The sequence below is a fragment of the Lissotriton helveticus genome, chromosome 6, assembly GCF_964261635.1.
Source record: "Lissotriton helveticus chromosome 6, aLisHel1.1, whole genome shotgun sequence".
In the NCBI taxonomy this organism is placed as follows: Eukaryota; Metazoa; Chordata; class Amphibia; order Caudata; family Salamandridae; genus Lissotriton; species Lissotriton helveticus.
In genome coordinates this window covers 1,713,841,794-1,713,985,972 of record NC_136067.1, presented here as the reverse complement: position 1 = coordinate 1,713,985,972, position 144,179 = coordinate 1,713,841,794, and the positions used below count along the sequence as shown (strand labels likewise).

Genomic DNA, 144,179 nt, shown 5'->3' with positions numbered 1-144,179 from the left:
GTAGTAACGTTTGCTACTTAAGGTGCCAGGAAACGATAGCTTCTGGTGCAGCAGAATTTTAAATATTTTTAAAGTGCATCTTTTCTTAACTACATTTAAATCCGTGCTCTGCATGTGATTATCATTAACATTCGTCTATGACTTGCGTCAGAGCAACATTTTGCCTGAACTGAAGATTTAATTGCACTCAGGAATTTGGCGCTTTGGAAGCTATAGATGTTTTATTAGATAGTAGCTTTCAAGTAATTGTGAGATGTGTTTTATTTAAATATATTTATTCACTAAAACTAGCTTGGGACAGCATTTCAGTGATGGCTGGAAATGCTCCATCTTTGGACGTTTCAGAATAAGCTGTGCTTAGCACCCCCACACTCTCCTCCTACTACCCATAATTTAATTTCCCCCCCCCCACCCTTCTGATGGCTTTACCACCCTCCTCATGTTGTTCACAAAATGCAGAAGAAGAAGAAAGGGAAAATTGACCTTTAATCTGCTACTGTTACGTGTGCGTACACGTGCGCGCGCATACACACGCACACAATCCACACTCTCACATGAAGCACAACAAAACCAACGTAAATACGCCCACAAAAAAACAAGCATGTGCACACATATAGACGCAACACACGCAATCACATCACACAAAATAAAAACACACCACACACACATACAAAGGCACACAGCACAAACGCACACAAACCACAGCACATATACACACAGCAGACATTGTCAATATTTGTTCCTGGCTATGGGTTCATTTTTTTTCCCCTTCTCGTTCTTTATATTCTTGCCTACTTACAGAGGCACTGGAGAACAGACCTTGGACTGATAAATGGGCCCCTTTAAATCGGAGGCAGGCTTCAGGAGCGAAAGATAATCCCTGGTAATGTAGACACAGTTTTAATTTCTTGTCACCCAATTAAACTGCAATTATACGGAGCGCGCGGTATGAAGAGCTGTGGCTCCCGGAGAGCCTTTATGCAGCGCACATTAGCCCCGATTTGTTCTTCTCTGACAAAGTGCCAGTTTCAGCACTTAGCAGCACACAGCAAGGGACAGGACAGCTGTAGTATTTAACTCGGAGTGAAAAGCTATTCAAAGATCTTTTAGGTCGAGCCTAATCAGACCTGGAGTAAGCAGTATACTGGCGTGTAATCCCGCCTGCTGCTTGCTGTTGGCTGACTTCTCCGTTGCACTTCTTTCTTGTTTTCCCCTCTGCATTCTGGGACTTTTAGCCGGGGCCAGTCTCTAGCAAAAGCGAACAGTGCTCACGCCCAGGGTGCAAGAGCAACCTGCAGCAGTCTCCCTTCAAACTGGCCCTACAGAAAATTGTAGTGAAACAATTTTGAAGTCTGTTTTCTCTTTTCTCCTGGCCCCCTGAGTCCTCCACCCCTTCCCCTAACCATCCCACACCGGAGATTGTTCTCAGGCCTTTCCAGAACAAGTGGTGAGTTTGTCACGTTCTGGCCGTCGAATAGGTCTCTGCTGGGTACAGGATTCAGTGAGAGCTTGGCACTGTCGTATGTGTGTGTCGTATGTAGCTGTGTGTGGGTGTGTGTGTGGCTCTCTGTGGGTGGGTGCAATTGCAATAGGTCTCGCATTTGCGAGAGATTAAGCTATTGACATTGTAAATGACAATGCCATTTATATATCTGTTTTCAAAACCAACACATAAATAAAAATTTTGTCATTTACAATGCCAATAGCTCTAACTTTGGAAAAGGCGTGACCGTTGCATTGTAAATGCTTGTTTACATATTAGATCAGAAAGTTTTTAAATGGATCCAATAGAGGGTTTAACACTTAAAATTATATGCTGGAGGTTAAAAGGAAAAGGTGCCCCACATTGCTACGGGGCGGATAGGGGGTGAATTCACCAGGGTGTAATAACATGACACCCGAATTGAGAGGGGGGAGGGGAAAGTGGAGGGTGTGGTGGAGGGGGGGGGGAAGTCCACTTCTCTGGGGTGTGGGGGTGGTTGGCAAAAGGGGAAAATGAAGCTGGTTGTTTTTTCATTGATCTGTTGTTTTTTTCACATTTGTATCTATTAGAAAAGTCACTTTTGTTCTTAGATGGCTAATATGTTAACACTGAAAGTGATTTTGTTCAATGTAAATGGCCTGAATAACCGTAGAAAGATGCACGCTATTGAAGCATGGCTAAAAACGGAAAACCCAGGAGCAATTCTCCTACAAGAAACCCATATCACAACTCAAAAAATTCCGGAATTCTCCATGTTTAAAACATGGGCAGCCTATAGGGGCTTTTCTTCGTCTTCTGCTTCCCATAGAGGGACTGCTATATTTATAAATAAAGGCTTACAAGCCGAGTATATCAACTCCGGTAAAGACCAACTGGGGAGGTGGTGCTGGGTTTCTTACTCTTTTAGATCAATACCACGCCCCTTGACATTTGTAAGCTTCTATGCACCAGTGGAGGATAATGCAAAGGCATATGAGGATTTGTGTACATCTTTAAATCAGGTTGCGGGAGATCTGATTGTGGGAGGAGATTTTAATATTTTGATGAATCCACGTTTGGATTCCACAGTGCAAGGGAAAAGGCAGACAAAGCCAAGGTCTGTTAAGGTACTGAGAAATTATGGGGCCATGTTAAATCTACATGATCCCTGGTATATCGCGTTCCCGACCCAAAAGAAATTCACGTGTGGATCAGGTCGGTTTGGTTCCGCCTCTCGCATTGATTTTTTCTTGATTTCTCAGGGTTTATAATTTTTTCAACAAAAATTTTTGGGGAATGGATTTTCGGATCATGCAATGTTATCTTTGGAAATCCATTTAGGGGCAGGCCCAAAACTACCAAAACACTGGGTTTTTAATAAACACCATTTAAATGATGCGGAGTGGGTGAAATTTATGCATCTGGAGATTAGACAATTCCTAATCCAGAACACTCATTCCGCTGCCCCAAATATAGTGTGGGATACACTTAAAGCGTTTGTCCGGGGACTAATAACAAGTAAAGATGCAGCCATGGCAAAAAAGGCCAGGCTCGATAAGCAAAAACTCGAAGATAAGATTCATATCCTTAATGAGACATTCTTTAAGAATCCCTCTGTAGCCAGCAAAACACAGCTCGAACAGGCCAAGCGCGAGCTTTGCTCGGTATACAATACTCAAAGCGAGATCTTTTTTCAAGGCTTTCAACAGAAAGTATATGAAGAAAGTAATTTTACCGGCAGACTACTGGCGTGGCAGGCGGCCGCGAATCAAATTAAGGCTTTAAATTGTCCCTGCACAGCAGGCCTCACGGAGGACCCAGGAAAAATCGGCAGCATTATGCTTGCCTATTATGAGGTCATTTATGGCCAAATCCAGACAGTTGACGACCTTTCATTGGAGAAATTTCTTCATGAAAATCCACCCTCAACCCTATCGGCAATAGATAAAAACCTTATGGCGAGCCCCTTCTCACTGATCGAGTTAGAGGAAGTGATAAAAAAGCCTAACAAACGGTAAGGCCTGCGGTCCAGATGGACTACCCGCCGAATTTTATAAGGTTTTTGTTAAGGCTCTGGGGGATTTTTTTTATCTTTGATGAAATCTTTATTAGAAGGAGGGGTAATCCCAGAATCTTTTAAACAGGGAAATATTGTCAGCTCTCCAAAGAAGGGTAAGAATAAGATGGACCCCAATTCTTATCGTCCGATCACGTTGTTGAACTCGGATTATAAAATTGTTACAAAACTTCTATCTCTGAGGTTCAATAAATATGCGGCGAAGTTGATTCATGTCGACCAAAACGGATTTCTGGCTGATAGACAATTGGCTACTAATACTCATTCCTCTCAGAAGCACTGGATTATTTTGAGAATCAGAAGATTCCCGCTCTAGTTTTATTATTAGATGCGGAAAAAGCTTTTGACCTCGTTGTATGGAAGACGTTGTTTTCAATTTTACATTCTTTTAACATTCCGTCGTCATTGATACTCTTAATCCTGAAACTTTATGAGAAGGCAGTGGCAAATGTAATTATTAATTCGGCTGTGGTAAGGTCTATAAACATCAAACGAGGTACAAGACAGGGGTGCCCTTTATCCCCAGTGCTATTTGCTTTTTTTATCGAGCCCTTGGCAATAGCTATCCAGAATTCTGCAGATATTTACCCTCCAATTCCTACAATGCCCAAATTAAAATTATATGCAGACGAGATCGTGCTCCTAATTAGGCCAACAGTAGAGTGCAAACCAAGGTCTTCAAATTGTTTGAGGACTTTGAAGCATTAGGGGGGTATCGTATAAATAAAGGTAAGACAGAAGTTATACAATGCGGGAGGGCTGTTGTTAATCTGCACCCGGATATCCAAAGCTCGGTTAACGTCAATCCAAAAAGATATCTGGGAATATTTTATTCAGAGTCAATTGATGATCTATATAAATTTAACTATGTTCCACTACTAAAGAATGTTCAAGGGCTGCTGTCTCGATGGAATACGCTCCCTTTATCCATCATGGGACGCGTCGCTCTAATTAAAATGTCTGTCTTACCACTATTCAACTTTCTGTTTTCATCAATACCATGCACTTTAACAGGTTCGTTTTTTACTCAGGTAGAGTCCATGTTTACAGCCTTTATTTGGGCAAAGAAAAATCCACGCCTAGCACTTAGCACTTTATATGAAGATATAGATCAGGGAGGGTTAGCACTCCCCAACCTAAAAGGCTATTACGACGCGTATTTTGCACAATATTTATCCAGGTTTAAGCCTTTGCCGCAAACACATTTTTATTGCAATTTCTTAATGAATTTAATGTGTAAAGACACTCAAATACATTCTCCTCTGCTAATGTTGAGATACCCGAAGCTGGAACGCTACAAGTGTCTCCATTGGATTTTTAAAAGACGGCAGGCCTTTTTTTTTTTTTAAATATTCTATTCCAGCAATTAACTCAGCTACCTTAATAGAAGAAATCCTCCCCTTAATAGGGGTAAAACAACCAACATATTTGACATCAAAATGGGCGGTAGCAGGATATGTCAAAGTATCAGATTTTTTTAAGGAATGGTAACTGGATGACAGTAGATGATATGCTTCAATTTATTACTAATGATTTTATCCTACGCAATTCTTATGCTATTTTATATAAATACCTTGTCGGAATAAATGTGCCTTCCTTTATGGATCAGAATCAGTTGGTGGAGGATTTATTAGTGAGAGCATTGAATAGGAAACCAGGTGCCTGGAAGAATTTTTTTTCCATTTTTAAGGGGCCGGATCTTGAATCAAAAGCAATTACGAAATGGTCAGACTATGAGAATTGCGAAATTTCTCCCCATATCTAGACCACAATTAAAAGGCTAAATTTTAGCACTTTGAGAGGGGCAAACTGGCGTAGGATGTTATTCTTTAGCAAATGGTTACTGTACCGAACTCCCGCCGCTCTGGCTAAGATGTTTGCCAACCAATCCTCCCAATGTTTCCGCTGTATGAATTATCCATCTGCCAACTGGTCACATATTATGCTGAGCTTTTTTAACAACACTGATCCAGCACACAAAACTAGTGTTATAGGAATCTGTACAATAGTATACACATTTCGTATGTTGTAATATAAAGTCATTCAGTAGCAGAATCGTTGGTTGTTTTTTGGGACGTTCAATCTTTGAGTTCTTCAAAAAAATGTAGCCAACGCGTTTCGTCCTCCACGGACTTCTTCAGGGCAATTAGAATGAACTTTTCGTCAATATGCAGGGATTCTTCCTTTCAATTTAGTTGTAATTTTTTAGGTTTAATAATTCTTTTCTTGGTAGGTTTCAAACACATGGGTTTCACGGGTTCGAATCTCTCAAGGTGAATTTAGCCCAATATGATAATGGTTGAGTGCATAGTTCGAGCCAACTCCATCGCGTGGCGTCCTTTGTAGAGGCGTGACGCCTAGTTTTGTGTGCTGGATCAGTGTTGTTAAAAAAGCTCAGCATAATATGTGACCAGTTGGCAGATGGATAATTCATACAGCGGAAACATTGGGAGGATTGGTTGGCAAACATCTTAGCCAGAGCGGCGGGAGTTCGGTACAGTAACCATTTGCTAAAGAATAACATCCTACGCCAGTTTGCCCCTCTCAAAGTGCTAAAATTTAGCCTTTTAATTGTGGTCCAGATATGGGGAGAAATTTCGCAATTCTCATAGTCTGACCATTTCGTAATTGCTTTTGATTCAAGATCCGGCCCCTTAAAAATGGAAAAAAAATTCTTTATATTACAACATACGAAATGTGTATACTATTGTACAGATTCCTATAACACTAGTTTTGTGTGCTGGATCAGTGTTGTTAAAAACGTTTTAAGTTAGAACAGAAAATTCTTTTTGTTCTAGGAGATTTAGGGGTAAAAGAATCTCCGATCCGTGTCACCATAAAAAATAACTAAGGCGATATAAAAGATAGGTGCAATCGTATATATAACCCCTTTCCCCATTTCTATTTCTTAAAAATTATTATGCTGAGCTGTCCAAATATTAATGTTTATTGGGTTGATATATTTGTGATTCTCGAACAGGAATGTAATATACAGCTGGAAGTTAATGATAGGTTAATTTTGTTTGGTTTTGATCCAGACCTTCCCCTTTCAGAATCCATGACTAGATTTTTGTACATAGCAATGGCGATCGCCAGATCACTGTGATTACAAAAATGGCGTTTGGACTTGATTCCCTCAGCCCTGGAGTGGAGTCAGAAGATGAGGAGGGTCAAGAAAAGCGAATATAGTTATGCGGTACAAATTGGGGGGTCTGAAGAAATTTAAGAAAACGTGGGGTACCAATTTTGATCATTAGCTAGAGGAAATGTTAGTAATTGATGCTATGGTGCGATGGGATGGTGGGCGGCCTAGGATCTTATTAGGTGTCTTTTGTGCAATTGTGTCAATAATAGACCTGTTTCTCTTTATCTTGGTGCTAGAGTGTTAAATAGTCTGAGGATTTGTGACATTTTTTGTGATTGATATTTATATTTAAATTCTGTATTCTATATCATGTTTTAAGAATTTAAAGATTTATAGAGCGCATGGCTGCCCGTGAGCGTCCCAGCGCTAATTGATAGAAGCAAGCGAAATTGGAAGGAGAAGGCTTAAGGGAACAGCCAGGTCTTTACGTTTTTGCGGAATGAGGCAAGATTTGGTTGTGCCCGTATGTCCAGGGGGAGCGAATTCCACAATTTGGAGGCGTTGTACGAGAACAAACGGCCTCCGGATCGCACCCTCTTGATCTTCGGTATCAAGGTCAGGTGTGCGTTCGTGGACCGAAGTGTTCTCTTAGTTGTGTATGGGACAATGAGGTCTTTAAGGATGGGAGGAGCTTTACCGTGTAGAATTTTGTGAGTCATGCAGAGAGCTTTGAACTGCACTCTTTCGCATATTGGCAGCCAATGGAGTGCTCGAATGGCCGGTTTAGCCGAGCAGCGGTTGTTGGTGCCAGTCAGGATCCGAGCAGCTGCATTCTGCACCACCTCAGTCTGTCTGTCACTTTCTTGGGTACCCCCAAGTAAAGGGCATTTCCATAGTCCACTCTGGCCAATATCAAACCCTGAATCAGGAGCTTCCTGGACTGCACGGGGAGCAGGGGCAGGATTTTACGGGAGGATCGGAGGAGTCCATAGCAGTCCATAGCAGGCTCCGGCCGTTTTCCTTGCTTGGGTGTTAAGTGTGAGCCCTTGATCCAACCAGATCCCCAGGCTTTTGATGTCTGCCTTTGGAGTCGGAGGGGGGCCCATACAAGGGGGCCACAATGACTCCGGACGGAAAAGGGACTGATTACCCAGGACCATTATCTACGTTTTGTCACCGTTGAGTTTTAAGTGGGATTTATTCATCCAACTAGTTATCTCTCCCAAACAAGAATACAGATCGGTGACAAAGTTATCCTGTTGGCTAAGAGACACGACGAGCTGGGTATCATCAGCGTATGTTAGCAGTTGAATTCCTTAGGGGGTTAAAAAATTTTCAAGGGGGGACATGTATACGTTAAAGAGCGTAGGGCTCAATGACGAGCCCTGCGGGACTCCACAGTGTATTGGGGTCACCTCCGACGTGTACTTGTCCTCCGCCACCTGGAACGAGCGGCTGTGTAGAAAGGATCTCAGCGATGACAGTGCAAGTCCAGAGATGCCCACATCCCTGAGCCGTTGGACCAACATACTATGATTCACGGTGTCAAAGGTCGCGCTCAGATCCAGGAGGATCACTGCCACTGATCCTCCCGCATCGATGATTTTCCTGGCCTCTTTGACAACCGCAACCATAGCAGTTTCCGTGCCCTGGCTCGGCCGGAAGCCTGTCTGAGATGGTTTCAGTAGTTCGCTCGATTCAAGATAGTTGGATAGCTGACCATTGGTGAATTTTTCTGCCACCTTGCTGGTACTTGGCAGGAGGGAGATCGGCCTAAAATTATTGAAGTCTAGGGGGTCAAGATTAGGTTTCTTCAATAAGGCCTTAATCACAGCTGTCTTCCAGTTTGGAGGGACAGTACTCTGCGCCAGGGAAGAATTGATCGCATTCATCATGGGTACAAGAATGGTGGGAGCGACCAATTTTAGGGCCTTCATTGGGGCCGGATCCAGTGGAGAGCCGCTCTTTATTGACTGAAAGATGGGTAACAGGGTGTCCTCCGTGAGAGGAGTAAACACCTCCAGCCCTGTAACGCGAACCTGCGATGGCAGCGTGGGCGTGTCAGATGGGTCGGTGAGGTTGAGAGGTGGGAGTTGTTTCACAATGTTTTGGATCTTCTGGTTGAAAAATGTTGCTAGCTCATTACAGCGGTTGTCCGAAGGGTCCACAAGATGGGGGGGCACTGGGATTTTTAAAAGTGATTTCACTATTTAGTAAGTTTCTCTAGATGAGTTGGCCGCGGTACTTATCTTTTCCTCAAAGAAGGCTGCTTGTGCCGCTTTAAGGGTCTTTTTATAATTTAGAATTGTAAGTTTGTACACCCTCTTTCTGTTAGGGTCATAGTCCTTCCTCCAGGTTCTTTCCGCCTTTTTACAGAGTATTTTTTGGGATCGGACCTCTTTGGTGAACCAGGGTAAGGTGTTTTTTCCCGGGATTTAAGGGAGGGTCTTTTTGGAAGGACTCTATTCAGAGAGGTTTCTCTCCAAGAGGAGAACATGGTGTCAGCGAGCCCTCCAGAGCCTGCTTCCATTTCTCCAGATCAAGTTTAGACCAAGGGCGTGTTGGCCTGCCATAGACAAATCTGGGAGGGTAAGTGGTCGGACTCCACCAGTTAAACGGGATAAGCCAGTGATCGGACCACGGTATAGGGATGGGTAGCGCCACCTTAAGATCCGTGATGTTTGAGAATATGGGATCGAGCAAATGCCCCAATGTGTGGGTAGAGAGATGGCTCCCCAAGTGCAGCTGATGAACTGCTAGATCCAATAAAAGTTCTGAAGCTACAGTGTCTCCACTGTTATCGAAGTGTATATTTAGATCCCCTAAGATCATGAAGTTGGAAAGTGTGCCTGCCAGGGCCATTGAGGTTTCCACTAGGGAGCTGCAGAACTGTCCCAATATGCCCGGAGGGCGGTATATAAGGACACCCGAAAGGGATTTACAAGGGGAGATTTGAATCGAGAATTGAACATTTTCACAGTCGAGAAGAGGGCTGCCATGCACCCGGCTGACAAGATTGTCTTCTGTGGATTATAGCTATTCCCCTCCCCTCCCTCTGACTCGGTCCAGATTCTGTATCAAATATCCAGGAGGCAGTGCCTGGACTACATCCGGCTCAGAGTCCGCTGCAAGCCATGTTTCTGTTAAGAATAGGATCTCCAATTTGCGCTCCTCTGAGAGCATATGAACTTCCTGAGCATGTTTGGGCAGGGATCGACGTTCAACATGGCCATGTTGAAAACCTTCTGAGCAGGGAGGCCGGGCCTAGAGGAAGGAAACTCATATGGGCAATGAGAGCATTGATTCCCCGGGCCAATAACTGTGATAGAGTGAGCACAGGAGGGCCGCAGGGGCTGGTTCAGTTGGAGTAGGAATTCCCTAGAATACTTAAGAGTACTATCGGGATTAGGGATCAGAGGGTCAGGCCCTTGGCCCGACCCAGCGCGGACGGGCGCAGACGGGCTTACCTCTGGCGCACCTCCGGCACGCCATTGTCGCGCACGCTGCGCTCGTCTGCTGCGCGTACGATTTAAGGAGTGCATTTTGTAGTGCACGGGCCAAATCGCCCGCAACACTAGAGCGCCGACCGTTCCTCCCCCAAGATGGCGCCTGTGCACCAGGAGCTCGAGTGCCTACTTAGTCGGTCCTGGAGCCCCAAATCGGCCACCTAGGAGCACGTAGACCTCGGGAGGAGCGCGAATAACTCCGGCTTCAATAAAACCAAATAAAATTTTTTTTTTTTAAAAAGAGTACTTACCAGAAATATTGTTGCTGCATGCAAGTATCTTTTTTATGATGGATACTTCTACCTGCAGATTCCTCACCTGTAGAGTAGATTCCTAAGCAATGCCCTTAGTAGGAGGAGGGCTAATGAATGGTTAAATGAGGAAGTCTTACAAGTTAGATCTTGTAAAGAGGCCATTCATATGCACTTTGGAATCCAGAAAGTAATGCTTAGTGAAAGTGTGGAGGGATGCCAACGTAGCTGCCATGCAGATGTCTGCAATTGAAACCATTTGGCAAGGATGGAACATGATTTGGCTCTGGTGGAATGAGCCTGTATTCCTTCATGAGGCTCCTCCTTGGCAAGAGCATAGTAGGTCTTGATGCAAAGAATAATCTATATGGACAGGGTCCCCTTCTGAACCGATTTACCTTTCTTGGAACCACAGTAGTCAATGAAGAGCTAGTCATCCAGACATATGCCCTTAGTGAGGTCTAGGTAGGAGCGGACTGCTCACCTAGGATCAAACGTATAAAGCGGTTCCTCCTTGGGGTGGGTCGAGGGAAAAAAGGTTTGATGGGTGATATACTCATCAAAAAAGGGCTCACCATCTTAATAAGGGATTCAGCCATTGTTCACAAAACCAATGTGCCAGAGAAAAAGCAAATAAACGGCGAGGGCTTTAGCTCCTGCAATTCACGGGCCAGCCGTGCTGAAATAATAGCTACTAAGAACACAATTTTCATGATCAACAGGCATACCTGGCAACTGTGAAGGGGCTAAAATGGCAACACAATCAAAAATGTCAAAACAAGATCAAGGTCCCACTGAGGCATAACAGAAGGAGTTTGGGGGGGGGGGGAGGGACGACAGGTTGGTCAACCGTATGAGGAGCGGCATCAAAATGGAGGTTCTAAACAAAGCTGGCTAATCTGGAAGAAAAGCAAACACCAACAACATGGAGAAGTAGCCCTTTAATTGTGCCCACTGCACCCTATGAACTAAGGAGAGATTGAACAGAAGAACTTAGGACAACCGGGCTTCTAAGGGATTGCATTGTTACCTGAACACTCTAATAATACTATTCCACCTCCCAGCTTAAACAGAATTTGTGGAGGAGCGGTGAGCAGACAGTGTTATGTCCACCGCCTCCAGTGGCAGCTGAAAGGAACTTAAATATCCACAATCAATCTCAAGGCATAAGGGTCGACACCTTGGAGTTCAGGGTGAAGCATCCCCCAACTGACTGGGAGAGAAGATTCAGTCTAAATCAGAGCACCTAGGGATAAGCACTGGAAGTATACATAACACACCCTCCTGGGCCAGACCGGGATGACCAGAATCATGTGGGCCTAGCGAATCTTCCTCAGAACCCGATGAATCAAGGTTATGGGGACAATGCATAATTCAGCTGAAAGTTCCACTTCTGCTCAAACGTATCCCTCAAGGCTTCCTTCAGCAGATACTGGAGGGCACAGAAGTTCTGGCACTAGGCTTTCTCAGAGATGATGAACAAGTCCACCTAAGGAGTGCACTTCTTGGTAAAGTTAGTCTGGGCTATACTGGCAGAAGAAACCACTCATGGTTGGCAAAATTACACCTGCTCAGGCTATCTGCTTTGACATTTCCAATCCCCACCTGGTGACTTACTGTTAACCAGATCTTCTGATGGTGTGCTCAAGAACACAGCCTCAATGCCTCCGAACAGAAGATTTGGGACCCCTACTCCCCCCTGCTTGTACCACATTCTAGTCGTTTTGTCTGTCAATCTGGACGGACCGACCTTTGATGGAGGGGAGGAAGGCTTGGCAGTTTTTTGTTTTTTTAAATTATTATTATTATCTCGATTTGTTTAAAATGCAACCATAAAAGATACATATCATCGATTAAAAACCACAACACCAGAAACAATGCAATGAGAAAAGGTAGAATACATTAAAAAAACAGAAAAAACTGAAACATGTATTAAAACAAGTACCCAAAGAAACTTCTGTCAGGACATGGTATAAAGATCAGCCTACATTTAAGCCTTTACAGCATAAAGTGCATTACAGTGTGCAACATAAAATAAAATCTCAAATAGTCCAGGCAGTGCAAAAACTTCAAATGGGTCCACTATCCTCTGTATATGGAACAGTGAAATGACACCTACTACAAGAACACAACTCATGGGGTCATCACCGAGACAAAAGCTGTAGTGGCACAACGATTTGGTCAACCGATCTGCCAACTATTTAGGAACCATTTTAGAATTGGGTCCATGCCTTCTGTAGTTTAATGACACTTCTCAAAAAATTGCTTAAGCACACGCAAGCATAGATATCCTTGACCATCATGAGCTGTAACATAGCTGGTCTCACTTGTTTTAATTTTAAATCTTTTAAAAGCTGTATTAAAAATATTTTTCTAGGCCAGATAAAATGTGGACAAAACAATACAAAATGTGCAATATTCTGGGATGATATTTTATCACACTCACAGGGACCTAGAGAAGCAGACCAGCGCTTAGGGAAACCGATTAATTGTACAAGAATATTAATCTTAAACCTGGTCAAAAAGTGACGGCGATAAGTTTTGGTCACCCAAGTCAGATATAATTCAGCCTGAAGGTACAGTTTTTATTAAACAATAGGCATGGGTGGCAGGTTTCTGCAGTTCAGTACCTTCCCTCAGAGCAGCCGGACGAGCGTTTAAATTATTTTCAACCCACTTGTAGCTGCTTTAATTATCTTTTCATGGCATGAAAATAAGTCTGTGTGGCCTAAAGTAGTGAGCCATGAAATTGCGCTTACATTGTCCGGGGTAAGACCGTCCCTAATGAGCGCTCTATTCTGCCCTGGCTCGCTCTTATACCATACAGATATCCACTGTAGCAGGGGTCTTAGTGCCACGGTATCTGAGATATATTTAAGACCTAATTCCTCATGGGCAACAAAAGTTGAAGTACTTTGCGGGACAGCCAGTAAATGTCTGGCAAACCAGTCCTCCTCAACCTGGATAACACTGCAATCCTTAAACCCTCAGATATCACTACCATAAGATGTAGCGCACACACATTTAGCATTGTAAACTTGGAGGAGGGCATCAATTGGTTTCCTGCCCAACCATGCACCAAAGTCCATGACTGCCCTCCATGAGTGGGTGAGCATTATTTTTTTTTTAAGTGAACAAGGGGCCCCATGTGTTTCTTTTATCAAACAAATCACCCAAATAGTTCAAAGTGTGCACTTGTGCAATATTAGTAGTATTACACAAAAAAAGCTTTGTTTGGTGGGCTTGGCACCAACAACCGTTACGTATAACTTCATGTGATTTATGGAGCAATTTAAATGTTTCATAAAATCTTCAAAGGTGTCGAGTAATAGTTGCATTCCCCATAGCTGTCCTCAGCATGAGGACAGAATTGTGTGCATAAAGCAGAACTGGTATCAGTCGAGAGCCCACACAAGGAACATCACATTTATTTTTAGTCAGCACAACTTCTAGACCGTTAATATAGATGGTGTAGTGGGGCCAGAATGCACCCCTGCCTGATGCCATGGCTTATTGGGAAAGATCTTGTACAACAACCATCCCGCCCTTATCTCGAAGACATGCTCCTATGTACGGCACCCAAAAATTACAACAATGCTGGGTCTACCCCATTGGCAATAGCATGGCCTAGAGCTTTGTGCAATTTACCCAGTCAAATGGTGAGGTCCATATAACTCAGAAAAAGGTGCCTTTTTTAGCTAGTATTTTTCAGGGTTATTAAGTGTAGGTTCAGGCACTGGTCGATAGTACTTAAGCCGGGCCTGAACCCATTTTGTAGTTCAAAAATTATGTTATTCTCCTTGGTCCACAGATATAGCCTGTCTAAGACAAGTTGTAGATGTCCAGCGGCAGCCGAGACGAGGCCTGATCCATGAGGGGCATCCCTCCGTGAGACCGTGGGCTCTGCCCCGGACCCTGCTGACAGCGATGACTGCCAGGGAGCCTGTGCCACAACTGCTCCTCATCCGCCCTGCTTGGCCCCGGTCCGGACCTGATGGCAAAGTGAGAGACCCTGCTGAACCAGACAACCCCTCGAGGCCTCGAGTCCCCCTCGAATGGAGGGGAGGGAGGAGGATCGTGAGCAGAGAATGAAATCCCTCGGCCCCGTGGCCGGTTCTGCCCCGGTCGGAGGAAGATCCTGGTTCCGGCCCTCCCCCCACCACATTGGTCCGGGTAGCCATGGGTGCCCCTCCGGCCAAGACCAATAGGCATTTCCATCCCTGAGGCTTGTGCTTGAGGGGTAGAGCCCGCGAAGCGGTGATGTGCTGCGGCGGACCCATGCCGGCCCTTCTGATGTGGCGCTGCCCATGAGGAACACACCTTGGTGAAGCTGATCTGCGGCTCCGGTCTCTGGAGAATGCGGAGTGACCACAGAACTTGCACGTGAGCGGGGGACGCCGTAGAGCCCGTATTGTGGTCCCAGGGACTGAAAAAGAGACACTCCTAACCGTAGGCGGCGTCCCTGGGACTGAAGAGATGGGGCCCCCGTGACAGAGGTGCAGAGGTGAGGGAGCTGGGTAAGGGGAGACAAAACGGAGCAGACCGTCTCTTATGGACTTGATTGGGCATAATATCGACCCGGGGAATTAGCAGCTCGTGGAGACGCCAGCGGGGTCCTGTGGGGCTGCAGCCTCGGCGAACCTCTATGTTTATGCTCCCCCATACAATGTCCACTCCGCGGACCCCGGAACTGTGATGGACTGTCCCCTGCGGCCACAGAGGAGGACCGGGGCACGTGCCTGAACTACAATGGAGGAGCAATAGGTGAGGCATCTATGCGCCCGAACTGTCCCCCCTCCTGTTGTAGATAACTGGAACGTCCCAGTTGGAGATGTTGTGCACCGGCAGCCTCCCTCCCAGCCCCGGACACTGGTGGTGCTGGCGGAACCGCTTTAGTGGGGGGTGCCTACAGGGGATTGCGGAATCTGGATGCCGGTGCATCCCGCTACCGCATTGCGCAGAGGCATACAACAGTCAAGAGATGGGCATGGACAAGTCCGTTTGCTCCACCATCACCCCACACATCTCCCCACAGTGCACCACAAGACAAACAGGCGCTGGAGTGGAGTGCAACGACAGCGGAAGTGGCGGACCATCTCACGTACAGATCCTGGCAGCCCTTCAGGTCTCCAGGACTGCCCTGGAGAAGCAAATTGAGGCAGTATCTATAGATGTTAACCTACTAAGAGCCTACCTGTGTAAAGTGGCGGGCAAGGTGACCATAGCTGAGGGGGGACATAGTAAGAAGGAGAGGTGGCCTCACTCAAGCGTCAGGTGGCTCAGATGTCCACGGCCACAAGAGCCCTTGAGCATCGAGCTGAGGAGGTGGAGGGCTGCGCATGATGTAGCAATATTAGAGTCCTGGGGATCCCTGAGGTGAGGATTGAAACCTTCCTGAAAAGTTGGATATGCACCAAGCTATACCCAAAGGGCCTCCCGGACATATTCATAGTGTTGAGAGCGCACAGTGCCATGGTCCCCCGGGCAGTAATCGCTAAAATTCTAAATTATCAAGACAGGGACTGTATCCAGCGAGCAGCAAGGGAGACACCGAATTTGTGCTATGAGAACAATAAAGTGGCCATATACTCCGACTACACCAGGCTGGTTCAGGAGCAAAGAAAAACTTGTTCAGGAGTGAAACAGGAGCTCCGCGACATGCACCTGCAGTACATGTTGATCTACCCTGCCAAGCTGACGGTAATTGCACAAGGGAAGACCCACTTCTTTGAAACCCCTGAGGAGACCTGGGAGTGGCTGGAGATCCGGAGAGACGCCCTTCCCCCCAGGAGCGACACTGTAGTCGGAGGAGTTGGAGTTCCTGATCAGACAGAGGGCCCCTAAACAACAGGAGCCGGCCCACTGATGGAGACCCACCGAATCAACAGAGGATCACAGTGGGTGAAGACGGTACCATGCAAGTGGAATCCATAGACCTGGGTGCGAAACCTAGGGTCCCATTTTACACAAACTAGCCACAGTCCAATGTACTACTAAAACACTTAGAGGTCAGCTGGGTGCTTGGGAGTGGGATGGGGTGAGAGGGAGCATCTGCGGGAGGGGGGTGGAGCCCAAGACGACTGCTGAACTACGAAGTGAAACCGAACGCTTCGAAATTCTGAGTACAGCCATCAATCACCGGGGCTCTTGCTGGATAGCTTGCATTGTTGCAAAGGGTGGGCTAGGTCGGGTAGCCGGATTCAATGGGAAGTTCAATGACCCCGGTTGGGCCTCAGGGGAAGCTGTGCACGTCCTGGCACAAGCAAGGGGAGGGCATAGCTGTATGCACCGTTGCACGTCATTTGTCCGTGGGAGAAGGGTTAATGGGACTGTTTTCATTATACGTTGTCAGTTGTTTTACGCAGCATATGTTAAGTTTGATTGGTTTGCACGATAAAGGGCCTGAAAGCAAATTTGCAGAGCATTACCACGACAATAGGGCTAAGTTCATCCGCTGGAATGCATGGGAGCTGGGCACATGCAGCAAACGCTACAGGGTTCTGTTGTTTCTCCGGAGGCACCACATATCTGTGTGTTCTCTACAAGAAACCCACCTTGACGACAAGGGGGCACATAGATTAACGAGAAAGTGGAGGGGCCAGATATTTAATTCCACATATTCTACTTATGTAAGGGGTGTGCTTATATGGGTAACCCTGGGTACGCAATTTGCATTGCAATTCATGAAAGCAGACATCAACGGTTGATACATTCTGCTTAGGGTTAAACTATATGGTCGAGACATAGTTATCGTGAACATATATGCTTCAAATGTAGATGGCCCGGACTTCTACCAGTCCATACAAGACGTATTAACCTCGGACCTAAATGCCACGATTCTCTGGATGGGAGACTTCAACTGTATTTTAGACCCTAACCTAGACAAGCACCCTCCTCGACCAGGCACTAAGCCACGAATGACAGAGGCTCTGGGAGATAATGGGTAACCTAGGATTAAGAGACATATGGAGGGATAGACACCCGACTCAGAAGTTGTACACTTGCTATTCCTCCAATCATAACACACACAGTAGGCTGGACAGGGTTCTTGTCTCTGCAGCAGAGACGGACATGAGCTTTGAGGTGACCAATCATGCCCGATTCCTCTCCAACCACTCTCCAATTAGTTGTGTGGTCTGCTGGGGCTCCCCCGTACACCTCTCTAGAACATGGCAGGTGCAGTCAGACATCCTAGAAGACCCGGCTGGATTAGGGGAGGTTAGGGGGGTACATATTGCGTGTCTTAACTGTCTATATGTCAATTAACAGGGAAGGGGCGGGCATCTCTAGAGCTACGAAAAGGGAGGCACCGAAAGCTGTGACATGAGGGGCCTATGTGGGTCTGACATGCGTTGTCCACAGGCAACTGCAACACAACCTTAAAGAAGAGGAATCAGCATGGGCAGTGGCTGAAGCCCAAGACCAGGCTGATCCAACTGACACGGGCCGAGAACGAGAAATACGAGCGCATATAAGCGACATCTGGGATACACTAGACTAGTACACACTTGGTCAGTATCGACAGCGCTTAAACAAGGAGGATGACAAGTCTGGACGACTCCTGGCGTGAATCCTCCACAGGGAACATACTCCTACCCCCGATTATTGATCTTCATACGCCCACAGGCAAGATAGTACCTACCAGGGCTGCAATCCTGCAAGAGATGCAGCGACCTCTCCAGGCAGTGTAAACTGCGTACCCGGCCGTGAGGGAGGACCGATACATCTCATACCTGCACGCCATGAACCTGATGCACCTGCCTGTGCCTTGTTTCAGAGGAGCTTGAAGCTCAGTTGACACTAGAGGATATACGAGCAGCATTATTAATGCTCCCAGGGAACAAGGCCCCAGGGGGAGATGGGTTCCTGCCTGAGTGCTACAGGGCATACTCTGACACTGATGCAGGTTTATGAGGTCTTTATTGAAGAAATCCTCACCCCCCCTCCAACCTCCCAACCACGAGACAAGGCGAAAAATGTATGGTACTGAAACCGGGTGGAGACTGCTGTGAACCTTCCTCTTGTCACCCAATTACCATGATCAATACAGACGCGAAATTATTGTGCAAACTCCTTGCGTCTTGCCTTGTACCACGTGTGCCACACCTTATACATGCAGACCAATGTGGCTTTATTCCTGGGCGCCACACTGGCATGAACCTGCGTCGACTAACCCACATTATGCATGAAGTGAAACACTGAGTTGAAGAACTTGCACTTGTGTCAATATACCTGGCAAAGGCCTTTGACACAGTTGACTGGGGATACCTGCTTGAGGTCCTTAAAGCAATAGGGTTTGGGCCCAACTTCCACCGCTGTGTTAAAATACTGTACACAGAGCCACGAGTACAGATGGGAAAGGCGCACTCAGAGGAATGGGTCTTGGGGCGAGGCACGTACAAGTGATGCCCGCTCTCGCCCCTCCTCTTTGTCCTGGCCATTGAGCCCCTGGCGGTGCAGATGCGGGCGGAGATGGGGTAGTGGGGTATCCAGGTGGGAGACACAACTCATGTGAACACCCTTTACCCGGATGATGCCCTTGTTTATGCAGCTTCCCCCCGGTAGTCCCTACCCAGGCTGCTGCAGCATTTGGAACAATTTGGTGGTCTCTGGACTTCGACTTAACCAACATAAATCTCTAATTTTCCCCTGGAGCGCATGGCCAAAATGCCCTTAGGAGGCCTCCCAAACCTGGAAATTATGATGGGAATGAGAACATTTCCGGTACCTGGCTCTAGATAGCATTTGACTAAGCCCAGTTAATAGCTTTAAATGTGGACAGGGTCATAGACACCCTGAAACGATCTGTGACCTTCTGGAATACACTACCGCTTTCTTTAATGGGCAGACCCGCAGTATCAAAAATGGTGATGCTGCCTCGCTGCCTCCATCGGCTCCAGAATTCACTTTGCCCGATGCCTACTCTAATCTTCAAACAACTGACCACTGTCCTCGTCTCCTTACTGTGGACGCGTAGACCCAGTGGGGTAGTGCTGAATATGCTGACATGCAGATATGAAGAGGGGGGTCTCAAGGCCCCACACTTTGACGTAAATTACTTTGCCGCGCGGCTTCAACATGCATCCCACTGGTTGAAAGAAAGATAATTGGGAAAAAACGACTCCTTGCTGGCCAAGTGCACTCTGATAAACTCCCTGTAGCGCTGATGCAGGGTAAGGGGGTCAGTGAAGACCTGCCATATATAGTAATCCAAACTGCGAATATATGACAACGATATGTGGAAAAGGTACAGAGACAATCACATTTTCACAGGGAGCTCCCCATATATAGATATTAGCTTCCATGAGTGCACACATGTCCTTCCAGGCGTGGAAGGATGGGAGATGGGACATCCTGGCGGACCTCTACCCATGCGAAATGTTTATAACATATGAACAAGCCTATGACAACTTCGCTCCACAACCGACACACACTGGAAGTGTTGCTTCAATGCGGATCTGGGCGCAGGTTGATATCGATCCTCTACAAAGCCATGAGGCTAGATTCAACTGCCCTGACCCCGCGGGAAATAGCGGCATGGTAGAGGGACCTAAATGAACGAATTGATTCCAAGGCTTGGACAGTCTTATGCACGCTTACACACAGTTTCGTGTAACACAAGGTTCAAGTTGATCCACTATAACTTCTTACACTGGTGAAACTACGGTGCATCTCGCAAAGCCACGCTGACACATGCCCCCGATGTGGAGTGGGGGCAGATTTCCTGCACTTGGCTTGGGGATGTCCTGAGCTGCAGCAGTTCTGGCCTTGAGTTGTGGAAAGGGTGCACACAAGCACAGGTCTCTCCTTAAGAGAGGAGCCAATTCAATGCCTGTTGGGCTATATATACAAAAACCCAAGAAATGGAAAATGGCGCACAGACTGCATCAGCTGATGATGGTACTGGCTAGGCGCAGAGTGGCCATAACTTCGATGGGACAAAAAAGCCCAGACATAGCAGTGTGGCTTAGGGACATGAGGGAGTGGGCCCTTGTGGAAGAAATCCATATGAAATTACACCACAAAGATGATAAGCTCCAGGCAGACCTAACTGAATGGTGGGAACTCTGTAACTCTGCCCTCATACCTGATAACTCGGGAGTAATGGCGCAGTAATGGGTGTGTGCAGAAATGTTTTGAGTCCCTACCCCTTGCATACATGTGAAGATTGTAATCATTTAGTATCCCTCATTGTCATTTGAAATATAATATCTGGCAGAATGTTGGCCTTAGAACACCAAGTGATGTGCAGATGAGGTTTACATTTCAATGACTGCTGCATTGTTTATTTAAAAAAAAAATTATACTTCAGACTGTCACGGAGAATAGAAAAAGTGTTTAAGACATCATTAGGTTCAGTCAGGTTTAAGGCAGCATTCGATCTCACTGCTCCTCTGACAAGGCTCCACAAGACTCCTCTGGGTTCACTTGTATCCATTTGAAACACCTACCCTGATTAGTAGGGGCTAGAAATTTAGCGGCAGTGACCACGATTTCTGGTTGAATACTTTAACAATAATACCAGTGGGTTATGGTCACTCCATCCAAACCTTAAAACCCTATAATCAGAAATATAGAGGAAGAAATTTAGATGTAATCCACTATTGTTTCACAGGCCCTACCGACATAAGTAGGTACCCCCGGAGGAGCTCTGTAGTACCAGGTTCAGGGACGGAACTAAAAAGATTGCCTGTTCCCCTTGGGCAGCGTACTCAAAATGAACACTTGAGGATTTATCTCCAAAGGTGAATTCCTTGAAAATCTGACAAACTTTACGATAGGGATGAATATTAAAATCACCCCTAGCCATTATTGGGATATTAGGGGTAGGACTTGAGCCAGACTCTAGAGAATGTGTCTTATGTTCCTCAATGAACATACCCAGGGAAGCAATAATGTCGGAATGGGGAGACTGCCTATTTGAATTATAAGTGTTTAAAATTTAAAAGAAGTTAAGAAAGACTGCTCCTAAATTAAAAGAGTTTTCCTCTAGCTCCACTATTAAACAATTCAAGGTCAATGATATTAAAATACACCCCTCCCCCCTTTAGCCCACCCAGAGGATGAGGGGATAGCTGGGCGGAACAAACGTACAAAACCATCTAGGAAGGGAGTGTTTCTAATGGACCAGGTTTCTTGGAGGGCAAAAATACTATATTGCCTAATTAAAACCGAGCAAATTTTGATCGGTCACCTTTTCCTCAAACCCAGCCATATTCCATGACAAAAAACTATGCTAATCAGCATCATCAGTCCCTATAAAAAGAAGGGAGGGGGCAGGTAATCAACCTCTTCTCCCTGCAAGACCTTAATATTGCAACTAATAGGGGTTAGTCATTCCACCTCCTTGAGCATCAACTCTATTTGAAAGGGGGAGGGGAGTAACAAAACTCTTGACAGACCTAGAAGGGGCCCAATGATGTCCTTGATTCAGCAAGAGTGGGACAAGCCATGATGTACTTGGATTAAAGCCTGGTCTATATAATAAACCCCAACGGCCGCAACCAATTACACACAGTTGGATATTACTTACCCTCGAAGTAGGTCAGAAATCTATTTGCAAGCCAACTGTTACTAAAAATTAATCACTATGTAGTTGTGATAAAAAGTTTTAGGGTCATGGCCCATACACCCTACTCTACTGTATGTACCATTTTGATTTGGGTGTGGATAATCACATCAACCCGTTCCCTTGTAGTAAGTCACTGTGTCACTTTATTTTTTAACTGCAGTTAATTTTCACTGACATTTGACTTAAGCGGGGGCACGTTTACTAAGAGAACTCCTTATGGTGTACAATCAGGTAGAAGATCAAATTGGTCAGTATTAGGCAGAAGAGCACAAGTTAACACCCTAGAAGAATTCACCAATTGACACTTATTTAGAGTATGTGGGGCAGATGTATGTTCCGACAGATGCAGAGCAAAGCCACAAATGATGAAGGCTTTATACTTTGTAACTGGCAGGAGTTCAGCAGGTATGGTCTTCACCACAACAAAACCCCGTGTCCTAAATAATTATGGAATAGTAAGTCTAGATAAAGGACAGAAGTAAAAGTCAAATAGCCGTCCCCTGTGGCATAGTTACCCTGAGGTACTCCAACAAGGTTGGATAGACTAGGATGTTCTATTTGACAAACCGAATGATTGGCAGAGGTTTCTCATTCAAACTAATACTGGATTCTTGCATTCTAAGAAATTCATCACCTTCATGTTCAGAGCAAAAATAGTGTCTATTAGGTTTAATTAATTCACCAAACTACCAACAATAGCTTTAATATTGTCCAAACATTAAGTATTACGTAGCCAGCCGGAGGTAGGATGCTATTCCACTTCTCTGTCTAGGCCAGTTAATAGAGTATGACAAATAGAAGAGATTTCAGGAGTCCAACTGGTAGGTTGATCGGCCGTTGGCGCTTCCAATTGTGGCCAACCACGGATTGAAGCTATCTGTGCAGCATGCAGCGTTATAGATGTCAAAGCCCTTACCTCTTTTGCTTTTTCTAAATTTGCAGAGGAGGGAGTCAGGCACTGGGACGAACTCATTTGAATTCCCTTTATAAATTTGAGTTATCTTAGCCTTCAAAGCCTTTGAAACTTGGGCCACAGGCGGGTTTCTCCCTTTATTGAGGATATCCTCTACCTCTACTATTAAATTGTCGATATCCTGTAAAGTACAGTTTCGAGCCGCATGTCTCCATTCGGTTTTGGGCTCCTTTCCAACACCCAGAGAATGATTGATTGTCTTTCTCTTGCCCATGGTAAAATCCCTTCTCAGAACACAGTCTGAGTAAAACCCAGCATGTTTAAGCAAAAAACAGAAGGGCACACAGCAGCACAGCTAAGGTAAGGTAACATGCTTATCAGCAATGACCAAATATTGTCGGGTGCAGGACCAAAGGGGGTGTCGCGGATGGCCCACACCTGGACTGGGCTTTGGTAGGATGCGTCCCACGCAGGAGGACATGTAGAAGCGTTTTATAGTGCTGAGGCTGTCAGGCTCTTCTTCTCCTGCTTTCAGCCTCGCGTTGGTAGTCTCAAGCACGGCGGTTACTGTGGCTTAAAGTCCCCATCAGCACAGAAATGGTGTCCTGCACAGCAGGAGATGTAGAAGCGCTTTATATCGCAGAGGGTGTTAGGAAGGGAGGGAGGAGTAGCCTTTCAGCATTGCATTGGCACGGTCAAGCAAGTGGTTACTCAGCCCTGGAGTACCCATCAGCACAGTAATGGTGTCCTGCACAATGGGAGATGTAGAAGTGCTTTATAGCGCTGACGGTGTCAGGCTCTTCCTCCGCTCCTTTCAGCCTCATGTTGGCTGAACCAGTGCAGTGGTTGCTGGGGCCTGGAGTTCCCTTCATCTCAGCAGGTTGATGCGAAGCACCTGATCCTCCAGAAACCGAAGGCCTCTGATCTGGAGATAAACTCCCACCATAGAATGAAGACATCCATCACTACTGTGACCAAGGTAGAAGGGAGGGGCTGAAGGGCATCCATCCCTGAAGGTTCACCTCCTTCCCCTACCAGGACACATGAACTGTAGTGCTCGGGAAGACCACAATGGTTTCTGACAGGTCTACCCATTTTAAAACCACTGCCTGCAAAGGCACCACTAAGGAGCCCTCAAATGCCAATGTGCATACATGACCAGTAATATTCAGGAAGCTAGAAGACCTAGTAGACAAGACCTTAAGGAATGGAACTTAAGCATCTTCTAGAAAGAATGGAACCCTCTCCTGGATGCTGAGAATTCTCTGAGGAAGAGGAAAGACACAAGGTTGAGTAGCATCCATAACCTACCCTATAAGAAGTTGGGAGGGCTCCATTTGAGATTTGGGGCCGATGATTGACAAGCTCCGGGTCAATCAGTAATGAAATTCTTGCCTGCAGATAATGAATCCCCATCTCAGACGACCTCGCTTTGATCAGCCAATTGCCCAGGTATGGGAAGAGGGGAATGCCCACCTTCAGCGATGGGCCTCAGCCATCCCCATCACCTTTGTGAAGACTTGAGATGCTGACGTCAAACCAAATAGGATCACCACAAACTGGTAATGCATAGAACCCACCAAATACCTCAAGCCCTCTGTCCACTAACGGCACTACAGGACCGGACATGAAAATATGTGTCCTGCAGGTCGAGACGCTATCCAGTATGAAGCCTGAATAAAGAGAAGGGTATACACCCTTTCTATCACCTAAAGACCACTTGCCAGGAATTATGGCTTTCCAGGGCAGTAGAACAGACGACACCTGCCATCCCATATGCTCCGTGTGGGCTTGGAAAAGCAAACTAGATATGCTTTTCTGGTAGTGCAGAGGAGGAGGAGAAAGAGAAGGAGGAGGCTTGCTGGATGGATCCACAGCCTTAACCTCCGACTCCACCCCTATGCTGATTGATCTGAGAATTCTGGGTTTGCTGAACTTGTGGCTGGAAGGACTGCTGCTACTGAAAGGAAAATCCTGCTGCAGACCCAAAGATTTGGCTGTGGCTTTGCTTGCATTAAAACACTCCAAAGTGGCTGGGAGAAAGACCGGGGAACAGAGGATGAACTTACAGAGGTGTTGCAAGGGGGGGGGGGGGGGAGAGAGTCCTCAAGGCGGGTTGAACAACAAGACTATTCACGGACTACAACGTCCATGCCCCTCATGTTTGTTTACAGAGAGACGCCGACGTCGAGGATAACCCGAAAGCGACCCTGAGAGGCCCCGGAAACACTCATGACGGCCCAATAAAAGACAGCCAATATCAAGGGGAGGGGTCAGTGACCGGCGGCGCAAAAAGACCAAGAAGGAAGACGAGCGAGCGGGAGAGTGCGGAAAACAGAAGAGACTGAAGACGCGGGACCCGAGTTGCAGGACGCGGGGTCATCAGGAAGCACCGAGGAGCCGGAGGAGAGCTGGTACGAAGACTGGTGGTGCCCGGAGGATGCTGGGGAGCGGCCGCAACTCTGGAGAGTTGCGGCGGAGCCGGTGAGTGACTGCGGCTCGAGGGAACCAGGAGTGGGGTTGTGGGAAGAGAGAAGGGGCACCTGGGAGGGTTACGGGTAGCGGGAGAGTTCTTTTGGGTACTTCAGCCCTAGTATTGTGGCAATAGAAACAAGGAAGGTTGTAAGGCCTAGCACAGAATCGTTTCAGGACTGCCATAACAATCTAAGCTCCGGGCATTTCCCCAAACACCGCCCATAATCCCTTAGACACTAAAATCAACCCTTCCCTCACTAAACCTACGCCTTATCACTTAAGAAAGCTCTTTCGACACCAGGGTGTGGTGAAGGTATAGCTCACTCACGCATTACTACAAACCCTTATCTCACGGCTTCCAATTTTCTTTCCTCCTATGAGCCTCCGGGGAGATCACCTTGACAAAGAGAAAGAGGAACAAGAACCCCTCAGCCGTAGAACCTTGTCAAGCGCAAGCTCATCATCCAACACTTCGGAAGAGGAACCAGAGGAAAAGCCCTGTACTCAATCCCTACCTTCCACTATTGAAAATAAAAACCCTCCTGGTCGAAAACGTATACAGCCTCCTCGCCTGTTTATCAAACCCGCCCTCCCACAGGTGGTGTCAGAAGTGGGATTGAGAGGCAGAATGGAGGCCGCGTTGGCGAAAATGGCCGAAAACCAGGGACATTTGGGTAAAGTGATGGAACGCTTCCTTACTGTCGTTGAAGATCATGGCAAGTTCCAAAAAGCACTCACAGGACAAGGTCAAACCCATGGAGCTGCCATGGACAAGCTTACAGAGGCCCTTGGTCAACAGAGAGGCCCCACAACGTTACCGTCCGTAGTATTACAGCGATATGCGACAGGAGAGGATCCCGATTTCAATAACTTTGAAAGAATGGCAATCGCAGCATCCTGGCCAGCAGAGAATTGGGGACAATATTTAGGCCCTCTTCTTTCAGGGGATCTCCAGGCAGCATATCAAGCCGCTACTCTACAAGGGATTGTCCCCTACGCTGATATAAAGAAATGTATCATGGAAAGATTAGGGGTGGACGATGAAACGTATCGGCTGAAATTAAGACAGATGAAGTAAGGTCCACGAGAAACCCCTCTTGCCTTCTACTTTAGGGTGAAAGATATGGCTGACCGGTGGTTAAAGCCCGCTACCACTGACAAGGATGGGATTATGGCCAAAATATACTTCGAACAGTATTTAACCTCCCTACACCCTCCCATACAACGCTGGGTCAGACAGCAAGCTAATCTTACCTTAGAAACCGCTGTTGAGATAGCTAGTGCTTATAACAGAGCCCAGGACATACAAAAAGGAAGAGAGGAGCCCACTGGAAAAGCTGGGGGCCATGTAAATCAACGTCCTCCTCGTCCCCCATTGGTGAAGAAACCCGAATCCCTGGCTATTGTACTCAGTACGGTGTCCAGTACTCCTTTTTTCCGACCCCCTTCCACGTCCATGGATCCGCAATGTTTCCAATGTGGAGGAATAGAACACATTGCTAGGTTCTGTCCTCAAAAGGAGGAACCAATGGAAATCGGGATGGCCCACAATTATTACTGTTCCCCTACAGAAAGAAAACCACCACCCTATAGATGCACGGTATCCATAAATGGGCAACCAGTAACTGCCCTAGCAGACACGGGAGGTTTGCATAGTGTAGTAAGACCTCAAGACCTAGGTAACAATGTAGGACCAATCAATGGGGTTTTGGCTATTCGGTGTGTGCATGGGGACGTGAAACCCTATCCCACATCTCAGGTTCAAATACAACATCCCCGAGATGCAGGAACCACTTTAACTGTAGGTTTGATACCTCGCTTACCTGAACAACCCATACTAGGGAATGACTATCCTAAGCTGGCCCAGTTGTTGCAAGGTGCCTCTTCCTCAGAAGAAGACTGGTTATCATCAGCCCCTTTTGCTAAAGATGCGGGAAAAGAGTGTCCACCTACGAAAATCAGAAAAAGTCGGAGACAAAGGAGGGCCGAAAAATGGAAAAGTCCAATAGCATTGCCTATCATACCAGACGAAAACCCCTGGGAGACAGACAGAAATTTCCACGCTGCTCAAAGAGAAGATCCAGTGTTACAGGAAGCATGGAATAAGGCCTTGAAGGTGAAGACCCCCAACATGTAGGTCCTTTTTTTTTTTTAAGAGCAATGGGTTATTATATAGGAATGGAAGCCCTACTCAAAACACACAGTTGTTGATTCCAGGACCCTTCAGGGAAAAGGTCTTATATTTAGCCCATAGCCACTTACTAGGGGGTCATTTCGGAACAGAAAAGACAGAAAAGTTGATCCTTGAAAAATTCTATTGGCCAGGAATATACCAACAGGTCAAACAATACTGTAGGGAATGTCCAGTATGTCAACGAAATAGCAGTTACCAACCTCCTCGGGTACCATTACATCCACTTCCTATTATTGACGAGCCTTTCCGCCGTATAGGTATGGACATAATAGGGCCTTTGTTACCATCTCGAAGTGGGTGTAGGTATGTACTGGTCATAGTAGATTATGCGACACGTTTCCCTGAGGCCATACCCCTACGTCGTCCAGACGCTGCTAACATATCTAAAGCCATGAGTGGTGTGTTTTCAAAGGTTGGATTCCCGAAAGAGATCTTAACCAATCAAGGAACAACTTTTGTATCCAGGTTGATGAAGCAGGTCTGTACACAGTTAGGAATCGAGCAGATCAGAACAGCTGCCTATCACCCACAAACAGACGGGTTGATAGAGAGATATAATGCCACCATTAAGACCACTCTAAAAAAACTGTTAGCTTTAGAAACAAGAAAATGGGAAGACCTATTGCCCTTGGCATTATTTTTTTTTTAATTGTTGATTTTATTGGCATTTCAAAAGAAAAACAAAGACAAACCAAGGAAAAGGCATCATAAGCATTGGCAACATACTCCGACAGCAAATAATAGGCACGAAAAACAGTTAATAGACATTAATAGGTGCACCTTCAACATAAATCAAGCAGTACAAAGGAACGAGACCAGGCATAGCGCCCAGAGGCATCCAAGGACCCACATCCCGGGCAATTGTAATAGGAGATGGGTCATCCTATATACGGAAGAACACAGTCTCACTCGAAACACAGGATCAGCATCATCACACCACCCAGGCACCCCACTCAGAGTGCTGCTCAGTCGCAGTGCCCGATACTTCGCTCGGCAACTCCACACTACTATCAATGTCAGCCTCCACAGTCTCATCACCCCTAGCCGTCTCGTCACGAGTCAGCGCGTCATCTAATATCAAGGACCAAAAATTCTTGGGTCTGCTGCGCGGGGGCATCAAGTCGCTGTAAAGCTCAGATTGCGTGCAGCAATAAGTCAGTTCCCTCGTTCAAGACTTAAGGGGGGAGGGAGGGAGGGGGGGTGGACACCTCTCATCCAAGCACGCGCAATGCACCATTTAGCTATAAGGAAGGCCATGTCAATTAAACGCCTATGCGCAGGGCGTAGTGGCTTCGAATAACCCAATATGGCTAAGAGTGGATCCGGAACCAATGTCAACTGCACGATTCTGTTGATCTCCCCGTAGACCGCGTGCCAAAATGACAGGACTGTAGGGCAGGACCAGGCAACATGCAAAAAATCAGCGACCTGCTCATTGCTCCTCTCACAATTAGGGGAGTCGTGCAATTTATACCGGAATAGTCTCTCAGGGGTATAATAAGTTCTGTTCAAGAACTTAAAGTGAAGGAGCCTGTGTCGCCCATTTAGGGATATCTTTCTGGTGCTTGTGCAGCAATACTGCCACATCTCCTCTCAGCGATGACGATACAGTATAAATTGGTTATTAATTTGACAGGGGACTCGGGGGGGGGGGGGGGGGGTCCTCCATATCATCCCCCAGAAGGTCCCTTAGTGCATGTCTAACCCTATGGAACTGGAAGCGAGCAAGCATCGGAAATGGTGTGTCACCGGACACAATCCCCTCCCAAGTACGTGCCGTGGAGTGTATGTTCAACAGGTGCATCGCCGACAACACTCCCTTCTCCAGGAACACCACTCTATCTCCGCCTTGGGAGCATATAACAGAGAGCACGCCTGGATGTCCATCATGTAATGCAAAGCGTGCGTGACAGAAGTCAAGGAGTCTATAATTCCCGTACGGCGATCCCTCGGTCTCGCCAATAGAGCAGGCAGCGGGGTCGGGTCTGCGACAATCGTTTCAATGCGCACGCACGTCTGTGTATCTAGTAATAGGCATGGGCTCTGCGCAACACGGTAGTAGAGTTCCATAACCGGGGCATTGAGGCCCCCTGCCACATACGGACGAATCAAAATGCTCCACGCGACCCTAGGTTGCTTACACGCCCATGCAAGATGGACCATCAGCGCCCGAAGCCGCCGGAAGAAATGAGACGATAAAACCATCGGGACATTGCAAAACAAGAATAAAAACCACGGGAGGACTATCATTTTCATGAGCGAAATGAGTCCCAAGAGCGACAACGGGAGAGCAATCCATTTCTCGACATGGTCCTCCAATTTGGACATGGCCCTGCCATAGTTTTCCCTCAGGATGATCTCCGAATCCATGTGGAGACGGATCCCAAAATATCGCACCGCGTGTGTAGTCCACTGCAGTGGGTACTCTGGATCAAATCGCTCCGTAGCAGGCGTCAAAGGAAACATAATAGATTCATCGCAATTAACAGATATACCCGAGAGGGAACCAAATAGAACCACCTCGCGTAGGACTGGAGATAGATGCGCCTCTGGGTCCCGGACGTATAATAGATAGTCATCCGCATAAGTGAAGACGATCAGATCATATGTAGGGAAACAGATGCCTCTACAGCTATGGTATTCTCGTAAGGCACAGGCAAGGGGCTCAGCCGCTAGCGCATAGAGGATTGGAGAAAGGGGGCAGCCTTGCCTCATCCCCCGACCAATCTCAATAGGGTCAGTAATAAGCGATCCAATACGTATTTGAGCCGTAGGGGATGTATATAGCACTGCTAAAAGCTGCAGAATTAACTGCCCCACGCCCATCCGGCCCAGAACCTGGTGGAGGAAAGGCCATTCAACAGAGTCGAAGGCCTTTTCCATGTCCAAGAAAACGGGCACTGCCGAAACCTCCGGGCACGTATGTTGAAAAGCCGCAAAAACCGTTCTGATATTGTAGGTGAGATTATGAGTGGGAACAAATCCAGCCTGTTCCGGTGCCACCAACGTGGTGACCAAAGGTTGGAGAGGAGTTTGGCAAATAGCTTTGCGTCTACATTCATAAGAGACATGGGGCGATACGACGCGCACTCCCCCGGTCCTTGCCCGGTTTAAGAATCGCTACGATAATGGCCTCTCTCATAGAGGGCGGCATCGTTCCCGAGTTAGCCATGTCATCAAACAATGCGAGTAGATGAGGAATTAAGAGATCAGAGAATTCCTTACAAAAGGCTACCGTGAGGCCATCACTGCCATGCGCGGTCCTCCCCTTCATAGCGGATAGTGCAAGTACAACTTCCTACCGGTCAAACGGCCGGGCCAGAAATTCGCGGTGCAAATTAGAGAGCCACGGCAACCTGATATGGAAAAGATCATCGGTACTGCTTTCCTACGGAGCAGGGCCACGGGAAGCATATAGCTGTGAATAATATACTCGAAAGCGCTCCGCTACTTGGGTGTTCGTGAGGGGGTCGCCCGTCGTTACAGATCTCAAAACAGGGATACCAGTCCTATCTCTGCTACGTTTGGCGAGGCGTGCAAGTAACGAGCCCGGACGCTCTCCCTCACAATATGTCCTAGCAGTAGCATATTTGCCCAGATGCTTGACCTCGGCATCCGCCTCCTCATTACATTTCTGCAGGACCTCAGCTATAGCCCGGGTCAGTGTATCATCACACGTCTGCTGCCGCCGGAGCTTCAGATCCCTGAGCTTGGATTCTAAGGTTTGTAGTCTGCCCCTAATCGATTTCAGCACTCCAGCGTGCTTGGAAATCGTGACACCCCTGAGGAAAAAGTTTAAACGCCTCCCAGACAGATTGAAAAGAGTCGACAGAGCCCACGTTGACCTCAAAAAAGGTAACAATAGCCGTCAACAGTTCCTCCTTGAAGAGGGCATCGAGCAGGGAAAACGGGGGGGGGGGGAGCGCCAAGCAAAGGGCGGAATCCTCTGCGTGGGCGTGGTGAAAGCCATCAGTATAGGAGAGTGGTCCGAATATGTGCGTGTCAAGACAGTGCAGGACTGTACGTTAGAAAGGAACTGGGAAGAAACAAACCAGTAATCAATTCTCGTGTGGATATTATGTGGGGCCGAATAGTGCGTGAACCCACCCAGTGAGGGGTGCCTGTGTCTCCAGACGTCAGTCATGCCCAGATTAGCAAGTTGCACAGTCAGCGCCCGAGCAGAGGCCGATGGTAATCGGGCCGGGCCGTCCGACCTGTCCAGCCCCAGGTGTCGCGTCAAATTAAAGTCCCCCACCCCAGCAAGTCAATTGCTCAGTGTGTGGCATGATCTTCGCAGTTAGTGCAGTGTAAAAGTCCGGGAAGTCGAAGTTGGGACCGTAAGTATTCACCATGCACATGTCCATGCCCTTGCCATAGCATCTAGTGATCGTATACCTCCCGTCACTATCCGTCACTAGGGGAGCCCATTGCAGTGAGGACTTTGGGTTGAACCACGTGAGAACACCCCTAGCGTGTGTAGTGATCCCTGCCGCATGCACATTGCCCCCAAGTCCCCTATAGCAAAGAATCAGACTGTCCATGGGAAGGTGGGTTTCCTGCAACAGCGCTATGTCAACCCTGTGCCTAGCGAGGTATTGTAAAATTTGTCGCACCTTGCTGTGGTCATTGAGGACCCGGACGTTCCAGGTCATAAACCTTAAAGATCAGGAGATTCGTCCTCTACTGTCATCATGTTATCCAAAGTGTGTGTGTGTCACCTACCAAGCGCATGCCAAGCCTACTCACACAAATATAATCTGCCTTCATCATACACATAAGCCTATGAGCCGTATCCAAAGAACACAACACAACATTTCTCCAATACTGAAAAACGTCATTCCCTCTAAACGCCCCCTCCAGAAACCCTCCCACGCTAGCCCTATGCCAACTAGGCCACGCACCCCCTTCCTCACCTCAATCCCCACCGACCCCCCATCCCGCCCCATCACAAACAAGCTCAAAACTTAAACAACCAAATCTGCCATCCAAACCGCACCTCCCCTCCCCCATACACACATTAGAACTCAGTGATTATCAAACGAGGGCAGAAGTAGCCCGCAAATACAATCTACAGTCAACAAGAAGGAATAGGTAACATCGCCCCCCGCCACCCCCGTCTCGAAAAAGGAGATTAGGTTAGGAGTTGAAAACACATTTCCCGTCATAACCAATTACCCCACAGAGCAGAAACAGTAGGCTGGCGATCCTCCGGCACAGCAGAGAAGCTCAAACCCCACAGCAAAGCCCCATACCCTTTCTATCGTCCAGAATGATAGGCACTGTCAAATGAGCAGAAGGGCGGGGGAGTGTGACACACAGTGACATGTTCAGCATCCTGACATACGCAGCCTCCGCACCACACAAAGAATTACCAGCAACGCTGTGGGCAATGGCTACCAACCCAAAAACAGGAATCCCCTCAAAGCCCAGATCAGAATGCAGCATTCCCGCCCCCCCGCCTGGTTAATACGTATTATGTGTCATGTAGCTTATCTGCACGGAGTCCGTTCAATCTTGTTCCTCCAGGGAGCCATCCGCTGCGCCTGCCTCCCCAATCCTGGGCGGACGACTCTCTCTCTGCCAGTCTCTGAGGGCTTTCTGTAACACCTTGGGGTCCGTACAGAATAGACACCTCCCCTGCCTGTTGATCCTCAGCTTTGCTGGATAGAGCATGGCATAGTCAGCTCCTAGCTCCCGTAGCTGACGCTTCATCGGCGCAAACTGTTTTCTGACCTCCTGCACTCTAGCAGTAAAATCCAGGTATAATGATAGCACCAGCCCTCGTACTGCAGTGGCTGCTTGTCCCTGGCCAATCTCAAGGCAACATCGCGATCCCGATAATTAAGCAGTTTAGCTATTATGGGGCGAGGGGGCGCACCCGGTTTTGGACGTGGTCCCAGCGAGCGGTGGGCCCTTTCAACCACAAACATGGCAGAAAAAGCTGTGTCTCCAAGGAGTTTCTTTAGGAGCCTTCGATAAAAAGCTCCATATTCCCGGTCTGGGTGGTCTCTGGAAGGCTCGTGATGCGAAGATTACAGCGCCGAAAGCGTGCCTCTAAATCCTAGGTTTTATCAATTAAGGTCTGCATAGGTCTGCTGATCTGCTTATTCTCGGTGTCCAGAGAGGACTGCGCCTCTTCAACCTCAGTGAGGCAGCGCTCTGACATATCATTCCGCTCCGCCTGCTTGTCCAGCCGTTCGGCCATGTGATCCATGGGGTACGTGAGAGCGTCAAGTTTGGTTCCCAAGGCAGTCATTCCCCCTTGTAGATTCTTCTCCATGGCAATAAACAAGCCGCACAATTCCTGCTGCTGGGTCTCCTCCGGCATGTCGCGTTCCGCGCAACCGCCGCCCCCGCGTCATCCAGCGGCTTGGATCCCCTGGGACCAAAAGAGAGCTTAGGTTGAGTTCTGTTTGAGCGGCCCATATCCGCAATAAAAACATACTCTGAAGACAGTAGGTAAACCAGGGGCCTCAAGCTATCTTAGAGCGGTCCCCCACTCCTGTGCGGCCACCGCGAAGGAGCAAGTGCAGATGACGTCCGATGAATGGTGTACAGGTGACGCTCCTCCAAGACTGCGCAATCCGCCTTAAGGGGCACCCTGGGCAGGTCCTACTCCAGGGGCCGAGAGGTGACAGGTCAAGGTAGGTCGCGGTGGCCCGTTCCCAGCGCCACCATCACGCCCTCCGCAGGGCTAGACCTACCGTCAGCGCAAGGGCGTGGGTGCTCCCTGGGACGGGATGTCTGCCCACGTGCGTCAGTGACCCCAGTTCAGATCGCTAGGGCCAGCACTCTCTGCAGCAGATATCCACCAGAACAGCTATAGGCACTGCCAACGGGCAGCAACACCATGGAGGGGGCCAAGCACAGGGAAACGCACAGTGACACCCGCTGTGCCGCGGATCGTAGAGAGCCCGCTGGTCAGGCCACTTTGCGAGTCGAAAGATCGGGTCGCTCCAGGAGTTATCACGCACGTGTAGAGCGTGAAGGCGGCAAAATGGCGGCACCAGCACATCGAGGCCCCCAGCGCCTCCGGCCGGGTGCTATAGGGACGATGGGATAGCGCAGCAGCAGGTACAGAATTCTCGCCCCCTTCCACTGGCCGTCGAGGGGAGCAGCATGTCAAATCCCCCCAGGGGGGCACCACGAGGCAGGTAGCTGGGTTCGATGGTCGGCCCCTCGCGCAACGCTCCCGGGGCAGAGGAGAGGGCACACGGGGCATCGCACTGCCCGGTTCAATATGAGTCCCAAAGGCACCCGCCAGGGGCCGCAGCAGGCCTCCCGCTCCGCTCCACTCCGCTCCGCTCCGCTTCACTCCTCACGTGCAGCTCCAGCGCGATGCCGAGGCGTGCAGGTCTCTCCGAGGGGGAAGACTCAAGGCTGCAGGCCCCCTCCGCCACGATCTCGCACCCCCTCCAGGCTATCGCCACCGCTCACCGCCTGTTTCAGGTAGCGTCGCCAGGGTCACCTCTGGGACAAGCAGGAGGAGGAGTCACGTCCCCCGCTCCGGGGCTCGCAGTAATTGAGGCTGCTGCTCCGCTAGGCCTCGGCGCAGCGCCGGCCGCAACAGGCTTCACAATGCCCGCCGGGCAGATAAGTAGGGCAATCGGCAGGATTTCGTGCCCGCAGCCGCTCCACACCTCGATGGACCTCCGTGGAGCATAAGCAGAGCTCAACTCTCCAGGATAACTTGCAGGACAGATGTAAGAGACGGAGGAACTCGGATTCAGGCGGCAATCTCCGTTGCAGGCTAGCTCCGCCCCCTGCCCTTGGCATTATTTGCCATACGTTGTAAGGAACAAAAAAGCACTGGGTATTCCCCTTTCGAATTATTATATGGACACAAACCCCGCACCATGTTGGATATGGCTCAGGAACAATGGGAAACTGAGCCAAATAATACCAAACCCATGACCGAATACGTGGCCAATTTACGGACTCACTTGAGCCAGATCAGTACTATTGTCCGGAATAATCTGGAAGATGTGCAGAATGCCCAAAAAAGACAGTATGATAAAAAAACAACGAACAATCTTTCCAAGTGGGGGACTTTGTGTTACTAATGATGGCATCCTCAGATCAAAAATTATTGGGGCAGTGGCAGGGTCCCTATGACGTAGTCGAAAGGGTGACTCCGGTGACTTACCGTGTCGAAACCGATCCGGTTAAGCACCTCTCCCAGATTTACCATGTCAATTTGCTTAAAAAGTGGGAAGGGCCTTTGCCAGCCACCGTAAACATAGCGGAAACACCAGCATCCTTGTTTCACCGATGTATTGACCCGGATCTGCCCATAACACTAAAAAAAGACCTATCCAAAGTATTACAACCCCTTGCCAATACCTTTTCCACCTCCCCAGGTAGGACCAACCTCATTGAACATACGATAAAAACTCCTCCAGGAAGGCGGGTCCGTTTGAGACCTTATCGTATACCTGAAGCACGTCGTCAAACCATAAGGGAAGAAATACAAAAGATGTTACAGATGGACATCATTGAACCTTCTGTGAGTGAGTGGAATTCACCAATTGTTCTGGTGCCAAAACCAGATGGGTCGGTACGTTTTTGTACTGACTTCCGTGAAGTCAATAAGATATCAGAATGACACCTACCCCCTTCCACAAGTGGATGAAATGGTGGAAAGAATAGGCAGAGCCAAGTATATCAGCACTTTAGATTTGTGTAAGGGGTATTGGCAGGTGCCACTACGGAAACAGGAGAGAAAAAAACAGCACTTTGACCGCAGATGGTCTATACCAGTTCAAAGTGTTCCCTTTTGGCTTACATGGAGCCCAGCAACGTTCCAGAGGGCCATGAACGTGATATTAAAACCCCATGAGAACTATGCTGGTGCCTATATAGATGATATCATCATTTATAGCGACACCTGGGAGCAACATTTGATACATCTATCACAGGTCATCCAGACGTTAGGATTACATGGACTAAAGATAAATCCGGCCAAAACCCACCTGGCTGCCCAAACAGTTCAATACCTAGGGTACTTACTCGGGGAAGGAGTCATAAGACCTCAGGCCTCAAAACTCACAGCCATCTCACAGAAACCCTTACCTAGAACAAAGAAAGATTTACGGGCTTTCCTGGGGTTACTATCGTAGATTTATCCCAGGGTTTTCCCCAAATGGCTGCCCCCTTAACTGATTTGCTTCAGAAAAATGCCAGAACTGAAGAAATCTTAGGATTCCCTCCCTCTTAGGTGTTACACTCCTTTGAATCTCTGAAGAAGTCTTTATCTTCAGACACGGTTTTGATTAGTCCCGACTATTCCCGTCCCTTTATATTGCAAACAGATGCCTCGGACCTGGGTATAGGGGCTGTGTTGTTTCAGGAGACACCCCAAGGCGAAAGACCAATTCTATACATCAGTCGTAAACTTTTTCCCCGAGAGAAAAATTATGCTACCATTGAAAAAGAGGCCCTGGCCATAAAGTGGGCCATAGAATCCTTACGCTATTATCTGGAAGGTCGAGAATTCACTCTTTTTACCGACCATGCTCCCATCGAATGGCTAGCTAGAAACAAAGGACACAATGAAAGAGTATTTAGATGGTTTCTTTCGCTACAGCCATATAGATTTCAGACGAAACATAGGAAAGGGAGTGAACAAGGAAATGTGGATTATTTGTTTCATTTCCCCAAAACTCAAGCCCTAGAAGAAAGACAGCAAGGGAAAGGGGATGTGAGAAAGACCGGGGAACAGAGGATGAACTTACTGAGGTGTCGCCATGGGGGGAGTCCTCAAGGCGGGTTGAACAACAAGACTCTATTCACGGACTACAACGTCCATGCCCCTCTCATGTTTGTTTACAGAGAGACGCCGACGTCGAGGATAACCCGGAAGCAACCCTGAGAGGCCCCGGAAACACTCATGACGGCCCAATAAAAGACGGCCAATATCAAGGGGAGGGGTCAGTGACCGGCGGCGCGAAAAGACCAGGAAGGAAGACTTGCGAGCGGGAGAGTGCGGAAAACGGAACAGAGACTGAAGACTCGGGACCCGAGAAAGAAGACGCAGGACCAGAGTTGCAGGACGCGGGACCATCAGGAAGCACCGAGGAGCCGGAGGAGAGCTAGTACGAAGACTGGTGGTGCCCGGAGGATGCTGGGGAGCGGCCACAACTCTGGAGAGTTGCGGCGGAGCCAGTGAGTGACTGCGGCTCGAGGGAACCGGGAGTGGGGTTGTGGCAAGAGAGAAGGGGCACCGGGGAGGGTTACGGGTAGCGGGCGAGTTCTTTTGGGTACTTCAGCACTAGGATTGTGGCAATAGAAACAAGGAAGGTTGTAAGGCCTAGCACAGAATCGTTTCAGGACTGCCATAACAATCTAAGCTCCGGGGCATTTCCCCAAACACCGCCCATAATGCCTTCACTAAAACCGACCCTTCCCTCACTAAACCTAAGCCTTATCACTTAAGAAAGCTCTTTCAACACCAGGGTGTGGTAAAGGTATAGCTCACTCACGCATTATGTTATGTTATGTTATGTTATTGGTTCATTTTTATAGCGCACGGCTACTCAAAAAGAGTGTCCCGGCGCTTTTATTGGAGAAGGCGAAGAAGCTGCAACATAATAACATAACACCAAAAGAAAGACTAAAAGACTTAGCATTACTACAAACCCTTATCTCACGGCTTCCTCTTTTCTTTCCTCCTATGAGCCACCGGGGAGATCACCTTGACAAAGAGGAAGAGGAACAAGAACCCCTCAACCGGAGAACCTTGTCATGCGCAAGCTCATCATCCAACCAGTGGAAAAGCCCTGTACTCAACCCCTGCCTTCCACTATTGAAAATAAAAACCCTCCTGTTCGAAAACTTATACAGCCTCCTCGCCTGTTTATCAAACCCGCCCTCCCACAGTGGTACTGGCTTTGTGCCCAAATGGATGTGTTTAGGAAAAAGGTGACATCCAGTAGGTTGACTTGCACATCGGATGAAAACCTCGAGGTACAAAGCCAGACATGGCAATGCAGAGAAACTGAAGTTCCCATGTTGAAAGCCATGGAATCCGACGTGCGAAGATCAGAATATGGGGCGAGGTGAGAAGTGCAACCTCATGTTGCATTTTCTTTCCCAATACCTCCCTATGTTTAGACTGAGGGAAATGAAGGGCAATACCAGCAACATGCCTTAGGGAGCAGGATGCTTGTATGCTCAAACCTTCAGGAGATGGATGCGCAGAAAGAAAGGATCTCCTTGCACAGTGCCATAGTGCCTTGCCGCCAATCTGTTCACTGCTGGTACTGAGATGGGCTTCTACCAGGCTGAGATGGCCAGATATAAGGTGTTATGGATGGGAAGCAGGGGTTCTGAAGGAGCAAGACCTCATTAAGGATTTTATTTTTGATGCCAAACAAGAAAAGCTGTAAATTAGCACATTGGTGGCCTTCTTGACAGGACGTCTAGGTTTGGGGTCCATAAGGGTTTTCCATTTCAATTTCTGGAGTGGTGTCCAGACCGCTAGTTGTGGAGAGGCTTGCAAGTTCAGGAAGCTGTTCTTCCTTCGAATCATCCCACAAAGTTTAAAGGTTGAGTGGATCTGGATCTGACCCAAAGAGGTCATGGACCCTCAGCCGGTATTCCTCTTCCTCCAAGAGCCTCCTAGCGCCCCCCTCCTTGACCTCTTTTTAGGTAAGGTCTCCCAGCTGGGGGAGGTGGCACCAACAGCACAGAGTCTGGCACTACAGGTGGTGGAAGCATCAGTAGTTTCTGCAGTATAGCCAGTAACAGCACTGACAGCTGTGGAGTAGTTTCTCTCTGTGCTGGGATGAGGGAAGTAGACACAGGCATAGACACTAAAGTCACAGTGCCATACGGCGTCCGAGTCAGAGAGAGGACATATGAATGCCTTATGGCATCACAGGGCCCACGGGCACACCAGATAGAGCATTGACCCTAGCAAAGATGGAAAACATGGTGTGAAGAAATGCTGACAGGTACGAATCCGGCGCTGGGAATTCTGGATATGAAGGCGTGGACATTAGGAAGTTTGGGTAACTCTGGGACCAGCACCAGTGGCAATCCAGATGGCTACATGGCTACGTGGAGCCGCTTTAGGGGGGATCTTTTGGTTCTAACCTACGCCAGAGCAGAGGATGGAGATCCTGTAGGAGACTGAGGTCTTGTGCTTCGGTTTCTTACCTGATTGATGGGAGGAATGTGACCTGGAGAGCAACATCTAATGACGATGGCTCCTCTTCTCATTCTGGGCCTTGACCATAAAAAGCTTGGCCTCCCACTCGTTTATTGTTTTGAGATTAATGCTATGGCATTAGCCACAATACCTAGAGTCATGGTCTGACCCCATGCACCAAAGGTAGAAGGAACGGAGGTCAGTAATGGACATCTGTCCCTCACAGTCCGAACCGGGCTTGAAGCCAAAGCGCTTCAGAGTAAACATAATACTAGAGTATTACAAGCATTGTACGGAAAACCCACAACTCTCTGGATAAAGGGACCGCCAGATCCACGTCAAAGGCATGTAAAAAGGAAAGAGATGATGTTATGCCAGGGGGATGCTATAAGGCTTTGTTGTTGTCACGAGAGGAGAGAGCGCAAGAGATATCCCATCAAATTTTAGTCTACCACAAGTCACAATTCATAGGCTCTACACAGCTACAACAATGTCCTGGGGAAGTGACAAATTGTGTATTTAAAACCCTCTTCTACCAAAGTAAACTTACCAGAGTGGTCGTGCTCTCTGAATTGGACAGCAAGTGTCATATATGCAGGGGATACACAGTGGTAACTCATTCGACAGGGTCCACACCACCAGCTGCTGTTCATCAAAGTTGTAAGGACGCCCAGCCTCGCCTCCAGCTTCCTAGCGGTCCCCCTTGCAGCATCAGCCTGGTATGGTTACCTGCGCAGGCCTTCTTGCTGCACCTCCTCATCGCAGCGCGTTCCACAGGCTTCCAAGTTTATACCACTGCAACTGGAAGCCACAAACCTACCCAGAAAATATAAAGAACAAACCCCCGCCCCTCCCCCAGTCAAGGTTTACAACGGAGCCCAATTATACCACTGAGTGTGCAGACTGGCCCTGAAGAAACCTGAGGGCACAGGCTGAGGTATCCAGCTACTCAATACCTTCTGTAAGCTGAGAGCACACTGGAAAAACACTGCAATTGACTCAAGCCAAAAGGCTGATCCTTATTCCAGGTTTCACAGATGGGTAATTTAGCTTGATGTAAATATAAAGTTTATTTAAAAAGTGATGGCCGGAATTCTTGAACTAATCTCAGCCACTGGCAATTATGCAGGGATGGGTTGCTTGTACTTCGATTTAGGGAGGATCTGGCCTGTCAAACGAGGAAGGACTGTTCCCATCAGAGAGGGTCAAGACTGATCAGCATATGGCTGGGTCCAAACGGAGATGGTATGGTGTGCAAAATGAAGATGGACTAAGACAAGGCCCGAATAATTACCAGGGGCTGAGATTAAAGTATTCCATCCATCCCTTTTTTTGAACATTTTAGTACACAGAAAGTGCACATAATTTTCTTACTACCCAAGTATGTCAAGGTAAGTTTCAAAGTACTGTGTGCGTGAAGATATCATACCTCCGTAAAGCTTCATACCAAAACTTATTTACAAATTCACTCTGACATTTTTTGGTTGTAAGAACAATCACTTGCACTGTATATTTACAGTAAGGTAAAAAAATAAAGAAAGAAAAGATTTTCAGCAACAAAAAGGTACAAAAAGTACTGCAGAGCCACACGGGAGTTGGAGAAGGGAGTGGGGACAAAAAGGAGCTAATAGCAGCACATCTTCGGCAGGAGAGGAACAGTGAAGGAGTAATAGTGTTTTCTGATCAGGCTCTATGATCCCAAGGCGGACACCTACAGTCTCAACCCTTTGGGTCGGCTATCCTGAGGTCAGTCATCTGCAAAGGGGAAAAGGCAGAATACGATAAGATGTCATATTAAAGGTCAGACTCTCGCTTGATCCGACAAAAACATTGGGAAAAATGCTGCTGCAAAGGAAGAAAACCAAAACGTATTGCTTTACTATTAGAATATACATTCATTTAGTGTCTGCGGTAAGCGGTCAGTGGTATACGAGATCAGCTGCAGAAACGATGTAGCTCCATCGGTTCTTATTTCATCATAAGCAACAAGGATTGCTGGGACTTTGGCTAATGCAGACAGCGATGTGGGTGGAAGGAGACATTATAAGAAAAAGGACCGCACATAAGATGGACGACTATTCTTGTGAGAAACCAAAATGTTGTTCGTGTTTTTGCAATATTTGGAGTGGTGTCCCCTGGAAGTAACAGGGAAACCAGACAATCAAGGGATAAACTGTATGTCAAACGCACAAAAGGTGATTGGAGGGAGGCTTGCAATTTGTCAAACCTCTGGCACTCGCTCGGGCTAGCATTCTTACCCACTGTTATTTTGCCCACTATGTCACCTCAGAGTAGACCCCAGCTATGTGCAAAGCAGCCTTGAGTCTTCTCCAATGGGAACAGTTCAGTCCAAACTGCCAAGCAAGATCCTCTTCAAAATGGTACACGAGCACTCCAAAAAAAGTCTCACCATGATTAGACTCCTTCAGTCGGGTGGAGCTTGGTTTCAGTGGCACAGTGAGCAAGGGACTCGTGTCTGGGCATAACCATGGCCCCTGAATGCATTACATCAAACACACAAAAGGAGATGGGAGGAAGGCTTGCAATTTGTCTAACCACTGCCAATCGCTCGGGCTAGCATTCCAACACACTGTATTCTTATCTAGACAACCTGGGAAGTCGCACAACCCCAGACTTCCCTGGTTGTCTAGTTTACAGAATTATCTGGGTTGGTAGGTTTCCCTGGGTGCCAGCTGAGCCCAGGCCCAAATACTGCAACTACCTACCTTACCAGAATGGGTGACTTTGAAAAGCAAAATCTTGATGTTTCCTTGTGTTTTTGATGCCTTTCTTGTCAGAGACAATAACCCAATCCTTACAGGTGGAAACGTGTTATCAAAAGAGGTGTGGGAACAGTGGGTGGTAGGAATTTTGCTGATCCATGCAGATTCTGGAATTTTACAGAACACAAAGGTGAGGGAAATCTATGATTTTATTCAAAGCTTGACATTTGAGAAATAAAAACAGTTGGATCCACACAAACCACCCTGGCCTCCCTTAGGCGAGTTTTGAGGTCTTTCCTGATGCGGGTGATAGTCACAGCTACACAAGTGGAGAACTGTATTTTCAATAAAGTGTGAGAATGCTGGGTGAAAGGAATTTTGAGGAGACACACACATTCCAGAACTTTTCCTCATAGAACGATGAGGAAAATAATGGATTTTATCCAAATTGTTATAGGAATTCTGAGTAAGAAACAATAGGCCAAGGTACCGGTTTTATTGGGAGGCACGTTGGAATACAGAACAGTAGAACATTTAACATAAATTGATTTTCTTTCCATGGTTTAGCTTTCAAGGGTAAGCTAATGAGCAACATAGAACTTTTTACAAATTGCCCCTCTAAATCACATGCAAACCTGAGAGTCCAGTGGTAATATGGGTACTTGGCCCTCGCAGTCTAAGGGTCGACGGTACAGAAACTTCAGGATGCCAAAGGTGAAATGCTCTCAGTGACAACTGGAGCACAGTAACTTGCAATTTCCCTGCGACACTCTCCCCCCTTCACTTTCTCCCCAATCCGGAATTCTCATACCTTTGATTTGGGATGAGCGCTTCATAGTTCTATTACTGTTGGGATGACGTAATGTTTTTAGCCATGGGGGACATGTTGTAAGTCTAATATTATGACTTAAGCCTCAGTGTGCTCTTGATATTGTAGAAGAACGGATATCTTGCCTCACTTCCCACACTTTAGGGCTGCAGAGGTGGGCTTCATATAGAGACAAGTGGTAACCATGAATCACTCCAAGTTAACCCCATTCTTGTCAAACAATTGATGTGTTGACTCGTGTTTCTTGGTACGATACAGGTGTATTCCTTTGCTTATTTATAGTTCATGGATTCTGTGCAAGTGATCCGTGATGACAGTAATTACTACCGTTATGCCAGGGACAAAACTATGCCAAGGAGGCCACCATCGCCTATGCATGCCTAAAAATTGTCAATCATTTTTTGTAAATCTGTCCTTAGTAAATACAGAAGATCCCTGCACATACATTGCCCGTAATGATGGTCTGGTTCACCATAGGTTATGTTTTAGTTGCCCACGATCTTACTGGCTTCCAAAGTGTTTTAACATACATGGTAGAGCTTCCTTTTAATTAAAGGTCCTGTTCTTTTACTCCGAGGCAATGCAAAATGCTGTTAAAAATGAAACGGCTTAGTTCACAGTGAGCAAGTTGTTTTGTAAGGAAAATAGACACTTCTGCCTTTTCTAATGATTTTTGTGCAGTATGCATCTAGATTTGAGGGAGACAATGAAGTACAGGAAAAAGAGGGCAAGATTATGTGTCATAGTACAATACGCTACTTCTGCAGTGGGCACAGTGAGCATTAAGTAGTGAATAGGGGGTCTGGAGTGTTTAGACACGATGTAGAAAAAGAAGCGATGTGTTGGGTAAGTATGCAGTAGAAGTTCCATAGACAAGAAGACCAGATGCTTTCCACTATTGTAGGTCGATGGGACTTGTGAAACTATAAGCTTGATAGGAAGAAGCAAGTATCTGTGCATCTTGTGACTTATTTATGCTCTGTGTGTTCACTGTCTCAAAGGTAGAAGTAAATGCAGCTTACTGTCCAGAAGAACCGAATTCATGTCGATCTTCCAATGGTATTAAAACATAGTTTCCCAATTACTGCAGAAAACACTTGAAACACACCTACTTTGCAAACAGCCAGGTTTCTAATTCAAGCACTCACCCACAAAACGTACCTTGAACAATAGTCCAATTTAATACTCCGGAGTCTTTGGCTGCAGAATAACTACCACATCCATACAAGTCTGAACCTTTTCGCAAATTGGACAAGGCTGATCAAGCACAGATGCTGCACCCAAACTGGGCTTAGATTGGAGAGCTTCACCACATCCACCGTATCATCAGTACTTTCTCACAACTATTTCCTGCATGACTTATAGAAACGCATGCAGAGTGGCAGGCAATGGGCAGATAGGAAACCGATCACCAAAGCAATGGCACACGGATTTCAACCTTCATGTTACACTCAGAACCCCCATTAGAACCTGGATAAGTACCCACTCTCAACCTATCACACACTTTTTAAAAAGCTGTAGTACTGTACAAGTCTTCCATTTAGGTGCAGCTGACTGTCGATAGTTGAGATTCTGTTGGAGAGGTACTGGAGTCAGACTAGACAATGTTACGATATGTTGATTCGAGTCGATAACATTATATCATCCATTTTATCAAAATATGAATGTGATTTTTGCAAAACGTTTGTTCAAAACAATCTAGCCAATAAGGTGAACATGTAGGCATTGTTATAAAACTCTTTAGCAGAATGCATTTATTTACAAACAATGGTAGGAGCATCAGAAGTGATAGTTTGGAAAATGATCACACAAACCTAATTTACCAGAGGATGGGAGTTTGCATCCGATTCTTGAGAAGGCAATGAAGAAAAACAAACAGTGAAGTCCATTTAAGTCTTTTCAGGAGTAGCTCCGTTCTTGTTATTTCTTGGCATATGTTATTTTCATGGCATGATGTGGTGTGATCTTGAATCCTTGGAGAGCGTCCCGCGCAGCTCCTGCTTGGCCTTCACTTTCAAACTCCACAAAAGCTATGTCATGTCTCCCAGGTATCAAACGCACCTCTTTGAAACCAGGAAATCTTGAGAAAATGACAAAATAGAAAATAATCACTCATACAGAACACCTTGGGTCCTTATGACTAATTTTACGCAGCACTTTTTTCAGCCACTAATCCACCAGTCGCCCTTCCAGAGATTAAATCCGTCCACATATAAAATGCCACGAGGAAACAAAGTGCTTTTAAGGCTATTGAAAAGCAAACCTAAATCCCTAATTATAATTTCTGAAAGACATCCCGCCTGCAGGTGGGATAACATTCTGCTGACAGATTGAGGTACTCAAAACAAACAAAATTAGACATTTCACTTTCTCTGCTGCACTGTATAACGGTTATTGGGCACTGGCTGTATTGCGGACATGATGGATTGTACAAAAACCCTGCCTTGCTCATCACTTGTTGGCATATACAGATTTATGTCTTTTGTGAGCACCCTCAAATTGAGACCTCCTCCTGTCTGGTCGAAGTCACCATGTGATCATAAATTACCCTCACGTTGCTCTGAGTTAGCAAATGATAGTTAGGTTGATATATACGCTTGAACAATGTATTGATAAAGCAAAAACAACACCATAAAATGTTGATAGTGAGGATGCAAAACATTTCCTGTTATGCTAAGATGCACAAACCACATTTACATTCAAGGGACAAAAACGACTTGGTAGAAATACATAAAATTGTGATGTGTCAATCTGCTTTAAGGAACTTAACTCAGAGTGAAGTTATAACCCTATTTGGTATATAATTGAATGTGGTGCCTTTAGGAAAACAAGCATTTACAATGCAACGGTCTCGCCTTTGCAAAAGTTAGCGCTTTTGGCATTGTAAATGACAAATGTTTTATTTATGTGTTGGTTTTGGAAACAGATAAATAAATGGCATTGTCATGAGCAGTAGAGAGTGAGTAGTAGAGAGAGAGTAGTAGAGAGAGTAGTAGAGAGAGTAATAGTGAGTAGTAGAGAGAGTAGTAGTGAGTAGTAGAGAGTGAGTAGAGAGTAGTAAGTGAGTAGTAGAGTGTGTAGTAGAGAGTAGTGAGTGTGTAGTAGAGAGTAGTGAGTGTGTAGTAGAGACTAGTGAGTGTGTAGTAGAGAGTGTGTAGTAGAGAGTGTGTAGTAGAGAGTGTGTAGTAGAGAGTGTGTAGTAGAGAGTGTGTAGTAGAGAGTGTGTAGTAGAGAGTGTGTAGTAGAGTGGTGAGTGTGTAGTAGAGTGTGTAGTAGAGTGTGTAGTAGAGTGTGTAGTAGAGTGTGTAGTAGAGTGTGTAGGAGAGTGTGTAGGAGAATGTGTAGTAGGGAGTGTAGTAGAGTGTGTAGTAGAGAGTGTGTAGTAGAGAGTAGTGAGTGTGTAGTAGAGAGTGTGTAATACAGAATGTGAAGTAGAGAGATTGAAGTAGAGAGATTGAAGTAGAGAGATTGAGGTAGAGAGATTGAAGTAGAGAGTGTGGAGTAGAGAGTGTGGAGTAGAGAGTGGAGAGTCTGTAGTAGAGTGTAGTAGAAAGTAGTGAGTGTGTAGTAGAGTAGTAGAGAATGTGTAGTAGAGTAGTAGAGAGTAGTAGAGGGTGTGTAGTAGAGTGTGTAGTAGAGCGTGTGTGTAGCAGAGTGTGTAGTAGAGTGTAGTAGAGTGTGTAGTGTAGAGTGTGTAGTAGAGAGTGTGTAATGTAGAGTGTGTAATGTAGAGTGTGTAATGTAGAGTGTGTAATGTAGAGTGTGTAGTAGAGTGTGTAATGTAGAGTGTGTAGTACAGTGTGTAGTAGAGTGTGTAGTAGAGTGTGTAGTAGAGTGTGTAGTAGAGTGTGTAGTAGAGTGTGTAGTAGAGTGTGTAGTAGAGTGTGTAGTAGAGTGTGTAGTAGAGTGTGTAGTAGAGTGTGTAGTAGAGTGTGTAGTAGAGTGTGTAGTAGAGTGTGTAGTAGAGTGTGTAGTAGAGAGTGTAGTAAGTAGTGACTGTAGTAGATAGTGTGTAGTAGAGAGTGTCTAGTATAGAGTGTGTCGAAGAGAGTAGTGGCTGTAGTAGTGAGTGTGTAGTGAGTGTGTAGTAGAGTGTGTAGTAGAGAGTAGTGACTGTAGTAGAGAGTGTGTAGTAGTGTGTAGTAGAGAGTAGTGACTGTAGTAGAGTGTGTAGTACAGTGTGTAGTAGAGAGTAGTGACTGTAGTAGATAGTGTGTAGTAGAGAGTGTCTAGTATAGAGTGTGTCGAAGAGAGTAGTGGCTGTAGTAGTGAGTGTGTAGTGAGTGTGTAGTAGAGAGTAGTGACTGTAGTAGAGAGTGGGTAGTAGTGTGTAGTAGAGAGTAGTGACTGTAGTAGAGTGTGTAGTACAGTGTGTAGTAGAGAGTAGCGACTGTAGTAGAGAGTGTGTAGTAGAGTGTGTAGTAGAGTGTGTAGTAGAGTGTGTAGTAGAGAGTAGAGTGCGTAGCAGAGAGTAGTGACTGTAGTAGAGAGTGTGTAGTAGAGTGTGTAGTAGAGAGTGTGTAGTAGAGTGTAGTAGAGAGTAGAGTGCGTAGCAGAGAGTAGTGACTGTAGTAGAGAGTGTGTAGCAGAATGTGTAGTAGTGACTGTAGTAGGGAGTGTGTAGTAGAGAGTAGTGACTGTAGTAGAGAGTGTGTAGTAGAGAGTGTGTAGTAGAGAGTGTGCAGTGATTTGAGTTTTACATCAAATTAAAAACGGGAACGGAACAAACTCATCCTATACATTATTGTGGTAGGTGCCCACGCATATAGGGTTAAATGATGCGTTAGATGCCACAGGTCCCACCAACACGCTTCCTTTATGATAGGAGAATGCCCAACATCGCGGAGATTTGCTCTCTGCTCTTCCCGGATATTTGTATTTTCAAATGTATAATGTTATCCTGCTAAACGAAGACGATGCTCAAACTATAAAAGAAGAGGGTTTCACAGATATGTTAGTCCTTCCGGGCAAACGAAATGACCCAAAGAAAGATCAAGTGACAGTTTAGAGCTCCAAGTGAGTCTTAATAAAATCAGTGTCTGGAACGCATAGCATCAAAAAACGAGCGGGGCATCAAACTGCAGTGTCATTCAATCAAAGCTTCAAGGCTTCTGAGCGCTAGCCGAGAATTATTTTTTGTGAAGCACTAATCACTGTGGAAGGTGCCCCTGCTATCCCAGATGTGAGAAGTCAGTCTGATATGAAAATAAGCAGTATTTGGAATGAATGTATTTGGCAGGGGGAAGGTGGGGCGGCGCAAGACCGTACTGACGAGTGAACAGGAGCCATTTTGTACCGAGTGATTCTGCCTGTGTGCATGTAGACAAACCAGGCAGCAGCATGAGCATGTGATTCGGTAAAATAACAAGCATTTACAATGCAATGGTTTTGCCTTTGTTAAAGTTAGAGCTATTGGCATTGCTCTTGACACTCTGAAGCTCCACTCTGCATTCTGAAGCTCCACTCTGAAGCTCCACTCTGAAGCTCCACTCTGCACTCTGAAGCTCCACTCTGAAGCTCCACTCTGCACTCTGAAGCTCCACTCTGCACTCTGAAGCTCCACTCTGCACTCTGAAGCTCCACTCTGCACTCTGAAGCTCCACTCTGAAGCTCCACTCTGAAGCTCCACTCTGAAGCTCCACTCTGAAGCTCCACTCTGAAGCTCCACTCTGAAGCTCCACTCTGAAGCTCCACTCTGAAGCTCCACTCTGAAGCTCCACTCTGCACTCTGAAGCTCCACTCTGCACTCTGAAGCTCCACTCTGAAGCTCCACTCTGCACTCTGAAGCTCCACTCTGAAGCTCCACTCTGCACTCTGAAGCTCCACTCTGCACTCTGAAGCTCCACTCTGAAGCTCCACTCTGCACTCTGAAGCTCCACTCTGAAGCTCCACTCTGCACTCTGAAGCTCCACTCTGAAGCTCCACTCTGCACTCTGAAGCTCCACTCTGAAGCTCCACTCTGCACTCTGAAGCTCCACTCTGAAGCTCCACTCTGCACTCTGAAGCTCCACTCTGAAGCTCCACTCTGCACTCTGAAGCTCCACTCTGAAGCTCCACTCTGCACTCTGAAGCTCCACTCTGAAGCTCCACTCTGCACTCTGAAGCTCCACTCTGAAGCTCCACTCTGCACTCTGCAGCTCCACTCTGCAGCTCCACTCTGCAGCTCCACTCTGCAGCTCCACTCTGCAGCTCCACTCTGCAGCTCCACTCTGAAGCTCCACTCTGAAGCTCCACTCTGAAGCTCCACTCTGAAGCTCCACTCTGAAGCTCCACTCTGAAGCTCCACTCTGAAGCTCCACTCTGAAGCTCCACTCTGAAGCTCCACTCGGAAGCTCCACTCGGAAGCTCCACTCGGAAGCTCCACTCGGAAGCTCCACTCTGAAGCTCCACTCTGAAGCTCCACTCTGAAGCTCCACTCTGAAGCTCCACTCTGAAGCTCCACTCTGAAGCTCCACTCTGAAGCTCCACTCGGAAGCTCCACTCGGAAGCTCCACTCTGAAGCTCCACTCTGAAGCTCCACTCTGAAGCTCCACTCTGAAGCTCCACTCTGAAGCTCCACTCTGAAGCTCCACTCTGAAGCTCCACTCGGAAGCTCCACTCGGAAGCTCCACTCGGAAGCTCCACTCGGAAGGGGCAAAGATCGGAGCATCACGGAACTAAAACAAATATAAACAAGGCAGTGAGTGCAGCACCGCCTTAGCAGTGGGATAGCAGCCTTGATAACATCGGAGCAGCCCCTGCGCCCGGCCTCAAAACAATAAAGGCAACTCTAGAATGCAGATTTACCTGTATCCCGCAAGTGATGTACGCAGATGGGAAAGAAACAAATAGCAACCTTGGAGAGCTGGCGGGGCAGGCAAACACAGCATCGGGAGACGCAATATAAATAAAATAACAGCTAGTATCAAATTATACAAAAGCCCAACGTAACGAATTGCTCAAAAAAGTCAAACATCATGTGTACATGAAGACGCAATATAAATAAAAAAAAAAAAAACAGCCACCAACAGATTAAAGAAAAGCCCCTCCATAGCGGATCGGTAAATAAACTCCAAACGCATCTGTTTATGCAGCATCACACAACCCACATGCCCGTAATATTAAACAAAAAAGTCCAGAGGCAATAATTATCAAGAAATAAAGATTATTTCAAAGTTACCTTGGCGGGGCTTGCTGGGCTTGCTTGTGTGCTTCCCAGAGAGACAGGAGATTGGGAAACGCGCGCGCGCGGCCGGCGCCGATCGCTTTCCAGAGCGTGCGCGTGACATCTCCTGTCTCCTGGGAAGCATAGCCGATGACTATAGTATCGCGCCTGCGCGATGCGCATATGGCTTCGCCATATGCATCGCAGGCGCGAGACCTAAAAAAGCAACAATGTTTGCTGTAATGATTTAGACCTCATGCCTCCACTCAGCATATCAATATGTAAGCTGAACACCCAAAAAGTTTGAACCTTTTCAAAGCTTTAAACTGTGACCCACACAGTATTATTTCACGTTCCCCTTATGCGTGTAGCATTATTTCCTAGTCAAGCTTCTGATCTCACATTCTGTTGTCGTATTGGTAAGCAACATGTACATCAACTAGTAAAACTAACAGCTGTTCAACAACCATGCTTCTAAACAAAAAGAATCCCCAACACTTTACGCATCGTCAGGATTTCACTCCACTTTAGAATGTATGAATTTTTCAGTTGTTCAAATGGGTACAATTAAACGGCATAAGGCAGGGGTTTTTAACCTGTGGTTCTAGGGTGCGCGGGGCCTGCGACTGCTTAACAAGTTGAATAATATTGATTTAAAAAGTGAATTTAAATAAAGGAACAAAGCATTCAGTAAATTTGAAACTGGAGGATTAGCAGTGCATGTGCATCAAACAGACAACAGTACGGACAATAAGTGGCCTCAATTGAATTTAGAAACGCTCCAACCTTCCCATGAAAATTAAAAATCAGATTCTTTGTATTTGTGTATTATATAAAAAAAAATTAATCATTTGTGTATTTGTTTGATGAATGCCAATTTCTGTTTTTTATGTGTATTATTTTGTGGTTCAGTCACTGAAAATGCTTAGGCCGATGTTTCAGTTTCCAGTAATATCAAAACTATAATATTACATTTTTATTGCGCAAATAGTTAAAAAACCATTGCAGTTGGATACACAATAGAAATGTTTTTCCAGTATCGAATCATTGGGTGTCCCTGGACGCCAATAATGATTCAGTGGGGCTCACCGACAGAAATAATTAGGTGGGGGTCCACATGCGTCAAAAGTTAGAGAAGAACCACTAGTATATGTTATTAAACCAGGTTAGAAGGTAAGTCTACCTCACATTTAAAATAGGCATGCAATTCACACAGCTTGGAGCTAGCTATAAAAGATAGATACATTTACTTACTGGTTAAACAGCATAGACAGCATCATCTCATTGGTCTCTTCCGGCAAATTGTTAAGGAAAAGGATGTAGTTTGGCGGATTGTCTGGCACCTGCAATAAAACCAAAGCAAATATTATTACTCCTCATTCAATAATATTTTTCTCCCTCTAGACCTCTTAAGGAAATCCCTTTCAAACGGTTCTAAATATATGAAAATAATACTTTCATGGGGTCTCCTCGTGTTCAGTGCAGCAAATCACGTCTAAATGCAAAGCAACATTAACCTGAAAGTATTCATTTTGGGCCAGATGTATCAAAGTGTTTTGCCCATTCTGTTGTCTATGGGAAAATGTATTCATACACATGGCCCTTTAAGTATTCTCTGCCTAGAACAAGTTATATATACATATCCCACAAAAGAGAAAATTAGAAAGGTTGGGCTTTGGGTTTTTTTGCACTTAGGTTAATAAACATCACCTGCAGACTCGGAGATGCAGTCAGGAAAATGCTGCTGGATGTATCCATTGGTGTACCCTAGAAAATAAAATCACATTGTTGAAATGCAGGCTACACACAAAACAAATCTACACAACAAATGCATCAGGGTAGGTCAAATGAGGTCACCCAATTTTCAATGTGCTGCAGTTATCTGCTAGTTTCTTAAAGCTAAACATGAAACTAGTAACTCAAATTAGCATCATTATTATCAGGAGTTGAAAATCCAACTTAAATTATATTAAATAACGCAAGTTAGCTATTCGTATTTAAACGTGGTTTTAAGACCCTTGACATTACAACACTGCTATTAGACTGTGCCTAAAGTAGGTAGAGTAGGAAACCACAACTGGCATTGCATTCAGGTGCCTTCTGAAAGCAATACCTCGTAGAAGGCAACAGGACAAATATCCCTCGTCTAAAAAAATTTACAGCAGAATCAACACAAACCATGGTGGTCGTTTGTGGGACGGTGACTGAAGGCTTTCACTCCACAACGCCACACTGCAAGGTATAGGCTCCCTGTATGACCATTCACAGGAGGGGTTTATGGGCCTGCTATCCAACCCAACCAGGCACTATCTTACAGATGCGATGCTGGCAGTGCCCAAGATTATTCCTCGTTCAAGGAACACAGCAACTTTTCAAAATAAATCTATATGGTCAGATCACAGACTGCCCGGAGAAGGCTTTTCACATCGTTCCTGCTTAAATAGCTTTAAAAAACAAACAAATTAAGCTTCTACAATTTGAGGATAATACACTGGGTTATTGTTTCAGTATAAACTCTGTTATAGGGCTCAAATCTCAGTTAATTAAATGGGTATCAGGATAAGCGTGCTTTGCCAAAAGTCACTTTCTTGGCTAGAACTTTCATTCCCAAATTGGGTAACAATCCAGTGAGTGTTAAAGCACTACAACACATGCTAGACAGAAGGGCAGGCAGACCATACTAGAACATGTTTTTAACACACTTACCAGAGAAGGCTTTTTATTTGCCTGTTCCTGGGCCTTGGCCTTCTTTTTATCTTTCTTTTTATCCTTGTCCACAAAGGTACCACGCATTTTGGCAAGGGCGTCGGAGTCTGTTTTTGCATACTGAATGCGCTGTTAAAAAACAAGTAGGGAGGTTATGTGGTTTCCTATACCTTTTGTGGCTGCTTAATTTTAAAAGGATTATTCAGTTTTTGCAAGCTTACAAGTTAACAACATACACGTTATTACAACTTCTTTGTATAAAAACTAAATAAAGTGCCCTAAAAACTAGTCTATCCAATTAAAGTTAAAATGATGACACATGGATGCATTAACTCCAAATTGTAATTTCAAGGTAAAACATAGCATGTTAAATAAAAAGAATCGAGACCCAGTTTTAGCTCGACCGACAATAATAAGTCGGCCAAACTTTATAGGAATTGGATTGATTTTCATGATTCCTGGGGCTAAATTCCAAACATTGCACATAAGATCCTGATCGCTCAAGGGACTCCCATCCTGTCTGACCCAATGCGACCGTAACTACCAACCAGAGCACTTCGCTCTGCCGATCTAAATCTGACTGCAACTCCTCGGTTCTACAGGAAATGTGCAAGTGGCCGCTCTTTTCAAGTTTTAGCGCCGGCCCTCTGGGACAGTTTCGCTCTCGGGCTAAGAAATATCCAGAATTTGCTGCTCTTTTTGGGGTGGTATGTTGGTCTGTTGGTCAGCGCTGTGAAGTCCCTTTGCTGGGCCAGCTACACGCTTTTTAAATTTCATTAACAATGACTGATCTTCATGAATTTTTAGTCTTTGGGATTCATCAAGAACTGGTATCGGTCAGATATTTTTCCAAATAGAATTTTCCCATCAAAGAGGGCAGGGTCTGATGGCATTGATGGGCTACCCAATGCTGATGGCAGTGGACAGAGCTTGTAGCACTTGCAACATCACAAGGTGTGGACTGGTAATAGGGATCTCAGATTATTTCTGAACCCATCCACTTCTTTATTATTGCTGAATCCTGACAGCCTGCAATTATTAATGGGTTTAGTTTTGCAAAAATGACATCAGATAGACGTTTTTCCTTTGTGGTCTAAGGGGTGTATAATATTAGGGGTGGGTGAAATTCACAGAGTATATCACTCAACGGAATTCCGCAGTTACATGAAAACTCAGTGACATTCCACGGAGTTCCACAAGAGGGCAGAATCAGCAAGTGATGCTGATTTTAGCACTGTTAGCTTGTTTTGCGCTGTAAAATCAGCATATAGAGCACCATGTGGTGCGCCAGAGATCCAGCTTTCTCACCGCAAACTATCGTCAACGTTGAGAAAATCTCAAAGGGTGCCGGAAAAATCGAGGCAGGGGACGTCGATTCTAATGCGTCAAATTACCATTGGAAAGCCGCGAGCGAGAAAAAAACATATTTGACAGAGTTGCCAGAACTGTGCGTTATGAGCCTAACGCAGAGTGGGTACAAATCTGCGAGCCCTGCGGGCGGAGGGAATTTATTACCCACCACTAGTGTATATCCCATACAGTGCCCTCCTTGGGAACAAGTAGTCAAATAACAGATTGTGAAAACTAAAAAAGAAATGTCTAAAAACCTGGAGGTACCCAAATCCACCTGAAGAAACTCAAGGAAGGTAGCAGCAATTGAGGCCGACAGATTTGAGAGTTTGAAACTACTAAATTGAGGGAATGTGTTGGACTGAAAGTGGTGCTAGCATTACTGAGAAGACTGAAAGACTTTACTTTTCCTTTGCGCATGACAGGTCAGACAAAACGTGCATTTACTAGTGTGAAGCCATACAACATACTTAACAAAAGGTACAGGAGATATGGCCTCATTTAGAAACCAGTAATTGCAAGACCACCAAAATGTTGACAGACTTACCCTTTCTCTCAATGGTAGGATATAAACCAATTTAGAGTTAGGCTTTTGTTAGCCTTAGGACTCTGCACTTACCACTGCTATCCAGTGCTAACATACATGCACTCACTCCATAAAACATGGCAACATTGACCTACACCCAACTGGCACATTGAACCCTGTGGATGCAGGCGAAATATTCCCAGAGTGCGGGAAAATTTCACGAGTGCGCAATACGGACGGCTCCCGGTCGTCCGACGCACACGCCACCCGTAACGGCCGGTGGCCGTCCGACACATCCAAAGGTTTAATTTACTTGTAAGTCTCTAGGAAAGAGTTTCTACCTGAACCCAGGGCCTGTAAATTAAGTGTACTAGTAGGCCAGCAGCACTTATTGTACCAAACACTTAAGTAACCTTTTAAACATGTCTCAGGCCTGCCATTACAGCCGGTGTGTAGAGTTTCAAACTACCATTTTGACCTGGAAAAATAATCCTTTTGCAGGCCTAAACCTTAATTTTTTAATAAGTGCGAGTAACCTCTATGGTAGGCCCTAAACAGCCCTTAGAAAGAGGGTGCAACATATTTAAAAAGATGGACATATACTTTTACATGTCCTAGCAGTGGAAAACTCTTACATTTGTTTTTTACTACTGCAAGGCCTGCCTCTCTCATGGAATACCATAAAGGTTACTTTATTACATTTAATAAGTGATAACTTTCAATTGGGAGAAAATTGGGATGGTGAGTTTGCGGTCTAAAGAATTGTAATTTAAAACCCTCTTTAATGGTAGAGTCAGATTTTAAATCAATTCTGAAAATGCCACTTTTAGGAAGTTGTCATTTTCTAGTCCCAACCATTTGGTGCCTGCAGCCTGTATCCTGGGACAGATGATTAGTTGTAGCTGGGAGTTGGTCTTTCTGTATTACTCCCAGAAAGTAAGGTACATAGAGGTAGGTGTTGGCAGGATGGGCTATCTCTGGCTTGATCGAGCGGTGGAGCTGTCACCTACCACACTTGCACATCCCAAAGGCTTTGCCTCGGCACACTCGCTATGGGTTTCACACTAGTCTTCTGTGCCCCCAGACAAGACAGGGCAGAGGGGCAAGAAATTCCTAACACCTCTGGTGGTGGTATCCTCCAGAACCTTCCACTACTTCAAAGCTGGCACCAAATCTAAATTGACACTCTCAAACCTAACTCTTTAGGACCACTAGAATGACACCACGGGCTACTGGGTTGGACTCCATATCAGAGCCTCATCGACAAAAACAAGGCTCCAACCTCTTTGAACCCTGCACTTTGGCTCTGAATTTTGTGACTCTTGCCCAAAGGGAAACCACCCCAGTCCTTAGGAAGTGGGCCAGAGGGTGGTCTGGCACCCAAGGTGTGATCTGTTGAGCAAAACCAATGCAGCGCATCTCATCTCCACATTGGAACAGCCACTGTGCAACATATCCCCGAAGCAGCCCTTCGGAACCGCAGCTGCACGAAGCATCCTCGACGTGGGATCTCGCAATTCTCCGCAACCAGGATTTGAGGTACTTTGTTCATAGGGCCTAACCTGGACCCTGTATTCGACCCACATACCATTGCGGTCTTCTCAACTTGTGACTTTGTCTTGGTCTGGTGCAACCAGATAACCTGCTGGTGCTTTGTGTTTTTAAGCCCCATTTTAACTAAAACCTTTTAAAGTGTGTAACTCCAGTTCTACTAATTGGATTTTTCTTGTTTTGGTCTTAATTTATTACATTTTCCTCTGTTTTTCTAAATTGGTGTTGCATTTTTCTGTGATGTGTTTTCACTTAATTCCTGCTTGAAGTGCTGCATAAAAACGTTACACACTGCCTCCAAGTTAAGCGGGACTGCTTTTGTACCAAGCTACCAGAGGGGTAAGCACAGGTTAATTTGGGGTTTACTTGTGACAAATCTGACAACGATATTCGGAGTTACTGGAGTAGGATTTCACCCCCTCAACCAGTAGCCCAAGTTCCCACAACGTGTAATTCTAGTTCTTAACCATGGGTTTTACCTCAGAATACATGAAAGGCAAGATTTCTCTGTCCATGTGAGAGATCCAAATTTTAAGACATTTTCATGTTTTCCAAACCAATCAAATAGGAAACATGCCAAATAACACAATTTAATGTTTTGTCACCCAATTAGCCAAAATATTAAATCAGAAGTACATATGGCTGAAAAACACCTCTTGCAATAGGGCAAACCACATAAAATAAAAACAGAAAAAGGTGTCCCATTGTAAAAAAATAAATACACAATAAAATTCAACCAGACCCCCTTCAAGAACCTTAGAAGACTGCACAATCTCATAATTTCTTGTAGGGTGTCAGTTAAGTAGTTTGTTTTTGTGAGCATTGGAAAGATGCATATGTACTGTAACCTGTTCAACATCCATGGCCCTCCAACAGAAGGAAGGTGGGTGGAACTTTGATCACTTCAAGGGGGAATGTCCAACTTAAGGAACCTTTCCCTTATTCACTACGTAAGTCCCTCTGATAGTCAAAAAAGGTAAGGCAATGTAGCTAACTAACACAACCTTGAAAATGCGATCAGGGCCACAGAACTGAACCTTGAGGCAAATAAGTTATGAGGAGAAGCCTGACCCACAAATGTATCCATCCTAGAACCAGAGTCCAGCCAATATTTAAAGTATAGACTGACCTCTAAGTGGCCACCTTACATAGGTCAATAGGGGCATTTCTCATATGATCCACAGTAGCAGCCTCTCCTCTTTCTAGTAACCAGTAAAAATGCAAGAAAGGATCAACCAGACTATGGTGTGCTTACAGGAGGCAAGTGTTATGATGGCAACACCACAATGACAGTGCCTTGACCTTAGAGATCTCTGTGGACTTGTCCAAATAATTTCATAATGCCCTTTTAACATCATGATTATTTAACAACTTCTGATAGTCTGATTTGTGTGGCAATTTCAAGCAAATTGTCATTAAACACTCACTAATGACTAGTTTTTATTGACACTTTAATGATGACAACAAGTATGGTTCATAGGTACCTGAAATCGTGAAGCTCACTTTCCCTTCAGGCCTATATAACCACCGCTAGGAAAAGCGATCTCCGATGAATCAGCCTTGTGTGTTGGCTCAAAGGGAGGTCCAATCAATCTGGAGAAACCGCATTCTATTCCCAGGGAGAAGGAGAAGGAGGACTTCTAACTGGGGGAAACAAATGATTTCCTGGAAGGTTTTAACAAGTCATCACTAGGATAGTGACAAAAGATACCCAAGAAAGCAACTTACAATAAGCAGCAGCGGCAGGAAAGGGTACGCTTAAAGAAGAAAATTGCAAGCCAGACTTGGGCATGTTCTTGGATGCATTTGCTTGTTAAAACACCATAAGCATAGCCTCTTTAATTTGAAGGCAAATTAACACATTGTAGATTGGCACATTGCCCAGACCCTCCAGCTTATCGCGATTTTGCGATTTGCAAACGAAATCGGCCGATCCGTGCAAATGCCGCGATATTTACACAAACGCCCACGAAATCCGCCGTTTCCGTCCGTGAGCCGCCAATCAATGGAAAGGAGGAGGGTCAGCATCCAGCAGTAGGCGAGGGGCGACGAGAGGAGAGGAACAACCAGCAGGAGAGCGGAGAGCAGGAAGGAGACCAGGGGGAGAGAGAAGCGGCAGCGGACACGAGGAGAGCGGGAAGCAAGAAGGAGACCAGACACGATGACTCTTCTCCAGCCTCCAGCCCAGGAACACGGAAGCGGGAGCGGCACCCCGCCGGCAAGCAGGAGACAGCCGGCGAACAGCGAACAAGTACGTCCTTCACGCCGTACTTAATAAAAGTATTTTTTGCTTTTGTGGGGGCCCGCCGCACGTGGCGGGCCCCGGGGGGCCAAAAATCATTTTCTTTACTTTCCGGTGGGGGCCCGCCGCACACGGGGCACGCGGCGGGCCCCGGGGGGCCAAAAATCATTTTCTTTACTTTCCGGTGGGGGCCCGCCGCACACGGGGCACGCAGCGGGCCCCGGGGGGGGACCAAATTCATGTTTTTAACTTTGTTGTGGGGGCCTGCTGCACACAGGGGCACGCAGCGTGCCCCTGGGGGGCCCAAATCCATGTTTAACTTTGTTGCACTGTACTGATCGATCCGGGCATTATTGTTTTTACATTATAACCAGCAGCACAATACTGGTCTAGATTTGGAGTGCTCAGAAGAACTGAACGTACATGGCCAAGATTAACATGCCTTTTAACCAAAACAAATGGGCTGAATTGTAAATAAACAAAATGTACATAGCTCCATGTTGGCAAAAAACTTAAACAGTAAGATATCTGTATTTGTTGCCGAAAAAAACCCAAAATAAAATGCCGCTAAATGCCGCTAAATTTTCATTTTTGTGCCGCTAAATTTTCATTTTTGTGCCGCTAAATTTGCCAATCCATGCCGCTATATCCTGGGGGGTCTGATTGCCTTTCTCAGAATGGTCATGCAGTTATCAGCAACTTAAAGCGTCCATAATGTAGGAGCTCAGGAGCTGAGCAGCAGATAGGACCTCAACGGAAGTCTTGTCTGTGGCAGAATGGGTATCTGAAGGTCCTTTGCCAGCACTGGCAAGGATAGTTTGGGACATTGAGTATCATATTCTGATTGCAAAGCCTGAACTTGTTGATCACCCTCAGAAGAAGAGGGAGCAGGTGAAAGGCATGCAGAATTACTCTCCATATCCAAAGTGCATTCCTCAGGGACCGGGGTTCTTAAAACATGGAAGCGTAACCTGGGTATTTTGTGTTTTTGTCTGTAGCAACAGGTTACTTCTGGGTGCTGTAGCAAGGAAGATGCCTGCAAACAGTTCATTTAGAATCCACAGGTGTTACTAAAAAAAAACAATTACCATCCAGTGCTAGATCACCTGAGGCTCATGGGAGAGCACGCTCAGCTTTGTACCCTATTCCTTGTTCAAACATTTATCAGATGAGGTTGTCGGCCTGAAACAGAAGAGGGCTCAGCTTGATCACCAGCAAGAAAGATATCACAGCTCTCAGCTCAAACACGACGAGGTGGTATGCATTCTCCTTTGAAGACTGCATCTCAGAGTGGTGAGACTGCCTATATGTGTACTTAATCCATCGAAATAGGCACACGTCGCCACAGCTTGTTGAGGAATAACAGGCCAGAGTGGTACTCCAGACAGAAGATGCTCTCTTGCACCACAAGTTCAAGAACTGGAGACCATGAAACAACCGCTGTACGTTACTAACCCAGCTCCGTGACCTCTGGCGCTACTGTTCCTCCGAAAATCATACTGCAGAGGTCTCCAGTGTAACCTCGCTCCTAGACTCGGAAGATACATTAGGTCATGGATCTAAAAAGAGAAAATACTAGACAAACAGGATGACACGGCACGGTTTGAAGATTTAGGAATTTCTAGCAAATGGAAAGGAATCGCTTAAGAAAAAGACACGTTTCCTTTTTGCTGGTCTGAGACGGGCCCCTAAGCATGGAATTATGTTTGTAGGAACTAATATAAAAATACAGATATTCAGGTGATGACTTAACTTGAAAAGTAGAACTTGAGGGCCTGAAGGTGCTTGGGACAAGTAGAAGCTTTGCTTAACCAGTTGCCAATATATGGAGAAACACTCTTACTGCCGAAGTAAGATGGTGTTACTGACAACTTTTGACAAAGCACTGGGAGCAAACCTCAGTCCAAAAGAAAGAACTTTATATTGATATTTGTGCATATGGAACCTTAGAAAAAAAGCGCACATCCAACTGCCTTGCTGAATATGTGGAAAAGTGTAATGAAGAGCCAGCATGCTGAAATATTCTACCATCTCCTATTTGTTTGCCTTTTTCAAATCCAAAATGAGACGAACGTCTTACTTGGGACCCTCTTTCTCGAGTGAACTCCTTTGTACGGCTGATTCACTAGTTCTATCATGCCTTTCAGCAGGAGTATTGAGATTTCCTGAACTAACAGTCCAACCAGCGGAATTAAAACCTTGTGCTTATGGTGTAAGGCTGCACCGGTCCGGAGATCAAAATCTGCCTCAGGCAAGTACTAGGACATCATTTCACAAAAATGGTGGGAAGCCAACATAAACAATGACAACATACGGATTAAATGGATGTCCCAACATGGTTGACACAGGAAACCCATTACTATTGTGCTGAGTTATTTGTTCATTTAGAACATAAAGAGTGATGCTGTCTCAAATTATTAAGAGCACTCTCTGAAGATCTGGGAACAGAAACCCATTGCACCCGATATTGTGTTTGTAATGTGTCAGCAGGGATGTGGAATTCCTATAGCCCGACGCCCAGGACAAATTGTTTGGGGTCATGGGCAACAAGTTTTCATGTGTATTTTGTCCTTGGGACAAGTAGGCCCAACCCCCTGCAGCACAAATCCTTTGGCTACCAGTTTGCAGTCCCACTTTATGGATCAGGGAAGGGCACTGTCTGTAGTTAAAGTAATATTTTTGTCCATATGTTAATGCTGTTCAAACTTGTATTTATGGTTCATTCATTGAAAGCCTTTATTATTTGGGTGAGCGCTCCAAGTAAATGTTGTAAGCTCTGACTGCACTACTGACAGTGTTTCCAGTATAAAAATGTGTACACACGTTTTCAAAGTTTAGCAATGTGAGGCTATGTATATGCTCCCAGAATGCTTTCTGATATGATGCAAATATTTGCAGAAGCTTGAAAGCAACATTGATAATTCTTTGCTTTCAAAACAAAATGTTCATAAAAAATGAAAGCAGGAAAAAAAACATTTTGGTAAACTACTGTAAAATTTCAGATACCATTTCTTGCAGCATCATTTAGTAACATATGTTGATGCATGCTAGTATTTCCGAAAAATATTCATAGTGGAAAATCAGTGTAAACAGTTTTAATAAGATTATGGGAAACACAAATAAACAAGCATTGGCAAAGCCAGTAGTCTGAAATTGGTGGTCAGCTTTTTAGTTTTGTCAATTTGTGACTTGTTTTGGCATGTTTTTTTACGGTAAAACCTTATTGCTATGGGAGCTGCTGGGCCCTCACCATTATAACAAACATTGGCAAAATCTAAAGTTATTTTTGGTCACAAAAAGCACACATTGGATTTTGTTACAGGACAAGTAGATTTAAGAAGCAACCTGCCCCATGGACAAGTAGATATTTTATTAAATTCCACACCCCTGGTCATATTTTCTAACAAAAGCAATAAATATGTATGTAGAAATCTTCATCGGGTGGTGAGCTATGATTTTTGTCTGAACAAATTCAAACTTCAACATTTTCACTTGTAGAAAACAAAGGTTAACTATTATTAAGGGAATGCTTACCATTGGTTTACTATAAAAGGGAAATCCTTGCAACTGCCTTAAAGCACCTGTGGCCGAGCTCAGCTCTTTATATACAACAAAAGCCTGTCCTCTCATCTTCATTGTCTTTAAAGCCACAATGTCGACCACATGACCAAACTGGGAGAAAAGTGCATACAACGACCTCTTCAATTCTGTGGAAATAATACAACATATTATAGCATCCTGGCATTCTTATGTGAAGTAAGAATGCAAAGTAGTCTAAAACATATTGTGGTCATTCAATCAAAACAAGCCAGACAAATTAGCCAAACCTAACAGCTGCCTATTAATATAGGGCAATAAGCTGTCATGGACACCATGAGTCAATAGGACAATTCTTCTAAAAGATGCATAAATTGTAAAGTCAAACAGTACATTTACAAAGCTTATGCTTTGCTTTACAATACCACATTGCTATATATGGCCGTTGCGGTTATACTTTCCTGGGACTACATAATAACAATCAATTACAGTGGGCGTGATTAGGGTACCAGCATATCAGGACCAGTCCTCTCATGCACCTCATGGTTAATGGAAAGGAATGGTGACCCTTCAAATCGTGTGTCTCTTTTACAGAGACTACGCTAGCTTTCCACTTACTGACCTTGAGGGAATATGCAGAGTCAGTGGAGCGATCTAAATCGGGGGTTATAAGCGCAAAATGACTTCCAACTATTCTACTGTTATTCCTGACTTGCGTCCAGAACACTTTTCTATAGAAGAGTGAAGTTACCTATGAAACAGCTGTGGGCGATACGGTCAGCCCTATGCACAGAAAACAGCAACACGTATGGGCTACCAGAAAAGAACACATTATGCTGTGAACGGATTAGTTGGAACAATCACTCTGATCATTAGCTAGGCTCTTCACAGAAGAACAATATATGTATTCAATAGTACTTCCTACTGCAGATTGGCAGTTCCATGGCGCTGAAAATAACTGGTGTCAGTATGGAAAAGAAGCAAAGTGGGGAATGAGCAAGACTAGTCTTACTGGATTGCAACTTCAGGACAAACTGGGTGCATAGAATTAGTTTATAGTTAATCGTGGCATGTTTGGAAAGGAAACGAGATTTCATGTGTTACAAAGGACAGTTGTGTGAAAGGCCAACCAAAGCTAGATATTGCTACTTTCAAATTAATTGGGCTGGAGTGTTCTACATGGACTTTGCAAAAAGCTCTACTCGGAAGAAATGAAATAAACAGTCACTACTGTATCACTTCATACAGCCCCACGATGTAAATACGCTCACACCCTTCACTGTCTTTTTCTCTCCAGAAGTGAGCCAAGAGGCCTCGTAAGACTTTCCACAAAACAGAAAAGCATTTGAATAAAATGAAAGAAAGTAGTGAGGGCTACCCTTGGAGCTTGGCTACTTTGAAAAGGCTCTGGGAGGCAAGAAAAGGTGTTAGTTTAAGACTTCTAAAAATTAACACTGGCAATGCTAATAGGTCTGGTTTTATGTTGTACAGTAATGTGAAGCATTACAAGTAAATAGCATGGGATTGGATGTAAATTTGTGTGGAAGTAAAGAACTGAAGAAATAATTCTGGTGTGCCTTAAAAGGTCAGTTGACAGTTGGACTGTCAAACCAGACCTAAACATCCATGTAGGTTCATGACTGGCCTCCTCTAATCTGTGCTGCTGCCAGAAACAAACTTAATAAATTATCAAGATACACAAGACACTTTAATAGCATTACAGCAGCGCTATGTGTGTGTGTCTCTGAAAGTTCAAATTCAGACAGCTGGATAAATAAACAAAAAGATTACAGCTGTGTGGGGGGCAAGCACTTTTGTTGTGGAAGCACACAAAAACGTCTGCCCAACCAAAACACGTACTACTGGTTCCCAACATGTGGTCAGAGCCTAAGCCCCTCTCTAGTGATGATCACATAATTGACTGGTGACCGCTGCACCGTCAAACCAGACCACAATAATGACATGGCTTCGGCCAGAGGAAGAGCAAGACTATCAGATATTAGATGTTTCCAATAAAGATAACTATGTCTTTACAACAGTTCTTGCCCTTTAATTTGAAACATTTTCAATAACCATCATAAGATCTATAACCCTGGGCCTAATAAAATCTTACCTAGACTATTGGGAGCACTCAATAGAAGGAATTAACCTCTCATTAGTCAAGGAACTGAAAATATTTTTTTCAAAATATCCACAACCAGACTAATCATGAATGCCTTTCACAAGAATCAAAATGAACGATATCCACAAGAAACATCAGAGGATTTTAGTCAAATAGTTTTGTACATTCAAGATCTTGGTGCTGACATCCAAAGCTTTGAACTAGAGACTGTCAGACCGTTCTGCTCCTGCAACCGGAATTTAAACACCTTAAAATCATTCTCCTAGGTAGGCCCGAGTTCGGAAGTGTCTAATTCTAGAAGTACAGGAAACATCTGAAATCAGAGCCTTACAACAACTGCACCACATTCCTTTATTAGCGAAGCCTTCTTATATAGAGCACTGAGGCTTCAAATTGTCTACCTGCATCCTATACATACCAAACAATAAACAGAAGCACGGGTTCGGTGGCTGCAAATGAAAGTGTACAGTAACGATCAAACTTAAGCTATCAACGAAATTACATTATGACCAAAACCACATACAACTTATCTAGGTATCTTATTACGAAAAACGGGTTGCCAAGTTTACAAAAAGGCACTACATGCATTTACAGGGAAGCAGAAGAAGTGGAATCTAAAGTAGTTATGGGTACAGTATTCATTCAGCTAAATCGTGTTCAGGTATGTATGCAGAGCTAAGCAAGGAGCATGCCCTCCTGCAGCCTGTGGGTATTTAATCTGTGAAATCACAATCACTTCAAATGTCAGTGCTCTCCATGTAAGACTTTTATCAAGTACTACATTTGGCGAATGATTGCTTGGTGTGCTCAAATTGTTGCCTGGTGTAGCAAACCTTAGAACAACTCAGCAAAGAAGAAAATGTGTAACTCTTCTATTGTGGAGCATCTTAACGCCAACAGGCCAGATACTAGAAACTAGTCCTAGACAGAAGGATCTCTAGAATTTTCCGTCACAACGAGCATTCCTCCAGGCAGCCACAAGCTAGTCCAAATGAACTTTTTTTCTCACAATAATGCACACATCGAGACGTACAGCTCTTATCTGATACACTTTACAATTCTACTCCCTTCAAACCAATACAGATGTAAATCAGAACCTTGCACATAGCACAACAGGCACCCCCTCCCCATTCACAAACTGAACCCCCACCTCATTGTTACACTACAAGGCACACACATAAGCCCTACATCCTTAGTTCATAATTAGATACCAAATGACCCTGACCAAAAACACACCTTCTTTCTTGATCTTATCATTGATGTTATTGATGTACACTGTATGGTTCGGCCGGATATCCATGGTGTAATTCGCTCCTTTACCAGTCTGAAATAGAGGAACAAATGTTAGTAAGCATTGACAGTGGCAGGCAAAACGTCTTTAATGATTGGGAAATGTTAGTGCTTCACGATAAGACTCAAGCTTTCGAGGCAGTTATGTCAAAATGATCGACAAAACAACCTCATTCATTTCTTTGTGAATTACCATCTGAGGATCCTATGTGCATGGAGTCAAAATATGACAAGCATTTGGAGCACAAGCAATTTTGATGAGGCGGTAAAAAGACCTTTACTATTCATTTCATAACATTTCAAAATAGTCTAAGTAGAAAAGGTTCCGTTTGCCCGTCGTTGACCAATCTCCATCTTCAATGCATTAGAGGGTAGTAATGTCAAAATAGTCTACAAAAAATTGTTCCCCAAACTCTACTTAGCAAGAGGGCTTAGCTCTGCCACAGAGTTGCAGCTGAATCCACCCAGTCTGTATCCTCACAACACAAGGCTCAGCTCCCCCACTAGTACCCAACTTTGCATATGGATGATCCAACAACTATGATGCAGAAGGCCATTCCCAGGATGTCAAACATTAATCTGAAAGCATGAGACCAAGAACTGACGTCTGCTCCACATACCGCCTAGTCGGTGGAAGCACCAAACTTCAAATGCCATAACCCAACAAGAAATTATGCGCCCTCCTTCCCCCAACTACTAATTAAATTAGTATAGATGATATCTTCCCATGTCTCCAGTCACTATGGACAACCACTATGCAACATGACCACTCTGCAAAATCTCTGCGGGTTAGGCGACACACTAGGGAGATCAAAGCTGTCCCATGGAACCACGCTGACATGATCCCAACACCGGAGGTGGAGAGGAGCAATGGTATTTTCATCTGAGCTCCTCAGAGGCACTGCCTTTTTGCTGGTACCCAAAGGAACGGAGCATACAGAACTAAGCTAGTCGTAAGGTGCTGTGGAGTTGTCCACGAGTAGTGACACAAAATGCCTGGGACCAGTACAGATAGGCGCTGTTAAGATGGCTTCTTGTCAACCAACTGTGCCCATTTTCTTACCAGATACCTTCTTTGTCTCAGGTGTGATCAGCACGTAATATCGAAAGATTAAAAAACTCAGCTCTTCACTAAGCGAGGACCTCTAGGTGTAGAGAGGGACATCACCCATCACTGTAATCTCATTCTAATTCAGTCCCCAATAGGGCACCTAGGGAGGCTCTGCAATGGTAGAAGTTATTTCCCACAAACTACCTCCAACATCTGTCAGTGGTTTGTGTCTTCTATCATTATGATGATCAGGCTTTCCATTCCCACTGGGTAACTGGGAGTGGTTCTTAAACAGACCCGTCCCTTTTCCAAATATTAGGGTACCTCCCTTATATTGTTGCAATCTTAGACAGAACATTCTGCTTGTGAGTAATTGTTCTGCGTTGCTGTTCCCCGACTACCTGAGCTGCTGCCTTGAGAAGATGATATGGCCCCATCTTTTCAGAAGCTACTATACTACTTACAAATGGTCCTATGAAGAGCGTACTGAATGTCCCGCCTATGTGGTCGTCAAACCCAGCCAGACAACTTTTCTTATCAGAGGTCTAATGTGGTGGCAAGCAGACCTCCTCTAAAAGGCCTGAGGTTACTCTGGTCATGATAATGAGAGAGATCTCAGCTACACGCAACAAGATAGGCTCATTCAATACCATGATAGCGGAGATGTCCACAGAGATTAAATCCATGAGAGAAGATTTTGCATCCCTGCAAAAATATTTGGATGCCACAAACTAGAAACTTGATGTGGAGAACAAAAGCATAGTTAATCGGATTCGGTAAATAACTAGGGTACCTTAGTCCAAAACAGCTTGAGACATGATAGAGTTCCTGAAGGATTATACAACTCAACTGCTGGATCTAGATTTCCAGAATCCAATTCATTTTCAGCGGGTATGCAGACTAAGATCGAGACCACCAGAAGCCTGACTGGCCAAGGTGCTTATTGCGCCACTAACATGTACGCCATTCTGCAAGCTATCAAAAAGAAAGAGAGTCCCTTCCTCTGTGGCGGAAGCCCATCCACATTACCCCAGACAATTCACACAATACTGCTGTAAAGAGAAAAACGTTCCTAACAATTAGACCCAGGCTCCGTCAAGGAACCATCACATTTGACCTGCTGGTATGATTGTAAACACTGAAGAAATCAGTATTCACTCAATCTGAGAACCTGATGATCTGGCCATTTTTCTCCGTTTTATGGACTGTACCAAGGTTGATGCACCACTATTTACTGTGATGAGGATATCATAGAGAATGCAGCTGGGATAGAATTGAGATAGCCTACACTCCCCCACTTGTCGATCCCACCGCAGGGTCATCACCACAGTCAATCTGCTAGGGAAGACTTGAACAAAGTGGTTGAGTCTCTTGACAGCCCAGGGACTAATCCCACTCAGCACTGAACGATCAGGCTCCCGAATGGGAGAATGTTCAACTACTAGGCTGAGCTTTCCAGCATCCTTCCAAACTTGCCTTGGTTTTCTTATGGGCCCTGTGTGATTACTAATGTGATGGATGCTATGTGTGGTGGATGTTTCCCTGTGCTGAATGTTCAGTGGGTTGAAGATGTGATATACCAATTCCTTCCTTCTACTCCACTATCTCCTTGTGCAATTCGAGGCCCTTCTGCTCCTATTCCATAAACAAATCAGATGAGTCTTGACCGCTACAATATCTAGTGAGAAACACTACTCACCTTTCATCCAGAGAGTTGATTTTCACACTAATTAGGTATGCAGTATTGTTGGTTTCACCTTCCTATAGTTTTCCTCTAGGTACCCCTCCGGGTGTATTCATGTCATTTCCAGATATGTCCTACGGCCCTTTAACAAGTTGGTCTGGGAGTTCTGCCCACAGTATGAAGTTTGGCAGTTCGTTATTAATACTCTAAGATTTTCCTTCACTGATCCAGTATGTACGCATTTCCTTTTACACTGAACATCCTTGGTCTTTTCCCTAGCCCTTATACACATCACCAGGGTTGCTCAGCCAATAATCCGCTGCAGCTAGTCACTAACCGGGGTTCTTCTCATCACCCTTTTTCTCCACCTGCACGGATTGACATTAATCCTCCCATTGCGGGCATAGTGAACATTTACTGGATCATATTGAGATCCAGCAACCGTCCCACGTGTGGAATCTTGTTGAATGTCAATAGCAAACCAAACAATGTTAAGAGAAAAAAAAGTTTTGCATTATCTTAATGAAGAAAGAAGAAAATAGCGTTGCTGCAGAAAACCCACCTCCTGACAAAGTAGGCATAGAAGCTTAAGCAAGATTGGGTAGGCAGGGTGATCAGTGGGTGTCGAACACGTTCAGAAGAGACAGGTCTGGTGGTGTGCTCAAATTTTTTTTTAGAAGTATGGACTGGCAATACTAATTCATAACTCTCCTACATACAATCTTCGCAATAAAAGTAAATGTTTTAAGCTCAGCCTGCACTACTGACAGTGGTTCCAGTATTAGTGTACACACATTTTTAAAGTTTAGTAATATGAGGCTCTGTATAATGCACCCAGAATGCTCTCAGATTATATGCAAATATTTGCAGAAGCTTGAAAGAAAGAGTGAGGATTCTTTGCTTTCAAAATAAAACGTTCACAAAAAAATGCATGTAAGAAAAGAAAATATTTAGCTAAACTACTGTAAGATTTTAGGTACCGTATCTTTGCAACATCATTTAGTAACATGTTGATGTAAGTTAGTATTTCCTAAAAATATTCAGAATGGAATATCAGTGTAACCAGTTTAAATACGGAAAACAAAAATAAACATGCATTGGCAAGGCTAGTGGGTCTGAAATTGGTGGTCAGCCTTTTGGTTTTGTCAAGGCGTGACTTGTTTAGGCATGGTTTTTGTAAAACCTAAACAGTGTGGGAGCTGCTGGGTCCTCACCATTCTAACAAGCATTGGCAAAAGCAAAACAAAAAAAATGTTGGTCTCAGCACACATTGCCACAGCGGTTCTGGGCACTGAACAAAACTACTTTGTGTGCCAATATGCTCCTTCTAAAAAGAGCAAAATATTGTCACTTACAGGGACGCCAGCTGATAGACAGATGAAGAGAGACAGAATAAAAAACAAAACGTCATGGTTAACGCCAGGCCTAATTAGAGGCCCAATTATTAAAGAAAGTCTCAAATGTGCATCCATGGTATATATCCTTGCATTAAGTGCATATGTACAGTTTCCATGAATTCACAAGAATTTACAGAAGTAGGTCAAGAAATAGTACTCCCAGAAAATATTTGTGAACTGCATTTTAGCACGAGCAAATATGCAGGTGTAGATTTCCTTATGTGAAAATCTGAATGTTTTCAAGTTCACTTTTCCTCCAACCACTTTTTCCCCCAACTCTGGAAGAAGTTTTAAGTCTGCCACTGTCAGTAGTAAATTTCCAACCGTTCTCAGTATGGGAAATGATTAGAGAAGAATTGGTGAAAACCCTTAAAACATGCACGTTAGTAGGTTTGCACAGACTAAAAAGTGCATTCCCACCCTGGAACTATTGATTACCACTACCTTCAGCCCCAGTATGTAGACCTGCAGAAACATAGCAGCATAAGGGAATTGCTAGTATTCAAACACTACTATGGTATGAACCCTGGCATAATCAGAGAGGCTATATCAGAACTCTTATATAACGAGATTGCTGCGTAATTTGTTGCCGCATTACATGGCACAAAGGGGACAAGTGGATTTTGTTACAGGACAAGTAGATTTATTAAGCAGCCTGCCCCTTGGACAAGTAGATATTTTATTAAATTCCACACCCCTGTGATGTTTGAATCGGTCTATTCACCAAACAATAACAAGGTGGCATTCTTTACAGAACAATCCAGAATGCATGTCAAATTCAATAAAAACAAGAGCAATGGTTGAGAAGGGACTGGTGACTGGAACTTGGCCAGAGACCTGATACGGCATAGGATGGGGGCTCTGGCCAAATGTCTTTATCTGGTGACACTATCAACAACTGAAAGGAGGGTATCAATCTCGGGAAGGGGAAGAGAGATTTTTAGTGTAAAGGAAAAGGGATACACTCTCCTGGGTATGCTTACACACTACAAAAAGTATCCTGTGTCCAACTTCAATTTTTTGAGGAAATTAGTATGTCGTCTGGGTATCACCCTGCTTGCAAAGACAAAACATTATTTTCTTTGTTAGACCCTCACCCACTCTAGTAGTGGAATGCTTGATCATCTGGTTTCATCCTAGTCCCTAAAAACCAGGATGGGCTAAACTGTATTCCATGGAGCATTTTGTATATCACTCAAGTCGGGGTCTTCAGAGAATACCTCAAACAGATATCCCTTTAATCTCGTTTTTTGGGGCATGGTTAAAAGGACCTGTGTAGGTGGTAAGGATATAATAGTCCCATTACCCTAATAACTGGATGTCACGTTTCAGCCCCAAAGTCAACGGGTTCTTGGGTCCAGGGCTTTCATCAAGAAACTCTTCTACAGGGTATTTTTTTTTTTTACTGGAGATTTGTTCTAAGCAAGACATACAACACACTCAAACAAGTATAACGAGTTATTACTCGCCTAAAATGCTGTATTTAGGTCTTGACTCCTATATAGGGAGAAAACATCATATTAATGGTAGCCATAGTGATGTCACAATAGTAAATTAAATCAGTATATAACACTCAATTATGGCATTCTCATCTCACAAATCTTCGGTAAAAAATACTGGGGCAGTGTTTATGTCCTAATAAAAGCATTGAACCCAAGAGACATTTGACCTTGGGGCTGAAACCTGTTGACCGGTTATTGGGGTAATAGGACCATAACACCCTTATCCCCCACATAGAACCGTTTTAGCCATACCCAAATAACCACAAATAAAAGGGATACCATGGTTGTTTGGGGGAATGCTTAATATTCCCAAAAGATCCCAGCCTGAGTAATATCCAAAGTGCCCCCTGGAGTATGGTTGAGACCATCCTGGTACGGGGTGCTCACTCGCACTGGATCTATCAAATATTTGTTTATGGTGATGATATAATTATGATGGTTATATATTCCGATAAATCATTGCCTGGAATAATGCTTTTAATTATCACAGTTGTTGGTCTAGCCCTAAAATGGGTCAGGAAAGATGTACACTACTTGGGTGTCCTCCTAAACATAGGCTTTGAGTAAATGGTATAAAATAATTTACACTTTGGTGGCTAACACGAGACCTGATCTTGAGATGGTCCTAACTTCAGCTCTCCCTATGGAGCAGGTGATCAAGATGATGGTCACTACGAGGTATAATTATGAATTTGGGATATTACATCTCAAGATATGTAAATTAAGCCTTACACATTGACACCAACAGTGTCATATCATTAGTGTTTTGGGAGGGGCTGGAAGACCAAGGCTGAAGCGTGACAAACTGCATGCTCATACAGCATCAGACCACACTCTGGCTCTACTGGCTCACCCACCAGCTCCCTCAGTTGACTTACTTTGGCCCATCGACACCCTGATCTAACCTTTTAGGTCACCATGGAAAGGGGTATATTAGAATGTGAATGAAATATACAAATCGCTACCTCCAAAGACAGACAATCCGGTGGCCTTGAACATTCTCCGGAATTAGAAACTTGTGGATAAACACCTTATTTTTGACAAGTCATTTCAGTGCCTCTGTGGTGCTATGTAGGCCTGGCCAATGGATGTTCCTCTGTGTCCTAGAAAGCATGGCACCCGGTCTATCGCACAGGTATAACAGCTTATTGAAGGTAAAACTCCAGGTCTTTGTTTCTGAATTTGTCTCAAATGCACTGGAAATACGTCCAACAAGATGTACCCTGGCACTCAATATTTAAATTTCAAATATATGACATTGTTTGGTCAAAACTAATAAGACTAGAGTCAACTTTTAACACAGAAACACACCAGAGATTTACTTATCCAAATACTCATTGGTTAGTTTATTCCATACAAAATTCAAATTTAGTTAAAAGCGTTTTAGACAATATTTCTCAAGACTGGAAACACTAGAAGTCCACCCAGGTGTTTACAAAACAGATTTCTCAAGTTACGCTTCATGGTGGGTGATGGGCTGAGTAGGCTAGAGTGGCTATTTCTGAATACGTCATTTATAAGACAAATGACCAGAGGTCTTTCTACAAACAGGTAAGGGAACCCATTGCTACATCCTGATCACAAATGCCCTGCCCTAAATACGCTTTTAGATGTTTGGTGCATAATCTGCCATAAATGGTTGGCGGTGCTCTAATTGCACTATCCATAATTACTACAAGGATCTTAGGCTGGTCGTGTTTTTCTGTTCATTAAGTTATAAAAATGTATTGCTCCGTGGATAATCTGTGATAATTAAGGAATCTAAAGGAGGCGCACCGCGTGATTGTGGATACATTTGCAAGGGGTTTTGAGGAGGGGCGATGTGTGCGTCTAAGAACCTTTGAAAGCTTACTCTGTTCTACAAGTGTTTGCACGGTTTATGCAGCATTGTGATTTCCTTATGTTGTTTTCCGATTGTTATGCCTAGAGCCAACAGCTAGAAAATGTTCCTTTCCAGGTCTAAATTATGTTTCTACTTCTTTGAGCTCTTAGAAACCCAATGAAAAACAATTAGTGCCAAAAGGTACTTTGTCCAACATAGAACCCAACAAACTGAAGTCAGCGATTGCCTTCCTAAACTTCTGCCAGTCACCTTGGTCGTCCCCAGGGCTCTATTCTCTCTCCCACTCTATTCAACCTCTTCATGGAACCCCTCACCCTTATTCTTAAACAAGCGAAAATCAGTTACCACCTCTATGCTGATGACACCCAACTTTACTATAGGATGAAATCCCATGCCGATGTTTTACATCTCAATGATACCTTGACTAAGGTTCAATTGTGGTTCCATTACAACTACCCAAACTAAACCCTAAAAACAACAGAAATCATTCTATTCTCTCCTAAAAACAACTTGCTCCCTATTCAACACTGGATCTCTGACATCAAAGCTCTCAACTGCTCTCTCTCCATCTCTTACTCAGTCAACTCCCTCGGCATCATCGTCGACCAGAGCCTCAGTCTTACTGCCCACATAAAAAATTCGGCCAAAGGTGCTCTCTTCACACTCCGTCTCAAAAAAATTAAACCCTTTATTCCTGCAGATGACTTTAAATCAGTGATGCAATCATTGGTCCTGTCTAGAATTGACTCGGGTAATGCCACTCTCGCTGGAACTCCTAAAGTCCACCTAGCCCCTATCAAATCCGTTCTTAACCTTGCTGCCAGGCTTATTACTGACTGTAAGCTTTTTGATTACATCTCCCCCGTTCTCAAAGACCTTAAATGGCTTCCTATTTAAGGCAGATCCACCTACAAGACTGCTTGCATCACGCACAAAGCCCTCCATCAAAATACCCCAGCTTACCTCTCTGACAAACTCCACAAAGCGGGCTGTACTAGAACAATGAGGAGCACCAACGCTCTTGTGCTTGTCCCTCCTTTATTGAAAAAGAAAATCAACAGTCTCGCTCTATCTCAGGAAACGCGCCCTCCGCCTGGAATGCCCTCCCTAAAGATCTACGCTGCATCCCAAAAAGAGACCTCAAGCTGCTCCTTCTCAACAAATACCAGGGTCCTTAATATATTGTCAGTAACCACTTATTCTCACCCCTACCTTGTCTGTATAGGTCCCTTCTACTTATTGTGTCACCCCCTTCTATTCTTTAATTGATGACCAACTCCCCCCCTCTTTATTTTTCGGATAATACCCACCTTCTTCCACCTGCTTTCCCCTTACCCCTCACCCTCCAGTCACCCTTCACTTTCTCGCCCTCTATCCCTCCTCATCCACTAACTTGTCTTTCTTTCAGTTCTACTATCTTCGATCTGTTGTTTGGCTTAGTGTTCTTTTTAAATGGGGTAAATTAACTAGGAAGACCTGTATCAAATTTTAAAACTGCCTTGTCTCATTGCCTCAATGTGCAAAAGTTATACTGCAATTCTGTATTAACTATGATCTCCCATATCGTGAACATATTGAATTTAGAGCAAAGAGGCACCACGGAAAGCAAAAAATAGGCTACTCTGGCAAATTCGAAACTTTGCTCTACCTAGCACTCCAGATTGCTTTGTTTCCACATGTCCTAGCCCTACAAAGCAACATCAACATCTAAATCTACCCCAGGATTACAGGCTCTAGTTTCATTTGTTAGGCGAATTTGCTCATGGCCGTAGAAAACCACATGGCTCTGCAAGCCACCCACGGAGCTTCTGCCTGCGTCCCCCTTGTCCAGAATCAAGCAGCAGATTTCCGAACGGGGTCCTTACCTCCCGTCTTCACAGAGTAGAACGCAAACATCCGCTTGCCTTTATTTCGCTTCCGTATACCACCACTTTCAAATTGCGAAAACGTAGTAAAGGAATCAGAATGCCGGGATTAAACGTGATTAGCAAACGAATGGGCGGCACCACGAAGAACTTTGAGGCGGTACTTCCCTGGGAAAACAGCGATTGGTTAAAAAGGAATGTCCCACCCCGAACAAGCCGGCCCATAAACCCTCCACCGGAAAAACATCTACGCTGCTCTGGAAACTCTGGTCCAGCCACACAAGAGCCGGGCCGTAGCTGCTGAAGTCGAGTCGTTGCGCCCAGCGGTTGACGTAGCCTTTTGTGACGACCAATGAGGTTCGCTCTCTGCGAAATGAAAGAGCAGCCCCTGAAGCGAAATATCGCTACAGTGTAGTGAAGCAGGGGTTGACAAGGTTCTGTTTGTTGAAAACCTGGCAATGCCACAATGAGAGACATATGATTTAGTGTACGAGGGACCACCAGCTGTGTTATCCTTAAGCGTGGAAGTATCACAGAAGGGAAATTTAAGGCAAATCTCATACATGCATACATTTTAAAATGAGAAAAAGAGAGATTTTGAAAGAACAATCAAGGGATTTTATTTTCCCTGTGTACATCAAAGTAAAGGCAACTGTAGGCGGGAGACTGCTATAATAAATACTTTTTTTTTACTTTAAAAATCGGGAGCCGCCCACTTGAATCGGGTGTTTGCCAACTAATACATTCTAAGCTACAATTTGGAAGTCCGTGTTCTTTAATGCAGAAACATAGCCATGACTGTCTGTATGAAGGCAGATTTGGGCCAATGGATATTGAAGAATGACCAAACTCATGTTATCAAAAACTTGGACAGGCCAGGCACAGAAGGAGGTCTTAAAGTTGGTAGCGGCCTCAAACTTAGCATATGGGCTATTGCGGCATGCATTAGGAAATTTAGCGGCACAAATATGGAAATTTAGCAGCACAAATATGGAAATTTAGCATCATTTTTGCGGCACTTTATTTTACTTAATCATTCTTTTTCAGCCTGAAATCAATGGAAACTGTTTTAGCAGAGTATTCCACTTTGAAATAGGCATGTTTAAAGTGTCTACAGCTATACAGAAGCACAGCTCCGGTCCTAACCTCGTAGGAGGGAGCTGTATTTTTAAATGTAATTTTTTACGTAGAACTCTCTGAGTGAGTCTAGTTTCCATGAGTTCATCCAAAGCAGTCTAGGACCAGCTATTGAAGCACCAACCGATGCTGCGGCTGCCCACAAGCTATCAAATGTGACATCCGAGATTAGTTTGAATACCAGTTCCATGTTTGCTAGAATATTAGTGGGGGTTTCTTATTTTCCTATCTACAGTCATAAAGGTATTGAAAGTGTTAAAAAATGTATATTTAGTCTTGAGCAGACTTCAATCCTGTCAGAAATATTTCCAAGTTTTAGCAAACCGGTGGCTTCAGAATAAGTAGTCAGGAAGTTAGATTTATTGACTGAGGCTCTGCAGAAATGCTTACAACTTCTTCACCAAAAGTGTGATAAATGTTGATAAATACAAAGAGTATGTAGTGTGGCATCACAATTTAAATCTGCCCGCACACAGGACCACGGTTTGAAACCATGATCCTTTGACCTTCCAATGACCTTGAGAGTTACACTCAAGAGTCCACCCCTTTCCATTGATTCCCACATATACATTGCCCAATAGTAATAGAGAAGGGTGACCAAGTGATCCTCGTAGTTCTCCATTGATTGGGGTGGGGTGGTTTATGCTCCTCCTTCACTTGACAGTTGCTCCAAAGCGGAATCTCCAAAAAGATTCTTATCTGTAGGTAGAGTGGTCTCTCATTTTGGAGGTTGGGTGTTCGGACTTCAGAGAAGGCGCGTTCTCTGGTCGCCATCATGCAAATTCAGACTTAACATCGAAATATATTTTGAAAACATATGTGCAACAGTAGAAATCCTCTTAGGTCTGGTGTTCTTGTGAGCTGTTGACTCCTCCAGGCACTTTCCGTCCTAAATGGTGCGTTCATTCTTGGAGTGCCTGTTGCTACACTGCGAGTGCTTGAGAGTTGAAAAAGTAGGAGTGTGCAGTGAAAACTTCCCTTAAGAGGCAGGCAGCAAGCCACAGGGTCGAGGAGAGTTGTCTTTCAATCAAGGTGTGGAAATAAAAGGACACCTTGTGAATGTAAAAGAGTGCAATACAGAAGAGCAGGATTCTGAGTTATGAACAGAGCTGGTAAGTACTCTTGTACACTTATACTCTTACAATTGTCAGAGTTCTTTAGTTATTTACCATCGCTGAAATCGAATCGATCTGCTTTGTACGGAAAGAAATGCAGCGCAGTGAACCCGCTAACAGCACCTACCCATAAGCTCCTAATTCCCACTCGCCAAAAGAAATATTATCGCTGCTAGAGGAAGGGAGAATGGCCATAAAATGGCTATTGTCTGGCTCAGTAAGGGTGGATTCATGTGCCTGGTTATATTAAAGATCAGTTGAAATGGAGCAGACAGGAAATGGCAGAACATGCTTAATGAATGTTGGAAGGACAAGTTAAGCCTTCTTTATTGGGCAAAGCTAAGAAGTTCATACATCTCTTCAGCTATGGAGCGAGCCTTTCATTATGTCTTGCCGGCCTAGGAAAGGTAATATCAGACAGGAACTGGTATTGGGGGGAGGTGTGAGGGGGGCTCTCCAGCGCTGCCTACAGTGTTCCTTCGGGAAGTTTAAAGCTTGAATAAATTCATGCCCCGCTAATTCTTAATTGATGTACATTTGCTCCCTAGCAAGACCGGCTGAACAGCTACAGATTACCATCAAATTATTCTCACACATTTTAAAATATCTGTGCCATCGAGATCAGTAACACAGAAATAAATCCAACTCTAATTACATATACAGACCCCCAAATTTTGCAGGCAGTTCTGTAAAAATCGCGGCATTTTTACAAAACTGCTGATTTAGCGATTTTTTTGCAAATTGCGAAATCCTGGAGGGTCTGCATAACCAATATAGACAATTGTTAACATGGAAAACAATGCTTACATCGATGAAAATTAAATATCGTCTCTATTAACTGATTCGCCTGTTGTGAACTCTACGTCAACCTCGACTCATAAATATATAGTTAGGCATGCTCTGAGACCTAGGCCCTGTGATTGCTGATTGATAGGTCACAGGTGGGAGGGTGCATAGCTGGCAGGCAAACACAATGGCAGGAAACTCTTGATCAATCCTACAGATAAACACAGAAACATCACAATGGTCAGGTGATATTGCCCCAATAAAGCACGAATGGCCGTAGGGGGTTCGTGTGCTTCTAAAAATATCATAAAATCAGATACCACATGAGTTAAGAACCCATCAGGACATAGCAGACATAGTGATCACGCGCTCTTTATGCCGAATATCTGAAAACATTCACCACTGGCCACAGTGTGTCTATGTGAGGTTGATACACACCTGTAGTTACCGTTGACCATTAAGTTATGACTCTAAAGGCGGCAATCAACATTCCTCACCATGTATGGTACACTGGGACCCTTTTATTACCTATTGTAATTTGTATTTAAGAAGGACGCCAACTTAATGAAAATTGACACAGGCCTCATACCGAGTGCCTGTAACTGTTCTCTCGGCCGAACTGTTTAATTAAACAAACTTCCTGTTTTGCCAAAACACCTCTTGTCTTCTGTTTTTTAAGGAATTCTACTTTGAGCAACAATTTGGTGAGTCAGATAGGAGGATTGGGACCTTGTACCTGACTCCAGCCAAAGGAAGGGGACCCCATTCAGACTGATTCACGTTTGCGCAACAAGAAAGGTGGGCAGACACCACAATTGATTGGAAGTTCTGCTAAATCTCTGGGGCGACGGTCACTCCTGAAGCAGCCGTCACAGAGGGTAAGAGACTACATCTGGTCCTAAAACATAGTCTAAAGCATTTGGCATGTGGCAAACTAGAGAGAAGCGTAAAAAGATAACCTGAGCTCCCTGCCACTAACAGGATCTAGCATATTACCTATTTTATATGTCCTAACTGTATCAGCTGTAAGGTGGCCTCGGAGGCGTTCCCATGGAAGTCCTTTGTTCGATAGCCGACCGCTAGCTAAGGTGAATATAGTGTATACTGTGTATAGCCTTTGATAACTTCAAGGATGCTGAATTTTGAGACATAGCTATCCTGAATACGCTGAGTTCACACCTCAGTGTCATAGGTTTTTTAGCTTAGCGGTTTCTATGTGCTAAAGAGGGTTCTTAATTCCCCTAGTATCTAGAAGGAGTGTGGGAGGTGCATCTAGCTTGACCCTGGGCATCACAGGGCAGAATTCGTTTAGAGAACACTTGGACCCAGGAAATTGGGCATAACTCATGTGTGGCGAAGAGTGGCCCGTGATTTCAAAGTTATTACTAAATGGTTTCTATGATTACCACCTTTGTCTTGGAGTGGATAGTGGCAGACTATCAGGTTCACTTAGGAACATATTCCACACTAGTCTTTGCTTGCTAGAAGATAATATGTGATGAAGATACAAATTATTTGACAAAGTAATTTTTTTTAGTCAACCATTATTGAAATGTTTTATTGTATGCAATGATATTGCATTGATTGTCTTTGAAAACTGTATTTTGTGAAAATTTTAGATCATGCAGCTGCTAATCTAACATATGACATATTCGCCCTGTTTTATAATTGTCGCAACTGTTTGAGGTCAAAATTGTAAACGCTGAGCTCATAGTAGGTCATTTGTAAGAGTGCACTGTAGGAAAGTAGGATCTACTTCTATGGTTCCCCCACTTTTTGCCTGGTGCTAAGCTGTATTATGACTGGTCGGACTGGGATCCTACTAATCAGGACCCAGTCTATCTTCTTTATCCCTAAATGGTTGTGTTGAGCACTTAGGTACACTCCAGACTGGATACTGGTGTACCCTTATCAGTCCCTAGTATGTGGTACTAAGGTACCCAGGGCATAGGTACCCCAGAGGTCTCCCATGGGCTGAAGCACGCATTATGCCACCCATGGGAGACCATGCAAAGTAGAACTACAGGCTTACCATTGCAGCCTGTGTAGGTTGGTGCATGCACCACTTACTAGAGATATAGGTTTACTATATGTAAGGGCACTGCACTTAAAACCTATAAGTCACCTCTGTAGCAGGCCTTTGCAATCCTAAAGACAGGGTGCTTGGTTCTAAGTGAGATGGTGCCCCTGCATGAGCTGGACACCCCTGCAGCCTACAGAGTCCATTCTCCCGGGCTGTCAGTGAAACAGTCATATACTATACAGAGGAGCACATAGTAATTATGCGATGGGCATCTCGAAAACGGCTGCAACGAATCCTATCATGTTTGGTTTCATATATGTTGTAATTATTCCACCACATCGTAAATGGTGGGGCGGTATGATTCCGAACGCTGGAAGAGTCCTCCGTTAGGCTCTCCGTGTTCCTGGTGCCAACCTTCTAGACCCGGACAACACAAAATGGTTGCTGCCAACCTCAGACACATATCTGCCTTCCTGCTGCTGAGCCAAGCTCGAGCAGAGGAAGGTGGAACAATACACATCCTGTCACAGGAAGGTGTGACCACCTCCCAGACAGGATTTAGTGTTTAGGGTCCAGGTGGGTGCTCTTGCCAGCGCCAGAAAGTCAGCATGAGGGGCACACTTGGTGTCCCTGTGCATAGTCCAGTTCAAACCAGTTCTGGGAGCCGTTGGCTCCCGTTCTGGCTTGAAACTGGACAAAGGACATGGGAGTAACCCCCCCCTGTCCAGACCCTCCCCTGGAAGGGTCCCCAGCATCTACCCGACCCTTTCCCTCGGGCACTTAAGGGCTTACCTGGGTGTAGGTCCCTAGATTTGTCGTGGGATAAGATTCAGATCAGACACCACTGCACTTCTACCGTCTGAGCACTCTGGACTTCCTTTGGGCCTGGCTTCACCTCCCTTCCAGTCTGCTGCATCGTCAGTGCCTATGCAACATACAGGACCCTTCCAAGGCCTGTGAAGCATCAAAGACACCTGAAGTAATCTCCCTTGGAGTGAAGGAGTCACTCCCTGCATTTGCAGGCACCGCAACTAAGTTGACCGATCTGCAGATCCTGAGCTCCTCCGGACTCCGTGGGCTCTGCAACACAGGTGGTGGTTTTCCACAGCTCCCAAGGCCTACTCTACCCTCTCACCAAGTTTGGGGCCAGTATCCCTCATGGGGGTTGCAATAACCGAACCCCTGTGCACCGCAGCCCAACTTGCCGTTGCAAAGTCTTGTTGGCTTCTTTGGAAAAAGAACTTCGGGCTCCAGGTAGCCCCAACCTCAAGCACCTGCAGTGACCAGAATCTTCAGCCACACCGCATGGTGTGCATCGTGGCCTGCATCTTCAGGTGAGCTGCTTGAGGTCCTCTCACGACTCCAGTGCCTTCAGTCTGTAGGTCCACTTGAGGGTCACACTTGTTGCTTTTGGGCTCCCCTGATTGCTCAGGGCCTGCCCTGATTCCCCTGCCTTTGGTGAGTTCCTTGGACTTTGCTGGTCCCGACGTTGCTCCGTCTTTGATTCCGGTGTTGCTTGCCTTTGCCAAGGCTTGGTGGTGCTCCCTCCAGACACCGACCCCTCAACACTCGACATCCTTCTTGGGACAGCTGGTACCCGGGTCCTGGCCTTCCTCAGCGTCGCCTGGTCCTCACAGCTGCAGAGTAAAGGTTATCGTCATCTCCCCCTGAAGAACCAACATCGGAGGGCATTCATCTTCCAAGTCTTCTGGTCACTCCTAAGTGGCATAGACTCTGTCCCCTCTGCTTTCAGGTACTCCTCTTCAAGAATCCACATTTGTATTCCTATAGACATTTTCTCCTCTTTCAGCAGCGGCACTTTCCTAAAGTCCTCCATTGGGTTTGACGGCGGTTTCTGACACCACTTAACACGTATGCACCTGGCTTCCCTGGTGTAGGTAACTTGGGTACTAGGGTATCCACAGGTGGAGTGCCCACTTACATTAGTGGACAGCATATAGCAGGCCAGCTTCTCACGTGCACCATATACGAATTGCCCCTACGATTCGCCAACCAAAACTGGGAAAGCATCATTTGAATTGCATTATCCAAATTACTAAAATTGCAATGGATTCCCACTAAAGCACATGGAGACTAGGTTCCCCAGGCAGATAAAAAGACTTAATACGTTTTGCCAAGAGTGACAGTGGGCGAATACAGTAATTGTATGGCCTGGGCAATTGAAACATAGTGAATGTGAAAACCATGTTAACATTACGGGCGAAAATAATTGCGCGCCTGATAAGGAAATATAATCTCTGCATACATTCAATGATCAATTGCAAAGGTGGATAGTGCGTTTTGAACTAGCATAGAAGTATAGGCTATTTATAGCGAAAACCATATAAACATTACAGGCGAAAATAATTGTGCACCTGATAAGGAGATGTAATCTCTGCATACATTGATCGATTGCATAAGTGGATAGTGCGTTTCGAACTAGCAAGAAATATAGGCTATTTATACACAGTATATACATTAGCAACTGGTTCAATCGGATTGGTCGTAAACGATGCAGGTAGATTAATAAAAACAGCGCAACAGTGGTGAAAGAGAAGTCAATGTGAGCCAAGTGATAGAACCACATAATTAATTACATACAATCTCAATAATGGCATACGTGGAAATGATTGACTTAATGCTATGATAGGACTACTTGTATACACATAGCATCATAACGAAGGGAACGCTAGTGAGGGTGCGGGATGAACATTGGCTTAGTGAGTTTCCAGTTTAAAACAATGCCGTGATTTGGCATATTCTGCCATGCTTACCGAGGGGGTGGATATGCATCCCATGTAGGGAATGAAAGATAGGATTCCAACCCAGGAAGGTGTTCCCACACTGCACACGCACTCCGTGGGGTCCCTATCTACTCACCTTGGGTGGTTCCTTGGGGTCCCAGCACTTCTACGTCCTCTTGACACTACCTTGACTCCAGTCATGGTTCTTATACATCTTTCTTAGTATATGGTTTGGTCCCCCCCTGGGGCCACTGTGTATTACATGCTATTTACTGTGTTTCTTTGCTAAAGTATTGTGGGCATTGTGTTTATCTCCGTGTTGGAGATATTGGAACGTACTAGAGAGTATTATATAATAAATACATATTTTTATAAATATTTGGTGTGGTTCTTTTTCACTTCATCTATACCATAAGATTGCATTCTGGTAAAACAAGCTGTTTACACTCCTTCTGGACTAAGCCTGAAGGCTGCTTTCCACAGCTCCACTTAGAGAGCTTTCTAAGGTTGTCTAAGACCTCTTAAATCACCATAAGGGTTGTCTGGACTGGTGCAAGGTGCCCACTTACATTAGTGGACTTCACATACCACGCCAGCTTCTCACATGCACCATATACGAATTACCCCTACGATTCGTCAAACAAAACTGGGAAAGCGTAATTTGAATTGCATTATCCAAACTACTAAAATTGCAATGGATTCCCACTAAAGCACATGGAGACTAGGTTCCCCAGGCAGATAAAAAGACTTAATACATTTTGCCAAGAGAGGCATTTATACTCAAAGCCACACACATTTCCCTGGCCGACGGAGGGAACATTTGAGACAAATATAATTGAGCACAAGATATACAGGACAGAAGAGAGACAAAAGGGAGTCAGTGTTAAAATTGTGGGCTGTCTTTGAAGAGGTTCAATCAGATAACCCCATGATACCAACAGCGAGCAAGGCGCCGGTGCCTCCCCCACCATATGCAGGGATGGATGTACTCACATCAACTCCCCCTGCATTAGGATATTCAAACCCAAAGTAGCAGAAGCTGACAAGACCCCACCTGAAGAAGGCCTGTCGGATCTAAGACAGAGAAATCTAAAAGCAAGAGATCCTAGACACCATTAGCGCAGCCCACGTTCTTAGGGAAGGTCTCCAAAAGCTCGACTGCTCATCTACCACACTCGACGTGGCACATCAAAGACGGGCAAAATACACAATCCCACTGGGTCAGGCAAGCGCAAAAGTGTGTCAGTGAAGTGTGTTGCGATTCTCAATAGCAACTCAATCTTTGGAGATGAAGTGAGCACCAGTCCCCCGGGAACCAATGACAAGGGTGAGTCTACATAGTTTGCCCAGGTAGCTGAGGGGGGAGAGCAAATTTGAGCGTGAAGCTAGGCTAACTAAAGCAGCGCGTACCTCTGAGCAAAAGGGACAGGCCAAACAGTGCGAGGAAGAGATGCATGAACGAAGGCTTGAGAGAGGTTATGCAACCAGAGTTAGAGCAAAAGTATAGGACAGCACACTCTCCTCGTGAGGAAAGCGAAGCCAGGTATAGGGTGCAGCGCTGGGAAGAGTCGGAGGTCAATGAAAAGCTTCTAGCAGGGCTCAGAGCCACATCGTTTGGTCGACAAAGGAGAGGGACTGACCAAGAGACAAAGGAACGAGGAAGCCTGGCACTTACCCACCTGGCACCAGTGTATTCACATGAGGGGAGCAGGGACAAGGGCTTGCGTTGCTCTGAGGTACTGGGTTTTTCAGAACCGGTACTTAACCGGTAACCCAGCGGTGTCAGGGAATACACACCCAAAGACCTCGAGTCCTTTTCCTGATTCAGACCACAGAAACTCAGAGTCTTCTAGGTGAAGTCAAAGATTAGTTTATTGGCTGCAACCAAGGTAACAAGTGTCCTAGAAGTACAACACGGGAAGTATATTCTCAGGTGACTGCTCGAATTTACAAAGTCGGGCTTCTCTCTTTATACAGAATATTCAGCTTCAGGCAAACATTCTTCGAATTTGTAGTATGTCATTTACAGTTATTGGTTTACAAAAGAAAAGCAGAGCCATGATGACATGTATATATTTCACGTCGTGCTGCCCATAACAAATCACCTGGCAAGGTCCAACATTTCATCAGATATCGGTGGACCCCTGTTAGATCTGGGGGTCTCTAGTTGGCAGAGGTAGGTACCACTGTCCAAATAGGGACCCTTGCTTCTAGTCAGGGCAAGGAGATAACCCTCTGAGATAACCCCTGCTCACCCTCTAGGTAGCTTGGCACGAGCAGTCTAGGCTAACCAGAGGCAATGCGTAAAGTTTTTGTACCAACACTCACAGTAACACAGTGAAAACACCACAAACTGACTCCACAACAGTTTAGAAAAATAAAGGTATTTTTAATCTAAACTACACAAGACCAAAACGACAAAAATCCAACATACACAGTTCAAGAATATGGTTTCAAAAAGAGTTCTTAAGGTTGCGTTAGAATTCTCTACGTTGCGATAGAATTCTCTACTGATGCGTGAAAAGTTCACAGTTGCGTCACGTTTACTCACAGTACCTTTTAGTTGCAACAAAGTTCCAAAAGCAGAAGCTGGTGCGGTGGAAAACAAGCGATGCGTTGCTCCTGAGACCCTGGGGAGGCGATGCGACAGCCCCGCTGCAGCAGCGGGCGTGTTGCGACGAATCCGGTCTGTATGGGGAGGAAGGCCACTTGTATGGATTCCGGTGCGTAGGTTCCGTAGGAAGTCTGTTCTCGCAAAGGCACGATGCGACGATCTCGTAGGGGCTGCGACGATCTCCGGGGCGACGATGCACGGTCCAGCGGGGATCCTCTCTCTTGCAGCTCCTCGATGCGTTGATTCTGCGACGATGCTCGCAGCGACGTGATGCGGTCCGCAAGCAAGCGGTGCGGCGTTCTCACCCAGCGACGACAGGCTCTGCGACGATACTCGCAGCGATGTTCGATTCTCCCGCACCGGTCTGGTGCGTCCCGCAAACGAAGGATGCGACGTCTCTGGCAGCGGCGTCAGGCGCTGCGACGATCTCGACCTCCGTAGCGGCGGGAAACTTCTCGCACTGTCGGGGATGCGCTCCGCAAGTTAGCGATGCGACACTTTTCAAGTTCAAAAGTCACTCAAGCTCAGTTTCAAGCTTCCCAGCTCAGGTACAACTTCCAGAGGCCCCACAACTGGATCAAGCACTCTAGGAAGGACAGAACTCTCTCAGCAGAGTTCAGGGAAGCTGGGGGTGAAGTCCTTTTGTTCCTGGGACTTCAAAACAGGGAGCCAGCTCTTCTCAGGCCCTTGGAGATTCCTTCAAGACAGGGGACACAGCTCAGCAGCAAAGTCCTTCCCCTCTCCTTGGCAGCAAAGCAACAGGTCAGTCCAGCAGAGCAACAGCAGGACAATCTTCCTTCTTCAGTTTCAGCTTTCTCCTTGGCAGAGGTTCCTTCTTGATTTCCAGGATGATCTAATTTTTTGTTGTCAGGGGTCCTGTACTTATACCCCTAAAGTCTTTGTTCTCTTGGTGCATGTGGGCCCTGAGCCCGGTCTAAACCAGTTCTGGGTGGATCCTGAGTACTTTGTTTTGCTGGCTGCTTCTTTCCTTTCAGAGTGAGGGGCAGGGTTGTCAGCCGCCCAGCAGGGGGGTGGAGCCAGCATTGTGGAAGGCAGGCACAGCCCTATTCAGGCCAGGTGCTAACTCCTCCCACCACTCCAGTTGCAAATGCAGTCATTCAGCCTAGTGCTGACTCATCCAGGGGAATTCCTTCCTGGGGAATTCCCCAGCCCCTGTCACTCTCAAACCAGACAGTCAATACACAAACAGGCCCAGGCACACAGAAGGGTCAGACAAGAGAACAGCAACTTTCTAAAAGTGCTCTTCTCGATGACAGGATTTAAAAACAACCTTTCCCAAAAGATGTGTTATTAAATTCTGAGTTCAGGGATACTAGATACTTATGTCCTATCTTGTTCCTATGAGAAGAAATGCTGTTAACCACTGTAGCCAGCATCCCCCATGTTAACCTATGGAGCAAGATAGCCTTACAGTAGTGAAAACGAAAATGGCTGCCAATCACTACCAGAGCATGTCACCTGCACTAGTACATGCTCTACCTTTCACATACACTGCACCCTGCCCAGGGGGGTACCTTGGGCCTTCCATAGGGGTGGCTGATGTGCGCGAAAAGGGAAGGGTTTGGCCTGGTCAGTGGGGACACTGATCAGGAGGACATGGCAGTTCTAAACTGCCCATAGGCACTGCAGTGGCAGGCCTGAGACACCATTTTAGAGCTACTCCTGTGGGTGGCACAATCAGTGCTGCAGGCCCATTAGTAGCATTTGTCATCACCAGCCCTGGCACACTCAATGCACTTTACTAGGGACTTCATGGTGATACAAATATGCCAAACATGTATATCCAATCAGAATAACAATTTACATAGAGAGCATATGCACTTTAGCACTGATCAGCAGTGGTAAAGTGCGCAGAGTCCTATTGCCAACAGCCACGGGTCAGGAAAAATAAAGGAGGAAGAAGCAAAAAGTTTGAGGATGACCCTGCAAGAAGGGCCAGTTCCAACACAACCCCCTTCCAGCCTAAAGCCAGGGTAGACCAAACGATACCTCGATGGAATTCCCTGCTTAAGGCGATAGAACACGGAAACTGGCCCACACAGCAGGGCAGTCCTGTTCTACGCCGTCCTAAACCCAGTTGGATCACTCTATCCATACTCTCAGGGTCCACCATGCCAATCCATGTGGAACCCTTCTCCTCACCTGTGGACACCACCTGTGCAGCACCTAACCTTAATTTACTCACAGGTGTGTCCCAACAGACAGACAGCAAGCCACAGTGACCACCGACAGTGATCAGGGATGAGACCCAGGCCTCATGCCTCTCAGGGCCCTCAAACCTCTGTGGCGTCAGAGGGTGGGGGGCAGTAGCCCCAGGTGCTGGGCACCCTTTGTCAACTCCCTCTCTTGTCAGGTCAGGTCTGACATCCTGGCACTGACCCACCAGTCCCGGACCTGTATCCAGCGGCTGCACAGGAGATTGGGGTGGGCTTCCCCACACCCGGTCCTCCTCTTCCTTGGGGCTCTGTACCCTCCCACCTGGAGCGGTACCCCCTTCTAGAATAGCCAGGGCACCTGTGGCAGGTGTCCCGCTCCATTCATCCACCAGTTCAGGGGTGCTATCCTGCAACTGGTATTCCAGGTCAGGGGGGATACCCCGGGCCTGGCCCTCAAACCTAGGCTCCCAAGCCTCCAGGTCAGACAACACCTGAACCTGGCTTCCCCACCCAGGAACTAACCCCTGCAGTGGAACACTTGCCTGGCGCACCAGGACTTCACTCACTGAGGTGCCTCTACTGGTAGACAGTACCCACCTGGCCAACACAACGGTGTGGCCCAGTCCACCCCCAGGGTGAGACTCCTGCCCTCCTTCCAGGGGCAACCCTGTCCACCAAGACAACCATGAACACAACTTTCCTACCAGTTCAGGACCTCCCTCCAGCAACTGGTCTCCCAACCTAGGGTTTAACCCCTCAGGTTGTACCGGGGTCAGAGGCGAGGACTCTCTCCCTCTGCACCCCTTTCCAGAGCGCTGCACCTTCCCTACTGGAGGGGTACCCCTGGGAACCATATTGGTCAGGACACTGGTTAAAGATGTCCTTCCTTCCAGGTCAGGCAAATCCTGAACCTGGTCTCCCAACCCAGGGACCAAAACCTGCGGTTGTGCATTTGCCTGGCACGCCAGGACTTCTGGGGTCTCACATGGTACCCCCTTGAGGGTGACACACAACTCATGTGTCCTGTGACAGTCTGCCTGGCGCAGATCTCCCGACCCCTGTCCACCTGACAGTGCGGGAAGATCCCCCAGGACAGAAGTGAGGTCACCATGGTCACTCACTGGGGACTCAGCCCTTCTGACTGGTCCCTGACCCACTGGTTCTCCCACTGGGGACTCCTTTCCCCTCTCACCCCTCAGTCTGGACTTCTGTACCCTCCCAAATGAAGCGGCACTGCCAGACACCAGAACTGATGGAGACCTGGTTACAGGCACTCCCCGTTCACCAGACACTAGGAGATCCTCCTCAAATGGCCTACAAGTACAGTCTAGGTCCCCAACCTGGTGTTCCCTTAAGGAACCCTCCAGGCCCTGAGACTGGGTTTCGGGCACCTTGAGACACACCGTCCCACACTCATTCTTTCTCCACTGAGAACGGACATGAGCCCCTACACCCCTCCCACTACACTGGGACCTAACTGGGCTACACTAAACCTCTTCCACCTCACAGGTCTGGAAGATATCTGAGCCACTCCTTTTGGGATCACTCCCCAATGCCTCCTCAGACTCTCTGGAATCCACCCAGAGGTCTGCCTCCAACGCAAGCTCTCTGGGCTCAGAGAACTCACACTCCACCGGGTGTTGGCATAGCTCTGGAAAACAGGGACTTAAAATATGCTCTCCAACAAATGAATCACACAGCCCCCCACAGTTGTTAACCAAGCTACCCTTTGCCTCACCCTCCAGTGCCTCACACAAGTACCCCACACCACTCTCCTGAGACTGGCAAGACAGTATCTGACTGTCTCTGTCACACAACCCACACTCTTCTGGCTGGTCTTCATACACACACACCAAGGTTTCTACCATGGGGGAACCCCTCTCCCTGTACCTCTCATCTAGAGTCAGTAGAGTGTCCCTCCCACCACTAGGAATATGGTCCCCTGTGCCAGTCCCCCAATCTACTTCAGGGACACTGCACTCCACTGGAACTACATCATAAACCTGAACCCCCTGGTGTATGTCGACCCCCTCCCTCAAGTCAGGCGCCACATCTCTGGGTGTTTGTACCTTTCTCTCAGCACTAGATATCATAATTATGCTGCCACCATCTGAGCTGGACTCCACCTCCAACTCAGCAAAGCTCACCTCTTGAGCTACCCATGTTTCTTCTTCAGCTGAGACCCTCATGGCCTCACGCCTCTTGAGCTCCAACTCAAGCTTCCTCATTCTTAATTCATGGGCCAAGGTCAATTTCAATTCCTCCAGGGCACGGGCATGTTTGCGCTCCTCCGCCGCCCTTTCTTCTTCCATTTGCTCCAGCTCCATTTCAAGCCTCAACATTTCTAACTCATGATCTCTCGCCCTTTGGTTTTCCTCCAACTCCTCTGGGGAAAAACTTTCAGCTGAATGGTTGCTGCCAGCCCTTGAGGCTGCTCTGGACACAGGCAGATCCTGTGGCCTGAAACCATCCCTTTGTGCATCCTCATCCACTTCTGCACCACCTGTCTCCCCAGCCTCTTTGGTCTCCCAACAGGCCCTTAAGGCCTCCTGTAGCTCCTCCTTCTTGGAGTGGCGCTTTATGGCGCATCCAAAGTTCCTGCAGAACTGTCTGAGTTGACCTACTTTGTAATCACTTAACAATATCAAACTCCAGTTCCGCAACTTCACTTGCTGGTTTACCATTTAGAGACATGATGCTTGGATTCTTTCAGGGTTACGATCAAAAATGGAACAAAAAAAAACTTAACCGTGGTATGCGGTGGCGTAGTGGTCTGCACTCACTAGTGATGTACACCAATTTCTGTGGGTCAAGTACAAATACAAGTTCAAATCCCACCGCCTGACCACCAATGTTAGATCTGGGGGTCTCTAGTTGGCAGAGGTAGGTACCACTGTCCAAATAGGGACCCTTGCTTCTAGTCAGGGCAAGGAGATAACCCTCTGAGATAACCCCTGCTCACCCTTTAGGTAGCTTGGCACGAGCAGTCTAGGCTAACCAGAGGCAATGCGTAAAGTATTTGTACCAACACTCACAGTAACACAGTGAAAACACCACAAACTGACTCCACAACAGTTTAGAAAAATAAAGGTATTTTTAATCTAAACTACACAAGACCAAAACGACAAAAATCCAACATACACAGTTCAAGAATATGGTTTCAAAAAGAGTTCTTAAGGTTGCGATAGAATTCTCTACGTTGCGATAGAATTCTCTACTGATGCGTGAAAAGTTCACAGTTGCGTCACGTTTACTCACAGTACCTTTTAGTTGCAACAAAGTTCCAAAAGCAGAAGCTGGTGCGGTGGAAAACAAGCGATGCGTTGCTCCTGAGACCCTGGGGAGGCGATGCGACAGCCCCGCTGCAGCAGCGGGTGTGTTGCGACGAATCCGGTCTGTATGGGGAGGAAGGCCACTTGTATGGATTCCGGTGCGTAGGTTCCGTAGGAAGTCTGTTCTCGCAAAGGCACGATGCGACGATCTCGTAGGGGCTGCAACGATCTCCGGGGCGACGATGCACGGTCCAGCGGGGATCCTCTCTCTCGCAGCTCCTCGATGCGTTGATTCTGCGACGAGGCTCGCAGCGACGTGATGCGGTCCGCAAGCAAGCGGTGCGGCGTTCTCACCCAGCGACGACAGGCTCTGCGACGATACTCGCAGCGATGTTCGATTCTCCCGCACCGGTCTGGTGCGTCCCGCAAACGAAGGATGCGACGTCTCTGGCAGCGGCGTCAGGCGCTGCGACGATCTCGACCTCCGTAGCAGCTGAAACTTCTCGCACTGTCGGGGATGCGCTCCACAAGCTAGCGATGCGACACTTTTCAAGTTCAAAAGTCACTCAAGCTCAGTTTCAAGCTTCCCAGCTCAGGTACAACTTCCAGAGGCCCCACAACTGGATCAAGCACTCTAGGAAGGACAGAACTCTCTCAGCATAGTTCAGGGAAGCTGGGGGTGAAGTCCTTTTGCTCCTGGGACTTCAAAACAGGGAGCCAGCTCTTCTCAGGCCCTTGGAGATTCCTTCAAGACAGGGGACACAGCTCAGCAGCAAAGTCCTTCCCCTCTCCTTGGCAGCAAAGCAACAGGTCAGTCCAGCAGAGCAACAGCAGGACAATCTTCCTTCTTCAGTTTCAGCTTTCTCCTTGGCAGAGGTTCCTTCTTGATTTCCAGGATGATCTAATTTTTTGTTGTCAGGGGTCCTGTACTTATACCCCTAAAGTCTTTGTTCTCTTGGTGCATGTGGGCCCTGAGCCCGGTCTAAACCAGTTCTGGGTGGATCCTGAGTACTTTGTTTTGCTGGCTACTTCTTTCCTTTCAGAGTGAGGGGCAGGGTCGTCAGCCGCCCAGCAGGGGGGTGGAGCCAGCATTGTGGAAGGCAGGCACAGCCCTATTCAGGCCAGGTGCTAACTCCTCCCACCACTCCAGTTGCAAATGCAGTCATTCAGCCTAGTGCTGACTCATCCAGGGGAATTCCCTCCTGGGGAATTCCCCAGCCCCTGTCACTCTCAAACCAGACAGTCAATACACAAACAGGCCCAGGCACACAGAAGGGTCAGACAAGAGAACAGCAACTTTCTAAAAGTGCTCTTCTCGAATACAGGATTTAAAAACAACCTTTCCCAAAAGATGTGTTATTAAATTCTGAGTTCAGGGATACTAGATACTTATGTCCTATCTTGTTCCTATGAGAAGAAATGCTGTTAACGACTGTAGCCAGCATCCCCCATGTTAACCTATGGAGCAAGATAGCCTTACAGTAGTGAAAACAAAAATGGCTGCCAATCACTACCAGAGCATGTCACCTGCACTAGTACATGCTCTACCTTTCACATACACTGCACCCTGCCCAGGGGGGTACCTTGGGCCTTCCATAGGGGTGGCTGATGTGCACGAAAAGGGAAGGGTTTGGCCTAGTCAGTGGGGACACTGACCAGGAGGACATGGCAGTTCTAAACTGCCCATAGGCACTGCAGTGGCAGGCCTGAGACACCATTTTAGAGCTACTCCTGTGGGTGGCACAATCAGTGCTGCAGGCCCACTAGTAGCATTTGTCATCACCAGCCCTGGCCCACTCAGTGCACTTTACTAGGGACTTCATGGTGATACAAATATGCCAAACATGTATATCCAATCAGAATAACAATTTACATAGAGAGCATATGCACTTTAGCACTGATCAGCAGTGGTAAAGTGCGCAGAGTCCTATTGCCAACAGCCACGGGTCAGGAAAAATAAGGGAGGAAGAAGCAAAAAGTTTGAGGATGACCCTGCAAGAAGGGCCAGTTCCAACAACCCCCAATAAAACAGGCACCTCCCCATCATAAAGTAAGTGAAGCAAAAGAGTAAAGACAGATGTGAGCAAGATACGGCAGGTGTGTGCGCAATGAGGAGGTTTATGGCCGGCTGAGCCCTGATGCTATCTTGCTTGGCCACTGGAGAGGAACTGACCTAACAGGTCCGGCCTGGGGCAATGGTTCCAACTGGCATAGGTCAAGGAAAAGTCGATCAAGGTGTACGTGTCCTTCTGGGGTCGAATCCAGCTGGTTTATAAGCCTATGTAAAGGGCAACTCACAAAAATGGCTGCCATACACAAAATGGAAGCCGAGGGTTCTGAACGAGAGTGACGATTTCAAAGTGAAATCGTCACTTGAATATGCTGAAAATACCTGTACAGGACGTACTCGTCATTCTCGGTCTTTTGGCACTAAATTCGTCCATTTACGATGAAGTTTTATTCTCGAGTGCAGACACATTACACGAGTCCAGAATATTCAGTACTACAATCCCTCCTTTTGCCCTTACATAGGCAATTAATCTATCCTCATGTTAGTCTGAGTCCAGATCTATATCCCTAAAGTCATTGAGATGTTGCTGTAACATCATTCTAGTACTTAGTTCATCTCTTGACACAGGTTTCCTTACACATGATGTAACACAGAGGCCACATATTGCAGGAGCACACTGTATGCATAGACAGAACAGGAAAAGAATGGCTAAGACCATCCCAATGACCATCAGAATTTTCCATCCCCAGGTGGATATCACTTCCCAGAACCAACCCGTTAACGACCAATCCCCTTTTCCCACATGAATAGATTCGGAAATCTTATGTAGTTTGGAGATGGCCTGGTACACTGTTGGAGCATTATCTGGGATAAAAATGCAACAACTTGATTGGATCAATCTGCATACTCCACCTCGGTCTGCAAGGATGACATCTAAGGCGACCCTGTTCTGAAGGGTCATAAGACGATCCGGCTGGAGCTCAGCAGTCAAGTTACTAAGGGCACCAGCAGTTTCAGTCACGGTGGACTCAACTACCCTTGTCAATTGTCTTATGTTCCTTCTGTTAGCCATGGATCCCCAGAACGGCAGAAAACCCTTTGCGAAGTCCCCAAATTCTTGACCTGCAGTGTCCTCTTTACTCAAGACACCTCTAACTACCCTTGTCCTGTGGTAATCCGCCGCTGCTGTGTAGGTGGGAGGTAACAGGAATGAAACAAAACATGAGCCCGAAAAGTCAGGGGGCAACCATGTGTAGGCTCTATCATGACAGATAAAATAAGTACCCTTAGCTGCTAAAAACGCTGGGGAAGTCTGAGATCCAAAGACATATGTTTCTGTACAGACACTCTTCCCTAACTGAGCTCTGGGATTCCTGCCAATACCTTGCAGACACAGGTGACCCTGATGGGGTACGATCCATATTGTAAATGATCCTTTAGCTTGCTGCCTCTCACTGAGAGTGGCTTCATATCCGGTCACGTTCCAATTTACATATGCAAGTATCTCATCATCAGGAGTATCTTCATAAGAAATTACTTCCTTAATCATGTCAACTATGCCTTTTACTAGGGCGCTAGTTTTGAGGTTGTCCTTTACAGAACGTAGGGGTTGGATTTCACGTGCATATATGAACATCGTTCTGTACGCCCATACAGAGCCATTATGACTGAAAGGCAAAACTAGATAAGGGATACCTTTATCCGTAGTGTGAGGCATAAGGCCACAAACCCAACAGTCAGTTGTGTTCATCACTAGCTGGTGCTGGTGCAATAGCTGAATGAAGGAGTTATTAATGAACTCTAATCTTCTATTGTATTCATTGCCAGGAAGGGGGTGGAAAGAATGAGAGGAAACAGTAGTAGGAGGTATGGGTGATGCAGTGGGTGCAAATGTTACACGAAAGGAGAATAAAGCGTAACCTATCAAAAATATAATCATACTGAATAACATACAAATGCACATTATGAAAAAACTTTTCTTTGTCATCGCATTGCATAACATGTTTTTACAGTTCGCTCGTTTGGCAGGTTTCTCCACATCAGGAAACTCCATCCTCTCTAGAGTGCTGCCCGCGGTGGTAGGTTGATTCTGCTAAAGGATGCTTCTGTCAGTCCAGGGCAACTCCCTTAGACCAACCAGAACTACCGACCTAACGTCGTTAGCTGCACCCAAAAGACTTTTTAGGCAACCGCGGCCCTAGCAGCGGAACCCGGATGGCGGTTCGCAAAACAAAAATGAGCAAGTTTCCTTCTGGTGGGAGAGCTGCACCTTAAAAATAGTACTTGGAGGGGAAAAATACCCTTTATTGGTCCATAGGTTTTTGCCTTAAAGTGGAAAAAGAAATCATTTTATTAGTTCGTATTTCTTGGTCTCAAATCGTATCTTCGTCTTCCCGGTACTGTGTTGTCCTGAAACAACAGTTCAGGCTCCGAAGTGTTCAATCGTTTTGACGGTGTCACACCTTCTTGAAGAATGTTCTCGTTTTCGCGCTCAGAGTTAGTTCCTTTCACTTGTGCATCACTGAAAGGTACGAACCGAGGCACCGTGTCTGTTTCTGCGTCGCCGACACCCTCCTGGACCCACTGGTCATATGGCAGAGGAAAAGGGATCCTCTTACAATGGACCCCGTGGATCCAGGCCTTTTTCCCTTCCACTCGAACCGCCGATCTGGTAGAGAGAAGGACGAGGTGAGGCCCTGTCCACCTGGGCTGGTCGTTTTTAGTCCTCTGGAAGTTCCGCACCAGCACCCAGGTTCCAGGGTCAATGCTGTGTCCCGGAGTCTCAGAGACCGGAGGCAGGGTGTCGTTGACCTGTTGATGCAAAACACGCAATTTAGCCGTCAATTCATACAGATAGTCAAGCAAAACAGGGTGTTCTAGCTTGCTGAACTTCGTGGACCTAGGCACTCCCCATATGTTGGCTGGCCGGCCAAAGACAATCTCATAGGGGCTGAGTTTCACTCGCGAATGCACAGTCATTCTGGTGGATAGGAGTGCTAAGGGTAGAGCGTCAGGCCATTTAAGACCTGTGCTCGCTTGGATTTTGGCCAATTTAAGTTTTAAAGTGCCATTGTAACATTCTACTAATCCAGCTGATTGGGGGTGATTTGCAGCGTGAAACTTCTGCCTAATACCTAGCCCTTCACACACTTTCTTCATCACGCGACCCACAAATTCACTCCCATTATCAGACCAGACCATTCTAGGCATTCCGAATCTAGGGAAGTACTCTTTCACAAGGGCTTTCGCTGTGGACAAGGCAGTATTGTCCTTTAGGGGATAGGCTTCTATCCATCTTGAGAAAGCACAAACAACAACGAGCACGTATTTTAAGTTGTTGCACCTTTCCATGTGGATGAAATCTAGCTGCAAAACCTCGAACGGATACGTAGGAGGTGCAAAATGACCAGCTGGAGTTGGGGGTTCCCCTACCAGGATTGTGTTGCAGACACACCATGCAATTCTTGACAACATTCTCTGCACACTTGGGAATTCCTGAATTTTTCCACACTGGGGCCAACAACTCGCAAATCCCTTTCACGCTGATATGAGCCATTCCATGAGCCATTGTGACTACTGCAAGCACATATGCATCGGGTAACAACCATCTCTGATGTTCTGTCGATTCAATCCAACAACCGTTTGCATCCATTCTACCTGTACTCTCTCTCCACGTGCTCAACTCTTTCTCTGTGGCCTCAGCTTGGATGGACTTCACACTTTCTATCGTGTCCTCACATATTCCAACATCACCAGTCCATCTTTCAGGGCCTGCAACATACATTCGACTCGTCACATTCCTTGCGGTTTCTTTCGCGGTTTCATCAGCAAATGCGTTTCCATGACCAACGTCATCAGTCACCTTCTTGTGAGCACTACATTTTACAATCGCCACTTGTCTAGAAGCTCATTTACCAACTGACCATGCTTAATTTTAGCTCCATGCGAAGTCAGGAACCCACGTTCTCTCCACAATCGTCCAAAACTGTGAGCCACACCAAACGCGTACTGGTTGTCGGTGTAGACAGTCACTTTCATTCCTTTCGACAACACACATGCTCTCGTGAGTGCAATAAGCTCCGCTGCCTGAGCTGAATTATGTGGGATGCGTGTAGCTTCAACAATCGTGTGCAAAGTCGTGACAGCATATGCTGCAGTCGTATCGCCATTCGGAAGCTTGCAACATGAACCATCCACCCACAATGTACCATCACATTCAGCAAGAGGAGTGTCGAAGAGGTCTACTCTTCCTTTCGTCTCTTCTTCTGTTCTATAAAGACAATCATGCTGTTCTAAAGCATCTGATTCTTCTATGAATGGTAATAACGTGGCTTGGTTAAGGGTGTTGCACTTTTGAATGCGCACATGACTTGCTAGCAAAGTCAGTTCGTACCCTGACAATCGAGCACTGGTTAAGTGCTGTGTCTTGGTTCTATTTAACAATGTGTCTACTGCATGTGGGACCATCACGACTAGTGTATTATTCATGACCAGGCTAGCAGACTGTCGAATAGAAACAGCTGCTGCCGCTGTGGCTCTTAGACAACTTGGCAATGCTCTAGCTACCGGGTCCAAAGTCGACGAAAAATACGCGCATGGACGTTGTTTGTCCCCAAATGACTGAGTCAGTACTGATAATGCGCAACCTTCCTTCTCGTGGACGTACAATGTAAAAGGCTTACTGTAGTTGGGGTTACCTAACACCGGAGCCGAACATAATGCTGTGCGTAATTCGGAAAAACTCGTTTGACACTCTTCAGACCAAGGGACGGGATTGGGTGTATCTTTACACGTTAACGCCACCAAAGGTTTGGCCAATAACGAAAAATTAGGGATCCATTGTCTACAATATGATGTAATGCCCAAGAAAGCACGTATTTCTCTCTGTGTTCTTGGCACACTCAATTTCGCTATTGCCTGAATTCTCTCTGGGGTCAGTTTCCTTCCCTCCTTCGATAAGAGATGACCTAAGTAGGTCACCTCTTGTCGGCAGTATTGAAGCTTGGAAAGTGACACCTTGTGATGGAAATCGCACAGATGGCGTAACAATGACATTGTTGCTTTCTTGCAAATTTCCTCAGTATCCGCAGCTATAAGCAAATCGTCAACATACTGTACAAGAGTAGCACCTTTTGGCAAAACAATCGTATCAAGCTGTGTTTTTAGAGCTTGACTGTATATTGACGGACTTTCACAGTAGCCCTGAGAAGCGCGTTTAAAACGGAAGCTTCGACCTCCTAAACTGAAGGAAAAAATATCCCTGCTCTCCTCGGCGATCGGGATGCTGAAGAAAGCATTCTTCAGGTCAATCACCGAAAACCAAGTGGCAGAAGCTGGAATCATAGTCAATAATGTAGTAATGTCTGGGACAACTGGAAATTGTGGCACCACAATCTTATTCACCTCTCTGAGATCGATCACAAATCTGTACACCGGTGGCTGAGATGGGTCAGTTCGTTTTAAAACAGGTAGAACAGGACTATTGCAAACGTTGCCTCTTGTCTCTTCAATCACATCTTTTTCAATTAACTCGTGAACGATAGCTAGCAAAGCTTTCTCGCCTTCACTAGAAATTCTATATTGGGGAATTCGTGGCATTTGAACATTGGTTTTCAATGTTACAACATATGGTGGAATTTCTAAAAGACCAACATCGTTAGGACCAGTAGCCCAAAGAATGTCCGGAAGAAACGACAACTCTGTTGGAAGTTTGTCTCTCGACAAATACATGGCAGAAACCACTTTCTTACCTAAAGTGAGTTGTACTCCCGAGGGAGAACAGTACAAAGTCGCACACAATCTTTTTAACAGATCCAATCCCAACAAATTTTCACCACAACCTGTTGTCAGAATAAGGGGTGCTTCTAATTCACGGGGACCAACAGAAAGAGTCAAAGGGTCAGAAATTGGATTTCTAACCGGGGCGCCAGAAAAACCTACTGATACATTCGTTTCACCAGACAAAGGTGCGCCAGGGAGTTTTGAGTGCTTAATGGAACTCTTCGTAGCACCAGTATCCAACAGAAAAGGTTCTGACACACCTGATGTAATCACCTCAACGTATGGTCCGCTCTGATCTACTGGAACTGAAACAACTCCCTCTTTTTGTCTATGGCTGTCCTAGCAATCATTACTCTCCCAATTCTCACTTTCTGTATAGTAATCATTTGTATAGTACTGAGCTGTCCTACCAGATGTGTTATTCTGCTGATCAAACTTATTCATGGAATTTTGAGGTGGAAGGGGACGTTCGTTCCGGGGGGCATTCCCGTGTCCTCTTCCTCTAGGCGCTTGCTGAGCACCTCGACCTCTTACACCAGAAGCGCCATTCGCGCGCTGTAGTAGGATAGGGCAACTATATTTAAAATGACCTTCCTCCTTGCAATACGAACATTGGTTGGGACCTACAGAAACACGTGGTTGACAATACTCGATCCTTTGCGAGTTCCTCTGATATTGTTGAGGCTGCTGCAAATTACTCTGGTAATTATTCTGACCGTTATTATTTTGACCGCCACCACCACGTGGTGGATATGCTTGCTGTAACAAGACCTTCGTTTTCAACTCTTTCGTTTTCTTTTCTACTTTATCTTTCTCGTCTTTGTCTCGATTTTCGTAATACTGTGCTGTAGCTAATATCTGTGCCGAAGACGAGACTGCCCAAGAACTTTCCGAGTCCTTTAACTTTTTGCACAACTCAGGAAGCAAATTGTGAACGAATTTATTGACGAACAGTCTCTGACCACCTTCTGTGCTCATATCTTGACCACTGTGGTCGACAAAAGTTTCTTCAAATCTGGTGAAGAAATCAGACACCGTTTCATCTTTCTTCTGTTTACATGCTGACAGTTTATCCCAATTCACGCGTATTTCAGGCATTATCTTTTTCATATAATCAATTATTTTACCAGGCAGTTCTGCTATCAAAGGTTCAGGCTTAGCGCCACCTACTTGTAGGGCATCTGTCGCAGTAATGTTAGCCCATGAGTCACCTAATTCCTGATCATGATCCGTGTGACGAATCTTTCCCCATAAAGGCCGTGGAACAACGTTCCCAAATAACATATCGATATCGGCTAAATTCATTACACATGACCCAGCAGTCTGCGACAACTCTTTGTAATATCCTGCAGGGTTTTTACGCGGATCAGGTAATGTCTGTTTAAGTGCTAAAACTTCAGCTCGCTTCCATGGGACATGTACCCACACACGCTGAAAGTGTGGCAGAATAGGTGGATTAGCCGTTGCGTCACCCTCTCTCCATTGAGGGGGAACTTCTCTCATGGGATACTGTCGCGCCTTTTTCCTAGGTGTATCACGCTCAGATTGCGAACCAGAAGTGTTCCCTTTACTCCGATAAGACAACAATATCTCAACCGCTTTTTGGACATCGAGACCTACGATCATTCCTTCCCCAAACTTGAACCGTACACGACACAACTCCTGCGGGTTGCATTCTAAATCATTGTCTTCCAAATCCTCACAGAGGAAAACACACATTTGTTCAAAAACATATCTCTGTGTCGGTGCTTCCCACTGAAGGAAAACTTTCATGACAGATTCAACGTCATATTTTACAGTATCCATAATCCATGTATGAGCTAAACGATTCAATACATCTCTCTCTTGGTAGTCAGGCAGTTGACTTCGCAACTGCCTTCGTTCCGTGTTAGGGGTCGTAGTAGGCGACCCGAAAAGAGGTGAGAAAATATTAGTTACAGTGCTGGCCATTCTCTGTCGAACGGAAGGAGAAACTGAAGGGAGAACGGGTGGAAAAACAGGGTAAGATAAGGCTGAAGTAGAGGCAATAGCAGAGGGAGCATTATGAGAAATCGAAGGTGCACTAGGCAAAGTCGTAGAAGGCATAAGCGAAGTAGATGTAGTCGGTGTGCCTTGAGGAGGCTGCACCGGAGGAGCGGAAGCCAGCTGAAGAGCAGCTGGTGGGTGCTGTAGAGGAGCAGGCATAACAACCATGGGCGGCGCAACTAAGGGTTGCGGAGGCACCGTGGCTGTTTGTGCATAGGGGGGTGGTGAACTTAACAAATGGCCCATTAACGGGTCTTCCTTAAGGTCTTTTGCTGCATCCTTCTTGGGACACGGCAAAACTGGATAGCATTTATCTATCGCCATTTTACGTTGCCTGTGCAACTGCTCACTCATCTGTTCTTCTTCATTGTCTTTAAACTGCATAGCAGCTTTCATTACTGAAATATTCCCTTCTCTCTTATTTTTCTTCTCTAATTTAATTTCTTTTTGTCTGGCCTCCTTACGCCATAGGCGAAAAGAGTCAAACATTGCCGGCCGGGCTTTCTTCTTGAAAAGTTTAACTTCGAGGTTATCTAGAATTTCCGTGTCGAAGCTACCATGTTGGGGCCATTTTAAAACACCATCTTTCCTGGTGTATTTAATCCACACTTCGTTGTATGTGATGGGGCCTACCCCATGTTTCACATATAACTCGTAGGTTGGAGTTCCAACCGGAGGAACCGGACATGAGTCCTCCAATCGGGAGTCCCTATTATTACTGCCAAGACAAAACAAATTTCCAAGTCTAAGACCAGGCATCTTCGCTCTCTAGTCTAGTTCCAAACTTCAAAGGTTTATCGATTACGATATTTCTCGTGAATACACGAGTCCTTCGGTTTTGGTGCTTGCAAGTACCAACACAAAACTTTTTATCCCAAGGATACCAAAACTAAGATCAACTAAGGACTGGGAGACGCTCCAGTTATACTTAACTGAGATATCGATGACGTCACCAGAAGACTCGTCTCAGTGTTTCGCTCTACCAAACTTCAAGGGTCCAAATCAGGGCGATAGCCAGGGCAGCAGACCTTCGTAGCCGTCGGGAAGCGGGGAACCTCGCAGCAAAGACTTTCGGGCAACGTCGACATGCAGGGGTCGATGAAGTGGCAGGCCTTCCTCCAGAATTTTCACACGAAGCTCCTCACGAACCTCTGGCTGGACCGGTACCGCTGGAATTGCCCCACGTTGGGCGCCAACTGAGGTACTGGGTTTTTCAGAACCGGTACTTAACCGGTAACCCAGCGGTGTCAGGGAATACACACCCAAAGACCTCGAGTCCTTTTCCTGATTCAGACCACAGAAACTCAGAGTCTTCTAGGTGAAGTCAAAGATTAGTTTATTGGCTGCAACCAAGGTAACAAGTGTCCTAGAAGTACAACACGGGGAAGTATATTCTCAGGAGACTGCTCGAATTTACAAAGTCGGGCTTCTCTCTTTATACAGAATATTCAGCTTCAGGCAAACATTCTTCGAATTTGTAGTATGTCATTTACAGTTATTGGTTTACAAAAGAAAAGCAGAGTCATGATGACATGTACATATTTCACGTCGTGCTGCCCATAACAAATCACCTGGCAAGGCCCAACATTTCATCAGATATCGGTGGACCCCCAATAAAACAGGCACCTCCCCATCATAAAGTAAGTGAAGCAAAAGAGTAAAGACAGATGTGAGCAAGATACGGCAGGTGTGTGCGCAATGAGGAGGTTTATGGCCGGCTGAGCCCTGATGCTATCTTGCTTGGCCACTGGAGAGGAACTGACCTAACAGGTCCGGCCTGGGGCAATGGTTCCAACTGGCATAGGTCAAGGAAAAGCCGATCAGGGTGTACGTGTCCTTCTGGGGTCGAATCCAGCTGGTTTATAAGCCTATGTAAAGGGCAACTCACAAAAATGGCTGCCATACACAAAATGGAAGCCGAGGGTTCTGAACGAGAGTGACGATTTCAAAGTGAAATCGTCACTTGAATATGCTGAAAATACCTGTACAGGACGTACTCGTCATTCTCAGTCTTTTGGCACTAAATTCTTCCATTTACGATGAAGTTTTATTCTCGAGTGCAGACACATTACACGAGTCCAGAATTTTCAGTACTACAGCTCTTCACGGGTGCACTGCATAGACAAACCCAGAAGGAGAGAATAGCTAAAAGGGAAGGCAAGACCTTTTTGTACCTGTTTTGCAACCTACTAGCAGAGTGGACTGAGCCGAGGTACCAATATGACAGGTATTGGCCAAGGGAAGAATAGTTTGAGCGAGAGGACATGGCAGTAGCAGAGTACTGCATGAGGCATGAAGGAGGAGACCCTAAGTGGAACTTATTCTACATCCAGCGATGCCTCAGGAGATAGGAACACTAAGTTGAGGAGAATCCCATACAGTCACCTGGCGTGAGAGTTTGCCCATTAATACAGAAGGGCGAGAAGGGGATTATAAACGTGCCATGGGCCCAGATGGATAAAGAGTTTTTAAAAAAAAATGTCTTTATTAGTTTGTTCCTGCAAATCTGCAGGCCATGTACAGAAACAATAATGCATCTCAACCTCCTCAGCCGAGGCGGGTAACATTTCAAGAATTATACATGCAGGCAATTAGTGCTAAATTCGCGTCTGCGGAGGTTTCCCAATCTATATTATTTGCGTCGTTTTCGTGTGTTCCAACATAACTCAACAGTAATGGAACTTCCCCCCTAACCCCCTCCTGAGCCCCCCACGAACCCCCTCTCCCTCCCTGCCGGGTCAGTATAACTGAAGGTCCGTGCATCCTAGTATTCATGTGGGGTCTCCTTGTGACTCCCCCCTTTGGGCTGGGACCGTCCCCCATGTGGAAGGCGTCTCCTTAGTGCCCTCATTTGTGGGTTGCAGGGCCTGTCCCGCTATTTCTTGCATCATCACTCCCCATGCCATTAGTACCTCAGGCAATTTGTTATCCCTCCTGGTGTTACGCATATGCCCCTCCTCCTCAGCTAGACCCCACTCCCTCAAATCTGTCCTCCAGTTGGCCAGTAGCGGTCCCCGCTGAATCGCAATACGCCGCCTGGCTATAACAAGTCTCAGAACCAGAAACCGCCTACTTGTCTTACGTTTAGAATCTCGAGAAATCAGGCCTAAAAGACAGGTGCGGGTTCATGGGAATTGTCCACCCTTTTATCCTGGTCAGATCCTCTAGGACCGCCATCCAGTACATCTGGATCGTTAGGCATGTCCACACCATATGTAGAAAGTCCGCCTGATCATGGCAACATCTGGGGCAGTGGGGATCCCTGGAACTATCGATGGCCTGAAGCTACCTGGGTGAGAGGTAGGTCATGTGTACTATGTTATACTGGATTTGTTTGAAGCGATTGCATACCGACATCTTCCACACACTCTCTTGGATTTTTTCCCAGTCCCGTGATGTGATCCCATGCGGACACACCCGCTGCCATTTCTCCTCTATTTTTAAGGGTCCAGTCTTTTTGTCTACTCTCAGCGCGTAACAAACTCCGACCCCCAGCCATGCTTATCATAGTGACCAGGGTATGAGTGTGCCCCGGAGCTTCCAGAACGAGGGCCATAGCTGCCGCGCCGTGGCCGCTACTTTTGCATATTGCAGGAACTGTCCTAAACCCAGCTCAAAGGTCGCCACCGCCTTCTGATAGGTAAAGAATTTGTTGTCTTGGTAGAGGTCAGACAGCATAAGACAGCCCCCATCCTTCCATTTATCCATTGACATAACCTGGCCAATTTGAGCAAAGGGCGGCATAAGCCAGAAATCCTTCTCTGGGGCACACGGCCTTTCCCGGATCAGTCTTCATACCACTCGGTTCCATATTGCAGCTAATAGCAGCACCAATGGAGGACTGTGTTCCCATTGCCCCCGCCCATCAGAGAAGTGCACCCAACTGTCGGTCCCTATATGTGCCTGCCAGTAAGGACCTCTCCCACGAGGGATCTGTGTCTAACCAGGCTATAGCATGTTATAGCTGTGACGCGAAGTAATAAAGTTCCAGATCTGTGATCTCCAACCCCCCTTGCCCCATCTACGCTTCATGACCTCTAGGCTAGTCCGACATCCCTTCCCGTTCCATAACAGTAGGACCAGCAGTGCATCCAATTCCCTGAATACCCAATGTGGGAGATAGAAGAAGGAGCCCTGCACTGTGTAGAGACATCGGGGCAGGACCACCATCTTTATCAGCCCATCAGGGAGACTTTAAATGTGTTCCAAAAGGCAACACTACTCTGAAGACCCCGGAGTATCCTCCCCATGTTATGTTGGTAAAAGGTGGCCTCATTCCTACAGACCCACACCCCTAGATATTGCAGTGTATCTTCTATCCACAAAAGTTCCATCTCCAGGAGCTGTTCTCCATCCCATTCATTCTTCGAGCCGATCAAGTACATGCTGTGATTTCACTTTGGTGATGTAAAGCCCCAAGGCGTCGGCAAAACTGCGTCAGTATAGCAATCAAAGATGGCAAGGAATCGGTCGGTCGAATCAGGTATATCAACACATTGTTGGCGTACAGCAATACGATATGCTCCGTATCTCCCACCCGTATGCCCTGTCTCTGGAGAATCCTGTGAAGATGACAAGCCAATGGCTCCATTGCCAGGGCAAACAGCAAGGGGGGGGGAGCAGGCATCCCTGCAGAGTCCCCCTCGCTATGGGTATAATGTCCGACACGTACCGCCATGTGCGAACCCTCGCCACCGGTCGGGCATAGAGCAGTTTCACCCAATTTACAAATCCCTCCCCCAGTCCCATTTTTAGAAGTACCTGCCATAGATAGTCCCATCGGATCGAGTTGAACATTTGTTCGATATCGAGGAACACTAAGGTGGTCTGTTGGGCCCGTCCCTTCAATGATTGCATAACGTGTGCGAGGTGGAGGATATTCCGCAACGTATACCTGCCTGGTATAAAACCAGACTGGTCATCGTGTACCAGCCGCCGAAGATATGGGAGGAGCCTAATTTCCAGTACGTGGCTGATGATTTTAAGGTCCACGTTCAGCATTGAGATTGGTCAATAGGAACTGGGGAGCAGAGGATCCTTCCCTGGCTTGGAAATCATTATTATCAGTGCTTCCCGCATGGAGTCTGGGAGCACACCGCACTCGCTGGCCTCCGTCGTGATTTCTAGGAGTTTAGGGATCAGAACTCCCCCATATTCTTTGTAAAGTTCCGCTGCTATGCCATTCATCACGACGGTCTTCAGGTGGGCTACTGCCGCCTGCATCTCCTCTCAGCTAAAAGGGGCCCCTAAGTCCTCCTGACTCTCAAGGCAGGTCCACCTCGGCTAAATAAGCCTCCACAACCTCAGGGGCCAAGGGGGACTGGGGCGCGGAATAAATTCTAAGTTGATGGGTCAGGAATGCTTTATTGATCTCATGTTGTGCATATACTACCTGGCTGTGCTAATTTCTGAGTGTCAGAATCGGGTTGGGCTGAGTCTCTGCCCGAATCTGACGCGCTAGTAGCCGTACCGCCTTATCCCCCTCTGTGTACCAACGGTGCCTGCTCGCATTTCTGTTAAATTTACCTAGCGAGTCCCAGATGTCCCCTATTTTCCGCCACAGTTCCGCCCATTTAGCCGGCCCCTCCCCATACGTGGGAAGCTCCTTCTCTAGTGCTGCGAAGCGCTCCTCATGCTGGCGTAGGTCTCGCTCCAGCACATTCTTAACCCCCACCTCCGTGGACATAAATACCCCCCGTATCACCACCTGTCAGGCTCCGTCTTCTCAATATCTTCGGGGCTGTGCTGAATGACCTATAACCTCCCCTACACATCTCCCCCAGAGCCTGAAGTATTACAACACAAGCGACTAGGACAGTCCCGCAGGGGAGGGAAAGGAAGGGGACAGTGGGGAGGGAGATCTGAAACGAGAATGACAGCCAGTTAGAATACACCCCCGTATCCCCTTAATTGAGCATATCCTACTTCCTTTCCTTTCTATACAATACAGTGTTCCCCCTACCTGCAAAGGAAAATACGTTGAACTTGTAATATAGGAGAAGAGACTCGGGGTGAAGCCAGGGTGTTGCAACCAGTTGCTGAGGAAAACACAATAAAGAACCTGTAATTCACATTCCTGTGTGGGTAAAACTCACGGACAAACATTTCTTATGCATACCGAAACTATGATTGTTTTAATTCCTGAAGGCACAACACTCTCTCTCTGGCTTGAACCCCCTATCTCGTTTCTTCTGTGTAGGGATGAAATAAAATACAAAACAATGTTGAAGACTTCTCGAATAGTTGAGGAGTTGTAAGGATAATGGGTTCCGTAGAACCGGTAATGTTTCTGAGTTCCACGGGAGTCTAATACCTCTTAGACTACCATGCATATATGCTTCAACTCGAACTCAGTGGAACTTAGTCAGAGCCCGACCAATATCCAGAAATGTTTCGGCACTCAAGAATGCCGAGAATCGGTTTTCTCCCTGCAATGAGACACCAAGTCTTGTCTCGTCCAACAGGGAGATGGGGAACAAAGAAAGCGACTAGGTACCGCTCCAAGGACTCGCGAACAGCGAGACTCCTCTTGTAGAGTCCACGGCAGCGTACCCGACCAGAGCGGGGTACTGAGTCACAGGAACCAAAGAAGACCAGAGAAGAATCCTACCCGAAAGGCAGCATACCAACCCTCTCCGTCTCGTTACCTGAATAATCTGCAAAGGCGGCGTCTTTGAGTGAGCTATTTACTTCCTTGTTTCGCGTAGCTTGCGTCACGCACGCAACGTGCTCCCTGGCAAATACTGGTAGTCCAGTATTTGCGCTGCTGCCTTCTTCGCAACTCGGTGTTGCTACAGCTATCCGCGGACAACAGGAAACCTGACAGTACATCCCCCTTCACAAGGGACGCGGAGCCGCAGCAGGTTTACCAGGATGATCTCTGTGGAAGCGCGCAACCAAACGAGGAGCGTGCACAGAACCGGCGGGCTCCCAAGAGTTCTCCTCCGGACCGTAACCCTTCTAGGAGATCAGATACAACAAACACCTCCCCACCCGCTTAGAGTCAAGCACCCCTTGGACCTCATATTCCTTATCGTGTTGTACCCAGATAGGCAAGGGAGCACGACGGATCGGACACAGAGAGGGTTTGAGGAGGGAGACATGGAAGACAGGGTGTATTCTGAAGTGGGTGGGCAACCGCAACCGAACCGCTACTGGGCCAACCAGCTGTAAAATCTTATCTGGCCCTATGTACTTAGGGTGAAACACACTATGCCTTCTGAACCTAATGTGCTTCGTAGACAACCACACCAGATCTCCCTTTTTGTATGCACGACAAGGCCTACGGTGTTTGTCTACTTGAGCCTTGTACCGTACTTTGGCTTTTTCGAGATTTTTACGCGTGGCAAGAAGTATCTTGCGAACGCGCAACAACCTCTCCTTGACGTTTGGCAGCTTGGCGCTAGTACTCGGGAGAAGCAAGGGATTAAATCTAGGATGATGCCCATAAGAACAAAAAAAGGGGGTGTGTAGCGTGGAGGAGTGTTGAGTGTTGTTGTATGCAATTTCTGCCACCCACAACCAGTCCACCCACGAGTCAGTGTTGGTCTGAACACAACAATGCAAGAACTGTTTCAGGGTCTGGTTTAACCTCTCTGTCTGACCATCGGTCTGCGGGTGGAAACTGGTATATAGGGATGAGTTGATTTACAACTCCAGGTCTTCCAAAAGCAAGCAGTGAACTGGGCCCTCTATCCGATACTATCACCCTCGGGAGACCATGTAACCTGACTATGTTCACTAACAGGAGGTGCGCCAAGAGACCAGCAGTAGGGACCTGGTTGCATGCAATAAAATGACCCATTTTAGTAAGATAGTCAACCACTACGATAATAGCGGTTTTTCCCTGATCTTTGGGGAGTCCAACAATGAAGTCCACTGAGAACTTCTCCCATGGAATCTCTGGCGTGGGCATGGGTTGTAGTAGCCCCTGAGGCTGTTGACGGTCGGATTTCATCTGGGCACATATGGTACATTCCTTCACCCATCGACAAAGATCAGGTTGAATAGAGGGCCACCAGAATTGTCTCAAGGCCTTTTCAAGTGTTATATATCCCATATGGCCTGCACAAGGGGCATTATGACACCAAGAAAACACAGTTCTACGTAAGGGTTTGTTAGGGATCAGCACTTGTGTACCCCTCATGGGTACCCCATGAATCGTTTTCCATTCCGGATGGTGACGTAGCCAGGTTCTCCATACACAAGTTTGAGCACCCTTCCTGATATCTCTCAGTAGGTCTTCTGTTTGGGTAACCCCCACTACCTGAGACGGGTTCATTGTAGGTCTAATAGGAGTGGCGGTATGGAGTGTCGGATTTTCCTGTCTCGTTAAAGCGTCTGCCTTCTTGTTGTTTACACTGGGTCTAAAGGTGACGATGAATCGGTATTCCTGGAAGAATAGCATCCATCGGAGTTGTCTTGGGGTTAGATGACGGGCCGCTCGCATGAATTGCAGATAGCGATGGTCCGTATACACCGTCACTTGATGTTTCGCCCCCAACAACCAATGTCTCCACTCCAGGAACGCATCGTGGATGGCTAGCAGTTCCTTCTCCGCGATCGTGTAGTTGGTCTCTGCAGAGTTGAGCTTTCGGGACATGAATGCTATAGGATGCAACACTCCCATGGTATCTTCTCTTTGGGAAAGCACCGCTCCTAATGCTACCTCGGATGCATCAGCTTCCACCAGGAAAGGCTTCTCCGGGTCTGCATGAGTAAGGACCGGTGCGGTTGTGAACGTGGTCTTCATCCGGTCGAACGCTCCTTGTGCCTCCTGATTCCAAAGAAACGGAACATTCTTCCTTGTAAGTCGGGTCAATGGGGTTACCGTTGCCGATAAATCGCATATAAAACGCCTGTAAAAGTTGGCAAACCCCAACAGACATTGAATATCTTTGACCGAGCACTCCTTTACAGCCCTGACTTTTCTTTCGGCCATCACCTGGCCGGAGGGCGTGAGCATTACCCCCAGGAACTCCACCGTGGTGACGTGCAATTCACATTTAGTGATTTTGCAGTACAGGTGATGTGTGACTAAAGCCTGTAACACTCGACGCACATGCTCCGTGTGTTCTTCGGTTGAATTCGAATAGACTAAAATGTCGTCGATGTACACCACGGCGAAATGATCAAGATATTCCCTTAATACCTCATTTAAGAAGTACTGAAAGGCGGCTAGGGCATTACAGAGCCCGAAGGGCATAACGAGGTATTCAAAGAGCACATACCGCATCTTAAAGGCCGTTTTCCACTCGTCGCCTTGTCATATACGTACGAGGTGATAAGCGCCTCTGAGGTCCAATTTGGTGTAAATCTTGGCGGCGCGTACTTGTTCCAACAGAACGGGGATCAGGGGCAGAGGTTATTGGTTCTTCACCGTAATCGAGTTCAGTGCTCTATAGTCGATGCGACATCTCTTTTCCCATATGCTTTTGGGATAAAAAACAATGGAGAGGCGGCCGGGGATCTTGATGGTCTTATGTATCCGAGAGCGAGGTATTTATCTAGGTACTCCCTTAGAAACTCGTTTTCAGGGACAGTGAGGGCGTATATCCTTCCGTTAGGAACCACCGCTCCCGGAATGAGGTCGATGCGGCAGTCGTACGGCCTGTGAGGCGGAAGCGTTTCGGTCTGTGTGTCGCAAAAAACTGCCGCATACTCTTCGTAACAAGAAGGGAGCGTTACTTCCTTTTCAGCAGCACTGGCAATACTCTGTATAGAGGCTAGTATCAGTGAGGGACCACCAGACCTGGTGGCACAATGTTGTTTGCAATAGTCAGATGTAAACCTTACAGACTTGGTTGTCCAATGAATGAGTGGCTCATGTTTTTTCAGCCAAGGGAGCCCCAGAATGACCCCATAATGAGGAGCCTGGATGATGTTGAAGGACATTGTTTCACGGTGAGTACTCTCATGAGTAAGCTCGTATTCAGGAGTACGATATTTGATTGGACCAGCTTTGAGCTCTTTGCCGTCCACCGCATATACCTTTTCAGGGGATTCTTTGGGCAACAGTTCCACTCCAAGACGTTTGGCTTCCATGAAGTCCATAAAACAACCAGTGGCGCTGGAATCCACCATAGCGCATATGTGTTTTTCCTCTGTACCCACAACCAACGACATGTTAAGAAACAAGTGATTTAGTTCTTGTTTACAGTCTGGCAATATGGAAGGGATTATAAGGCTGCTTGATGGTTCCCCTTTACCCCCATCAAGCTTTGGAGTTTCCCTGCCCCTGATCGGTGACCCCCGCTGCGGTTTGTCCAGACCTAAACCATCCAGGTTTAGGCTTCACAGGGCAGTCCCGTAATTAGTGCCCTTTTTGCCGCAATACAGGCAGAGGCCTTGTTTCCGGCGATGGTCCTTTTCACTCAACGTTAGTGAAGCTCTCACTGCTCCGATTTCCATGGGTTCTGGAGTGGTGGTAGGCTTTTCACCTTGACTGCCTCGGTCATATGGCGTGACTGCCCTTTCTTTTTTCTTATGATCACCTTTCCGTTCCTTCATCCTGTGATCCAAGCGCAGGGCAAGTTCGATAAGAGCCGAACAGGTACGAGGTTGGGGATTGAATTGGGCTAGCACATCTTTTAGCTCGTCGTTTAGTCCCTGGTAAAAGATAGCCGATTGTTTTGCTTCAGGCCAATCCGTTTCCACTACCAAACAACGAAAGATGTTAAGATATGTGACCAGTTCTGTGTTCCCTTGTTTTAGTTCCAGTAGCTCCCGATCGGCAGTAAAAGTCTCTGCCCTGTGGTCGAACGTCTTCTCAAATTCCGCTCGAAACTTATCCAAGTCATACAGTAGGGGATCATCACGTCTCACCACAGGAACAGCCCACTGCGCTGCTTCACCCCCTAAGTAGGAAATCAGAAAGGCTACACGAGCCTGATTGGTGGAAAACATCTTTGGCTTACACATAAAGTGTAGTAACACCTGAGTCATAAAGACTTTCTTATTGTCCCCGTAGAACCTCTCAGGGGGCGCTAGGGGTATTTGGGCCGGCATCTCTACTACTACAGAGGTGGATGGGGTAGCACTCCCCCCAGCGTCAAAAGGATTTTCCTGAATTCTATCCATTCTAGCCCTTAACTGCGCTGTTTCTGCTCTAGAAGCCGCAACTTCCCTATTGGAGGCTGCGAGTTCGGTTTGAACCAGCGCCAACGCCGCTATTACGTCATCCAAGGAAGCCATAGTGTTATTTCTTCAGCACAGTCAAGAAGAACAAAGTAATCGTGGGCCGATTATTCTGTCAGGCTCTGTCTTCTCAATATCTTCGGGGCTGTGCTGAATGACCTATAACCTCCCCTGCACAACTCCCCCAGAGCCTGAAGTATTACAACACAGGCGACTAGGACAGTCCCGCAGGGGAGGGAAAGGAAGGGGACAGCGAGGAGGGAGATCTGAAACGAGAATGACAGCCAGTTAGAATACACCCCCGTATCCCCTTAATTGAGCATATCCTACTTCCTTTCCTTTCTATACAATACAGTGTTCCCCCTACCTGCAAAGGAAAATACGTTGGACTTGTAATCTAGGAGAAGAGACTCAGGGTGAAGCCAGGGTGTTGCAACCAGTTGCTGAGGAAAACACAATAAAGAACCTGTAATTCACATTCCTGTGTGGGTAAAACTCACGGACAAACATTTCTTATTCATACCGAAACTATGATTGTTTTCATTCCTGAAGGCACAACACTCTCTCTCTGGCTTGAACCCCCTATCTCGTTTCTCCTGTGTAGGGATGAAATAAAATACAAAACAATGTTGAAGACTTCTCGAATAGTTCAGGAGTTATAAGGATAATGGGTTCCGTAGAACCGGTAATGTTTCCGAGTTCCACGGGAGTCTAATACCTCTTAGACTACCATGCATATATGCTTCAACTCAAACTCGGTGGAACTTAGTCAGAGCCCCGACCAATATCCAGAAATGTTTCGGCACTCAAGAATGCCGAGACTCGTTTTTCTCCCTGCAATGAGACACCAAGTCTTGTCTCGTCCAACAGGGAGATTGGGAACAAAGAAAGCGACTAGGTACCACTCCAAGGACTCGCCAACAGCGAGACTGCTCTTGTAGCGACCACGGCAGCGTACCCGACCAGAGCGGGGTACTGAGTCACAGGAACCAAAGAAGACCAGAGAAGAATCTTACCCGAAAGGCAGCATACCAACCCTCTCTGTCTCGTTACCTAAATAATCGGCAAAGGCGGCGTCTTTGAGCGAGCTATTTACTTCCTTGTTTCGCGTGGCTTGCGTCAAGCACGCAACGTGCTCCCTGGCATGCCCAGTATTTTCGCTGCTGCCTCCTTCGCGACTCGGTGTTGCTACAGCTATCCACGGACAACAGGAAACCTGACACCAACTTCATCGCATCCCATTCAATTGCCCTGGTGCTGACAGTGCCCCAGTTCACCTCAAAATAGGCACAACCCGTTTGTTATGGCGTCTTTGTAAGTTGGGTCCCCAAAGGCTTTGGTGTTAAGCCTCCACAGCGGTTCCTTAGACCTCGGCCGGCCTAGAGAGTATATTAGTAATAACGGAGAGTGATCGGACAAATAGCGGGGCAGATACTGCGTTTCCGCTATCTGATGCGCCGCCGTCCGTTGGATAAAGAAATAGTCTAGTCTACTATACGTGTTGGAAGCAGATGTGTGGCATGAGTACACTCGACGATCAGGGTTACGGTGTCGCCAGATATCCAGTAAACCATAGTTTTGAAGCTTCTGGCCCACAGCCTCTCTCATTCTAGGTTTGGCATCCAGCTTTGGGGAATGTCTATCTAGCTCCCCATCTAGGGCACAATTGAAATCATCTGCAACAATCAATTCTGTGTCTGGATCCAGATCTAGTTGCCCCAAGACTTGGTTCAGGAACCCACCATCATCACTATTCGGGGCATACACATTCACCAAAAATATACTGCGCCCATCCAGCGTCCCCTCCACCATCACAAACCTCCCCTCAGTATCACTTCTAGTGTGTGTTACCTTAAAGGGGACTCCAGATGCCACCCAAATAAGCGCTCCCCTAGCAAACCCCTAGTAGGATGTAGCGATAAATTGGCCACTCCATCTGCGTTGGACATGTTTAAGACAGTCTCCCCATAGGTGTGTTTCTTGGAGTAGGGCTATACTTATCCCATACCGCCTACGGCAGAGGTCTTCAAACTTTTGGAAGTTGAGCCCCCCTAGCTGAATTTTTTTAGATGTTGAGCCCCCCTACCACCTGACGGAAATTTCTGGAATCTGGTACACTACAACCGATACCAGAAAAACGGTAATCCACGCACTGGTTACAAGCCGCCTGGACTACGGAAACACCCTGTACGCCGGTACCACCGCAAAACTTCAGAAAAAACTACAACGCATCCAAAACGCATCAGCCAGACTCATACTAGACATCCCGCACAAAGACCACATCTCCGGTCACCTGAAAGACCTCCACTGGCTTCCCGTCAATAAAAGAATAACATTCCGCCTCCTCACCCACGCACACAAAGCCCTCTACGAACTTGGACCCGAATGCCTCAACACACGACTATCATTCTACACTCCCCCCCGCCAGCTTCGTTCTTCCAACCTTGCCCTCGCTGCTGTTCCACGCATCAACAAAACCACCATGGGGGGAAGATCCTTCTCCTACCTAGCGGCTAAGACCTGGAACTCCATTCCCATTCACCTCCGCCTTACCCAAGACCACCTAGCTTTCAGAAAACAGCTTAAAACATGGATATTCGACAAGTAATCCTGCACCCTTCCTCAAGCGCCTTGAGACCCTCTGGGTATGTAGTGCGCTATATAAATTATCTGACTTGACTTGACTTGACTACAAAATCGACCGTCACTCGCATATCCAGAGCCATATCCGGCAAATAATGACAATAAGTACATATTAATGTTTATTATATTTGTTTCAGTGTTTCTTTGTGCATATTTTATTTGTTTCAACGTCTCATTGGTTATACTGTACACCATTAATTAATCAGTGCTTAATTTGTGCCAGTGCTTTCCGGTGCTTAGCACCGGCACTTACGTATCAGGGCCGGGTCTACACGTGTCTTCACATCACATATGGCTTTCATGATATAATTACCTCTCTGACTGCGCAGAGTGTTCTCATCTCTCGAGTCCCGGTGAGTGTTGCGGCTGTGAGAGCGTGAGCCAAGCTTCATGCCTGCATAACCGAGTATTTGTAATTCCTAACCCCATCCAAGTACGTGACAGCTAAGACACACAACTCTGGATATCTAGTCCAGACCTTTTGTGTTCTATAGTATCGATGTTACTATGGGCCACTGTATGTTGCGTGGCACAACTTAAATTGCCTCTGGGTGGTTAATAACATTATTATTAAATAACTTCTCTATATAGCTCAGCATACTAAGAATGCCAATGTGAATTATTGAATTAGTACCTTCAGGGCATGAAATTAGAGAGTGCATTGTTGTTATTTTGCTTTTACATAGCGGTTGCTACAGCATGTTTTGTCATTTCACGGTGCATAGGAAAACAGAGCAATCTCTCCTTCTAATTCTCTCCTTCATTTGATCTCCATCACGCTCTGCCTCGTATTCCGTTCCTCTCTTTTCTGTTCTATCTCATTTAGTTGCTCTTTCCCTTTCTCTCTCATGCTCACCATCATCAGCGATCCTCACACTTGACACCTGATTTACGCTACCAAGTTATACATGCATTAGCACTGGTGTGGGTTAAAAACAAATGAGGATAGAAACATACACCAGGTGCTTATGTACGGCCTCCCAAAAGTACAAGATAGAAGAGTTGCTGTTCTTCTGGCGAGTGACATACACTTCGTTGCTATATTGATGCTGTCAGTGTTGTGCCACTGAAAATAGTTATGTTTTAGAGTGTCTGTTACCACGTAGAGTAATGTACTTCTGCTGAACAGTGCCTGATATATTGAAAATCGGTTCATTAAAAGTATTGCTTGCCTTTGAACAGGGCAGGCACTTCGTACTTGAATATATAAGGTTTTATTGCGAATTACCAGTTCTGTCCCATTTAAAGTACAGCAATCTTTATTTCAAGCCAGTTTTTGCCGATAGGATCCCCCAACACTTATTTTAGGTACTAGCACTTATATTTTCTTAACATAATTTGATCCCAAGTAAGAGAGAAAATACAAAAAGGGAAAAGAAGGGGGAAGAGAAAAACGGAAAAATAGTGACAAAGAGAGAAAAAGGAGGAAAATGAATGAGAAAGTGTGAGGTAAATGGCAGGGAGTTCTGGTGGTGAATGCGAGAGGCATGAGGTGAAATCAAGACAACGCAGCCTTAGTATTCACCACCTCAACCTTTGATAGCAATGACCCCGTTGTTCTGAGAAATCTTTAGCACAGGCACTTTTTTATTTTACAAATTAAGCAGTCATCAAACTCTGCTGGTACTGAAATGACAGCCTTTGAAACTGGAATGTCGAGATATCTCTCAGCCATCTTCTTTAACTTTAGCAAGAGTTGAGATCCAATCTACTCAGGAGTTACAGTGAAGGTTTCATTGGTGGTTACAGAAAATTCAACAGCTCCATTCTTATGTAAAACCTTGAACGGATACCTGCTACTTTCATGATTCAAGTGAAGGCTTTGCCTATGAATCGTTTTGCATCATACACGGTGTTCTGGGGAATAGCATCTGCGAGATCCAAGGCATCATATCCTGCATATACGTCTCCTTCTGTGAATAACACTATGCTTGGAATACTGTGATGGCCGCTTTCAATGGGTATGTGCCAGGCTGGAACACCCCAACAGAACAATATGTTGTCCGAAGATCTATTCCAATCACTCTTGTGTAGGCAGCGGTAAATACTGTTGTGCAAAATATCTGGCAAACAGAAGAGCAAAAACTGCAGATCCCAGGACGGTCATTTCCCCTGCCATGGTGACTCGTACTATCTGTCAACAAATGTAAGATGACCACCTGTCCACTAAGTGCACTGATGGTCCGTGAACTCAGCTTGCTCTCCGTCGTCGGTAGCTGATGTATTAAAACATGACGTGTAATGAAAGTGTAGTGTCATTTTTCTCTTACTGTCATTAATTCGTACAGCTGAAATGCTTCAGCTGCAGTGGAAGGCAAGGAGTCTCCTCTGCTATGAAATAGAATGCAAAGGAATAGGACTGTCTGTTCATTTGCTTTCGTTTTAGCAGAGGAGAGAGACTTCCTGGCTCCCACTGCAGCGAAGCACTGTACGAATTAACCCCCTCCTGGGACGGTTAATGTGTCTGCTGTTAACATAACAAAAGCACGGCACGTAGTGCCTCGGCAATTTACCCTTCCTCCACCCTTCAACCCTCTGTTACCAGACTTCTACAAGAAAAAGAAACCCCATTTGAAATGGGTGAAGACTTTCATGGCGTGACAGCGAGAGGAACAAAGGTAAGATTTTAGGGTGGAGTGTGTACCCCCCCTGAGATGGTGTTGCGCCCCCTCCCCGGGGGGTGCGCCCCACAGTTTGAAGAACTCTGGCCTACGGTATTGTGCCACCCGGATCCGTTTGACCATAATATTGAGCCCCCGGACATTCCACGTTATGAGTTTATACTTCTGCGTGTCACCTGGCATGAGTCAGCATCTGTGGGCGCAGCGACACCCGACTGTCGTGCGGGGGACCTCCAATAGTGTTAATGCATGGCCCCTCATATGATCTTCCCCGACCTCTAATGACGCAACAAGGACCGGACCCGGCAGTAACCCCAAACAAAACAACATTGTGTAACCCAAACTCCCCCACCCACAGGCGGTAGTGCTTCATTCTCACAACCCAACCTTGGTCTGAGGACTCAGAACCCCGCGCCAAAGTTCCACCCACCCTCTAAATCGCCTTCCCCAACTTGAAATAATGACTATAACTGAACTTACTTTCCCAAGTCAGATAGCCCCCTCCCAATCGTTGAAATTCAACCGACTAACTGGCACCGCGCGGCCCCGCCCGACTGATGGTCTAGCAAGGCCGCCTCAGCACTCTACAGCCGGCGAGGCAAAAAAGGGTATATGGCTAAGTAGTGTAACCTCCACAAGAACTTTCCCCCCGCACCCTCCTCATAGAGTCTCCAGGCCCGTGACCTTCTCCTACAAGCCGCTTATTCACATTAGGTGCCCTTCAGGTCAAGGCAAGTACTCACAGTGGTCATGCCCCTCACGTGTTTCCTGAGCCCCCATCGATCGGGCTATTGGCCTCCACAACTCCGATTGTGTCTCCTGAACCAGGCATAGTGGAGAGAACTGGTTCTGTGTTGGGATCGTCTCTAGCTCCGTCCGTAGAGTGCCATCCGGTCCCACCATGATGCGACCTCCATCCGCCAGATCCCGTACCCTGTGTTGCTGTTCCTCAGTGTGACATTGCTGGTTCTGTTGCCAACTACTCCGCCGTCTCTGTTCCTGCCAGCCCTGATTTTGGTTGTGGCCGGCCAGCCCCAGCGAGTCCATCCAATCCATTGCCTCCGGTGGGTTACCAAAGAAGAGTATCTTGTCTCCATATTGTACTCGGAGCCTGGCCGGGAACATTAAGCTGTATTTAATGTTGAGGTTTCGCAGCCGGCGTTTCACACACAAAAAGTCATTCCATTGATCCTGTACTTTTTTCATATCGTTCGGGTAGATATGGATGTCACTGTTTTCAAATCTGGGCGGGACATTGGTGCGAATAAATTGCAGGATCGCGTCCCGGTCTCTAAAATTGAACGGTTGAGCGATCATGGCTCTGTGCAGGTATCCCAGCTTCGGCGGCGGGCCAAGGGATCTATGGGCTCTCTCCACCGCAAACATTTTGGAGAGCCGGAGGTTCGGGAACGTTTTGCTAATGAAATCTTAAAGGAATAGGTCCGCCGCCTGCCCCTCCGCCTTTTCTGGAAAGCCCAAAAAGCGAAGATTGTTCCTCGGTCACCGCCCTTCTGCGTCATCCTCCCTATCCTCCAGCCGGGCTGCATGGTCCTGGAGGGCTGTTACCATCTCCCGCAATTGACGGACCTCAGTCTGCAATGCGTCTATGCCTCCTTCAGTGGTGGTAACCCTGTCAGCCACCTACAGGCGCAAGTGGTTGATGTCCATGGCCATTCCATCCATTTTGGTTTCCAGTGCCACTCGAGAGCGAGAGTCATGTATAGCTTCCAGAATATCTGCTTTATCACGGGCCGCCGAACCCTGGTGGGCCTCCTGCTCTGGGTCCGCTCTAATGCGTTCAGCCGACTTCGGGCCTGGGTTCGTGTACTGCAAAATTTTGTTTGTTTGGGCGCCTCTAAGGCGTCTGTCTTTCCCCATGTCCAGCGCAAATGTCTTAGGGCACTTCCTGGTAACCCCTCTGTCTGGAAAACAATGGTGCCGGAGCCAGACCGAAGGGTATTTCCCAGGCGCTCTGCTGCACCTCCAGACTGGAGCGACGGACCCCGGTGTCGCTGATATTGCACAGGTTACCTCTTTCGGAGGCCAGGGCAGCCATTTAGCAACACTGTTCTGCTCCTCCAGCGCTATTGTCTCTGTTCACCTTTGCAGGCCAGCAGAGAAAGAGGGGCCCCTTAGACCCAAAGGGATAGGGCACTGTACAGTGAGTAAAGCTAGATTTCCTTTAGGTAGCTTATTATAACCTTGACCAACAATCAATCAGGCTACCACACACAGACCAGGTATTGCCCTCACTTAACTCGCTTGTCCACCATACAGATGATTGAACCATATAAAACAAGGAATAACACAAACCACTTAAATTGAAAAATTATACATTCATTTGTTCATCTTAAAAAGGATTTTGGATCTCAGTAGAAAACACAATCTATGTACAGTACATCACATTAATACTAAAACAAAATAGGTTAAAAAATCGATCAATAGCACATCATAAAAAAGAGAGTATAAAAACAAATAGACTGGTACAATATGTCTTCAAATGTTACACATCCGTCATATAACAATACTAATACGTGGAGAAGTGTGGCTCAATGGTTAGAGCGGCAGACCCTGATGCAGAGGTCTAGCCCGGGACCAGGGTTCAATTCCCCGCCTCGGCGGACCTTGAGCTCAAAATTCCACGGACCTGATAATTCTTGCCTCGGTGCCTATTCCAATCATGGAGTCCCACTCTGCAACACTGGGCAATAGCTTGCTTAATCTCCACAACGGCCCCCACAACGCTAAGGATGCCTGGCCTCCACCTTGGGGGTGCCCAGGAGTGGACACCTCACTGGGAAAGCCAGGATGGGTTCCACAGCGGTATTTGTACAAGCGCCTTGAGACCCTTGCGGGTGAGTAGTGCGCTATACAAGTATCAATTTACATTTAATACGCAATTCGTCAACAAAAGGCATGGTTTAGTGTATCAACCATAAAACTACTGAATTCCGTGCTCCAGATATTGTTTTATGACGGATGTGTAACATTTGAAGACATATTGTACCTGTCTATTTGTTTTTATACTCTCTTTTTTATGATGTGCTATTGATCGATTTTTTAACTTATTTTGTTCTAGTATTAATGTGAGGTACTGTACATAGATTGTGTTTTCTACTGAGACCCAAAATCCTTTTTAAGATGAATAAAAGAATATATATTTTTTTTAATTTAAGTGGTTTGTGTTATTCCTTGTTTTATATGCTTCAATCGTCTGTATGGTGGACAAGAGAGTTAAGTGAGGGCTATACCTGGTCTGTGTGTGGTAGCCTGATGGATTGTTGGTCAAGGTTATAATAAGCTACCTAAAGGGTACTCACCTTTGCAGGCCTACAGCCAGCCCGGACCTGTGCCGATTTGCGGAGCGTGTTGCTAGGCCCACTCACGCACCGCCCCAGCCCGCCTGCACTGAGGAATTCTTGTTGTATGGGGGTTTACTTATTTATTTATTTATTTTAAAGGTTTTATATAGCGCTGGCTAGACCCGGAGGTATCAGAGCGCTTTACATGAGCATCTGGGGAAGTAGACCGGTAATGAAGGCAGAACAGAGGAGGGGAGGGTGAAGGACACCGCAAGGAAAGAGGCGGGGAAGGGTGACTGGGACACAAACCGGTAGACGTGTCAAAGCAACGTCCAAAGTCCAGTAAGTTGCGGGAGGCTCCCTTTACGCAATGGATTCTCTCAGAGAGGTCTCTGAGACTCCAAGGCCTACATACTGGATCCTTCCCCATAAAGGGGAGAGGGAGTGCTTTGGCAAGGGGTGCCATACCATACCTCAGCTGTGAGTGGCTCCCTTGGCGCAGTGGACTCTCTCAGCGGGTACGCTGAGACTCCAGAGTATAAATATTGGATCTTTCCCCAACAAGGGGAGAAGGAGTGCTTAGTCAAAGGGCACAAAGGACAGGGGGCTAGGCAGACTAGCAGGCAAGGTTAGAGATTCAGGGGAGAGTGGATAGGAGCTAGGACCTAGGGAGGAAGGCAAAGAGAGAAAGAGTACTAAATTGGAACAAAATTAATTAATGAGTTATTGTATAGCGCTGGCTAGACCTGATGGAATCGGAGCGCTTTACATGAGAGACAATAATGTTGCAATTTACATCAGTTAAAAGTTACATATGTATCAAGAAAAGCATTTAAAGAACATAGGGGACAAGGTGAATGGAGCAAGGAAGGGTAACGGGGATAGGATAAAGGGGTAGGAGAAGATAGGACGTAGAGATGAGGGGAAAATTTGCCCAAGGTCCGGCTGGGTAGGTGACGGCAGGGAGGGAGAGTCCACAACCCATCTCCTCTTTAGCTATATGGTAGCTCCACAGGGCATCAGCCAAATCGCTAGGTCTCCACAGTCTGGGGTAAGTTCCGCATGTTCCAAGTCCTGATGTGTAGGCAGGTTAGGGGCTCGGTTCAAGGTCTGGTCAATGTCCAATTGTTGTCCCAGGGAAGTAAAACAACGTGTAGGGGTCCACTATGGAAGCCATCTTGGGGTCAGGCAGGGGACTGTACGGTACACTGGTGGCCATCCTAAGGTCAGGCATCAGGCAGTTAAAGTCACTATCCAGGACATCGGCCGCCAGAAAATAACAAATCCAGCATGCACACACCATCACCGCACAGACATACATATGCACACACCAATGTGAGCACACACTCTCATATGCACACTGATGCACACAGACATGCACATAGCCAGAAACATCTAAGAACACTAGCACACATAAAATCCCAAGCACTAATACAAAAACACCCACATACATGCACACGCAAACACCATCACATGCACAGACATGAACAAGCACACACAAATGCGCTCACTCTCATATACGCAGACACGCACAAACACACAAGCACACATACAGAAACTATCAAAAACACAAACACACATACAATCACATGCTTCAGTACAAAAATAGCCAAGGATGTACACACAAATACATGCCCACACACACACACACACCATCACATGCACAGATATGCACAAGCACACCACAAATGTGCGCACACCCTCTCATACACGAACAGGGGGTGCACATACAGAAACCTCCACACGCACATATACAATCCCATGCTCTAATACAAAAACACTCAAATACATGCACACACCATTAGATGCAGACATAAGCACACGTGCAGAAACATCTGTGCGCACAACGCACAAACACAAGCACACATAGAATCATATGCTCTAAAAACAAAAACACCCAAATACATGTTCACACCATCAAACGCACAGACATGCACAAGCACACACATATGTGAACATAGTCTTTAATACACGTACAGGCGCACACACACACACGTGCATCCGCTCATACCCCCTTATATACGCACAGACGCACACACAAAAGCACTCCCATGACACATTTCTCCAGGACTGCCGCAGCATTGATGGCACACAAAGGCAGAGACAGCGTTACCGATGTCTTTAGGGCGCCGCCATCTTAGGACCAAGCAGTCGGCCCACGTTTTAGCGCAGTCGGGTGTGTTCCTCATAAGAGAGCAATGGGTGCACACTGATGGTCGCACTGTTGCTCCCGGGTCCATCCAGATGCCAGGGTGGTCAGTGGCGACCGCCGCCAAGGAAAGCACCGGGTTCCGCTGTACTGCGGCGCAACAGGGGTTTCCTCCGCTTGAGACAAAACGCCAGCTCCCGAGTGTGCACCAGACTCTCAAACAGTCCCGTATGGCCCAAGATGATAGCTGCAGGCTACCCCCCTCTCGCTCCCGCCACCTTGGCCAGGCCGCCTCCCGAGTCCTCCTTGGCAGTGAGACTCAGCTCCGGCCGGCTGGTAACTTCACAGGTTGCACCTTCTATTCCGGGCGCAGGAAATTGAAATCCGTCGCAGCCGCACTCGGGCAACATCTGATGATTCAGTGTGCTTCTGAGATACCGCAGGCCTCTGCGCAGCGAACACCCGCAGTGACTCCTAAGCTCCAAAGGGCCTCAGTCCCCCGCCACAGTTTAGTACATCCACTGTGTGGGCCTCAGGTCGGACCCCACTCCACGTCTGGGCTCCACCCGCCGGAGGAGAAGCAGGCCTGTCGCGTCCTCCCCACTGCACCGGGCCCACTGGTATCACACAGGTTACCTCTTTCGGAGGCCGGGGGCAGCTATCCGATATTACCGTGGCAGTGGCGATTTAAAGACTGACTGCCGGATGTCAAATTGATATATGCATCCAGGAAGTATGATTTAGTTTCGGCTCCATCAGAAATATATCTGTTTAAACGCACAGAAAAGATTTAAACTCCTGTGTAAACTGATACACTTTTTAATCATTCAATATTGGAATTTATTGTGAGCATGTAACGAACTACTGTGGCTGCTCTGTTCTGGTTGTAAATACAGATCCTTGACGCTCTTCCAACTGTTTTGTCCTGATGATGACTGCGATTTTTACCTACGGTCGAAACGCCGTCGACGAATATGTGGCATATGAATTGTAGAGGGCACATAATCTTTGTATATGTTGCATCCCTTCTTTTATAACACAATTATTGTTTGCCACTTGTTTGGTTTCTTGTATATGTTTTACATTTTGAAAACCAGCAATTATGAGTTGAGCGCACTATTTATAATACATTTTTGATATTTTTCTAAATTATTTGTTGATAATTTTGATCTACATTCTCCTCCTTGACTCCTTTATGCTTCCTCCCTCTTCCCCTTTTTCTTTCTCCTTTTCCTCTCCAAGTTTCTTTATGTTGTCTTAATTGATTTTGTTTGAATTGTGATTTGTTAATCGCCTGAACTGTTGTTTGGAATATTTAATTACTGCCCCTGGTTCAGGTTGGTGGGTTGCCTCTGTTGATATTTTGGGGGCAGCTATTTGGCATCACTATCCTGCTCCTCCAGGCTCTGGTCACCTTCGCAGGCCTGCAGCCAGCCTGGCCCTCCGCCAATTCGCTGAGCGCATTTTCCAGGCCCACTCACGTGCCGCCCAGACCCACTGGCACTGGGGAAGTCTCGTTGTATGGGAGGGTTTATCTTTATCTCACCAGCGAGAGCCTCATTCCCCCGCCACAGTTGATTATATCTGCCACGCGTGCTTCACATCAGCCCCCGCGCTACATCGGGGCTCCACCCACCAGAGCAGAAGCAGGCCTGTTGCGTCCTCCCCGCCACACCTGGGTTGCGTAGGTCTCTCACACAGTCTCTGTGATCCCGCCCACTGATCCCTCTGCGGCTGCCTCACTCCCCTTACACCCCCTCCTGGGGTCTCACAGCAGTTCCGCAGGGGTGACGGGCCTCGCCAGGAACCTAGGGCTCATCCAGGGCCCATCAGCACTCCCGGAGCAGTCCGCGGTGATCCCCACCGCTCATAGTAACGCGTGGTCCGCCATCTTAAAGAGCAGGATGCCGACGGGTCTCCAGCAGCCCGTATCCACGATCTCAAGTCTCGGGCTAATTTCCTTCACCGCAACCGGGAGCCTCGGATGCGGGGGGCCTCCGCTGCCAGTCAGTGTTTTCGGAGGTCACAATAACGCCAGGATGATGCAGGATTTCACTCGTTGGGGCAGGAGCAGTGCAGATATGCGTCTAGCTGGCCATGTTGTCAGGCCACGCCCCCCGGATAAAGAGGGGTTGAGGACAAAGTTTCCGTCATTGTTAGATGGGGCAGGGAAATGGATTAAGTTTCAAGAAAAACATTACAGGTTCAGTCTAGTGATAGGAGACAGTAAGAGTTTGTTAAGCAGTCTAATTGGGGCGCAGACTAACACAGTGTTCGCCCATGCTTGCATTCCAGCAATAACACTAACAGATACCCAGTATGACGGGCCGCATTTAATACACACAGGACCGGATCTGGACCGCCCTGAGAAAAATATTCGCTGACTGCCTAGATGTAGGAGGGTTGATGGAATAGACCATGAAGCCTGAGAAAAGCATAAACAATTTCCTGAGTAGAATGAGGGAAAGATGGGGACAAGAAACCGGACAGCCGTGGACCAATACGGGCCCACAAGTCACATTTTTCTGCAATATTTTTTAGAAAGGTTTACCCACAGAGATACAGAGTGAACTGGACAGTAGTTGGTTTAGATACTAAACACTGGCGGGAGATACAAGCTCATATACTCCACTATCATAAGGAAAAGCAAAAAAAGGATAGAGAGCAGCAGGAGCAGGCCCACAGAGACACAGCAAAACGGATTCAACATAATTTGAAAAAGACTGCCCTCAAGGGGGCAGCGAGGCCGCAAACGTGCAGAAGTTACCAGTCACAATGATGGCTCCACCGCGAAAGCTTAGAGGGTTCCAAACCGGTGTTCCAGAGCAAATCCAGGTTATGGTAGTGGGGACCAGAAAGGACGGTCGCAACCAGACCCTAGAGAGTGCTACTATTGTCATAGGTGGGGTCACCTGGTAGAGAGGTGCAGGATAAAGGCATAGCATGAGCAGCAAAAGAAGCAGAGGTGATTGAACCAGTAACGGCCACCGCAAACCCCCACAAACGTTCCTTCTATGTACTAAGCACAGGGTAATCAGAACATACCATACACTCACTCTCAGGGAGGTTCACCGGTCAACACACAAACACAGCAGGGTTCCAGCAATTGGGCGAGGAAGTGGCAGCAGCAACCACAGACAGGGAACCCAGCACAACAGGGACCGGGGCCACAACCCCAGCAAGATGGGGTGACAGTGTGGAGAGGTAGCGCCTTCACGCAATCACAGAGCCAAAATACACAATAAACTAGGCCCCCTCAGTATTAAAGACAGTAAATAATAATAATACCAACGACCTAACCCCCAGTAGTTTACCTCCGTAAAGCCAAACAGCATCCCCCTCCCCCTTTTTCAGAACAGAAAGTACTACAGACCCCTTTGGGGGTTCAAAGGATTTTACTTACTTCCTGAAATTCAGAGTTGGTGTGGGCTGTGTCAATTAGTGTCTGCACTAGGTTCCCATCAATGGTGAGTCTGCGGAACCCAAGAATAATCAGGTTGCCTAAAAGGCCTACTGAAACTAGGCCTGCTGACCCCCTTCCAAGTCTCTACCCCACTCCAGATGGATCGCAGGTGGATCGCAGGACACCGGGTGCACCCCCTTCATTTCAACCCCCTTCCAAGCATAGTTCGCTCATGTTGCTCCAACTTTGCAGGCATCATCCAGGAATTAGTTGACCCTAACTGTCGACCCCACAAGGGGCAGGATAGGGAATGGGGGCAGAAGCACAGAGCAGCCTTGGACCCTCTCCCCGTGGGGCAAGGGAAACAATGAATGATGCGCTCAAGGAAAATGCCCAAAACTAATAGAAAAACCACCCAAATCAGCCCATAAGGAAGATTCCTGATATTAAGCTAGGTCGGGCTTAGCAAAACTAGGAATCTGAGGCCACAAGGGAGGCAACCACTACACACTACGTGCCAGGAACAGGGAGGTGCACAACCACCAAAACATGCTCACGGGGCACGTGGCAGCACCATCAACACCAAATAGCAACACGCCCCCTTTTCCCACATTTCCACACACCTATGGCGATACGGAACTGCACAACACATAGCAAGCCCAACTGGAGGTAGTATCAAAAAGAGGTAGCACCCAGCAGGAAAGTAGCTTCGGTGAAGGAGCCGCAAAGCAACCACGCTCTAAGGCACGCACCGGCATCTTTAGCAAGATTCACATCACCCATATAACTCCTACTATAAAGCCACAATTCTATCCCTCCCTGCACTCATGTGACCCTCTCACAATCATACCTAACATTGTTCTGATCACTCAGAATCGAAACTTCAAAGGTCAGAAAACCACCCAAGTAGGATTGGGGGGGCTCAACGGCTTATAAAAATAAAACCTGTCTAGAGAATAATAATCAACCTCACTCCTCAAATCACTAAAAGACTTTATTAACAGAGGTAGCCATCTGAAACCTCACTAGATCGCTACTAATAGGTTGACGGGATCATACCCCATGCGCAAACACAGGGTCTCTGAAACCATCAGAAACCAAGCATATTTGACAAGCTGAATTAACAAACAACAAAGTTCTTTCAAAACAGGTAGCAACAAAAACATCAATTGCACCAACACTGATTTTTCGTCAGCCCACAGGACCCAAAGGGGAAAAGGACTTTTTTAAACTTGTGCCAAATGAAGGAGGAAAAACTCACGAGCCCTCAGCCAGGGTCTGCTTAACACCTGTGTGTGCGCACCATCCCAACGTACAGTCAAACCCTTCCATGGCATTGACACCTTTTGACAAAATACTGCGAACATTTCTGAGATGGTCAGAAGAAACACATCCACTGGAGGGGCGCATAGAACTCCCAGGGAACCTATACCTCAAACTGAAATATCACGACAAAACTATTTCTCTTGATATGTACCATGGCTAGTCCCACACTTGAGTACTACCGAGGAACTGCAGAGCTGAAAGATTCACTAATGGGAAACTACAGCCCCGTAGGGGCCTTTCCTATGTCTCCTACAATTACACTAAACAGAACACTAGCGTCCCACATGCACTGCATGACGCCCTTTTACATAACACCTAGTACCAGCTCATTGACCACAGTCGGCTCCAAAGCATCAGCCAGGTCATGTTCTATCTTCTCATTGATCGCACATGAAGTAGGCACAGAAAGGCTTGACCTGTCCCAGGAGGTAGCCCCCGAGAAAGCAAGATGCCTAATTCCCTCCACTTGTGTAGGATAATGGCCCCAATCCAACCCAACAAAATAGAACTACACAGGGTAGTTGTAAACCTAACCACATACGACACCAACCCAACAGCGCTGTTGCAGTGATTCTGCTCATACACAGAACTGTGCCCAGAGACCCAGGACATCAGTGAATTGTGGTGGACCAAAAAACTCACCTCAGTGCCTAGAACCCCTGACCGACAAGCATCAGTGTCACATTAGCTCTTCATCCTATTGCAAAGTAACCAATGATTAGACAACCCAGAACATGCGACTTAGGTTACTCTCAGGAATGGTGGGAATCAAGAACACTCTTTCGTTTGTTATTCTCATACCAGTCCACAACATGGGTAAAAAAAGAGACACGGTAACGTTTAAAATGTTTATTTTAACGATATGCTTTAAGATGCAGTATTTTTGCGAACATAAGCAGGCATATTGTTAAAAATAATACGATCAGCATTGTTACAATTCCATAAAACACAAAAGGAGAAATCATATTATAATGATAGTGGAAACAGGTCCTATAGTGCCTGTATGCCACCCTCCCTAGCTAGGAACTATTTTTTATAAAATATAGAAGGTCTCTTCAGCTTGAATAGGGGACCCCATACCTCTAAGATCAGCAGGAGTGAATCACATCAGGATCTGCAAAAACTCTTGACAAAGTGGTGCCCGGAACGAAATACGGACTTGGGAATTGTTCTTAAGAATCTCGGAATTACACGGTAGGGATACCCGACGAACTCAACATTTTCCTAGCAAACTAACTAACTAATCTAAGAGGGATATCAGAATGCGTGCGCTTCCGTTGTAAACTTTGGTGAAGTACACCAGCGTTCCATTGCGAGTGCCCCAAGGAGATCTCAGATGTGGCAATAGACTAGACCTGCACCCTTCGTGCATTGTTGGCCATCTTGAAGCTGTTTAGCCTCCAAGCTTCCTTCCAGGTAATGGCCTTAACTTTCGGTATGCATGGCATAGCCTTTTGTTGACTTGTTAGGCAGACAGAAAGGGCTTGATCCATAGGAGTCCTGACAGCTCCCCAGATAGAGGATGGCACCTCTTGGGGTACAGTTTTTGCTCCCATATATACCTGAAAACATGGTATCCCTTTAATAGCAGTAATACCAGATGTATTTAGACAGATACTTTATCTTAGGTAAAGATACAAATCTGTTGATAGTTGATATGTGTATTTTGTTTTTAATGCAGATATTTATGACTTTGTGCTATTTATATGAAAGAGACAAGTTTCCTGAAAAGTCTTGAAAAAGGTGGTGCAAATCTGGCAGCACACCGAAACGCATCGACGCCCGTGTTTTTAAATGCGAGGAACTATTTAGTCTGAAATCATATATGTGGTCTTGACTTTTGTTTGAGATTAGATTCAATCGAATTAATGTTTTTATGAGGATATTTTAAGATGTCACTTGTTATTGTCTCTTTTGAATTGTTTTATTATATGTATGTTTTATGATTCCCAAATACTCTTTACCTGACTCATTTTTTAATACCTCTTCTCATTTTGATCTCAGTACATTGCATGTCTTTGTTTTTCCCAAGTTTCTCTGTCTACTTCTAACTTTCACTGTTTTTACCTCTTTAATTTGCCTCTTCTTCATTACCTCTCTCTCTTACCTCAATCCTTGGAGTACTAACTCCTCTGTTATTCTGCACATTTAATTCTCCCCATCTCTATCTCGCACTAACACTCTACTGCATTCTAAAACCTGACCTATTTCTATACCTCTCTTTCTTTACCTACAACTTCCTCTTTCTACCTCTCTTTATCTTTCCTTCTGGATACTTTTTTTTAATATATTAATACATTTAACACTTTATCTTCATAATTGATAATAAAAAAATCCTTAGAAGAATTTAAAAAGAAAACCCCATAATTCATGTTTATCTGGCAGCAAAAAAAACTATTTTTTAAATTTAATTTTCCTCTAGTTATTTCATTAAGAAAAGGGGTTTGAGATAAAATTTCCATGGGCTGAATAAAATTTGCAAAAAAGCATAACGTGTTGCGTGGGCTGGACCGACTGTTTATCACATGGACATTTGGGACTAATAGTGCCCCATCACTCTTTCTGTGGATTTGCAGTTTTGCGATGAAAGATTAGAAGACAAAAATATGTCAAAAGGTATCTATGATGAGAATTGTTAATTGCCGTACGATCCAACTTGCATCCAGTCACCTCATTTAGATTTATATACCATTCTACTGAGACCTTATTCTTCTCTGTTTTGATTGTTTTTATTACCACATGCGTTAAAAATAAACCCCCTTAGATCTGTCTTAGAGTGAGTGGCAATACCCTCTGGATGTTCCCATAGATCACTACCTTCTAAATCCAAATCCCGTAGGGATTTTCTAATAAAGGAGAGCCATGAAATTCTATTTGCCTGAGCTAGTCTTGTACAATCTCTCATATCTAGAGTAAATTGGGTTTCTAGTTCACACTATATAGAGTGCCACAACTGCAATGGTTTACTTTCTATATCGTCTGAAATGTATTCAATACCTAGCTCATAATGAACAATGGAATCTGCAGTTGAGAATGGAACTGCCAACAGATGTTTTTAAAACCTATTTTCTTGTTTTTGCTAAGAGCTGGTTTCCCCCAGATTCCTGCCCCATAGATTACTGCGGTGATGCTTTTTGCATTGTACAGTCTTATAAACCCCGCAATTGTTTTTATACCAAACTTAGAGGCAGACCTGCCCAACGCTAAGTTATTTCTGGACATATTCGAGGCGCTAATTATATTATGGCATTTCCAGTCTAGGTCGGAGGAAAATTGGATCCCCAAATAATTAAAAACATTGTTATTCTGTGACCTCTTGCCCTTAATATAAAAGGGACTAGATTTAACCCTGGGTCTTCCACAGGTCATAATAATAATTTTGGCAACGTTAATCTTCATGCTCTTTCCCTTCATGTAACCCGTATTAGAGTTTATCAGGACCTGAAGGCTGTTAGGAGTAAGTACCAATACAGCGCATCATCTGCATATAACAGGATTGGGGTTTTACATCTCCCAATCATCTGCGTGTCTGCTCCTTGGCCTGCAAAGTGTTATCCAGACCATTGATCTAGAGGTAGATGCGGAAGGGTGCCAACACACACCTCTACCTTACCCCTCTCCCAGTATCAGTGGGTGGAGTTAATTCTCCTTTCACCGCATTACGTACCTTGGCTGTTAAGATTTCTATATAAATGAGCCAGTGCAATAATCTCCTTGAGTCCCCCTAGCTTATCCATGCACTCCCACAAGCCCCTATGGTTCACTAGATCAAATGCACAGCTAAGATCTACAAAACATACATATAATGCTCCCTCATTAGCTTAACTGTATTTGCTCATCAGCAAATTTAGATTGAGTGCCTGCTCCATTGTCCCCAATCCTTTCTTGAACCCATATTGGGCTTACGACAGGATTTCATTTTCTTCTGCCCAGGCTTGCTGTCTCTTCAACAAGACCCTTCCGAATACCTTAGCAGAAGAGTTGAGTAGGGAGATTGGACTATGACATTTGGGATCGTCCCTTGATTGCTTTTTAAATATAGGGATAATTAATTAAGTGAAAATGAACGGAAGTACAAATCCTGCTATCACTGCATTAAACACCTTAGTTAAAAGTTGGGCCCATAAATATGGAAAAAGCTTATATATATCCATTGGAACCCCGTCTGGACCAGGTGCCTTACTATTTGGGCGGTTCGAAATGGCCTTCAGCACTTCCTCATGGGAAAATTCCAAAGTTGGTATTAGTTGTCGTGGCTCTCACTCTTCCTCTTGGGTAGATAGATTTGGAGAAAATTGTGCCAAAGTGATCGGCCCATTGGGTTTGTTGCGATCAATTTTCCTCAGGTTCGGTTCAATGCTCATTTGGTCCACCTCTTGACTGCCTTAATTCTGAATTGCTATGAAAGCACAAAAGCTTAAAGAGATCAAACGAGGGAAGGATAGGGTAGGTACAGCAGGGAGGGAGACCTAAAGAGAAAAACAACAAATACTATTACACAATTACCAATAACATATAGTAATAATTTCTAGCTAATGTCCAGTATTACCTGTAAAAGAAAATAACATCACATTAGGACAAGTACGAAATATGTTGTTTATCTATATAATAGGAGAATATGGTGTCTTTCTTTGATGAGGAGCTGAAAGATGAAAGACACTTAATTATAATTTCAACAGTGTTTCCCTCTTGTTTGAATAAATATCTCTGACGATATCTATAGTACCTACCAACAGATATTATGCATCCGACCTTACAGGGTCTCAATCACATCCAGGACTCATATACCCCTGTTAGAAAACATGGTAAAATAATATTAAGTATGTACGACCTTTGCTTCTTGTCAAGAAAAAATATTTCTCCACAACCAAATCATACAGATATACTCAGAAGTAATTTTCATACAATATAGGATTGTTGTAGAATAGTCATAATCCACTGAATACAACGCAGCATCACTTATCCTCCTTAGAAATAATTCCAGCCGGTAAATAAACTGTTCAATCATAAACAAATAGGAGAACAAAGTCTTGGGCAGTGCCTAATTTGAGCAGATGCTTTCAGGTGCTCAGCACCTGCACTTTTTTCACAGGGCAGGAGCTACAATTTCAGAACCTGCAGGTGGTCTCAATATTAATTGTTCAATTCAAAATAAAAAGAATAACATACATTGCATGGTGACTGGCTGGTAAATGTTCATAGGCAGGCTGGCATACGCCTGTCCAGGCAGGCATGATTGTGTATCACCACGTTAGTGATGATGTCATCACGCTGATCACAAATCCATGAAGTCATCGACAAACTATGGCTTGCATTCTATTCCCCTAGTCTGCTGCACCCTGCCACTACCTGAGCCTAAACCTCCCTTTGGATCATTTTAGCAGGGGGCTGGCTCATGACGGAGTTGAGGCAAGGAAGCTGCTAGAGTGCATTTGGACCTTGGGAGTGAGGGCTCTTGAGGACGAATAAATGAAAGTAATTGTGGACTTTCCACTTGTTGCGTAGCCAGAGTAGCATATCCGGCAGCCCTGCATTGCTGCTATCCTCATTGTGCTCGATGCGACTGTGGCCCAACACAACTTTTGTGCGCCATGGCGTCATCTGTAGTATCTGTGCGCTGCACCCAAGCATGGTAATTGCTGAGCGTGAGTGAGTCCAGTAGGCACCACAGCCATACTTACCGGCATTGGCAGCATTATTGCTGAGGACAATGACTGTGCTGTAGCAGGCAGGGTCACCGCAAGCTGAGCAGTGGATGCCGATGCCGTCGCCATACCTGGATCTACTAATTACAGGCAGCACTAGCAGTGACATGACCTGCTGTGCTCAAGCAGTCGCCTGTTCCGCAATAAACCCAGTCATACCACACTGAAAAAAATATGCAAAAAAAGCCTTTTCATTTGGTGTACTTTTGTTTTTGCACTCGGTGTAGGTAAGAAAGTAAAACACGTCATCTTGCGCTTCTTTAGGAATGACAACAGGAAAACGCAGAGTTCAAAATAGCAGGGACATGTACAGGCTGACGACAGGGGTCACAGGCAGCAGCAGTGTTAGAGATGAGCGACAGCAAGAGTAAAGAGGAGAAGAAGCAGCAAGAGAGGAGAGAGATAAAACAGCAAAGTAGAAGAAAAGGAGGCGAGCAAATCAGATACAAAGAGAAAGCAGCCATGATGTGAAGAAGAGAGCATTTAGAAGAGAGAAGATAGAATGAAAGGATGTGGAGGACAGGACTGAGGGAAAAAAGCAGGCAAATTATAAAATGGAGACACAGCTAATCACTGCTAGAGAGGGATAGTAAAGAGCCAAGATCGAGGGGAGAGAGACCAGAGCATGGATAAAAGTGAAGAGAAAAAAGGGCAGGGCTAAAATGAATAGAGGGCAAATCAGAAATACAGGGTGTGACAAAGGTGATAGAAAACAATTAGAGAGGTGAGAGGATAGACTCTAAGGAGCAAAAACAGATAACAGATCGAGGTTAGAAGATAGACACTGAGGCAGTGAGAGTGTTGAAAGTGGGGCTCACCAGAGGAAGATGTGAACGGTGGCCTCCTTGGCAAAATTTTCAGCACCTGCACTTATTTTTTACAAAGGAAGCACTGGTCTTGGGCCGGGCATAGCCACTGCAGTTTACACAAGCACTGGTTGGTTTGAATCTTTTTGATCCACCGGATCGTAGAAATAGCAAAAACCTTGCATAGAAAATAAAAGAAAAGCATACTTGAAATTACTTGAAATTCCCCACTGTCAACATCCTCTTCAACCATAACGAGAGCTACTGCAGAAAGGAATTTCCAAGGGTTTAATTGAACTAGCTGCTAGCAGGAAAAAGTAAAAAAATTAAAGCTTGGAGTTTACACCTTCAGTAAGAGATCTCCAAACGAAAACAAGGATTGGTGCAACGGCACTCTAACTGAGATACCAACTCGTAGCTCCTTCTAACTGGCGTCTCTTGAAGAACAAACTAATAATCAGCCCCTCATCTATTGTGGAAGCAGTGTTTTACTGATCTTCCACTGAGTAATCCTACGGCACTCTCACAAAGGACTCATGGGATTTGTAGTTGTCAGTCCTTCTTCCATACTCCACCAACCTTGAAGGGCATGAAATAGAGCAACCATTGTATCTTGATTCCATAACGATACCGCAACTTTTACTTGTTACACCTTTTTTGTGACCCCGGTTTGTGTTTGTAACAGGGTTGGAGTAATTGAGGGCTCTAAATCTGGTACTATACCCTTGAGGAAAATTGGAGTATTCACTGTTTTCCAGATAGCAGCAGTAGTGGGGAGTTTAACCAGTTAGGGGAATAGCAAAGTTTTTAACAATTTGCGAAAGGCTAGGTTGTTGGTTTCTACACGTAGGTGGGGAGGAAGGGAATTCTGGCCGCATTAAAAGAGAATTGCCGACTCCCCGCTTCTGGCTTTCCTGATCCTAGGGATGATGACAAGATTCATAGTCTTGGAGCGAAGGCTTCTGTTGGGCCGGTAGAGCTGGATGGTGCTATGAAGAATGGCGGGGACTGTTCCAGCTAAAGACTTGTGGATAATACATAGGGCTTTGAAATTGACTCTCTCCCGAACTGGCAGCCAATAGAGTGATCTCAAGGCTGGTTTGGTTGAATGATGTTTAGGAATGCCTAATAGAAGTCTTGCTGCCCAGTTTTGTATAGTCTGAAGTTTGGAGAGAGTAGCAGCGGGGGCACCCAGATAAAGGGCGTTCGCGTAGTCCAACCGGGACAGGATAAGGGCCTGGACCATAATTTTTCTTGCTTGGAAAGGAAGGCGGGGAAGAACCTTCCGAATAATTTTCAGGATACCATAGCACGTGGCTGCCGTCTTCCGTGCTTGTACCTTAAATGTGAGGTCTTGGTCGATCCAAGCACCCAGGCTTTTCAACTGGGTCTTAGGGGTGGGGGCTAAGCCGAGAGAGGTCGGCCAGATTGCGTTTAGATCAAGGGGAAGGACTCGTTCATCCAGTTGGCAATTTCTTCCAAGCATGGATGCAGACTGGGAGGGGAGCTTTTGGCTCTATTAAGCCCAATCACAAGTTGTGTGTCATCTGCATAAGTGACTATGTGTACTCCAAAAGGTGATACCACCTCTGCTAGGGAGCACGTGTAAATGTTAAATAAGGTGGGACTCAGGGAAGATCCCTGAAGTACTCCACAACAGAGGGGCATCTTTCTTCTTAGGTTTGTAGGATGAACTGATAATAAATAGATGTGAGATAACACTACTTTATTTGAGGGTCCAACCCAGTAGATATAAAAGTTATAAGCCCATTTTTCTCTATTTACGGTCAGCGTCTCGATCCTCAGGATCCGTGCCATGCTCAGTTTCAGTCCACTTCAAGGCACCACAAACTCAGTGTGTTATTTCAGCTGAGGATTTTTGATGTGGCCAAGTAAGTAAGGGAAGGGGTATTGGGAAGGGTACATCTAAGAGGTAGGCCTGGAAGACAGAATGAGATGGATTACTGATTTTCCATAAAGTAATCCCTTAACTTCGCTCCCTTATACTGAACCTTAATGTCACTTTAAAAGAAAAAGGGGTTTCTCTTCTATCAGTTTAAAACCGCCCTATCTTTAGGGCTTGGGAGAGGGTGAGGTGCACCGTTTTCACTGTAAGGATAAATGTGTGTGAGTTTTCACTTTTCAATTTAAACATAGATTGATATTTTGTTTTAATGTTCAAAGTATTTTTCCTTAGCTATTCATTCATAGTGCTGAACTATTTTGTTGTCTCATTGACAAGGGCTTAATTTTTGAATCATGCTTTGTACCTTTTCCTTTAAAAAAAAATGTCTTTCACTCTCAGAAATGTCCTCCTTCTCAAGAAGTGAGTTTTCCTTTGTGCCAAGGGTTCTCACAATCCCTTTTATTGTCAAATCGCTACAATCTTACTTCTTGATCCCAGCTCGATGACCTTCCAAGATTTGATCTCAGGATTTTCACAAAACAAGAGTTAGCGCTAATGCGTCCCTACCTTGAGACCGGGCTGGCCTCTGTGTGTGTGTCGCCTAAGGGAATTAGATTGCGATCGCGCATTGCTGCGTCTACCTCCTGTCAAACTCCAGTGCAGTAACTAGTGAAGGTCCACAAAGTAATGCACAATTTAATGCTAACGTATAGACTGGCCAAATGGTGCCTCAGCTTAGACCCTGACATTTACATTACCTTTTTCCATACTGCACGTCTCTCTCTACCCCCTTCTCCCTGTACTTCAAATCTCTCCCAATACTTTTAACTTTATGTTTCTCTCCATCTCCTTTAAAGTGCCCTGTCCGACTTATCTTACTCAACAGAGTCACAGGTAACTGTCTAATCAGAGAAGTGCACAAATGAAAAGAGGAGAAGAGGGGCAAGGCAGTGGAAGAAAAATTAGGAGAAACGTATTAGATGTTAGCCAATGGAATGGTGAAAATCCTTTGAGTGGCACTTTGAATTTCACTCTTGCAGTGATACATTTGTTTTTACAATCATTCAGCAAATAAAGCTACCATTTCAAGTGCTATACACATGTGTCTTATTTTAATATTCTGCACTAGTCCACTAAACATCTAACAACTCACCCATAGCATGTTATGTTACAATGGGAGTTATACGCGGGCTAGACACTGAATTCCACATGTTGTTGCAAGGAAAAAAAATCTAGATACAAACCCCAAACCATGGCCTTATCAATGCTTGTTTGAGCTTTCTTTTCGCACCATTTGGCTGGCAGACACCAGGCAGCTCGAGTTTATGACTGTTTTGCGTGCCCCCATTACTGAAGTTTTAACATATAATTCAATATTGTTTAGGGGCTTGAATGAGTGTAAAAGGGGTGATATATTCAAAGTTGTTCCAAACAGGGGGGCTCCAAAATATATCTTGCCCGGAGCTCGACAAATCCTTAAGATGTCACTGCCCCAGCTAAGCTAGACCTACAAACTACATTGTCTGTTCATTACCACAAATTAATTGGCAGTGAAAGCTGAACTGCGGTGCTCTTCGGAAGAGACCCTACGCATACTTTTAAATACATTTAATTCGTTTCAATGTGCATGCACTTCCCTCTGACTGTAAAGCAAAATGAGAAGCTTAACGGTGCACAGAGCTCCTGGCAGTCCATTTTACTGGAAATGGCGCCAGTTCGCGTGGATAGGATTCATTTCATAGTCGATTACACTCAACGTTTAATTGGTAGTGTCACATCCCCACCCACGGAGGCACATTATCTCCCTGGAGGCAGCTGTTTACGAACACTCACCACTGACAGACCTCGAAGTTCCCGACCACCAGCGTGCGTCCATCTGTCGCGGGGGCATCTTTTCGCTTCAGGAGTGCACTGCTCGGATGCCAAGGGCATCCGGTCCAGGTAACAACAGGTTTGGAAGCCTAGCAAAGCACAGCTCATTTACGAGATAGTCTGTTTGTGCCAGCACAGAAGCACTGCCATGCAGGCCTCCTTCCGCTTCAGCACACCAGTCAGTTCTTGTATGTCTGGACAGTGGCGCAACACGATTTCAGGTGTATTTGCCACTTTCCTTTGCTAACAAGACAGGTTGCATTGCAGATGGTATGAAGAAAACCTATTAGGGCCTCATGGCCATGGGAAGCAATTATTTTAAGGGGACCTGCTGCACATCCCAGGTGGCGGTGACTCCTGTGCCAGGGGCCCGCACAACACAAAACAGCTAGAAAGGCGAGCGCGTGAGGGAGCTGTCTGGAGTCATCTATTACGGCGGGACGCCAACTCGTGCGTGACAGCGTAAACCTTCACGTGCTTCTGAGGTGCCTTGTGAATCAGGAGCCGAAAAATCCGTTATATTAATGTTTTTGGCAATTTTAACTGGCAGAATATACAACGAATCAAATGGACAAAACGTCATTCCAGTTGACAGCAGAAAATCAATTTCGTTAAAGCCAAAGATAGAGAACAGGGCCCACTTTACTATACACTGGAGGGCAGTGTAGTAACGTAAGACAAGGTCTAGTGTCTCTGTTCCTTTGTAATAGCACACCTAACACCCACCCACCACCAGGCGTCATAGGTCAGATGACCCTGGTCAATAAAAGGGGCTGAGCGCACGTGCTCAGGGCCCATTCACCCATCCCATACAACTGTGTCCGTGTCTGCCTCATTGGGTGCATGCCTGCGTCATGAGGGCCTTGCGCCTCTCACCTCAAACACCGCAATGGCGACGAGACAGAGCAGTGCCCAGCGTGCCACAGCTACATGAGAAACATCGTGGGGGAAGAGGAGAGTGCTGCAGGGCGATATCACACCTCCCTCCCCCGCAGAATCGCCGCCGGCCGCCGAGAGGCCCGTGGGGCATGGGTCGAGCCCCGGGCCTGCTTCATGACACTAGGCCGCAACTATGCCCCGGCGAAGAGCTGACCGACCGGAACCCACCCACGTCGGCCGCCAGTAAAGTGAAGCCCTAGTGGCCCGCAGGCTGGAGGTAAGCCCGGGCACTGGAGGAGCCTCGGGGGACCGCATGAGCCTGAAGCGACCCCCATGACCGTACACTAAAGCGGAGCCCACCCGCGCAGTTATGGCGCCTGGCCGAGCTCTGGCGACCGACTATGAACATTGAATACAGCAGCGCCAGCGGAGCCCACCCGCGGCCTGCCTGAAGCGTCCCCTGTCCCCCGCCACGCAGAGAGTGACTGAGGCTGCCGCGGCGAGGGGGTAAATGGACGTAGAAGCAAAGTGCCCACAGCGTGTGGAAGAGCTGCCGGACGGAGACACACAAGCGGAGCCCACCCGCGGTGAGAGACAGAGTCTGCCCACGATAGAAGGAAGCAGCCTCTGAGGAACGCGCTGACCCCTCCTCACACCGCGCTGCAAGTGAGCAGAGCCAGGAAGAAGAAGAAAGGCGGCGTGCGGACAGCGCCGCGAGTCTCAATGAAGAGAACTCACCGGAGACATGGAGGAGGTGTCCTGCGGTCATCGGGTATCAGTAGGGCGGCCGGAGCGTCGAGGCTGCAGGAGAGCGAGCAGCCGGGTGACGTGGGCCAGCACCTCCTGTGTGGCCCGTAACGCCCAGCAGCGAAGGGAGGCCGAGTGTGTCACACAGTACACAGGGTGCGGCCGCCCAAAGGCCCTACAAAAGAAGTAACTGCCCGCCTCATGGTTCAGAGGCTTACTGTACATGCCCGTAAAAGCGGCTCCAGCCCCCCCTGCAGCCCGCAAAGTGAAAAGGCCTGCGGCGAGGGGCGGGAAGACTCTTTGGGAACGATTTCACCAGAACGAAGCCGGCAGGCTCTGGATGCAGCGCTGACCCTCCCCCCCCCCCCGTGCAGCGCGGGAGTGAGGAGGCGGAGGAGAGTGAAAAGAGGACAGCGAGGGGGAACAGCCACCATGGGCATACGCTGCAGCACCCCCAAACAATGGCCAAGCATTAGACCAAAGCGTGCATTGAGCCCTCACACGTCCTGAGGCAGCATACAAATAGCGCATAACGCGGAGCTCACCCGCAGTTCAGAGCAGCAGTGGCCAGCCAGAGACAGTGTTTTCCCTGCCCCTTTCCTCACAGAGACTCAAGGACAGACACGGCCGGGAGCAGTAAAATCAGGCGGGGAGAACAAGAGCCACACTGCTATCTAGTGGACACCAGGCGATACTGCGCCACAAGAAGTAAGCATGCCTACAGCAATGCACCCAGTGACTGCAACAGGGCGACATTGACCAGTGATGGTGCAGGAACGCGCCAGTAGCGCCACACCAGCACCACAGGACACACACAGCAACGCCATACTGGCGCAGGAACTCCACGCACGAAGGAGAGCGCAAGGACTGATGCACACAAGCAGTGTCCAGGAGCAGGAGGCAGAACAGAGGCGCAGAGCACCTGACGCACGGGGACACTCAGAGACCAACTGCAAGCGGAGCGGCACCTGATGGCCACAGGTTGTCGTTACAACCGCAGGGAAGGAACTGCAGTACCACCATGGGAAGACACAGAGGTCCCAAGACTCCCCACCAGGCAAGTGCGTCACAGTGCGGAAGCGCGACAACAGCCGACACTGCTCCACGGGCCCCGAAGAAAGCAAGCACACCCCGTGAAGTAACGGGAAGCGACTTGAACACTAAGAAGCAAGGAGTGGTGACGTAACCCTCCGCACCCAACAAAACACAAGAAGAGCGCGGACAAAAGCGCGCCAACGCTAAAGCACCGGAACGGAGCGAAACGCGACCACACAGACGACAGCAAAGCGTGAGGACTCACGCAGAAGACCACCCCGATGGTCGCCCCACAAAGCCGACCCCTCAGACGGTCGCACGAAGAATTCAAACGGTCACACAACGTGACGCATCCCAAAAGCCGGCCACCCCAGATGGCTGCACCAAAAGCCGACCTACCGGGTCGCGAAAGGAGGTGACCGACGCAAGGGTCAACAAACCGTAACACAGCAAGTATCCCGCAAGAGGACCGAAGATAGCCTGCCAGCATTGGCAGAGTGGACCGGCCAGAGGTCCAAGAAGTTCGAACACCAAGACACAGTCCACGATCAGCGACTAACGAACTTCAACAACCACAATTCAACATGTAACGTCTAAAGAGAGAGAGAAGATCGCAACGCCCGGTCCAGTCACAGATGAGAAGAGACAGTGTCCGTGAACGAGGACAAGACCGGATGGAAGCAGGCGGAGTGCACGCTGCCTGGAGAAGTCTGGTCAGGAAGATGAAGACAGCAAGAAGACCGGACCGTGTTGCGAAAAGGAAGATGGAGAAGGAGTGGCACGACGCCACAAAGGAGAAGAAGATGTCTGAGTGGCACGTCTGCCACCACCAAAGAGAAGAAAGGAGAAGAGGTCTGAGTGACACGTCTGCCACCACCAAAGAGAAGAAAGGAGAAGAGGTCTGGTTGGCACGTCTGCAACCACCGAAGAGAAGGAAAGGAGAAGAGGTCTGAGAAGTACGACGACAGGAAGATAAGAGAATGGAGTAGAACCAAGAGGAGTGTGGACCAAGACACAACGACACACAAGAAGGGGAAACACCGAGGAGAACGTGAGAGGTGCACGACAGTCCACACACACGACCGGGACAAGTAACATCACTGGAAGCGAGCATCCACGTGCGAACCCGACAGTCATCCAGGAAGGACGGAAGCGAGCAGGCCGGTCTGTTGGCAACACCCACCTCTGGGATGGAACGGACACAAGGGCCGCGGAAATCCAGGGGCAGAGGCCTCAGGGACACCGGTGGCAGCGGATCCCACAACGAGAGACGGACTGTTGAAGCTCGCGCTGAAGATCCTGGAAGACGGAAGGTCACACACGACGGAACCAGCGCCAACAACACCCTTTTAGGTGGAGCTTTGGACACGGAGAGAGGACCGTAGCGACGTCCTTCAACACATTGGAGCGGCAAGGCAGCATGTCCTCCGGTCCAGTGGAAGCCTGGCAGAAAAGGGCCTCCGGGTCGTCCAGTGAGAGGGGACACCCACGAGAGAGGGGTATCCGTGAGAGGGATAACCTGCAGCTGAAGATCCCGTCAAGGACAGACATCAGTTTGAACCGAACACCTTGACCAGGATGGTCCAGCGGAAAGCAACACACTCGGGACCTGCAATTCCTACCTCTACATGTTCACAGGATGTGAAACAGAGTGAGAGAGACTGTACAGCCCACCTACAAGCTGCAAGTCGGCCAAGGCAAGAAGAGACACCATTGCCAGTATTTGACGTGACCAGCAGTGGAGAAGACTACGTGGGAGTCGTCGTGATTGAGTTATGGGTTTTGTGTGAACTCTATTCTTTCCCACAGGTTGGACTTTAGTTAGTGTAATTTTATTAACTACGGTTGGGAGGGATGTAGTAACGTAAGACACGGTCTAGTGTCTCAGTTCCTTTGTAATAGCACACCTAACACCCACCCACCACCAGGCGTCATAGGTCAGATGACCCTGGCCAATAAAAGGGGCTGAGCGCACGTGCTCAGGGCCCATGCACCCATCCCATACAAATGTGTCTGTGTCTGCCTCATTGTGTGCATGCCTGCGTCATGAGGGCCTAGCACCCCTCACCTCAAACACCACAGGCAGCAGGGTAAGTAACTCTACAGGATTTACGGGTTGGACATTATCTTCACATGCTCTCTTTCATCACCACATCATTACCTGCAAGGCCCAGGGGACATAGCTATCAATAGTGCAGCAGGTGCAGTGGAATAGTGACGCATTGGTATTTGCAGTCATACTCAACCCTCAACCATGGCCCTTGCAGCCATGATCCGGCGCTGTGAGGCCCAGGAAAGGGTCCCCACTCACCTGGGCCTCGCACTGAAGATCAGGCGCTGCGAGGCCCAGGAGAGGCGCCCCACTCTCCTGGGCCTCGCACTTAAGATCTAGCGCTGCGAGGCCCAGGAAAGGGTCCCCACTCAACTGGGCCTCCCACTGAAGATCTGGCGCTGCGAGGCCCAGGAGAGGGTCCCCACTCACTTGGGCATCACACTGAAGATCTGGCGCTGCGAGGCCCAGGAGAGGGTCCCCACTCACCTGGGCCTCGCACTGAAGATCAGGCGCTGTGAGGCCCAGGATAGGGTCCTCACTCACCTGGGGCTCGTACTGAAGATACAGCATTGCGAGGGTCCCCACTCACCTAGGCCTCGCACTGAAGATTCAGCGCTCCGAGGCTCAGGAGAGGGCCCCACACCTTTCCTTGGGATCTGCAGGCATGGTTCAGCACTTCATGGTCAGGGGAGCGCCCCCTCCCCTGTGCCTCACACCCACATCACTGAAACACGGCTAAGAGCCCAAGGCAAGGGCTCCACTCAGTGCTCAGCTATCAATAGAGCAGCAGGTGCAGTGAAACGGTGGCACTTTGGTGTTTGCAGCCAAACATAACCCTCTCCTGTGGACCTCGCAGCCATGATCTAGTGCTGCGAGGCCCAGGAAATCCCCTGTGCTTCACAACAATGGACCATGGCTTTGAGGCCCTGGGAACTTGCACCCCTCACGGCACAGCTATAAATAGTTCAGAAGATGCTATGACACCATTACTCAGGGGCCAATACACCTAAATTACGCAATTATTTTACTGTCATGCCAGTGGTAGAGAGGGACAATTTACCTTGCTAGCACAGTTCCTAGGGCACCCTTACTATGCTACTGCCCCCCTACCATACACCTTGCAGCCAGGAGTGGGCCCCCTCCGCTGGGCCTTACTTACATAGCCCAGTGCTGCCAGACCAGTGGGGAGGAGCCCCTGCCCTTAGCCTCGCGGCACTGGACCATGGCTGTAAGACCCAGGGGAAGGAGCCCCTCTCAGTGGAGTAGCTATCAGTAAATCAGCAGGTATAGTGGTACCAAGGCCCAAGGGCATTAGGTGACCAATGCACCCATATTATGGGTGTATTTTGCCCTCCAGGCGGTGGATGCAGACAACAATTTACCTTGCTTGTACCAGGGCCCATGGCACCATTGCTATGCCACTGGTTCCTTTTTCATGGACCTTTTGCATTCATGATGCAGGGCTGCTAGGCTTGGGAGAGGCCTCCTGCCCATGGCTTTGCAGCAATGGACCTACAAATGACGGGCATCTCTCAAAGTGTAGCCATCATCATGCAGTAACTACAGTGGCACCAAGGCTCAGAGGGCTTACAGTGCCCAATGAACTAAAAAATATGGCTGTATTTTACTGTCCGTCCAGGTGGCAGCAAAGACAGTGTACTGTACTTGCACCATTGCCCAGGGCAGCATTGCTGTGCCACTGGCCCCTTTCCATTGGCCTCACAACCCTTATCCAATTCTGCCAGGCCCAGGCGAGAGCACCCCTCCCTTTGGTCTTTCAGCCATAGTCCAGCTCCGCTAAGGCAGGGCATGAGAACCTCACAGCAGTGAATCATGGCTCTGAAGCCCAGGGAAGGGCACCCT

General features: G+C 46.6%; 1 protein-coding gene across 1 annotated transcript; it reads right to left on the bottom strand.

The window, feature by feature from the left end:
• Positions 1–42,892: 42,892 nt before the first annotated feature.
• On the bottom strand, positions 42,893–75,192 carry SNRPB2 (small nuclear ribonucleoprotein polypeptide B2). The gene is made up of 7 exons (XM_078649583.1): positions 75,049–75,192; positions 65,653–65,740; positions 62,292–62,464; positions 53,089–53,217; positions 52,093–52,149; positions 51,637–51,725; positions 42,893–45,318 (listed from the first exon to the last, which is right to left on the bottom strand). Exons 2-7 carry the CDS (start codon positions 65,714–65,716, stop codon positions 45,159–45,161), a joined length of 672 nt encoding a protein of 223 aa, XP_078505709.1. The 5' UTR covers positions 65,717–65,740; positions 75,049–75,192; the 3' UTR covers positions 42,893–45,158.
• Positions 75,193–144,179: the final 68,987 nt, after the last annotated feature.

Bases quoted from the DNA above. Each gene is read 5' to 3' on its own strand.
- SNRPB2 (XM_078649583.1), bottom strand. From the start codon at position 65,716: ATGGATATCCGGCCGAACCATACAGTGTACATCAATAACATCAATGAT. The intron at 52,150-53,088 runs GTAAGTGTGTTA...TTTATTTTCTAG, and splicing joins CAAATAAAAAGCCTTCTCTG to GGTACACCAATGGATACATC. The intron at 51,726-52,092 runs GTGATGTTTATT...GTTTTATTGCAG, and splicing joins CTGCATCTCCGAGTCTGCAG to GTGCCAGACAATCCGCCAAA.